General features: G+C 47.7%; 1 protein-coding gene across 1 annotated transcript; it reads left to right on the forward strand.

Annotated features, from left to right (window-relative positions):
• Positions 1 to 67516: 67516 nt before the first annotated feature.
• Positions 67517 to 101147, forward strand: LOC120059556 (sodium-dependent neutral amino acid transporter SLC6A17-like). The gene is made up of 11 exons (XM_039008689.1): positions 67517 to 67814; positions 75104 to 75261; positions 78576 to 78705; positions 79893 to 80074; positions 90630 to 90740; positions 92348 to 92589; positions 94250 to 94442; positions 96306 to 96501; positions 99446 to 99605; positions 100357 to 100519; positions 100773 to 101147. The coding sequence occupies exons 1-11, from the start codon at positions 67517 to 67519 to the stop codon at positions 101145 to 101147; spliced, it is 2208 nt and encodes a 735-aa protein (XP_038864617.1).
• Positions 101148 to 135456: the final 34309 nt, after the last annotated feature.

A 135456-nucleotide genomic window follows, 5' to 3' on the forward strand; every position in this document is an offset into this window, starting at 1 on the left:
TCCTCCCGACTGTATGTAATAAAACCTAAGATTTCCTGGGGTAACATTGTAAGAAATAACACATAAAAAAACAAAATACTGCATAGTCTCCTAGGAACACGAAGCGAGGCAGCCATCTCTGTCGGCGCCGGAAAGGTTCAGGGCACTATGGTGTTGAACGCTGAGCTGTAGTCAATGAATATCATTCTCACGTAGGTGTTCCTTTTGTCCAGGTGTAAAAGGGCAGTGTGGAGTGCAATAGAGATTGCATGATCTGTGGATCTGTTGGGGCAGTATGCAAATTGGAGTGGGTCTAGGGTTTCTGGGATAATGGTGTTGTATGTGAGCCATGACCAGCCTTTCAAAGGACTTCATGGCTACAGACGTGAATGCTACGGGTCGTTAGTCATTTAGGCAGGTTAACTTAGTGTTCTTGGGCACAGGGACTATGGTGGTCTGCTTGAAACATGTTGGCATTACAGACAGGTTGAAAATGGGACAGGTTGAAATTGTCAGACACTTGCCAGTTGGTCAGCGCGGATTACACGTCCTGGTAATCGTCTGACCCCGCAGGCCGCGCACCAGCTGTTGTTTACAAATATACACAGACCGCCACCCATTGCCTTACTGGAGGTGGCTGTTCTATCCTGCCGATGCAGCGTAAATCCCGACACCTGTATGTTATTCATGTCGTCGTTCAGCCACGACTCGGTGAAACATAAGATATTACCATTTTTTTATGTCCCATTGGTAGGATATTCGTGATCGTAGATCGTCTATTTTGTTATCATGTGTTTGATACCGTTCCATGAATTCCATTCCAGTCTTTATAATGAACCTGTCCTCCTATAGCTCCTATCTAATCCCTATAGCTCAAAATGTTGACAACAACGTGTGTTTCTCATAGTTTGATATAGAATCAGCCGACGGAAGGGATGTTTTCTGAGGTCGACCCGTTATCTGGGGTTGGATGGGGTTGGGGGAAAAAGACTAGTGTTAATTGTTATATTAATGTCGGGCATGTCAGGGTCTGCCAGATCAGGACTCCATCTTTGACCTGCAAGGAAAAGCCGAGACAACAGCATCCTGGTGCATCTAATAACACACTGTGTGTATCTGTCTCTCTGTTTGGGCCCCGGTCATAAATTAACTCAGTAAAAAAAGAAACGTCCCTTTTTCAGGACCCTGTCTTTCAAAGATAATTCGGAAAAATCCAAATAACTTCACAAATCTTCATTGTAAAGCGTTTAAACGCTGTTTCCCATGCTTGTTCAATGAACCATAAACAATTAATGAACATGTACCTGTGGAACAGTCGTTAAGACACTAACAGCTTACAGACGGTAGGCAATTAAGGTCACAGTTATGAAAACTTAGGACACTAAAGAGGCCTTTCTACTGACTCTGAAAAACACCAAAAGAAAGATGCCCAGGGTCCCTGCTCATCTGCATGAACATGCCTTAGGCATGCTGCAAGGAGGCATGAGGATTGCAGATGTGGCCAGGGCAATAAATTGCAATGTCCGTACTGTGAGACGCCTAAGACAGTGCTACAGGGAGACAGGGCGGACAGCTGATTGTCCTTGCAGGGGCAGACCATGTGTAACAACACCTGCACAGGATCGGTACATCCGAACATCACACCTGCGGGACAGGTACAGATAGCAACAACAACTGCCCGAGTTACACCACGAACGCACAATCCCTCCATCAGTGTTCAGACTGTCCGCAATAGGCTGAGAGAGGCTGGACTGAGGGCTTGTAGGCCTGATGTAAGGCAGGTCCTCACCAGAAATCATCGGCAACAACGTCGCCTATGGGCACAAACCCACCATTGCTGGACCAGACAGGACTGGCAAAAAGTCACAGTTTTGTCTCACCAGGGGTGATGTTTATCGTCGATGGAATGAGCGTTACACCGAGGCCTGTACTCTGGAGCGGGATCGATTTGGAGGTGGAGGGTCCATCATGGTCTGGGGCAGTGTGTCACAGCATCATCGGACTGAGCTTGTTGTCATTGCAGGCAATCTCAATGCTGTGTGTTACAGGGAAGACATCCTCCTCCTTCATGTGGTATCCTTCCTGCAGGCTCATCCTGACATGACCCTCCAGCATGACAATGCCCCCAGCCATACTGCTCATTTTGTGAGTGATTTCCTGCAAGACAGGAATGTCAGTGTTCTGCCATGGCCAGCGAAGAGCCCGGATCTCAATCCCATTGAGCACGTCTGGGACCTGTTGGATCGGAGGGTGAGGGCTAGGGCCATTCCCCCCAGAAATGTCTGGGAACTTGCAGGTGCCTTGGTGGAAGAGTGGGGTAATATCTCACAGCAAGAACTGGCAAATCTGGTGCAGTCCATGAGGAGAAGATGCACTGCAGTTCCTAATGCAGCTGGTGGCCACACCAGATACTGACTGTTACTTTTGATTTTGACCGCCCCTTTGATCAGGGACACATTATTCCATTTCTGTTAGTCACATGTCTGTGGGACTTGTTCAGTTTATGTCTCAGTTGTTGAATCTTATGTTCATACCAATATTTACACATGTTAAGTTTGCTGAAAATAAACGCAGTTGACAGTGACGGGACAATTTTTTTTTTGTTGTTGCTGAGTTTAGTTATATTTTAGCTATATAGGGAACAAGGTTCCATTTGGGACACAGACGTAGTCCTAATCTTGTGGATAGGATGTATAAAGTCTGTCAATAAAAAGAAAACCATGTACAACTTGGAAATTGGCCGTTGTGCTGGATGTAGCAGTTAGAAGTCAGGTGTGTTTTTCTGGGCTTTTATTTGCAAAAGAAGAAGAATGAGGATAAATGGGTGCCAAAAGCAGTATTTAGTAAATACTGGACATAAATCAATTCCTCAGAGCACCTAACCCAGGCCTCAATAATGCCTGATAGAAACTTGTTGCTGCTCATGTAAATTGCTGTCTGACCCAAACAGGAAATGAGGGGTTAAAATAACTTCTTCTTCTCCTTCTCTGAGATTTTATGGTGTATTGTCACCAACTAGACAGGGGTGAAAAAAACTTTAAAAAAAAAGTAAATTCCATTACGGAGAAATAAAAACATTCATCCACACCTATTACAAAAAAAAATACAAATAAATAACGTATTCAAAAACAACCCACTCCTTCTGTCATTCAAAAACTATAACTCCCTACACAGGCTCTGGGTCTGCAAGGGTGGGACCACACCAGACAGAACTCCATGTAAGCTCCTTGGATATTAAATCATACAAATCATTCAGCTGCAGAAACTATAATGTACATTTTCCTATACTCCCCCCCAAGAGCAGTGCCATTTACCACCATTGTTTAAAAGTAACAAAGTTAATCTTCTGGTTCCTGCTGGTGATAGGAACTCTCTGCAGGTTGCGGTGTAGTCCTATCCACCAGCATGAGACCTTCAGAGCTATATCTGTCCACCCTTTTGACAGCCTCTGCATAGGAGACTCTCTCAACTGCCCTGATTTTGGTAACCTCGGTCTCTTTCACCCTCCTCGGGCATTCAACCGATTTCAATTCATGATCTCCACCACAGTTCCTTGTCTATTCTCTTCTGCCAAACAATCTCCTTCATAATGGTCTTTCCAACATATCCCATATCTTGGCTTCTCCATCTGCATACACTTGATACATGTCCACATATTTTACAGTGGGTAGCCTACATTGCAAAGGTCTGTGAATAAAGATGGTAGTTCCCAAATTCCAGCTGCACTCGGATAGGGAGAAACTCATCAAAACACAAGAACAGGTTAAAATACCTTTTAACCATAATGCATTTCATCATGGAACATTCCAATTCACATTTTTCCCAATTATCCTCCCCCGGTACAATCAACAGGTTGGCGTTAACCAAAACACAATTTAAACATGGCGCTCTCAAACTCGCATCCATTTTCCTGTCACAATCTCCGACCAGGAAAACATGAAGAATCTCTCCAAATTACGAAGACATACAAAATAAGCGTTTATTTTTTTTTTAGCTTAACTTTATCGTTAATTCTTAAACATGATCGCGTTTGTAATAATACTTTTTTAACCAACAAATGCATGGAAAGAATAATTAGTGGTGAGCAGGGTAGAATTTATAAGATAATCATGGTACCGAAAATGGCTTCTTATACATCAAAATGTATGTCCTTGAAGTGATTATTTTAAAATCACACACAGAAGTTGTAAGGATCATTTAGTTCCTAATAGCAGCTTGCAGTAACCCGGTCAGTCTTCAACTTGAGATCCTACATTTTTTATTTAACTAGGTAAGTCAGTTAACAACAAATTCTTATTTTACAATGACGGCCTACTCTGGCCTAACCCTTCCCTTAACCCGGACGATGCTGGGCCAATTTTGCACCGCCCTATGGGAATCCCGATCACGACAGCCCGGGATCGAACCAGGGTCTGTGGTGATGCCTCTAGCACCAAGATGCATTGCCTTAGACCGCTGCGCCACTCGGGAGCTTTTACCACCATGTTCACATAGGAATGAATGGCGTCGTGTGACCGATGGCTTTAACCATTGATATACTGTATACAGACATTGGTGTGGAGCTGCAAACAAAAGGTTTGGCGCCAAAACTAAACCAAATGGATCGGCATGCCGACCAAAAACTCTCATACATTTATTTTCTTTTTCACTGGTGAACAACAATCAAAATGGAGGAGAATTTTGCTACAATTGTCAAATGTCTTCCACTGTAAACAGTTAACAGTTTTAATCATTGACACGTTTGGCCTTGCTATAAAAAGAGAGAGATGTACACTCTATGTATAAACTCCCAGTAATTTACTGGGTAAACCACCAACGTTTCAGCATCACTGTGCTTTCTTCAGGGTAACGTCATTGGCTCATTGCGCTCTAGCGACTCCTTATGGCGGGCCAGGTGCCTGCAGGCTGACTACGGTCGTTAGTTGAATGGTGTTTCCTCCGGCACACTGGTGCGGCTGGCTTCCAGGTTAAGAGGGCGGGTGTTAAGAAGTGCGGCTTGGCGGGTCATGTTTCGGGGGACGCATGACTCGACCTTCGCCTCTCCCCGAGCCCGTTGAGGAGTTGCAGCGATGAGACAAGATCATAATCACCAAATTGGGGAGAAAAAGGGGGTAAAAAAATTATAATAAATCAGCTCTGTGACAACAATTTTTTATTTAACATAGATAAAAGGAAAGCATGGGTAAAATGTCATTTAAGTGCAGCTACATAAAGCCATTCAAATAGGCTATGAAATGCCTATAGTGACATTTACAGCACCATCTAGTGGTGATGTAGCTACTATATGAAGTGACATTTACAGCACCATCTAGTGGTGATGTAGCTACTATATGAAGTGACATTTACAGCACCATCTTGTGGTGATGTAGCTACTATATGAAGTGACACGTACAGCACCATCTAGTAGTCATGTAGCCACATCCCTCTAAATAGAAACACTGAGTGAATAATTGTTCCAAAACGACAGAAAATATCCAACATATTCAAAATGAAAGGTTCTGTGTTTTAGGTCAGCAGTGAGTCGGCTTCTACAGAACTATCCTTCACTCTCCCTGAGAAAAGCACACAGATTAACAATTCTGCACAATAAGATGAATGTCTTGTCAAACTATTTCCTTAGGTGAACCCTCAACGCATGGAAAATAGCTTTTTATTCCAACCTCGTAGCTCTGTAGTGTGTCGGCTCTAGGAAGTGAAATATTACCTTACCCTCTTATAATGATCATCCATTTTCTCTACTGTCAGACCGAAACCCAGGAGGCTCTATTATAGGGGGAACTTCAATGAGAGGAGAGGACTGCTCCTAAAATATACGACAGGAATCATTCCTTCTAATGGCCAAAGCCATGCTAGTTCAGAGGCAAAGAGTGTGTGTGTGTGTGTGTGTGTGTGTGTGTGTGTGTGTGTGTGTGTGTGTGTGTGTGTGTGTGTGTGTGTGTGTGTGTGTGTAAGTAAGTAATTGTGGGAGAGCCTGTGTAAACCCCAAAACCGTATGTCAAACCCTCTAAACCACCGTTTTTTATGGCCATGCCACTACTTTCACTATGCAGAGTGGAAGTAGAGTTGGTTATGGTTTAACCCTCCCGTTGTCCTCCTATTATGCCTAGCACACAGTGTCCCCCCCGGGTCACCCTGTCCCGTCTTGGCTAAAGGCCCAGTGGGCACAAGTGTGACAGTATGGGTGTGAACAGCCTTTGCAGATGTATTTCTTACACCTGCAGCACGCGGTGTGTGTCTTGGCGTCCTTCTTGGGTGGGCAGAGCTGACACCTCTTCCTCTTACTCGCCTCCAGCCGGGCGGCCGGGGCTGGGTCGGAGGCGGCGGCCGGGCCGACGGCTTGCTCAAGGGCTTGCGGACGAGCCTCGGCGGATACACGCTGGCCCCGTATGACTTTGACAAGTGCTGAGGCGGCTTCGGTGCGGGGGAGACGCTGCCTTCTTTGGATCAAGGGCTTCACGAGCGCCTTTCCGAGCTGCTCCAGGAACACCCTCCTCTTGTTCCGCTTCCCGGGCATCCAGTCGGGGTTGATCTCTCGCCATATGACAAAGGCGTTGTAGGAGGACACGTCGAGGATGTTGTGGAAGATGACCAGGGGCCAGCGGGCGGTCATCCGTCTGCAGCTGTAGGTGCCGACCACCTTGTCTAGGTTGTCCACGCCGCCCTTGTTGCAGTTGTAGTCTAGGATGAGGGCCGGCTTCCGGTCTCGGCGATCGCTAACGTCGGGCTCCGCGTGCCGCGTGCTCAGAAGCAGCACGTTCTTATTTCTCTTTGCCAGGTAGGACACTAGAGTGGCGGTGGGCGTGAAGGCGAACCTGGAGGACGAGACCTGTCTGCCCTTGGACTGGAGCAGCGCGGGAGGGAGCTCGGGCTTGTTCTTTCGCACCGTGCCCACCATGGTGAGGTTCCTCTCGAGGAGCCGCTGCCCGAGTTCGTAGGAGGTGAAGAAATTGTCACACGTGACGTTGTGACCGCCCGGCAGTCCCTCGGTCAGATCGAGGACGACGCGCGCGCCCTGGTTCTTCTCGGGGCCTCCGCCGGCCGCCTTGCCGGTGTACACTTGCATCTTCCAAGCGTAGCTGGACTTGGCGTCGCAGGCCACCCACGACTTGATGCCGTATTTGGCCGGCTTGCTGGGAATGTACTGTCGGAAAGGACAGCGTCCTTTCGGCGAGGGAGAGGGGAGGGAGAGGGGAGGGAGAGGAGAGGGAGAGGAGATTAGCAGCGTCATACACAGATACATAGACTGCCCGTGCTCTCTACGCTACACGTACAAACACAGATACCAGCGTCATCGTTACCGGCTCACCATCGGGGCGCACTGCGTTTACGTTACACGCAGCCGCCTCCGCCGCCCGTGCTACTGCCGATTGCTACTACTGCCGATTGCTACTACTGCCCGTGCTACTACTGCCCGTGCTCCACGTTGCTACTCTTGCCGATTGCTACTACTGCCCGTGCTACTACTGCCCGTGCTCTCTATGCTACACGTACATAGACAGATACATTGACTGCCCGTGCTCTACGCTACACGTACAAACACAGATACATAGACTGCCCGTGCTCTCTACGCTACACGTACAAACACAGATACATAGACTGCCCGTGCTCTCTACGCTACGCGTACGTACACAGATGCATAGACGGTACCTCTGAACGGGACCAGTTGTTCGTCCACCGTCACTTCGGGCCCCGGGTTGTAGAGGGCCTGCAGCCGCTCCTCCCACAGGTCCCACACCTCTCTCACGGCCGCCAGTCTATCGGTGGCGAGTCTCGCGGGTCTCGACTGGCGGTCGTCGAATCGCAGCAGCCTCGAGTACTTGTGAAACGCCTTGAGCGGCATGGTGGCGCGGAACACGGTCCTGCCGCTCTCGGCGTCCCACAGGCTGGCCGCGGCCTCGCCTCGGGACCTGTAGACGCCGGCTAGGATCAGCAGCCCTACGTAGGCGCGCAGGTCGGTGGAGTCCATGGGTCGCCAGCCGTCGCCGTATTTTCTCACCCCCTGCAGATTCGTCATGTCCACGATGATCCTTTCTATCGCCGGTGTGACAAACAGACGGAAGGCGGACGCGATGTCGAGCGCTCGCGACGCGGCGTAGGCCGTGGGGCCCGGCGTCACGGCGGGGCAGGGCGGGCGGATGGCGCGGGGCCGGTCCGGGCCGCGATAGGCCACGGAGGACCATTTGATTTTGCCGTTTTTTGACAGCAACGTCTCCCTTTCTGGCTCTGGCTCTCTGGCTCTGTCTCGCTCTCGCTCTCTGTCTCTGGCTCGCTCTCTGTCTGGCTCTCTGTCTCGCTCTCGGGCAGCGGCCGCGTCTCCCTCTCGCTCTCCCTCCGGCTCTTCCTCCGAAGAGGAGCACGACCGCGAGGCCGAGTCGTCTTCGTATTCGTCCGCGTCGCGCTCGGGGTTGTATTCCTCACCGTCTTCATCTTCCGAAACGTCCTCCTCTTCGGAATCGCAGTAGTCTTCTTCGTCTTCTTGGTCGACGCTGGAGGATATCTGTTCCAGGACCTGAGCCGCGCTGAAACCGGGACTGCGAGGCGTCGTAGGCGGAGGCAACACGCTCGGCGGGGTCGTATTCCTCGTCGTCGTCGTCGTCCTCGTCGTCGTCCTCATCATCGTCCTCATCTTCTTCTTCTTCTTCTTCTTGTTCTTCTTGTTCTTCTTGTTCTTGTTCTTCTTCTTCTTCTTCTTCTTCTTGACAATATTAGTAGGCTCTCTACGCCCTGCTTACTGTCGTAGGCGGAGGGCTCACGCTCGGCGGGGTCTTATTCCTCCTCGTCGTCGTCCTCGTCCTCGTCCTCATCTTCTTCTTCTTCTTCTTCTTCTTCTTCTTCTTCTTCTTCTTCTTCCTGACAATATTAGTAGCCTCTCTACGCCCTGCTTACGGTGGCCACGTGAATGGGACGAGGCACGCGAATGGACGAGGCGCGTGGTCGGCCCTGCCTGCTCCTTCGGGCCCTTCGGCCCCTTCGGTCCCATCCGGGACGCTCGGCTGGCCTCCCCGTGTGATAGCACCGAGGTCGTGCACTGAGTTGTTGGGGACAACTGGTCCCTGCCGGGGTCACTCAGACCCGGCCCAGACAGAGGGGAACAACTCCTAACACAGGCCCCGGGTCACTCCGACCCGGCCCAGACAGGGGTAGGAGGGTTACAACATACACCTTGCTAACGCTGCCGGGGTCACTCTGACCCAAGCCCCCGGGACAGAGGGGAACAACTCATAACGCAGGGCCTACAACAGGGCCCGGGTCACTGTGACCCGGCCCAGACAGGGGTAGGAGGGTTACAACATACACCTTGCTAACGCTGCCAGAGTCTCTCTAACCCACACAGACACTGGGAATCGACTCGTAACGCTGGCCGGGGGTAACTCTGACCCGCCGAGGCAAGGGGAAGGTTGTGTAACAACAGCCATACCCGAAAGGCACAATTTCCACAACCAAGGGAAAGTAGTTTGTAGGGGGGCGTTTTTAGATTCAATATCCAAACTCACACGGGGCCCAAGGGCCCGATGGGGGCAGACACGCCGTATTCGACACAGGCCCTTGCCCGGAATGTTGAGAGTGTCAATTTTGGGGCAGGACCTTTTACTAGTATCCAGCAGGTGGTGGTGTTGGGTCACTGTGACCCCGGCCTGCCAGGGTCTCTCTGACCCACACAGACACGGGGGAAGCGACTGGTAACGCTGCCGAGGGTCACTCTGACCCCTCTGACGTCACTATGACCCCGCCCACACAGGGGCAGGGGCAGGAGGGTTACAACATACACCTTGCTAACGCCGCCGGGGTCACTCTGACCCCTCTGACGTCACTATGACCCCGCCCACACAGGGGCAGGAGGGTTACAACATACACCTTGCTAACGCTGCCGGGGTCACTCTGACCCACACACAGACACGGGCAATCAACTCGGAATACGCTGGGTGTGTGTCTTGGCGTCCTTCTTGGGTGGGCAGAGCTGACACCTCTTCCTTTACTCGCCTCCAGCGGGCGGCCGGGGCTGGGTCGGAGGCGGCGGCCGGGCCGACGGCTTGCTCAAGGGCTTGCGACGAGCCTCGGCGGATACACGCTGGCCCCGTATGACTTTGCAAGTGCTGAGGCGGCTTCGGTGCGGGGGAGACGCTGCCTTCTTTGGATCAAGGGCTTCACGAGGCCTTTCCGAGCTGCTCCAGGAAACACCTCTTGTTCCGCTTCCCGGGCATCCAGTCGGGGTTGACTCTCGCCATATGACAAAGGCGTTGTAGGAGGACACGTCGAGGATGTTGTGGAGATGACCAGGGGCCAGCGGGCGGTCATCCGTCTGCAGCTGAGGTGCCGACCACCTTGTCTAGGTTGTCCACGCCGCCTTGTTGCAGTGTACTAGGATGAGGGCCGGCTTCCGGTCTCGGCGATCGCTAACGTCGGGCTCCGCGTGCCGCGTGCTCAGAAGCAGCACGTTCTTATTTCTCTTTGCCAGGTAGGACACTAGGTGGCGGTGGGCGTGAAGGCGAACCTGGAGGACGAGACCTGTCTGCCCTTGGACTGGAGCAGCGCGGGAGGGAGCGGGCTTGTTCTTTCGACCGTGCCCACCATGGTGAGGTTCCTCTCGAGGAGCCGCTGCCCGAGTTCGTAGGAGGTGAAGAAATTGTCACACGTGACGTTGTGACCGCCCGGCAGTCCCGGTCAGATCGAGGACGACGCGCGCGCCCTGGTTCTTCTCGGGGCCTCCGCGGCCGCCTTGCCGGTGTACACTTGCATCTTCCAAGCCTAGTGGACTTGGCGTGCAGGCCACCCACGACTTGATGCCGTATTTGGCCGGCTTGCTGGGAATGTACTGTCGGAAAGGACAGGTCCTTTCGGCGAGGGAGAGGGGAGGGAGAGGGGAGGGAGAGGAGAGGGAGGGAGATTAGCAGCGTCCTACACAGATACATAGACTGCCCGTGCTCTCTACGCTACACGTACAAACACAGATACCAGCGTCATCGTTACCGGCTCACCATCGGGGCGCACTGCGTTTACGTTACACGCAGCCGCCTCCGCCGCCCGTGCTACTGCCGATTGCTACTACTGCCGATTGCTACTACTGCCCGTGCTACTACTGCCGTGCTCCACGTGTTCCCAATCTCATAACCCTGGCAGTAACCGTAACAAGACTGAGTCTGAGGCCTCTTGACACAAACGACTGTCTCGTAATGGTTCCGACTATTCTCCAAATATATGCCCTGCTTAGACACCTCTAAACCATTAGATCTGTATTCAATCCAACGGTTGGTATAGTATGTATATATGCTTACCCCCAACATGTCTGCAGCTGCTTGAATCTCCACTTCGGTCGCCCAACTACCTAAACAATTCATGTTGGACTCCGTAATGTACTCTGACACTGAACGGTAACACACTCTCAGGATGGTCCTATACATATGTTGTTTGCTCTGTAGCTGCTGCACCACCGCATTTCGAATTGGCTCATGGTACTCCTCTGTACCACATAGTGCTTCACTGACCGCTCTGAAGAAACAATTTCCGTCACCTTTTATTTTCACATTCTTACACGGAGCACCTAACACACCAGACGCAGTATGACTGAGAGACCTCTTCTTGCACTGCACCTTCAGCCTAGTGCACAGCAGCTGGGCATCTTCAACTGTAACAGGGTTGAACTGCAGCTCTCTGCATGTGCTGCCACTAACAAAGTCAATGTCCGAGTCGTCGCTACTGTCATTCTCCTTTGCTGTATTACAATATCTGAGTGTATAGAAAGACTCTGATTTCCCATGTGCCATTATACACTCTGTTCTGCTTCTTGAGAGACGTCAGTATAGTCATTAATATATCGCTTTGGCCCCTATTGTCAAAGACCCACAGTTCTGCAGACTGAGTCATGATAGGGCGGGCCTAAGGAAAGCGTCATCAATCACACAGAGCTTAACAGAAGCCACAGGAGCCTATAAGGCTTCCATGCTTGCTGACTGAGTAATGATAGGGCGGACCTAAGGAAAGCGTCATCAAACACACAGAGCTTGACAGAAGCCACAGGAGCCTATAAGGCTTCCAGGCTTGCTCACTGTGAGGGCTTGGGCTTGGGTAGCCATGTTATAGTTTATAATGCTGTTGAATGCAAGTAAAAAATAAAGTATGCTCAGACAAGCAACTGTCAAGTGTTACCACTGTACTTTATTGATAAAAGAGGTCCACATCACCATAGTACCAAATGAATACAATATAACATTTCAACTGTTAGGATAATTACATCTCCCCCATACTTTCTCGGAGCAGTGTCAGATTCAGTGACACCGATGACAAGTCCATCATCCTCACACCTTCAGTCTTCAGTACACTGAGACCCAGGGAATGTAGTCTGGCACCAGTGTTCACGTTGTATCCGGTACAGTCCACAGGACAGGCTGCGTAGTAAGGCCGATCTACCACGGCTGTTCCGGGACCATCCATGTCTCTTCCAGATGCACAGTTCACCAAGATCTGTGCACCTGCCTTGTATTGTGATCCACTGGGTATTAGAGACTGAGTAGACGTTGTCTTCCAGTTAAACACCACAGAGAACACTGAGACGTCAGGCTTTCCTTTTCCGTAGTAGCTCACTAGAGTGATAGGCAGACATTTACCATCAAGTTTATACACTTGGTATGGTTTCATCAATGTCACCCGGTAAGTAACGTTCCAGGTGTCAAATTGCCTACAAATGTTCCTGTAGCAATAACCTTTCTCTACCCCAATGAGGTCAGGCATAGAGTTGTCATCCGAACCACCTTGGATAGAGCGGGCCACTCTAGATCTCCCTTGTAATCCGGGTCTGTCAAACTCAGGGACTCCGTTCACAACCCCATTTTCTCCGTCAAACTCAGGTCCCCCATCCATACCACGATATTCTCCGTCAAGGTCAAGTCCCCCATCCACACCCAGGTAGTCTTCTTCAAGCACATGTCCATCACTGATTACACTGTGCTTTTCGTACAGATGCATACATAGAGACAAGTGGATTGTTGCAACGAAGATGAACAGGTTACCCATAATAGTCCTACTTGTTATAGCTGATACCTCTTCCCCAGTGTTGATAAATGTAAACTCTTGTAACAACCCAAACTGACTTATAAGTACTTCCCTGTATTAGTACGTTGGCTAGAACATCAAGTGTTGGATAACTGATACGTGGTTTGCTACACTACTGAAAGCTGGATCTATTGTCACAGCCTCCACATTCCACAGACAGGATACAACATAAAGTTTTTGGATAACTGAGAGGTTGTGGTGGACACTCACAGATTCAACATTCCGGCCAAGGGCCCTGTGTGCGAAGTGACAGGCTGTCCCCCGTACTGCCCTTGGGCCCCGTGTGAGTTTGGGTATTGATTCTAAAAACGCCCCCCCTCCTGCACTACCTTCCCTTGGTTGTGGATATTGTGCCTTTTGGGTATAGTTGTTGTTACATAACCCTCCCGTTGTCCTCCTATTATGCCTAGCACACAGTGTCCCCCCCGGGTCACCCTGTCCCGTCTTGGCTAAAGGCCCAGTGGGCACAAGTGTGACAGTATGGGTGTGAACAGCCTTTGCAGATGTATTTCTTACACCTGCAGCACGCGGTGTGTGTCTTGGCGTCCTTCTTGGGTGGGCAGAGCTGACACCTCTTCCTCTTACTCGCCTCCAGCCGGGCGGCCGGGGCTGGGTCGGAGGCGGCGGCCGGGCCGACGGCTTCGCTCAAGGGCTTGCGGACGAGCCTCGGCGGATACACGCTCGCCCCGTATGACTTTGACAAGTGCTGAGGCGGCTTCGGTGCGGGGGAGACGCTGCCTTCTTTGGATCAAGGGCTTCACGAGCGCCTTTCCGAGCTGCTCCAGGAACACCCTCCTCTTGTTCCGCTTCCCGGGCATCCAGTCGGGGTTGATCTCTCGCCATATGACAAAGGCGTTGTAGGAGGACACGTCGAGGATGTTGTGGAAGATGACCAGGGGCCAGCGGGCGGTCATCCGTCTGCAGCTGTAGGTGCCGACCACCTTGTCTAGGTTGTCCACGCCGCCCTTGTTGCAGTTGTAGTCTAGGATGAGGGCCGGCTTCCGGTCTCGGCGATCGCTAACGTCGGGCTCCGCGTGCCGCGTGCTCAGAAGCAGCACGTTCTTATTTCTCTTTGCCAGGTAGGACACTAGAGTGGCGGTGGGCGTGAAGGCGAACCTGGAGGACGAGACCTGTCTGTCCTTGGACTGGAGCAGCGCGGGAGGGAGCTCGGGCTTGTTCTTTCGCACCGTGCCCACCATGGTGAGGTTCCTCTCGAGGAGCCGCTGCCCGAGTTCGTAGGAGGTGAAGAAATTGTCACACGTGACGTTGTGACCGCCCGGCAGTCCCTCGGTCAGATCGAGGACGACGCGCGCGCCCTGGTTCTTCTCGGGGCCTCCGCCGGCCGCCTTGCCGGTGTACACTTGCATCTTCCAAGCGTAGCTGGACTTGGCGTCGCAGGCCACCCACGACTTGATGCCGTATTTGGCCGGCTTGCTGGGAATGTACTGTCGGAAAGGACAGCGTCCTTTCGGCGAGGGAGAGGGGAGGGAGAGGGAGGGAGAGGAGAGGGAGAGGAGATTAGCAGCGTCATACACAGATACATAGACTGCCCGTGCTCTCTACGCTACACGTACAAACACAGATACCAGCGTCATCGTTACCGGCTCACCATCGGGGCGCACTGCGTTTACGTTACACGCAGCCGCCTCCGCCGCCCGTGCTACTGCCGATTGCTACTACTGCCGATTGCTACTACTGCCCGTGCTACTACTGCCCGTGCTCCACGTTGCTACTCTTGCCGATTGCTACTACTGCCCGTGCTACTACTGCCCGTGCTCTCTATGCTACACGTACATAGACAGATACATTGACTGCCCGTGCTCTACGCTACACGTACAAACACAGATACATAGACTGCCCGTGCTCTCTACGCTACACGTACAAACACAGATACATAGACTGCCCGTGCTCTCTACGCTACGCGTACGTACACAGATGCATAGACGGTACCTCTGAACGGGACCAGTTGTTCGTCCACCGTCACTTCGGGCCCCGGGTTGTAGAGGGCCTGCAGCCGCTCCTCCCACAGGTCCCACACCTCTCTCACGGCCGCCAGTCTAGTCGGTGGCGAGTCTCGCGGGTCTCGACTGGCGGTCGTCGAATCGCAGCAGCCTCGAGTACTTGTGAAACGCCTTGAGCGGCATGGTGGCGCGGAACACGGTCCTGCCGCTCTCGGCGTCCCACAGGCTGGCCGCGGCCTCGCCTCGGGACCTGTAGACGCCGGCTAGGATCAGCAGCCCTACGTAGGCGCGCAGGTCGGTGGAGTCCATGGGTCGCCAGCCGTCGCCGTATTTTCTCACCCCCTGCAGATTCGTCATGTCCACGATGATCCTTTCTATCGCCGGTGTGACAAACAGACGGAAGGCGGACGCGATGTCGAGCGCTCGCGACGCGGCGTAGGCCGTGGGGCCCGGCGTCACGGCGGGGCAGGGCGGGCGGATGGCGCGGGGCCGGTCCGGGCCGCGATAGGCCACGGAGGACCATTTGATTTTGCCGTTTTTTGACAGCAACGTCTCCCTTTCTGGCTCTGGCTCTCTGGCTCTGTCTCGCTCTCGCTCTCTGTCTCTGGCTCGCTCTCTGTCTGGCTCTCTGTCTCGCTCTCGGGCCAGCGGCCGCGTCTCCCTCTCGCTCTCCCTCCGGCTCTTCCTCCGAAGAGGAGCACGACCGCGAGGCCGAGTCGTCTTCGTAGTCGTCCGCGTCGCGCTCGGGGTTGTATTCCTCACCGTCTTCATCTTCCGAAACGTCCTCCTCTTCGGAATCGCAGTAGTCTTCTTCGTCTTCTTGGTCGACGCTGGAGGATATCTGTTCCAGGACCTGAGCCGCGCTGAAACCGGGACTGCGAGGCGTCGTAGGCGGAGGCAACACGCTCGGCGGGGTCGTATTCCTCGTCGTCGTCGTCGTCCTCGTCGTCGTCCTCATCATCGTCCTCATCTTCTTCTTCTTGTTCTTCTTGTTCTTCTTGTTCTTCTTGTTCTTGTTCTTCTTCTTCTTCTTCTTCTTCTTGACAATATTAGTAGGCTCTCTACGCCCTGCTTACTGTCGTAGGCGGAGGGCTCACGCTCGGCGGGGTCTTATTCCTCCTCGTCGTCGTCCTCGTCCTCGTCCTCATCTTCTTCTTCTTCTTCTTCTTCTTCTTCTTCTTCTTCTTCTTCTTCCTGACAATATTAGTAGCCTCTCTACGCCCTGCTTACGGTGGCCACGTGAATGGGACGAGGCACGCGAATGGACGAGGCGCGTGGTCGGCCCTGCCTGCTCCTTCGGGCCCTTCGGCCCCTTCGGTCCCATCCGGGACGCTCGGCTGGCCTCCCCGTGTGATAGCACCGAGGTCGTGCACTGAGTTGTTGGGGACAACTGGTCCCTGCCGGGGTCACTCAGACCCGGCCCAGACAGAGGGGAACAACTCCTAACACAGGCCCCGGGTCACTCCGACCCAGCTCCAGACAGGGGTAGGAGGGTTACAACATACACCTTGCTAACGCTGCCGGGGTCACTCTGACCCAAGCCCCCGGGACAGAGGGGAACAACTCATAACGCAGGGCCTACAACAGGGCCCGGGTCACTGTGACCCGGCCCAGACAGGGGTAGGAGGGTTACAACATACACCTTGCTAACGCTGCCAGAGTCTCTCTAACCCACACAGACACTGGGAATCGACTCGTAACGCTGGCCGGGGGTAACTCTGACCCGCCGAGGCAAGGGGAAGGTTGTGTAACAACAGCCATACCCGAAAGGCACAATTTCCACAACCAAGGGAAAGTAGTTTGTAGGGGGGCGTTTTTAGATTCAATATCCAAACTCACACGGGGCCCAAGGGCCCGATGGGGGCAGACACGCCGTATTCGACACAGGCCCTTGCCCGGAATGTTGAGAGTGTCAATTTTGGGGCAGGACCTTTTACTAGTATCCAGCAGGTGGTGGTGTTGGGTCACTGTGACCCCGGCCTGCCAGGGTCTCTCTGACCCACACAGACACGGGGGAAGCGACTGGTAACGCTGCCGAGGGTCACTCTGACCCCTCTGACGTCACTATGACCCCGCCCACACAGGGGCAGGGGCAGGAGGGTTACAACATACACCTTGCTAACGCCGCCGGGGTCACTCTGACCCCTCTGACGTCACTATGACCCCGCCCACACAGGGGCAGGAGGGTTACAACATACACCTTGCTAACGCTGCCGGGGTCACTCTGACCCACACACAGACACGGGCAATCAACTCGGAACTGCCCGGGGTCGCTCTGACCCGCCGAGACAACGGGAGGGTTAAGTAACAGCATGCTGGCGTTGGTTGTTGTGGCTGAGTTTAATGCAAAGAAGATGACCCACCTCCCCATGTCTGGCGCCTTGGATGAATAACTGAAACTTATTTACATTTATTCAGTCACTAATCATTTGAATTTGTCTTAGAGATTGTTTGTGAGAAGGAATACCGTACATCACTGGCTTTAGGAGGCTTAACATAGCGTACATCTCTGGCTTTAGGAGGCTTAACATAGCGTACATCTCTGGCTTTAGGAGGCTTAACATAGCGTACATCTCTGGCTTTAGGAGGCTTAACATAGCGTACATCTCTGGCTTTAGGAGGCTTAACATAGCGTACATCACTGGCTTTAGGAGGCTTAACATAGCGTACATCTCTGGCTTTAGGAGGCTTAACATAGCGTACATCTCTGGCTTTAGGAGGCTTAACATAGCGTACATCTCTGGCTTTAGGAGGCTTAACATAGCGTACATCTCTGGCTTTAGGAGGCTTAACATAGCGTACATCTCTGGCTTTAGGAGGCTTAACATAGCGTACATCTCTGGCTTTAGGAGGCTTAACATAGCGTACATCTCTGGCTTTAGGAGGCTTAACATAGCGTACTTCTCTGGTTTCAGGAGGATTAACATAGCGTACATCTCTGGCTTTAGGAGGCTTAACATAGCGTACATCTCTGGCTTTAGGAGGCTTAACATAGCGTACATCTCTGGCTTTAGGAGGCTTAACATAGCGTACATCTCTGGCTTTAGGAGGCTTAACATAGCGTACATCTCTGGCTTTAGGAGGCTTAACATAGCGTACATCTCTGGCTTTAGGAGGCTTAACATAGCGTACATCTCTGGCTTTAGGAGGCTTAACATAGCGTACATCTCTGGCTTTAGGAGGCTTAACATAGCGTACATCTCTGGCTTTAGGAGGCTTAACATAGCGTACATCTCTGGCTTTAGGAGGCTTAACATAGCGTACATCTCTGGCTTTAGGAGGCTTAACATAGCATACATCTCTGGCTTTAGGAGGCATAACCCTCCCGTTGTCTCGGCGGGTCAGAGTGACCCCGGGCAGTTCCGAGTTGATTGCCTGTGTCTGTGTGGGTCAGAGTGACCCTGGCAGCGTTAGCAAGGTGTATGTTGTAACCCTCCTGCCCCTGTGTGGGCGGGTCATAGTGACGTCAGATGGGTCAGAGTGACCCTGGCAGCGTTAGCAAGGTGTATGTTGTAACCCTCCTGCCCCTGTGTGGGCGGGGCCATAGTGACGTCAGAGGGGTCAGAGTGACCCTGGCAGCGTTAGCAAGGTGTATGTTGTAACCCTCCTAACCCTGTGTGGGCGGGGTCATAGTGACGTCAGAGGGGTCAGAGTGACCCTCGGCAGCGTTACCAGTCGCTTCCCCCGTGTCTGTGTGGGTCAGAGTGACCCTGGCAGGCCGGGTCATAGTGACCCAACACTACCACCTGCTGGATACTAGTCAAAGGTCCTGCCCCAAAATTGACACGCGCCACATTCCGGGCAAGGGCCCTGTGTCGAATACGGCCCTCTGTCCCAACACGGGCCCTTGGGCCTCGTGTGAGTTTGGATGTTGATTCTAAAAACGCCCCCCTACAAACTACTTTCCCTTGGTTGTGGATATTGTGCCTTTCGGGTATGGCTGTTGTTACACAACCTTCCCCTTGCCTCGGCGGGTCAGAGTGACCCGCGGCCAAGCTTTACGAGTCGATTCCCAGTGTGCGCCTACGTAGGGCTGCTGATCCTAGCCGGCATCTACAGGTCCCGAGGCGAGGCCGCGGCCAGCATATGGGACACCGAGAGCGGCAGGACCGTGTTCCGCGCCACCATGCCGCTCAAGGCGTTTCACAAGTACTCGAGGCTGCTGCGATTCGACGACCGCCAGTCGAGACCCGTGAGACTCGCCACCGACAGACTGGCGGCCGTAAGAGAGGTGTGGGACCTGTGGGAGGAGCGGCTGCAGGCCCTCTACAACCCGGGGCCCGAAGTGACGGTGGACGAACAACTGGTCCCGTTCAGAGGTACCGTCTATGTACCTGTGTATGTACGTGTAGCGTAGAGAGCACGGGCAGTCTATGTATCTGTGTTTGTACGTGTAGCGTAGAGAGCACGGGCAGTCTATGTATCTGTGTATGACGCTGCTAATCTCCTCTCCCTCTCCTCTCCCTCCCCTCTCCCTCGCCGAAAGGACGCTGTCCTTTCCGACAGTACATTCCCAGCAAGCCGGCCAAATACGCCATCAAGTCGTGGGTGGCCTGCGACGCCAAGTCCAGCTACGCTTGGAAGATGCAAGTGTACACCGGCAAGGCGGCTGGCGGAGGCCCCGAGAAGAACCAGGGCGCGCGCGTCGTCCTCGATCTGACCGAGGGACTGCCGGGCGGTCACAACGTCACGTGTGACAATTTCTTCACCTCCTACGAACTCGGGCAGCGGCTCCTCGAGAGGAACCTCACCATGGTGGGCACGGTGCGAAAGAACAAGCCCGAGCTCCCTCCCGCGCTGCTCCAGTCCAAGGGCAGACAGGTCTCGTCCTCCAGGTTCGCCTTCACGCCCACCGCCACTCTAGTGTCCTACCTGGCAAAGAGAAATAAGAACGTGCTGCTTCTGAGCACGCGGCACGCGGAGCCCGACGTTAGCGATCGTCGAGACCGGAAGCCGGCCCTCATCCTAGACTACAACTGCAACAAGGGCGGCGTGGACAACCTAGACAAGGTGGTCGGCACCTACAGCTGCAGACGGATGACCGCCCGCTGGCCCCTGGTCATCTTCCACAACATCCTCGACGTGTCCTCCTACAACGCCTTTGTCATATGGCGAGAGATCAACCCCGACTGGATGCCTGGGAAGCGGAACAAGAGGAGGGTGTTCCTGGAGCAGCTCGGAAAGGCGCTCGTGAAGCCCTTGATCCAAAGAAGGCAGCGTCTCCCCCGCACCGAAGCCGCCTCAGCACTTGTCAAAGTCATACGGGGCGAGCATGTATCCGCCGAGGCTCGTCCGCAAGCCCTTGAGCAAGCCGCCGGCCCGGCCGCCGCCGCCGCCCCGGCCACCCCGCTGGGGGCGAGTAAGAGGAAGAGGTGTCAGCTCTGCCCACCCAAGAAGGACGCCAAGACACACACCGCGTGCTGCAGGTGTAAGAAATACATCTGCAAAGGCTGTTCACACGCATACTGTCACACTTGTGCCCACTGGGCCTTTAGCCAAGACGGGACAGGGTGACCCGGGGGGGACACTGTGTGCTAGGCATAATAGGAGGACAACGGGAGGGTTAACATAGCATACATCTCTGGTTTCAGGAGGATTAACATAGCGTACATCTCTGGCTTCACAAACTTAGCTTTACTGTCTTCAAGGAGGAAGTGTGATTGCGAGCTCTGTAGTAAAAGATATGGAACACAGGATAGTACTACCCTTGTTGCTATTATCAGTAACAGAGACATTAAGCTATGCCCTCATCAACCTATACTCCTGTAATCAATAATGAAGAACAGATAGAGCAGGTAAACGACAGGAAAGAGAGAGGGATGATGTAGGAGGAGAGAACCAAGAACAAGGCGGATGATAACGATGATGGATGATAATGGTTGATGACCACACGGCTGTCGCCACGACAGCGGCTGGCTGGGTCGTTTGTCACTGTGTGTGTGTGTGTGTGTGTGTGTGTGTGTGTGTGTGTGTGTGTGTGTGTGTGTGTGTGTGCGCTTGCTGAAAGCGCTGGCTACTGGCAAACCGCCAGGTCTGCCACAGGGGCCGTCTCGTCTGAGCCAATATATTTATCACACTGTGTCTGTACCAAATGGTAACCTGTACCCTATGTAATGCACTACTTTTGACCCATAGGCCCATAGAACTCTGGTTAAAAGTAGTGCACTACTTTTGACCCATAGGCCTCTGGTTTAAAGTAGTGCACTATATAGGAGACAGTGTACCATTTGAGAGGCAGACGATGTTACCTGAGGAGATATGATGGATCTGTGCAGACTGAGGAGGGTCAGGCACGGACTGGCCATAAGGCAGTTCTGGCAAATGCTAGAGTGGCTGGTCAAGTATATATTTTCTTTGTAGAATGTTCATTATTTCACTAATAATGGGGGCCTAGAAGGAAAACAATGGTCAGTGTAAGGGCCGATTAGCAGAAAACAATAGGCCGGTGTAAGGGCAGATTAGCAGAAAACAATGGGCCGGTGTAAGGGCCGATTAGCAGAAAACAATGGGCCGGTGTAAGGGCCGATTAGCAGAAAACAATGGGCCGGTGTAAGGGCCGATTAGCAGAAAACAATAGGCCGGTGTAAGGGCGGATTAGCAGAAAACAATAGGCCGGTGTAAGGGCCGATTAGCAGAAAACAATGGGCCGGTGTAAGGGCGGAATAGCAGAAAACAATAGGCCGGTGTAAGGGCAGATTAGCAGAAAACAATGGGCCGGTGTAAGGGCCGATTAGCAGAAAACAATGGGCCGGTGTAAGGGCCGATTAGCAGAAAACAATGGGCCGGTGTAAGGGCCGATTAGCAGAAAACAATAGGCCGGTGTAAGGGCGGATTAGCAGAAAACAATAGGCCGGTGTAAGGGCCGATTAGCAGAAAACAATGGGCCGGTGTAAGGGCGGATTAGCAGAAAACAATAGGCCGGTGTAAGGGCAGATTAGCAGAAAACAATGGGCCGGTGTAAGGGCAGATTAGCAGAAAACAATGGGCCGGTGTAAGGGCGGATTAGCAGAAAACAATAGGCCGGTGTAAGGGCAGATTAGCAGAAAACAATGGGCCGGTGTAAGGGCCGATTAGCAGAAAACAATAGGCCGGTGTAAGGGCGGATTAGCAGAAAACAATAGGCCGGTGTAAGGGCGGATTAGCAGAAAACAATAGGCCGGTGTAAGGGCCGATTAGCAGAAAACAATGGGCCGGTGTAAGGGCCGATTAGCAGAAAACAATAGGCCGGTGTAAGGGCGGATTAGCAGAAAACAATAGGCCGGTGTAAGGGCAGATTAGCAGAAAACAATAGGCCGGTGTAAGGGCCGATTAGCAGAAAACAATAGGCCGGTGTAAAGGCAGATTAGCAGAAAACAATGGGCCGGTGTAAGGGCAGATTAGCAGAAAACAATGGGCCGGTGTAAGGGCCGATTAGCAGAAAACAATGGGCCGGTGTAAAGCCAGATTAGCAGAAAACAATGGGCCATTTTAAGGGCCGATTAGCAGAAAACAATGGGCCATTTTAAGGGCCGATTAGCAGAAAACAATGGGCCATTTTAAAGGTAGATTAGCAGAAAGCAATTGGCTGGTGTAAGGGCCGATTAGCAGAAAACAATTGGCTGGTGTAAGGGCCGATTAGCAGAAAACAATGGGCCGGTGTAAGGGCCGATTAGCAGAAAACAATGGGCCGGTGTAAGGGAAGATTAGCAGAAAACAATGGGCCGGTGTAAGGGCAGATTAGCAGAAAACAATGGGCCGGTGTAAAGGCGGATTAGCAGAAAACAATAGGCCGGTGTAAGGGCAGATTAGCAGAAAACAATGGGCCGGTGTAAGGGCCGATTAGCAGAAAACAATAGGCCGGTGTAAGGGCAGATTAGCAGAAAACAATAGGCCGGTGTAAGGGCAGATTAGCAGAAAACAATGGGCCGGTGTAAGGGCCGATTAGCAGAAAACAATAGGCCGGTGTAAGGGCCGATTAGCAGAAAACAATGGGCCGGTGTAAGGGCCGATTAGCAGAAAACAATGGGCCGGTGTAAGGGCCAATTAGCAGAAAACAATGGGCCGGTGTAAGGGCCGATTAGCAGAAAACAATGGGCCGGTGTAAGGGCAGATTAGCAGAAAACAATGGGCCATTTTAAGGGCCGATTAGCAGAAAACAATGGGCCATTTTAAGGGCAGATTAGCAGAAAACAATGGGCCATTTTAATGGCAGATTAGCAGAAAACAATGGGCAATTTTAAAGGCAGATTAGCAGAAAACAATGGGCCGGTGTAAAGGCAGATTAGCAGAAAACAATGGGCCATTTTAAAGGTAGATTAGCAGAAAGCAATTGGCTGGTGTAAGGGCCGATTAGCAGAAAACAATGGGCCGGTGTAAGGGCCGATTAGCAGAAAACAATGGGCCATTTTAAAGGTAGATTAGCAGAAAACAATTGGCTGGTGTAAGGGCCGATTAGCAGAAAACAATTGGCTGGTGTAAGGGCCGATTAGCAGAAAACAATGGGCCGGTGTAAGGGCCGATTAGCAGAAAACAATGGGCCGGTGTAAGGGCAGATTAGCAGAAAACAATGGGCCGGTGTAAGGGCCGATTAGCAGAAAACAATTGGCTGGTGTAAGGGCCGATTAGCAGAAAACAATGGGCCGGTGTAAGGGCCGATTAGCAGCCCGTGTGTGTGTGTGTGTGTGTGTGTGTGTGTGTGTGTGTGTGTGTGTGTGTGTGTGTGTGTGTGTGTGTGTGTGTGTGCTGGCTGTAGCACAGATGGTCGTGAAGTCCCTACACTAAGCTCCAACAGCAGGGATGAAGGAGAGGGGGAGAGAGATGGAGGAGTGGGAGAGGGATGGAGGAGAGGGGGGAGAGATGGAGGAGAGGGAGAGGGATGGAGGAGTGGGAGAGGGATGGAGTAGAGATGGAGTAGGAGAGGGGGAGAGATGGAGGAGAGGGAGCGGGATGGAGGAGAGGGATGGAGAGGGGGAGAGATGGAGGGAGAGGAGAGATGGAGGAGAGAGATAGATATTAATTGTATGTTCTGTTATGACTGGGTGCAACTACAGCTATCACCACTAGAGGACACTAAGATATCACGATCCTGAGTGCATAATGTTCATGACACCACCACAGTGCACTGAGAAGAGATTGAGGAACTACCACTTTTGAAACCCTCAATAGTCCATGACACCCTAACGAAAAGTCCTTAAATGGATAAAGAAGTCATTTCCCCTCCCTCTCTGGCTCCTACCACTTACCTCAGACAGCTGCTCTGGTCAAGGCTGGTTAGACAGGAAATGGAGACAAATAACAGAGAGAGAGAGAGAGAGAGAGAGAGAGAGAGAGAGAGAGAGAGAGAGAGAGAGAGAGAGAGAGAGAGAGAGAGAGCGAGAGAGAGAGAGAGAGATCGTTACAACACTGTATATAGACATAATATGGCATTTGAAATGTCTTTATTATTTTGGAACTTTTGTATGTGTAATGTTTACTGTTCATTTTTATTGTTTATTTCACTTTTGTTTATTATCTACTTCACCTGCTTTGGAAATGTTAACATATATTTCCCATGCCAATAAAGCCAACTCCTTCACCCCCTCAAAGAGAGAGAGAGAGACAGAGATAAAAAAAGAGAGAAACACAGAGAGACAGAGACAGATTTGTGACATTACCACAAGAAAAAGTCAACCAGTGAAGAACAAACACCATTGTAAATACAACCCATATTTATGCTTATTTATTTTCCCTTTTGTACTTTAACCATTTGCACATCGTTACAACACTGTATATATACATATGACATTTGTCATGTCTTTATTCTTTTGAAACTTCTGTATGTGTAATGTTTACTGTTCATTTTTATTGTTTATTTCACTTTGTATATTATCTGCTTCACTTGCTTTGGCAATATGTTTCCCATGCCAATAAAGCCAACTCCTTCACCCCCTTCAGAGAGCTAGAGAGAGAGAGAGTTATTGAGTTATTTCTGTTTTAACCCTGTAACCACGCAGAATTAACCCTGTAACCACGCAGAATTAACCCTGTAACCACACAGAATTAACCCTGTAACCACGCAGAATTAACCCTGTAACCACACAGAATTAACCCTGTAACCACGCAGAATTAACCCTGTAACCACGCAGAATTAACCCTGTAACCACGCAGAATTAACCCTGTAACCACGCAGAATTAACCCTGTAACCATGCAGAATTAACCCTGTAACCATGCAGAATTAACCCTGTAACCACGCAGAATTAACCCTGTAACCACGCAGAATTAACCCTGTAACCACGCAGAATTAACCCTGTAACCATGCAGAATTAACCCTGTAACCATGCAGAATTAACCCTGTAACCACGCAGAATTAACCCTGTAACCATGCAGAATTAACCCTGTAACCACGCAGAATTAACCCTGTAACCACGCAGAATTAACCCTGTAACCATGCAGAATTAACCCTGTAACCACGCAGAATTAACCCTGTAACCACGCAGAATTAACCCTGTAACCACACAGAATTAACCCTGTAACCACGCAGAATTAACCCTGTAACCACGCAGAATTAACCCTGTAACCATGCAGAATTAACCCTGTAACCATACAGAATTAACCCTGTAACCATGCAGAATTAACCCTGTAACCACACAGAATTAACCCTGTAACCACACAGAATTAACCCTGTAACCACACAGAATTAACCCTGTAACCACGCAGAATTAACCCTGTAACCACGCAGAATTAACCCTGTAACCACGCAGAATTAACCCTGTAACCATGCAGAATTAACCCTGTAACCATGCAGAATTAACCCTGTAACCACGCAGAATTAACCCTGTAACCATGCAGAATTAACCCTGTAAGCATGCAGTCTATGTCTTGGGTGACTGGAATCTTTGGCAATTCTTTGGACCTTTCTCAGACACCGACTGGCATGTAAGTCCTAGATGGCTTGGAGCTCCTGAGAAAAAGAGGTCATGGGCAGATGAGCTCATGCATTTTTCACACATGTTCTTGGAAAAATATGGATTTGGAGTTAGATAACCTTGGATTTTTTGGCAGGGACATGTACAGGATTCTACCCTCCACAGCATAACCTTCGCTCCAGATCAAAACTCAAAACTTACAACCTGATTTTGGACGGATTTACGGAACTACCTGGGAGGCCCAAGCTATACAGCAAATGCTCTGGCAAACAAACTGAAAACGCCATCCGACCTGGAACTGAGCGAGTAATGTTTAGTCTGAAGCTAGATTTTATATTCCAAAGCCAAGGAGAAAAATACATTACAATGATATATTTTACTTTATGAGGACAGAATGCTGAGTCGGACTACCAAGCTTGCTAGGACAAGGAGATACAACTTCAATTAGCACGGACGTGTCAAGTGAGAGGTGTCAGAGCCATTTAGCCCAACAATGGCAGGAGAATCAAACAGGCTACTCCAACCAAATGCAGAGGGCTTTGAAGCTGCCAGTAACCTGTGTATGTAGAACAAACATAAGGCAAGAAAAGAGTACAAAATGGAGCTCCTTGTGGAAAATCAGGAGACACTTGTTGCTGACTGTTATAAAAATGGGAACATAAGCAACTTAATCTTCCACACAGACCATCCCCTGGCATGGCACAGTGCTATATTAACCAGACCATCCCCTGGCATGGCACAGTGCTATATTAACCAGACCATCCCCTGGCATGGCACAGTGCTATATTAACCAGACCATCCCCTGGCATGGCACAGTGCTATATTAACCAGACCATCCCCTGGCATGGCACAGTGCTATATTAACCAGACCATCCCCTGGCATGGCACAGTACTATATTAACCAGACCATCCCCTGGCATGGCACAGTGCTATATTAACCAGACCATCCCCTGGCATGGCACAGTACTATATTAACACAGCCCATCCACTGGCATGGCACAGTGCTATATTAACACACTACCCCTCTGCTAAGGTGTTAACGAGTGGTGGAAACTCAGGATATTAGACAACGAGGACTCAGCTAATATAAATCTCTATAGGTCTGGAACAGTATTGGTACAGGGCAACCTCAAACTATTTCAGCTGGACTTTCACCTAATCAAGGATAGATACCCCCACCCCGAGCGGGTCAGACCAGTTCTCTTCATCATATAACCCCACAGACGAGCAACCCCAAGCGGAAAGTCAACCTCCCAGCACAGAGTACTACTCCCTCATTGAAATGAAGGATAAATACACCCAGCTGGAGGTAAGGCAGGTGGAGATGGAACAGCAGGTGATTACACTCCAGTCAGCACAGACCCAGTCAGCACAGACCCAGACAACAGTCCAGCACAACAACACCCCTTTAACCAGACCCGAAGAGCTGGAGGTGGAGAGAGACATATCTGCACTCTGGACTGTGGTGAGACAACTTCAACAGGAGAAAAAGCAGGAGCAGGAGAAGAACAGAGCATTAGAGGAGAGGATCAGACTGCTGGAGGAGAGGGTGAGAACGATGACGTGTGACAGAGAACAAACCCATTAGAGAGGTGGCCACCCCCACAGAGAAGCCAGGAGAACAGTCCACCTCAGCTCCCGACAAAAGTCTCGACACCAGAGCAGAACAGCCCACCTCAGCTCCCGACAAAAGTCTCGACACCAGAGCAGAACAGTCCACACCAGACCTTGACCATAGCGTCAACAACACAGCAGAACAGTCCACACCAGACCCTGACCATAGCGTCAACAACACAGCAGAACAGTCCACACCAGACCCTGACCATAGCGTCAACAACACAGCAGAACAGTCCACACCAGACCCTGACCATAGCGTCAACAACACAGCAGAACAGTCCACACCAGACCCTGACCATAGCGTCAACAACACAGCAGAACAGTCCACACCAGACCCTGGTGGAGGAGAGAGAAAACTAGAGAGAGAGAGCTAGAGAGAAAGCTGGAGAGAGAGAGAAAGCTGGAGAGAAAGCTAGAGAGACAACTAGAGAGAGAGAGAAAGCTGGAAAGTTGGAGAGAAAGCTGGAGAGAAAGCTGGAGAGAGAGAGAAAACTAGAGAGAGAGAGAGCTAGAGAGAAAGCTGGAGAGAAAGCTGGAGAGAGAGAGAACTAGAGAGAAAGAGAAAGCTAGAGAGAAAGCTGGAGAGAAAGCTATAGTGAAAGCTGGAGAGAGAGAGAAAGCTGGAGAGAGAGAGAAAGCTTCTCTAGAGAGACAACTAGAGAGAAAGCTAGAGAGACAACTAGAGAGACAACTAGAGAGAAAGCTGGAGAGAAAGCTGGAGAGAAAACTAGAGAGAAAGCTGGAGAGAAAGCTGGAGAGAAAGCTGGAGAGAAAGCTGGAGAGAGAGAGAACTAGAGAGAAAACTAGAGAGAAAGCTAGAGAGAAAGCTGGAGAGAGAGCTGGAGCGAAAGATGGAGAGAAAGCTGGGGAGAGAAAACTAGAGAGAAAACTAGAGAGAAAGCTAGAGAGAAAGCTGGAGAGAGAGAGAACTAGAGAGAAAAAGTACTAGAGAGAAAGTTAGAGAGAAAGCTGGAGAGAGAGAAAGCTGGAGAGAAAGAGCCCCACCATTACTCATCCTCTTACACTGAGGATATAAATAGGACATTGACAGCATAACTAAATGGGGGGGAAAGAGTTTGCAACCTCACTCTGCAATCAAGGTGATTCATGAATAGAGGAGAAAACTGAGGAGAAACTCTAAGAGGACAATGGAAATAGATTTACTAACGTGTCCTGGCAACCAACTACAGCCAAAGGATGAATATTATATTCTGTAACGTAAGAGAGGAGGTGGCTGCCAGTGGTGGGGAAAGGACCCAATTGTCATACTTGAGTAAAAGTAAAGATACCTTAATAGAAAATGACTCAAGTAAAAGTGAAAGTCACCCAGTAAAACAGGATACATTGGTACCCATCCATACCCATTAAAACAGGATAAATTGGTACCCATCCGTACCCATTAAAACAGGAGACATTGGTACCCATCTGTACCCATTAAAACAGGAGACATTGGTGCCCATCTGTACCCATTAAAACAGGAGACATTGGTGCCCATCTGTACCCATTAAAACAGGAGACATTGGTACCCATCTGTACCCATTAAAACAGGAGACATTGGTACCCATCCATGCCCATTAAAACAGTAACATGGTCCTGGGCTGTTATATCATCTGTTGTACCTACTGTACAGTATATGCCGGCCTGGCAAACAGTAACCTGGTCCTGGGCTATTACATATAGCCACCCTAGTCGTAGACTGTTCTCTCTGCTACCACACGGCAAGCGGTACCAGAGTGCCAAGTCTAGGTCCAAAAGGCTTCTTAACAGCTTCTACCCCCAAGCCATAAGACTCCTGAACATCTAGTCAAATGGCTACCCAGACTATTTGCATTGCCCACACCCCCTCTTTACATTTTGGCTCATTTCACAAGCCATTGATTGCACCTGCCTCAAGGCATATTATTAAAACATCCTGTGGCGTTCTGCATTAGCATCGAATACCCCCCGTGATATGCAACTTTTCAGGGAAGTTAGGAACCAATATACACAGGCAGTTAGAAAAGCTGAGGTTAGCTTTTTCAAAGAGAAATTTGCATCCTGTAGTACAAACTCAAAAAAGTTCTGGGACACTGTAAAGTCCAAGGAGAATAAGAGCACCTCCTCCCAGCTGCCCACTGCACTGAGGCTAGGAAACACTGTCACTACCGATAAATCCACAATAATTGAGAATTTCAATAAGCATTTTTCTACAGCTGGCCATGCTTTCCACCTGGCTACCCCTATCCCGGTCAACAGCCCTGCACTCCCCACAGCAACTCGCCCAAACCTCCGCCACTTCTCCTTCACCCAAACAGCTGATGTTCTGAAAGAGCTGCAAAATCTGGACCCCTACAAATCAGCAAGACTAGACAATCTGGACGCTCTCTTTCTAAAATGATCTGCCGAAATTGTTGCAACCCCTATTACTAGCCTGTTCAACCTCTCTTTCGTATCGTCTGAGAATCCCATAGATTGGAAAGCTGCCGCGGTCATCCCCCTCTTCAAAGGGGGAGACACTCTAGACCAAAACTGCTACAGACCTATATCTATTCTACCCTGCCTTTGAAAGCCAAGTTAACAAACAGATTACCGACCATTTCGAATCTCACCGTACCTTCTCCGCTATGCAATCTTGTTTCAGAGCTGGTCATGGGTCCACCTCAGCCACGCTCATGGTCCTAAACGATATCTTAACCTCCATCGAAAAGAGACATTACTGTGCAGCCATATTCATCGACCTGGCCAAGGCTTTTGACTCTGTCAATCACAACATTCTTATTGGCAGACTCAACAGCCTTGGTTTCTCAAATGATTGCCTCGCTTGGTTCACCAACTACTTCTCCGATAGAGTTCAGTATGTCAAATCGGAGGGCCTGTTGTCCGGACCTCTGGCAGTCTCTATGGGGGTGCCACAGGGTTAAATTCTCGGGTCGACTCTTTTCTCTGTATACATCAATGATGTCGCTCTCGCTGCTGGTGATTCTTTGATCCACCTCTACGCAGACGACACCATTCTGTATACCTCTGGCCCTTCGTTTGGACACTGTGTTAACGAACTTTCAGATGAGCTTCAATGCCATACAACTCTCCTTCCGTGGCCTCCAACTGCTTTTAAATGCAAGTTAAACTAAATGCATGCTCTTCAACCGATCGCTGCCCGCACCTGCCCGCCCGTCCAGCATCACTACTCTGGATGGTTCTGACTTGTGTGGACATATATGTGGACAACTACAAATACCTAGGTGTCTGGTTAGACTGTAAACTCTCCTTCCAGACTCACATTAAACATCTCCAATCCAAAATTAAATCTAGAATCGGCTTCCTATTTCGCAACAAAGCATCCTTGTCATGAGAATTTTCAATCCCAATGAATATAACTAACAATTATTTAACCTCTCTGGGATATTCGGGACGCTAGCGTCCTACCTCAACAACAGCCAGTGAAATTGCAGGGCGCCAAATTCAAAACAACAGAAATCCCATAATTAAAATGCCTCAAACATACAAGTATTTTACACCATTTTAAAGATAAACTTTTTGTAAATCCAGCCACAGTGTCCGATTTCAAAAAGGCTTTACGACAAAAGCACACCAAACGATTAGGTTAGGTCAGTACCTAGTCACAGAAAAACACAGCCATTTTCCAGCCAAAGAGAGGAGTCACAAAAAGCAGAAATAGAGATACAATTAATCACTAACCTTTGATGATCTTCTTCAGATGACACTCATAGGACTTCATGTTACACAATACATGTATGTTTTGTTCGATAAAGTTCATATTTATATCCAAAAATCTCAGTTTACATTGGCGCGTTATGTTCAGTAGTTCCAAAACATCCGTTGATTTTGCACAGAGCTACATCAATTTACAGAAATAATCATAATAAACATTGCTAAAAGATACAAGTGTTATGCATGGAATTTTAGATCCACTTCTACTTAATGCAACCGCTGTGTCAGATTTCAAAAAAGCTTTACCGAAAAAGCACACCATGCAATCATCAGAGTACAGCGCTCAGACAACAAAACAAGCCATACAGATATCCGCCATGTTGTGGAGTCAACAGAAGTCAGAAATAGCATTATAAATATTCACTTACCTTTGATGATCTTCATCAGAATGCACTCCCAGGAATCCCAGTTCCACAATAAATGTTTGATTTGTTCGATAAAGTCCATCATTTATGTCCAAATACCTCCTTTTTGTTTGCGCGTTTAGTACACAATCCAAACTCACGAGGCGCGGGCAAGTCCAGGCGAAAAGTCATATTACAGTTCGTAGAAACATGTCAAACGAAGTATAGAATCAATCTTTAGGATGTTTTTAACATAAATCTTCCATAATGTTTCAACCGGAGAATTCCTTTGTCTGTAGAAATGCGATGGAACGCAGCTAACTCTCACGTGACCCCGCGTGATCAGCTCATGCCAGACCCCTGACTCAATCAGCTCTTATTCCCTCATCCGTCACAGTAGAAGCATCAAACAAGGTTCTAAAGACTGTTGTCATCTAGTGGAAGCCTTAGGAAGTGCAATATGACCCCATAGACACTGTATATTTGATAGGCAATGACTTGAAATACTACAAACCTCAGATTTCCCACTTCCTGGTTGGATTTTTTCTCAGGTTATTGCCTGCCATATGAGTTCTGTTATACTCACAGACATCATTCAAACAGTTTTAGAAACTTCAGAGTGTTTTCTATCCAAATCTACTAATTATATGCATATTCTAGCGTTTACGACCGAGTAGCAGGCAGTTTACTCTGGGCACCTTTTCATCCAAGCTACTCAATACTGCCCCCCAGTCCCAAAGAAGTTAAGCTTTGACCAATCCCCGAGGTTTGTAAGACCCTGGGTTTAATAATAATTAGGCAATGACTCAGTTTATGCAAAAGGTGCGTAAAGTTTATTCACGAGAACGTTCTAAAGACCATAATACAAAGACATGCCATTTTATAACTCACCCCCTCCCTACCTACTACACGCACATACAGACACACAAACAGTAGGTGGGATGTATCTTTCCCCATAGTTCTCACCACTCGTTTATCACTACCAAGCTGGCAGTTCCATCCTCCCGAGATTAGAGGGACCTTGACGGGACTCCCTTTCTGTAAGTTTATCAGCGTTCTAACCAGGTCAGGTCATGCACAGTTTAATTGTTCTCTGTATTTTCTTAGTCACACACACATTTCTACTTGTCTCGACCAAACATTATTAGACTGAAGTTTATCATTCTAATTCATTATACATGTTACATAATCTAATAATTACTAATAGTTACGTTTCTCTAATTATTCATTATATATGTTACATAATCTAATAATTACGTTTCAGGGTGGAATTCTTTAGTCATTAACTTAAACATATAAATTCCCTTATCAATCCTTCACTCATGCTGCCAAACATACCCTCGTAAAACTGACCATCCTACCGATCCTCGACTTCGGCGATGTCATTTACACAATAGCCTCCAACACTCTACTCAACAAATTGGATGCTGTCTATCACAGTGCCATCCGTTTTGTCACCAAAGCCCCATATACTACCCACCACTGCGACCTGTATGCTCTCGTTGGCTGGCCCTCGCTTCATACTCGTCGCCAAACCCACTGGCTCCAGGTCATCTACAAGTCTCTGCTAGGTAAAGCCCCGCTTTATCTCAGCTCACTGGTCACCATAGCAGCACCCACCCGTAGCACGCGCTCCAGCAGGTATATCACTGGTCACCCCCAAAGCCAATTCTTCTTTTGGCCGCCTCTCCTAGAAGTTCTCTGCTGCCAATGACTGGAACGAACTGCAAAAATCTCTGAAGCTGGAGACTCTTACCTCCCTCACTAGTTTTAAGCACCAGCTGTCAGAGCAGCTCACAGATCACTGCACCTGTACATAGGTCATCTGTAAATAGCCCATCCAATCTACCTCATCCCCATACTGTATTTATTTATTTTATCTTGCTCCTTCGCACCCCAGTATCTCTACTTGCACATTCATCCTCTGCACATCCTACCATTCCAGTGTTTAATTGCTATATTGTAATTACTTTGCCATCATGGCCTATTTATTGCCTTCCCTCTCTAATCCTACCTCATTTACACATGCTGTATATAGATTTTACTACTGTATTATTGACTGTATGTTTTGTTTTCTCCATGTGTAACTCTGTGTTGTTGTATGTGTCGAACTGCTTTGCTTTATCTTGGCCAGGTCGCAGTTGTAAATGAGAACTTGTTCTCAACTAGCCTACCTGGTTAAATAAAGGTGAAATAAAAAATAAAATAAACATTTCACGGCATAGTTTCTATGCAGTTTACATGCATTAATAAACCAGGTTGATTTAACAGCTGCTGAAATGAGAGCCAATTGATGACTTATATTAATCTGAACGTTTAATACTAGTCTTCATACATACATACACACACACACACACACACACACACACACACACACACACACACACACACACATACACACATACACACATACATACATACATACATACATACATACATAGTAACTCATTTGAGGTAGTAAGTTCCAAACAGAATGTTCCAGAAGGAACTCAGTGACATCAGAGTGATGTCAGTTGCAGTGACATTAGAGAGACTTCAGACACTATTTGTTCTCTGTTCCATGTTCTCTCCTCTCCTCTCCTCTCCTCTCCTCTCCTTACCCCATCCTCCTCTCCTTACCCCATCCTCCAACCCTCAACCCTGAGTAATGAGGTAACTCGGTCTTTTCTATTTCTCCCTCTCTCTCTGTTGTCAGGGACAACCTGTCACTTCTAATAGACCATCCAGTGTACAATAGTGTATTCACTGTCAGGTAGGTCTCTGATTTATTCCGTCTTCTGGGCCCCAAACATGCTAACGTCTCCCAGAATGACTCAGTGATGTACTGCCATGTATTATCCTGCTCCTGCATAGCCTCAGCCTCCTACCTCTATGCTATATTCATCCTGGAACCCTGCGTGCTTATGTTAGCAGTCTGTCACAAGAGACTAATTCAATAGCAAGACATCTCGCCTGTTCCTTCCCTACGATCGCTCTTACTCCCGCACTGCCTACTGTGTGTTATCTATGTCTTGATGACTCAGTACTGTCACCTTGACACTATGCCGCAGTGATTAAGTGTGCGAGCCAGTAGAAACACTGTCATCAATTTTACAACAGGACACCACATCATAATTTATCACTGATGTCAATACTGCAGCAGGGCTCATGTCTATCACGATGTGGTCATGACATCTTGTGTCTGTGGCGGCGGAGAGGGAGGCAGAGAGAGAGAGGGGGGAGAGAGAGAGGGGGGAGAGAAAGAGGGAGGAGAGAGAGGGGGGAGGAGGGAGAGAGGAGAGAGAGAGAGAGGTTATGAGCAGATGAGCTCCTACATTTTTCAGCATGTTCTTAAAAAAAGATTGATTTAGAGTTAGATTAACTTGGATTTTTTTGTCAGGGACATATACAGGATGCTACCCTCTACAACATAACCTTCACTCCAAATCAAAACTCATCCTACAACCTGATTTTGGACGGAATTACAGAATCACCTGGAAGGTTTACAACTACCAAAGATTATTATTCCAAAGCTAAACAACAGAAATCTGAAAACACCATCCAACCTGGAACTGAGTAAATAATGTTTAGTCTGAAGCTATATTTTATTTCCAAAAGCCAAGGAGAAAAATACATTACAATGATATATTTTACAAGGACTGAATGCTAAATTAAGACTACCAAGCTTGATGCTACTTCAATTAGCACTGACGTGTCAAGTGAGAGATGTCAAAGCCCCTGAGCCCAACAATGGCAGGAGAGTCGCACAGTCTACTCCAACCAAATGGAGAAGCCTTAGAAGCTGCCTCCTACTGTTCAGAGGTCATTAGAATATAGTACCCCGTGTATGTAAAGAATGATAAGACAAGAAAAGAGCACAAAATAAAGCTCCTTCCCTGTTCGGGCGCATGAACCGCAAGCGGGACACCTACGACAACATCCGGTGAAATTGCAGAGCGCGAAATTCAAAATACAAAAATCGTAATATTAAACATTCATGAAAATACAAGTGCCATACATCATTTAAAAGCTTAACTTCTTGTTAATCTAACCGCATTGTCAGATTTCAAAAAGGCTTTACTGCAAAAGCATACCATGCGATTATTTGAGGACAGCGCCCCACATCAAAATACTTTTTCAACCAGCACAGGCGTCACAAAATCACAAATAGCGATTAAATAAATCACTTACCTTTGAAGATCTTCCTCTGTTTGCAATCCCAAGGCTTCCAGCTACACAATGAATGGTCGATTTGTTTCGATAAAGTCCTTCTTTATATCCAAAAAAGTCTGTTTAGTTGGCGCCAATGATCTCAGTAATCCACTTGTTCAACATGCATACAAACGAATCCAAAAAGTTACCGGTAAAGTTCGTCCAAACAAGTCAAACGATGTTTCTAATTAATCCTCAGGTACTCTAATATCTAAATAAACGCTAATATTTAAGACGGAGAATAGTATGTTCAACAGGGAAGATAAATAACGAAGAGCGCACACCTCATTCACACGCCAACAAGATTTTTTTTTGAAACAAGCCTGAAACCCTTTCTAAAGACTGTTGACATCTAGTGGAAGCCCTAGGAACTGCAATATGGGTCCTATCTATTTGTATTTCCCATAGGCTAGCACTGAAATGGCCTGTGACCTAAAAAAAAACAATTCCGGGTGGATTTTCCTCTGGTTTTTGCCTGCCATATCAGTTCTGTTATACTCACGGACATTATTTTAACAGTTTTAGAAACGTCAGAGTGTTTTACATCCAATGATGCCAAGTATATGCATATCCTAGCTTCTGGGCCTGAGTAACAGGCAGTTTACTTTGGGCACGTCAGTCATCCGAAATTCCGAACAAAAACCAGTCTCCAAAAGAAGTAAAGAGACACTTTTTTCTGACTATTAAAAATGGGAACATCAGCAACCTCATCTTCCACACAGACCATCCCCTGGCATGGCACAGTGCTATATTAACCAGACCATCCCCTGGCATGGCACAGTGCTATATTAACCAGACCATCCCCTGGCATGGCACAGTGCTATATTAACCAGACCATCCCCTGGCATGGCACAGTGCTATATTAACCAGACCATCCCCTGGTATGGCACAGTGCTATATTAACCAGACCATCCCCTGGTATGGCACAGTGCTATATTAACCAGACCATCCCCTGGCATGGCACAGTGCTATATTAGCACACTACCACTCTGTTAAGAGGGGGGTGTTACCGAGGGGTGGAGACTCAGGATGCTAGACAACGAGGACTGAGTCTATAAGGGCACAAGGCGAGACCCAAATGCAGACACAGGAGGCAGATGGTAGAGCTCCGATATTCATTATAACAAAGGGAGTAGGCAAAAGCAGGCCGGGGACAGTCGAGAGTTCATAAACCAGGTCAGAGTCCAAACAGTACCAGACGATAGGCAGTCTCGAGGTCAGGCCAGGCAGGGGTCAGAAACCAGATACGAGTTCAAAAACAGTACAAGGAGATAGGCAGGCTGGTAGTCAGAACAGGCAGAGTGGTGAGGCAGTAGGGTTCAGAGTCAGGACAGGCAAGGGACGAAATCAGGAGGACTAGAAACAAACAGAGACTGGGAAAAATAGGAGCAAGGAAAAAATCTGGTTGACTTGGCAAACAAGTCGAAGTGACACACAGAGACAGGAAACACAGGTATATATACACCGGGGATAATAAGAGACACCTGGACGGAGTGGAGACAATTACAAGGACAGGTGAACCAGATCAGGGTGTGACAGAGTCAGCTAATATAAATCTCTATAAGTCTGGAACAGTATTGGTACAAGGCAACCCCAAACAGTTTCAGCTGAACTTTCACCTAATCAAATAATTAGCTCAGCAAGAGAAACTCTCTCTTGAGAAAGATATCCCCACCCCGAGCGGGTCAGACCAGACCTCTTCATTATATAACAGACAGGCAACCCAAAGAAGAAAGTCAACCTCCCAGCACAGAGTACTACTCCCTCATTGAAATGAAGGATAAATACACCCAGCTGGAGGTAAGGCAGGTGGAGATGGAACAGCAGGTGATTACACTCCAGTCAGCACAGACCCAGTCAGCACAGACCCAGACAACAGTCCAGCACAACAACACCCCTTTAACCAGACCCAGAGAGCTGGAGGTGGAGAGAGACAAATCTGCACTCTGGACTGTGGTGAGACAACTTCAACAGGAGAAAAAGTAGGAGCAGGAGAAGAACAGAGCCCTAGAAAGGATCAGACTGCTGGAGGAGAGGGTGAGGGGGGTGGCGAGTGACAGAGAACAACCTACTAGAGAGGTGGCCACCCCCACAGAGAAGCCAGCAGAACAGCCCACCTTAGACCCTGACCATAGCGTCAACAACACAGCAGGACAGACAAATGAAGAACCCCAAGCCCAGGGGATCTTACCCTCTCTGAGAATCCCCCGTCTGCCACCATAATATAGCCCTCCTGACAACCCCCCCACACCCACTAAGGACATAAGCAAGACACAGATTGTACTCCTTATGGACTCAAATGGGAAATATATACAATTTAAAAAAACGTTTTCCCAAACACAGTGTGTCTAAACTCTGGTGTCCAAACACCCAGTGCACCATAGACCTTCTGTCTGAGGACCAACTAGGTTCACCTAGCCACATAATAATACACACAGGCACAAACGACCTGAGAACACAGCAGGAAAGGGTGGCCACAGCACTGAATGGAGTGATTGAAAAAGCTTCTCCTACTTTCCCCAATGCACAAGTGGTTATATCCACCCTGCTACCACGAAAAGACTTCCACCCTGCTATTTAAGTATTTCCTGTGACTGTGCCTCAAAACCAAATGTTTACCTGGCCCACCACTCCACCCTGGACTTGAATAGCCTTAATGACCAGGTACACCTCTACAAGGCAGCAGTAACCACCTTCGCCCGGACCCTAAAGGACATCGCTCTCAAACGCAGCCCCAACACTTCAAACAGGAGCAACAGATCAATAGACTCCCCGTCCAGACCAGCGAGACACCCTCCCAGACCTGCAAGACCTCCCCCTGGACCTACACATAGAGGACCCACGCCGAGAGGACCTACATCCAGACCACAACACCACCAGCCAAATCCACACCCCAAACAATCAACACCCCCCCAAGTCAACCATGCCCACACCCCATTTAGGCCCCCTCAGATCAGATCAGCTGGAATTTTCCAAGCTGTTTAAAGGCACAGTCAACTTAGGGTATGTAACCTTCTGACCCATTGGAATTGTGATACAGTGAATTATAAGTGATTTAATCTGTCTGTAAACAATTGTTAGAAAAATTACCTGTGCAAAGTAGATGTCCTAACCGACTTGCCAAGTCTATAGTTTGTTAACAAGACATTTGTGGGGTGGTTGTAAAAAGAGTTTTAATGACGCCAACCTAAGTAAACTTCCGACTTCAACTGTATATCAGCAAATTGGTGAGGGCACTAGAATAGTCTGCAGCACCCGGCCTCACCCTACAAGAATCTGAAGTCAAATGTCTACTGTTTGCTGATGATCTGGTGCTTCTGTCACCAACCAAGGAGGGCCTACAGCAGCACGTAGATCTTCTGCACAGATTCTGCCAGAACTGGGCCCTGACAGTAAATCCCAGTAAGACCAAAATAAGGGTGTTCTGAAAAAGGTCCAGTCGCCAGGACCACAAATACAAATTCCATCTAGACACCATTGCCGTAGAGTACACAAAAAACTATACATACCTTGGCCTAAACATCAGCGCCACAGGTAACTTCCATAAAGCTGTGAACGATCTGAGAGACAAGGCAAGCAGGGCATTCTATGCCATCAAACGGAACGTAAATTCGACATACCATTTAGGATCTGGCTAAAAATACTTGAATCAGTTATAGAACCCATTGCCCTTTTATTTATTTTCCTTTTTGTACTTTAACCATTTGCACATCATTACAACACTCTATACTGTATATGTCCTGACTTCCGCCAAAGTCGGCTACTCTCCTTGTTCGTTCGGCGATCGACGTCACCGGCTTTCTAGCCATCGTCGCTCCATTTTTCATTTATCCATTTGTCTTGTTCCATCTACACCTGGTTTGCATTTCCCCAATCAATCTACATGTATTTAACCCTCTGTATCCCATCATGTTTTTGTGTGTAATTGTTTGTTATGTGGTTTGTTCAGGCGCATTACTGTTGTTATTTTCCGTAGTTCTGGCACTTACATGTTTTTTTGTGCTGTCTATTTGGAACGGAAATAAAGTGCGCCTGTTTGCTACACTCTGCTCTCCTGCACCTGACTTCGCGTCCGCTACACACGCATAACAATATAGACATAATATGACATTTGCAATGTCTTTATTCTTTTGGAACTTCTGTGAGTGTAATCTTTACTGTTCATTTTCATTGTTTATTTCACTTTTAAATATTATCTACTTCACTTGCTTTGGCAATGTTAACATATGTTTTCCATGCCAATAAAGCCCCTTGAATTGAATTGAGAGGGGGGGGGGGGAGAGGAGGGGAGAAAGATGGAGCAAGAGAGGGGGGAGAGGGAGAGGTTAGAAGGGGCCAGGAGGCGGCAGAAAGAGGGGGAGAGGCAGATAGAGAGGGGGGGATAGTTTGTCAGTGACTTAACAAGGCTTCTCTAAGCAGGACTAGACTATTAGCAGATGGAAAGGAGAGGGGCTGAATGTTGAAGATCGTAAAGAGACAGTGATTTTCTCACAGTCACTCTGTTCAATGATTTTTTTTGCTAGAATTGCAGTATGATGGGAAAGATATAGGGAGGGAGTCTAGAGTGGTGTGTGTGGGTGTGCACATGTGTGCATGAATGTGTGAGTCTGCCCTTGGCTTTGTATTTTGTTCAGTCTCTATTAGGCTAAAGGAGGAGGTAGTTAAGGGACTGGCTGAGTTATCTTGCCTTACCCTCCCATCCTCTCAAACTTCTGCGTCAGAACCCGAGGTGTGTGTGTGTGTGTGTGTCAGGGCATTGACGGAGTAAGGACTGCACCAATCCATTCGCGGGGGAGAACAGGGTGCGGGATGGACTGAATTCTCAATGGATGCTTGTTGTACACACACACACAAACCCATGAGACATGGAAGTGGTGGTTCAGCCCGTCTGTGTGACCAGGCAACCAGCCCCTCCACTACTCTCTTGAAGCTGAAGATAAGGGCTAGTGACATCACTAGGTGAGGGACACGGTGCTATCTGCCAGGAGTACAGTGTATGGATGTGGTATAGGCTTCCTTTTCTTCCCCTGCTCTCACCTCTCTTTAACAGCTCGTAAACACTCCACCTCTTCTGTTGTAAATCCCAGGGATTGGGATCATAAGTATTCACTGTAATAGCTTGATTGTAAATCAGCTCCCTGCTCTATGCCCCATTACCTCCCGAGTGGCGCAGCGGTCTGCATCTCAGCGCTAGAGGCGTCACTACAGACCATGGTTCGATTCCGGGATGTATCACAACCGGCCGTGATTGGGAGTCCCATAGGGCAGCGCACAATTGGCCCAGCGTCGTCCGGGTTAGATGAGGGTTTGGCCTGGGTAGGCCATCGTTGTAAATAATAATTTATTCTTAACTGATTTGCCTAGTTAAATAAAGGTTAAATACATTTAAAAAAAATTAAGATTGTAAACTATAGGTATGTCCTAAATAGCACTATAAAGTGAATAGGGTACCAATGAAGGGAATAGGGTACCAATGAAGGGAATAGGGTACCAATGAAGGGAATAGGGAACCAATGAAGGGAATAGGGAACCAATGAAGGGAATAGGGAACCAATGAAGGGAATAGGGAACCAATGAAGGGAATAGGGTACCAATTGGTTTGTGGTCTATGCTTCTGTTAACTTTAGTGTCAATATGTACCTATTATTATACATGTGATGGGATAGAGCTGAATTCATGTGCTTTGTTACACACACCTCTTGGAGGGAACACAACACCCTGCTACACTCCCCGTGGAGTGAAAGAGGTATGTGATTGTTGGTGCGGGTAAGGATGACAGAGTATTACCGTTTACAGGGAATTTAATTCCTTTACAAGGTAAATGTGGGGGAAAGGGCTGGACGGAAGCAAAGCAAAGAAAGTTAAAAAGTTAAAGAGCCCTCTTTCCTACCTTACCTACCCACTACTTACCTAACCTTAACGCCACCTTGCGCGCTAAACAAAAGGTCTTACCTAGTGCCTAGACAGTGAATTTACTACGGTATATGTATGCCCGCAGGCCTCTTGCCTAAACACTCCCAAGGTGCCTTTCCCTTCCCCCCTGGGAACAAATGAAACAGAATAATACAAACTTAAAGTGAACAATTTAAATAATCAAAAACACAGTCCTTTTGGCATACACATACCTCAGCAGGACCGGCTACAAAATACTTTACAAACTTATACAGACCGACAACGACGCACAGGACATACAAAGAAGCTCTGTCTCCTAATAAAGGAACACTGGCTTTTATCCAGCTGCAGAAGGAGTTTGTAATTGCCGACAGCTGTATCCCCTAACGAGAGGGCGGGATCAGAGCTCCAATCTGCAATGGGGCCGACCAATCAGCTGCTTGGGGGAATCCAGGAAGACATTTCCTGAAATACACACATACATATACACAAACCCACAACACAGAAACTGGGGAACGTAACATCCTTATTACACTTATTACACTCGCATCAGTAGAGCATCCATCACGTTAAAGCTTCTGCTTTAACAGTGTGTGGAATATTTTTGTATTTCTTTATGAAAAAAAATAATATTTATTTAACCTTTATTTAACTAGGCAAGTCAGTTAAGAACAAATTCTTATTTAAAATGATTTCTTGTAATCTGTCTGAGTTTATGGACCGTTATTACTGCATTAGCAGGTCAGGCAGGCGTCATGGTCAAACCAGCGTACAGACCGACACTTTATTACTGATGGATGCTATGCTGCTTCTCCTGAGAAATCTGTTGCTTTAGCAACAAGAGCAATCTGATGTCCACTGTGTTCGCGCATGTCTGATGACCGGATTGTGGTATATTAGGTTTATTATGTAGATTTGATCATATTTGAAATAAAACATTTATATTTACCTAGGCTTTCATGTTTTGTTTGTTTGCAATAATTATAATAATCCTGCATGCAAAATGACACCATCTTGTTGTGTCTGAGGATGAAGGCTAAACCTGGATACAGAGGAAGAGTATTACTGAAGCAGAGGAAGAGTATTACTGAAGCAGAGTTATTGCCCGTGTCATGTAAAAAAAAAGAAATATATGTATATACAGTGGGGCAAAAAAGTATTTAGTCAGCCACCAATTGTGCAAGTTCTCCCACTTAAAAAGATGAGAGAGGCCTGTCATTTTCATCATAGGTACACTTCAACTATGACAGACAAAATGAGAAAAGAAAATCCAGAAAATCACATTGTAGGATTTTTAATGAATTTATTTGCAAATTATGGTGGAAAATTAGTATTTGGTCACCTACAAACAAGCAAGATTTCTGGCTCTCACAGACCTGTAACTTCTTCTTTAAGAGGCTCCTCTGTCCTCCACTCGTTACCTGTATTAATGGCACCTGTTTGAACTTGTTATCAGTATAAAAGACACCTGTCCACAACCTCAAACAGTCACACTCCAAACTCCACTATGGCCAAGGCCAAAGAGCTGTCAAAGGACACCAGAAACAAAATTGTAGACCTGCACCAGGCTGGGAAGACTGAATCTGCAATAGGTAAGCAGCTTGGTTTGAAGAAATCAACTGTGGGAGCAATTATTAGGAAATGGAAGACATACAAGACCACTGATAATCTCCCTCGATCTGGGGCTCCACGCAAGATCTCACCCCGTGGGGTCAAAATGATCACAAGAACGGTGAGCAAAAATCCCAGAACCACACGGGGGGACCTAGTGAATGACCTGCAGAGAGCTGGGACCAAAGTAACAAAGCCTACCATCAGTAACACACTACGCCGCCAGGGACTCAAATCCTGCAGTGCCAGACGTGTCCCCCTGCTTAAGCCAGTACATGTCCAGGCCCGTCTGAAGTTTGCTAGAGAGCATTTGGATGATCCAGAAGAAGATTGGGAGAATGTCAGATGAAACCAAAATAGAACTTTTTGGTAAAAACTCAACTCGTCGTGTTTGGAGGACAAAGAATGCTGAGTTGCATCCAAAGAACACCATACCTACTGTGAAGCGTGGGGGTGGAAACATCATGCTTTGGGGCTGTTTTTCTGCAAAGGGACCAGGACGACTGATCCGTGTAAAGGAAAGAATGAATGGGGCCATGTATCGTGAGATTTTGAGTGAAAACCTCCTTCCATCAGCAAGGGCATTGAAGATGAAACGTGGCTAGGTCTTTCAGCATGACAATGATCCCAAACACACCGCCCGGGCAACGAAGGAGTGGCTTCGTAAGAAGCATTTCAAGGTCCTGGAGTGGCCTAGCCAGTCTCCAGATCTCAACCCCATAGAAAATCTTTGGAGGGAGTTGAAAGTCCGTGTTGCCCAGCAACAGCCCCAAAACATCACTGCTCTAGAGGAGATCTGCATGGAGGAATGGGCCAAAACACCAGCAACAGTGTGTGAAAACCTTGTGAAGACTTACAGAAAACGTTTGACCTCTGTCATTGCCAACAAAGGGTATATAACAAAGTATTGAGATAAACTTTTGTTATTGACCAAATACTCATTTTCCACCATAATTTGCAAATAAATTCATAAAAAATCCTACAATGTGATTTTCTGGATTTTTTTTCTCATTTTGTCTGTCATAGTTGAAGTGTACCTATGATGAAAATTACAGGCCTCTCTCATCTTTTTAAGTGGGAGAACTTGCACAATTGGTGGCTGACTAAATACTTTTTTGCCCCACTGTATATATAAGGACACAGCATTGTACATTTACAACCACACTGTTTTAAACACACAACCCCCTGCAGCAGACATTTTAGTCTGACATGCCTGTCATCTTTCTCTGGTATCTCCAGGATTTACTCAAGGCTGGACATTCATTCACAGCCTCGCTGCATAAAGCCCAGAGGCCATATGCTGTTAAGGTGTTAGAACACAGTTAGCGACTATCATATGATCTACGGTTGCCATAGCGACTGATCCCAGCAGCCGAGCCCTTGGAAAGTGAGTCACATGAGTGAATGGAAGTAGGCAGGTGGGCGGGCGGGCGGGCGGGCGGACAGGCAGGCAGGCAGGCAGGCAGGCAGGCCGCAGCAAGCTTACTGTGTATTACGTTTGTGTGTGTGTGTGTGTGTGTTCATTCACACATTGCCTCGTGATGCACAGGGGAGAATAAAGGGCTATGACACACACATCCACCATGCTCTAGGCTGAGGATGCTCCACCATGCTCTAGGCTGAGGATGCTCCACCATGCTCTAGGCTGAGGATGCTCCACCATGCTCTAGGCTGAGGATGCTCCACCATGCTACAGGCTGAGGATGCTCCACCATGCTCTAGGCTGAGGATGCTCCACCATGCTACAGGCTGAGGATGCTCCACCATGCTATAGGCTGAGGATGCTCCACCATGCTATAGGCTGAGGATGCTCCACCATGTTACAGGCTGAGGATGCTCCACCATGCTATAGGCTGAGGATGCTCCACCATGTTACAGGCTGAGGATGCTCCACCATGCTACAGGCTGAGGATGCTCCACCATGCTATAGGCTGAGGATGCTCCACCATGCTATAGGCTGAGGATGCTCCACCATGCTATAGGCTGAGGATGCTCCACCATGCTATAGGCTGAGGATGCTCCACCATGCTACAGGCTGAGGATGCTCCACCATGCTCTAGGCTGAGGATGCTCCACCATGCTATAGGCTGAGGATGCTCCACCATGTTACAGGCTGAGGATGCTCCACCATGCTATAGGCTGAGGATGCTCCACCATGCTACAGGCTGAGGATGCTCCACCATGCTACAGGCTGAGGATGCTCCACCATGCTATAGGCTGAGGATGCTTCACCATGATTCCAGCTCTAGCTTCTGAGAGTATGACAAACGGAGGGAGGGGGAGGAGGGCAGGGAAGGAGGGAGGAGGGTAGAGAGGAAGAGAGAGAAAGAGAGAGAGAGAAAGAGAGAGAGAGAAAGAGAGAGAGAGACACACACACAGAGAGAGAGAGAGAGAGAGAGAGAGAGAGAGAGAGAGAGAGAGAGAGAAGCATGGACAAGCCTACCCATCGTCAGAGATGGCAGGGTCTTAATCAGCAACACCTCCTCTCTTTCACAAAACCAAACACACAGCGTTTCACACGTTCTGATACTGACAGACGTAGACTAGACAGAATGTGTAAATACACGGCCGTGACACATCCGCAGCCTACAGCCTTCATTTTGACCTTTGCTAATGGTTTTGTATGAATGTTTTTGCTGCAATAAACAGCACATTCCCAGCATATTAACTGTACAGCACTGTCCCTGGAAAAATACTCATTAATAACGTGACTGTCTAAATTTAGCATCTGAAATGTAATAATGTGGTCTATTTATATTCTTCAGGAATGCGTTCTCTCCCGCAGGTCATTCCTGTAGGATTTACCATCAGCTCTAATAGTAGTACATGCCTCTTAACATCCCCCTAATCTTTCAGCCCAGTTTAAATTGTTTTAGTCATTCGACAATACATCTGTTTAGGACAGCAGCCAAACTTGCTGCCTGCCTAGGGGTTGGGGTACCCAGCGATACGGGGGTAGCGGGTTGGATATCCAGAGGATGCCCGACAGAAGCCTGATCTCTGTGTCTGTTATCTCTGAAGAAAGAGAAAGGACAGTGGGAGAATGGATTTACGTTTCAGGTGTTTACCCATAATACACCAGGGGAGGACCATCCTCCTCACAGGACGAAGGGGAGGACCGTCCTCCTCACAGGACGAAGGGGAGGACCGTACTCCTCACAAGACAAAGGGGAGGACCGTCCTCCTCACAGGACGAAGGGGAGGACCGTCCTCCTCACAGGACAAAGGGGAGGACCATACTCCTCACAGGACGAAGGGGAGGACCATCCTCCTCACAGGACGAAGGGGAGGTCCATCCTCCTCAGTTAATTTCCTAAAAAATAAAAATAGTGAAACATTTCAGAAGTTATACTTTTTAGATAAAACTATACTAAATATAATCACGAGTCTCCAAATAATTGATTAAACCACACTATTATGCAAATAAGGTCTACAGTAACCTCAACAGCACTCTGTAGGGGTAGCACCATGGTGTAGCCGGAGGACAGCTACTTTCCGTCCTCCTCTGGGTACATTGACTTCATTATAAAACCTAATAGGCTCATGGTTCTCACCCCCTTCCATAGACTTACACAGTAATTATGACAACTTCCAGAGGATGTCCTCTAACCTATCAGAGCTCTTGCTTCATGAACTGACATGTTGTCCACCCAATCAAAGGATCAGATAATTAATGTAGTACTGAAGGCATAAGCTACAGCTAGCTAGCAGTACAGTGCATACAATGTTGGTGAGTAGTTGACTCAAAGAGAGAGATGAAGACAATAGTTGAACAGTTTTGAACAAATTAATTTCTTCCAAAATGAAGTAGAAGCAAGAGAGAAATATATATAGAGAGATTGTCATTTTCTTTCACTTTCAGTTTCACTTACTTAGCTAGCAAATGCAGCTAGCTAGTTTAGCCTACTGAAACACCCTGCTCAAAAAGAGGGATGCTAGGTTAGCTAGCTGGCTATGACTATCCAACACAACACTGTAAATCTTCCAAGTCAAGGTAAGCTTTTGGTTTTACTAATTTAAGTTTGCTTCCGTTTAAGAAATGTTTTTCAACAGAATAGGTAACAGGTAATAGGTAACAACATCTCCACCCCGCTGATCCTCAACACTGGGGCCCCACAAGGGTGCGTTCTGAGCCCTCTCCTGTACTCCCTGTTCACCCACGACTGCGTGGCCATGCACGCCTCCAACTCAATCATCAAGTTTGCGGACGACACTACAGTGGTAGGCTTGATTACCAACAACAACGAGACGGCCTACAGGGAGGAGGTGAGGGCCCTCGGAGTGTGGTGTCAGGAAAATAACCTCACACTCAACGTCAACAAAACAAAGGAGATGATTGTGGACTTCAGGAAACAGCAGAGGGAGCACCCCCCTATCCACATCGACGGGACAGTAGTGGAGAAGGTGGAAAGTTTTAAGTTCCTCGGTGTACACATCACGGACAAACTGAAATGGTCCACCCACACAGACAGCGTTGTGAAGAAGGCGCAGCAGCGCCTCTTCAACCTCAGGAGGCTGAAGAAATTCGGCTTGTCACCAAAAGCACTCACAAACTTCTACAGATGCACAATCGAGAGCATCCTGTCGGGCTGTATCACCGCCTGGTACGGCAACTGCCCCGCCCACAACCGTAAGGCTCTCCAGAGGGTAGTGAGGTCTGCACAACGCATCACCGGGGGCAAACTACCTGCCCTCCAGGACACCTACACCACCCGATGTCACAGGAAGGCCATAAAGATCATCAAGGACAACAACCACCCGAGCCACTGCCTGTTCACCCCGCTATCATCCAGAAGGCGAGGTCAGTACAGGTGCATCAAAGCAGGGACCGAGAGACTGAAAAACAGCTTCTATCTCAAGGCCATCAGACTGTTAAACAGCCACCACTAACATTTAGTGGCCGCTGCCAACATACTGACTCAACTCCAACCACTTAAATAATGGGAATTTATGGAAATTATGTAAAAATGTATCACTAGCCACTTTAAACAATGCCACTTAATATAATGTTTACATACCCTACATTACTCATCTCATATGTATATGTATATACTGTACTGTATATCATCCACTGCATCTTGCCATCTTTATGTAATACATGTATCACTAGCCACTTTAAACTATGCCACTTTATGTTTACATACCCTACATTACTCATCTCATATGTATAGACTGTACACTATACCATCTACTGCATCTTGCCTATGCCGTTCTGTACCATCACTCATTCATATATCTTTATGTACATATTCTTTATCCCTTTACACTTGTGTGTATAAGGTAGTAGTTGTGGAATTGTTAGGTTAGATTACTTGTTGGTTATTACTGCATTGTCGGAACTAGAAGCACAAGCATTTCGCTACACTCGCATTAACATCTGCTAACCATGTGTATGTGACAAATAAAATTTGATTTGATTTGATTTTGATTTGACCCCTGATCACGCGTAAACACAGTTCATTTTCATAACAGCCATGTTGTATTCCTTCTCGCATGCAGGTGCTCTCCTCCTCTCACCTCTTCCCTTCGCTTGTGGACTTCAATGCACAACACATCAGCTGTACGTGACCAGGAGAAAAAAAGCTTTCCAAGCCAAACCGCTACACACAGCCTACATCGTTGTTGCCATGTTAGTTAATAAAGTAATGTCATAGTCACCTAATAGAACTAACAAGTTAGTAAACCCACTACAATCATGCAGCAACGTTAAAGTGTACAGTCAGTAAGCAGTTACACTGGCGGGCCCCGGTGGTAATAAATTAGTAATACGAAACGTTTACCTTGACTTGGAAGAGTTCCAGTGTTGTATTGGATAGTCATAGCCAGCTAGCTAACATAGCATCCCTCTGTTTGAGCAGGGTGTTTCAGTAGCTACATTTGCTAGCTAAGTAAGTGAAACTGAACGTTTAAAAAAAATGACAATCTCTCTATATATATTTCTCTCTTGCTTCTCCTTCATTTTGGAAGAAATTAATTTGTTCAAAACTGTTCAACTATTGTCTGTCTCTCTCTTTGCGCCAACTACTCACCAACATTTTATACACTGCAGTGCTAGCTAGCTGTAGCTTATGCTTTCAGTACTAGATTCATTCTCTGATCCTTTAATTGAGTGGACAACATGTCAGTTCATGCTGCAAGAGCTCTGATAGGTTGGAGGACATCCTCCGGAAGTTGTCATAATTACTGTGTAAGTCTATGGAAGGGGGTGAGAACCATGAGCCTCCTAGGTTTTGTAATGAAGTCAATGTACACAGAGGAGGACGGAAGCTAGCTGTCCTCCGGCTACGCCATGGTGCTACCCCTACAGAGTGCTGTGGAGGCTACCGTAAACCTTATTTGCATAATAGTGTGTTTTTAATAAATTATTTGGTGACAAGTTTTTATATTTAGCATAGTTTAATCTAAAAAGTGTTTTATGAAATTCACTGAGGATGGTCCTCCCTTCCTCCTCTGAGGAGGCTCCACTGGTCTCAACAGAGCAGGGCTGTAACATGCCATATAATACAATGTAATAAATAATGTCAACAGAGCAGGGCTAGATAGATAGAGCCAAGGTCAGAATAAATCCCTGATGTCAAAAAAGAAAAATGACTGTGCCAAAAATGGATGGTCAACAACTCAGGAGGACAGTGGAGGCAATAAAGAAATAGCCTGGAAGACATATGTGATGTTGTTGCAACAACATATTACACAGAAATACAACACATTATGGCATGCCACAGCATGTTTAAAATGGCAGTGATGTCTCACTATACAGTAACCATGTCTATAACGTGCAATTACCAGTAATAACAATGATATGAACAATATATTTGCTCATTCATTTGAATGTTCTTTGTCAGAAGACAACGCCCTACAGCGTAGGTGTAATTGGACAAACTACACTGTTTGGATATGCAAATATCCTATTACATATTTACAAGCGCTAATTGAGCATGTGATGTCTTTTTGTCAAACTTGTTTGACGGGGTGCTAAATCACACACCTAATTAGTAACCTATAGCATTGTGTAATGTTGGTTGACCCCTGTACCTGTGATCTTAAGGCGTGTTTTGCTCCACTTCAACCAGCTGTGACAAAACAATCTGATACCTGCTTCGAACAACATGCATCATCTCTTTTAGTCAATGAAAGCACTCACTCACTCGGGTTAACACAGAACACCTGTGCTGTTATTTTCCCCACAGGACTGGCTATACTGCAGTCAGATGCTTTAAAATAGGTTTGTAAACATCTGCTGACGTAAGAAGTTAGGATGACTCAAACCTGCGTCAGGCATCGTGATGGAAAAAACCTTCCCCATAGTAATCCTTAAATACGTGGGAGTTGTCCCACCAACATCAGCCACGTGGAATAAACCTGCATTGTCTATATTATCAGTGATAATATAGACAATATCATTGTTGGATTGATGAAGTAATACAATAAATGGTCGTTTAATGTGTGTAAAAGTGACCGTTATTAGCCGCTAAACTTGCCAATGAGAACCGCTGGGTGTCTGTTTGCGTCAGACTTTACGCGCCTCACCGCATGTCAATTTCCATCAAGGAGCTCTCGGTGATTTCGCATCTCAGTGCGCGCAGAGGAGAGATGGGTGAATATATGCCTTACTGAACGTGGGGATTTTTTGAAAACTGTTTTTGAATATAGACTGTTGTTCAACTTCGAATAAGGTAAGAATGGCATTGAGCCTATACGATTCTTATTTCCTTCTTCCATCTAGCAACGCATTATTCGACTGCATCATGACATATCTACAGGCTGCAATAAGGAGATCATTGTTATAGTCAATGGAAATTAACCGTTATTTCTCACCCTGTCAAATCTGTCTATAATACGTGTTGGCGTTTCTGCATGATTGTTGCAATAGGCTATTGTATACTGTAGGCTTGCCTATAGAAACCGTTCGCCCTTTTCGGTGCGAGATGAGCACTCATAGCATATAGGTTGCGGTGTGGTCTACAATATTTAGTTCGCTAATGGGCCTACGATTCGCGTCTGCGTCTTTCATCCCAGGTATAAAACGTATTGAGTGATCAGGTCACTTATTTAGGAAATATTCTACTTTGCACTGTCTTTGGATGCACGGATGTGGATGTCCTATTCGGTTTTTCTTGATTTGACCTTGGCGACCATTCATGTTTCCTCCAGCTGTTTTTGAACTGTTTGAAGCAATAATAAAACCAATTCCACTATGGAGCGTCACTCTACGCAGTGTGCCTGTGGACACGTGATGATGATGTCTCTCAGTTCGGCCTGGAGGATGCACACCTATCTTATCAAGATGCTAGAAATCAAGATGCTATGGGATTTTTACTCCGTTTTTAAACCCAAATCGACTCGGGAACCACATGGAATAGAATAGAATAGATTCTATAGAATATAATAATTTGTTGTTCTCAGAGAAGGCCATTCTTTCCCCTAGTAGTTTTGAGTTTGACATTACAGACCCTGGTTCGATCCCGGGCTGTATCACAACCGGCCGTGATCGTGAGGCCCATAGGTGCGGCACACATTTTGCCCAGCGTCGTCCAGGTTAGGGGAGGGTTTGGTCGGGGTAGGCCGTCATTGTAAAATACGAATTTGTTCTTAACTGACTTGCCTAGTTAAATGAAGGTTAAACATAAGGGACAGATCGAAATTTACCGTGGGGGAGGGGCTGATCCAACTCAAGGTGTCATCCAAAAACAAATGCACCCCCCCCCTTCCCCATCCCCCAAAGTGACATATATTTTCACATGACCCTCCCCTTGTACTGTAAAATAAATTGAACACCCTCCCTCTCATATAATTAACTAAAAATAATGTTTACGACCACAACTACAATAACTGGAGCGACCCCGTGTTTATAAATGTGGATATCGACATTGCGACTTCAGCATGCTTTTGTGGCACAGTCAATGCCACGCAGGACTACTGGCCAGGAAGGTTGAGGGTTCACTGACCACCACAGACAAGCTCAGTTTCCCTGCCTGTTTCATTACTCTACGATCAGAGCAAGCTGCGTACAATGATCAGCTAGGGAGGAGATCCGATTCTCCACATTTTGATGCCATATTTATAATTACAGTGCCTTCGGAAAGTTTTCAGACCCCTTGACTTTCCCACATTTTGTTACGTTACAGACTTATCTAAAATGGATTAAAAAATAATAATCCTCAGCAATCTACACACAATACCCCATAAAAACAAAGTGAAAAAAAGGTTTTTATACATTTTTGCAGCAAAAAAATACAAACAATTAACAGAAATACAATATTTACATAAGTATTCAGACCCTTTGCTATGAGAATTGAAATTGAGCTCAGGTGCATCCTGTTTCCATTGATCATCCTTGAGATGTTTCTACAACTTGATTGGAGTCCACCTGTGGTAAATTCAATTGATTGGACATGATTTGTGAAGGCACACACCGGTCTATATAAGGTCCCACAATTGACAGTGCATGTCAGAGCAAAAACCAAGCCATGAGGTCGAAGGACTTGTATGTTGTGCTCCGAGACACGATTGTGCCACGGCTCAGATCTGGAGAAGGGTACCAAAACATTTCTGTAGCATTGAAGGTCCCCAAGAACAGTGTCCTCAATCATTCTTAAACGGAAGAAATTTGGAACCACCAAGACTCTTCCTAGAGCTGGCCGCCCGGCTAACTGAGCAATCGGGGGACAAGGGCCTTGGTCAGGGAGGCGACCAAGAACCCGATGTTCACTGACAAAGAGAGTTCCTCTGTGTAGATGGGAGAACCTTCCAGAAGGACAACCATCTCTGCAGCACTCCACCAATCAGGCCTTTATTGTAGAGTGGCCAGACGGAAGGCACTCCTCAGTAAAAGGCAGACCACCATAGTCCCTGTGCCCAAGAACACTAAGGTAACCTGCCTAAACGACTACCGACCCGTAACCCTCACGTCTGTAGCCATGAAGTGCTCTGAAAGGCTGGTCATGGCTCACATCAACACAATCATCCCAGAAACCCTAGACCCACTCTAATTTGCATACCGCTCCAACAGATCCACAGATGATGCAATCTCTATTGCAATCCACACTGCCCTTTCCCACCTGGACAAAAGGAACACCTATGTGAGAATGCTATTCATTGACTACAGCTCAGCGTTCAACACCATAGTGCCCTCAAAGCTCATCACTAAGTTAAGGACCCTGGGACTAAACACCTCCCTCTGCAACTGGATCCTGGACTTCCTGACGGGCCGCCCCCAGATGGTAAGGGTAGGTAGCAACACATCTGCCATGCTGATCCTCAACACTGGAGCCCCTCAGGGGTGCGTGCTCAGTACCCTCCTGTACTCCCTGTTCACTCATGACTGCACGGCCAGGAGCGACTCCAACACCATCATTAAATTTGCAGATGACACAACAGTGGTAGGCCTGATTACCGACAACGATGAGACAGCCTATAGCACATATGTCAGAGTCAAGGCCCGCGGGCCACATCCGGCCCGCGAGAAGGTTTTTTACGGCCCCTGGGATGATCTTGATTTATTATTAGAACCGGCCCGCAGACCGCAGCAAGCCGGCAGCCCGCAGATCTTTTACACGCACCAATACTACATTTCCCACAATGCAACGGTGACGCACCGAGCAGTAGGCTGCTTCATTTCAATATTTATTGGCACAGCAGTCGTCAGCATCACAGTAAAATTAACTTTCAGATACCCATCAAAAATGGCAAAACGGAAGGTGGACACTGAGAACCGGGGGTTTCAAACAAGGTGGGAGTCGGAGTATATGTTCACGGAGGTAGCTGGAAAACCTGTGTGTCTTCTGTGTGGAGAAAGTGTGGCGGTACTGAAAGAGTATAATCTGAGACGACATTATGAAACGAAACACGCGGACAAAAACAAGAATATGGACATGGAACAAAGGCTACAAAAGGCAGAGGAATTAAAACGAGGCCTCAAATCTCGACAGGCTCTGTTCAAAAAAGCCAAATCACAAGGCCAGGCTGCTGTCAAGGCCAGTTTTATTTTGGCAGAAGAGATCGCTAAATCAGCCCGGCCATTTACGGAGGGGGATTTCATCAAAAACTGCATGATTAAAGTTTGTGACGAAGTTTGCCCAGAAAAAAGGCAACTCTTTTTAAATGTGAGTATGAGCAGAAACACCATTGCCGAGAGAGTAGACCAGTTGTCCATCAATCTAAAAGAGCAGCTTGTGAAAAAGGGAAAAGATTTCATTGCATATTCCTTGGCTGTGGATGAGAGCACCGACATTTCTGACATTGCCCAGTTGTCAATTTTCATCCGCGGAGTGGACTCCAGCCTAAGCGTGACAGAGGAGTTTTTGGCTTTACGTCCTATGCATGGCACAACTACGGGGCATGATTTGTATGAAGAGGTGTCAAGATGTGTAAATGAGATGGAGCTGCCTTGGGAAAAACTCGTGGGTTTGACAACCGACGGAGCACCTGCGATGTGTGGACACAGGAGCGGACTGGTGGCGAAGATACGGGAAAAGATGCAAGAGGAAAACGCGACAGGTGAGCTGACAGCTTATCATTGTATCATACACCAGGAAGCGTTGTGCGGTAAAGCCTTGAAAATGGAGCATGTAATGAGCATCATCACGCGCACAGTTAACTTTATCAGAGCCAAAGGTTTGAATCACCGCCAGTTCAAGGCATTTCTGACGGAGTTAGAAACGGAGCATGGTGATTTGCCTTATCACACAGAGGTGCGATGGCTAAGCCAGGGAAAGGTGCTTCAAAGATGTTTCGAGCTTCGTGAGGAGATTTGTCTGTTCTTGGACAGCAAAGGGAAAGACACAACACAACTCCGAGACGAAATGTTTCTGTGTGAAATGGCTTTTCTGTGTGACATTACGAGTCATCTGAATGCAATGAACTTGCAGCTGCAGGGTCGGGATCATGTCATCTCTGATATGTACAGTACAGTGAAGGCATTTAAAACCAAACTGACTCTGTGGGAGACGCAGATGCGGAAAGAAAATTTGAGCCACTTTCCCAGCTGCCAGACCATGAAAGAGAAGCTCTCTACCAGTGCGTTCCCGAGCGCACAGTTGGCTGATAAAATAGGTATGCTTGCCGCTGACTTTCGACGCCGATTTGCTGACTTTGAAGCACAAAAAAGCAGGTTGGAACTGCTCGGTAACCCATTTGCTGTTGACGTGGAAAGCTCACCACCAAACCTCCAAATGGAGTTGATTGACCTCCAATGCAATGATGCACTGAGGGCAAAATATGCGGCAGTGGGTGCTGCGGAGTTCGCCCGTTTCCTCCCCGACACAATGCCCCAGCTGCGCATCCAGGCTGCTCAAACGTTGTCTATGTTTGGCAGCACATACCTGTGTGAACAACTGTTTTCTTTGATGAACCTGAACAAAACATCACACAGAAGTCGACTTACTGCTGAACACCTCCACTCAATTCTGAGGATTTCCTCAGCTCAGAGCCTTACCCCGAACATTGATGAACTTGTGGAAAAGATGGGACACCACCAAGTATCACCCTCAACCTCAAACAAGTGAACATTACTGTGCAATCACATATTTAGAGTTTTTACTCAGTTCAAGTTTAAAAGTTAAAGTTTAATATTTGTTTTCACTGCATGTTACTTCTCCTTAAACAAAGTGTTGTTTTTGATTAATAGATTTTTGCACTTTATTTTATTGTATTTCAATCCAATTATATTTTAAAAATATTTCAGTTGAGTGGATGATAGAAAATTGCTATTATTGTTTTTTTCTTTGAAGTAAATTTAGCCCACTTTTGCTAAAATAGAAAATATAGGCTACTGATGGTGCCTTGAATACCGGTTTCTTTCATTTAATGTTCATGTTATGGGGATTTTTATATAAAGGAAATTTGTCTTTTGTGTCTGTTGAAAATTAAAGATTACTGACAGAGCCATAAGAAAATATTGCTTTATTTATCTGATCATATTGGAATATATTTGTTAGGTTTTCAGTAGGTTCAATTAGGTTCACTAGACTATATGCGTCATTTAAAAATTTTTCAATGAACATTCGAACAGTCCGGCCCTCGGCTTGTAGCTAAATTTTTTATTTGGCCCTCCGTCCATTTGACTTTGACACCCCTGGCCTATAGGGAGGAGGTCAGAGACCTGGCCGTGTGGTGCCAGGACAACAACCTCTCCCTCGACGTGATCAAGACAAAGGAGATGAGTGTGGTCTACAGGAAAAAGAGGACTGAGCACGCCCCCCATTCTCATCGACAGGGCTGCAGTGGAGCAGGTTGAGAGCTTCAAGTTCCTTGGTGTCCACATCACCAACGAACTAACATGGTCCAAGCACACCAAGACAGTCTTGAAGAGGGCACGACAAAACCTATTCCCCTTCAGGAGACTGAAAAGATTTGGCATGGGTCCTTAGATCCTCAAATGGTTCTACAGCTGCACCATCGAGAGCATCCTGACTGGCTGCATCACTGCCTGGTATGGCAACTGCTCGGCCTCCGACCGCAAGGCACTAAAGAGGGTAGTGCAAATGGCCCAGTACATCACTGGGGCTAAGCTTCCTGTCATCCAGGACCTCTATACCAGGCGGTGTCAGAGGAAGGCCCTAAAAATTGCCAAAGACTCCAGGCACCCAAGTCAAAGACTGTTCTCTCTGCTACCGCAGGGCAAGCGGTACCGAAGCGCCAAGTCTAGGTCCAAGAGGCTTCTAAACAGCTTTTACCCCCAAGCCATAAGACTCCTGAACATCTAGTCAAATGGCTACCCAGACTATTTGCTCGCCCCATCTTTACACCACTGCTACTCTCTGTTGTCATCTATGCATTGTCACTACATGTACATACTACCTCAACTAACCGGTGCCCCCACACATTGACTCTGTATCGGTACCCCCCGGTATATAGTCTCGCTATTGTTATTTTACTGCTGCTCTTTAATTACTTGTTACTTTTATCTCTTATTCTTATCCATATTTTTTTTAAACTGCATTGTTGGTTAGGGGCTCGTAAGTAAACATTTCACTGTAAGGTCTACCTACACCTGTTGTATTCGGCGCATGTTACTAATAAAATATGATTTTATTTGATTTTATTTGACAGCCCGCTTGGAGTTTGCCAAAAGGCACCTAAAGGACTCTCAGACCATGAGAAACAAGATTCTCTGGTCTGATCAAACCAAGATTGAACTCTTTGGCCCGATTGCCAAGCATCACTTTTGGTGGAAACCTGGCACCATCCTTACGGTGAAGCATGGTGGTGGCAGCCTCATGCTGTGGGGATGTTTTTCAGCAGCAGGGACTGTGAGACGAGTCATGATCAAGGGAAAGACAAATGGAGCAAAGTACAGAGAAATCCTTTATGAAAACCTGCTCCAGAGTGCTCAGGACCTCAGACTTGGGTGAAGATTTACCTTTCAACAGGACAACGACCCTACGCACACAGCCAAGATAACACAGGAGTGGCTTCGGGACAAGTCTCTGAATGTCCATGAGTGGCCCAGCCAGAGCCCGGACATGAACTCGATCAAACATCTCTGGAGAGACCTGAAAATAGCTGTGCAGCAACTCTCCCCATCTAACCTGACAGAGCTTGAGAGGATCTGCAGAGAAGAATGGGAGAAATCAATCAATCAATCAAGTTTATTTTATATAGCCCTTCGTACATCAGCTAATATCTCGAAGTGCTGTACAGAAACCCAGCCTAAAACCCCAAACAGCAAGCAATGCAGGTGTAGAAGCACGGAGAAACTCCCCAAATACTGGTGTGCCAAGCTTGTAGCGTCATACCCAAGAAGACCCAAGGCTGTAATCGCTGCCAAAGGTGCTTCAACAAAGTACTTAGTAAAGGGTCTGAATACTTATGTAAGAATGATGAAGAAAAACTGTTTTTACTTTGTTATTATGGTGTATTATGTTTAGATTGATGAGGGGAAAAAAATATTTCATAAATTTCAGAATAAGGCTGTAACGTAACAAAATGTGGAAAATGTCAAGGGGTCTGAATACTTTCCGAATGCACTTTATATGTACATATCTACCTCAATTACCTCGTACCCCTGCACATCGACTCACCATGTACCGTTTATATATTCAAGTTATCGTTACTCATTGTGTATTTATTCCTCTTGTTATTTTTTTTCTATTATTTCTTGTTTTTCTCTCTACATTGTTGTCAAGGTCCCCATAAGTAAGCATTTCACTTGTAGTCTAAAGCTTGTTTACGAAGCATTGTTCGTTGTAGTACTGAACCAACTGAGACGGAAACCCGAGGACTTACTCAACCCATTATCCTGAAACTACTATTTATACTAAAGTTCTGATGTCTTTTTCTTTACTGCCTATTGTGTTCAATTTGATTTGATTTGACATCACCCATCATGCCATTGTACCTAACATTAATGCACTCTTAGCCTTGACCCCAGTTGTGACGGTGTGATGTCTGGCAGCGTAAGGCTAGTTCACTCCTATCTTGTCACAGTGACTTAATGTGATTGGCAGCTGTCCTTTAAGAGCTGTCTATATGAAAGATTGGATGGTGCAGGGATGAGATTTAAATTTAACAGGAAGAACCATTGCATACCAACCATTGCCTACCAAGGATCCATCCAGTCATTTGACCTGTAGAAATGCCACCATTCATAAATGATCAGTGGAGGCTCCTAAGAGGAGGAAGGGGAGGACCATCCTCCTCAGTGAATTTCTTAAAAATAAATGTTTTTAAACATTTAAAAAGTAATCCTTTTTATATAAAACGACAATAAATATATTCACATGTCACCAAATAATTTATTAAAACACATTTTGCGAATAAGGTCTACAGTAGCCTCAACAGCACTCTGTAGGGTAGCACCATGGTGTAGATTCTGTCCTCCTCTGGGTACATTGAATTCAATATAAAACCTTGGAGGCTCATGGTTCTCACCCCTTTCCATAGACTTACACAGTAATTATGACAACTTCCGGAGGACGTCCTCCAACCTATCAGAGCTCTTGCAGCATGAACCGACATGTTGTCCACCCAATCAAAGGATCAGATAATGAATCTAGCACTGAAAGCATAAGCTACAGCTAGCTAGCACTGCAGTTCATAAAATGTGATGAGTTGTTGACTCAAAGAGAGAGAAAGACAATAGTTGAACAGTTTTAAACAAATTAATTTCTTCCAAAATGAAGGAGAAGCTAGAAAGAAATAGAGAGAGAGATTTCTTATTTTTTTCTTCACTTTCAGTTTCACTTACTTCGCTAGCAAATGCAGCTAGCTAGTCCAACCTAATGAAACACCCTGCTCAAATGTTAGCTAGCTGGCTATGACTATCCAACACAACACTGGAACTCTTCCAAGTCAAGGTAAAGATTTGGTTTTACTAATTTATTGCCACCGGGGCCCGCCGGTGTAACTGCTTACTGACTGTACACTGTAACGTTGCTGCATGATTGTAGTGGGTTTACTAACTTGTTAGTTCTATTAGGTGACTATGACGTTACTTTAGCTAACATGGTGACAACGGTTTGGCTTCAAAAGTTTTTTTTCACCTGGTCACATACAGCTGATGTGTTGTGCATTGAAGTCCTCAAGCGAAGGGAGAGGTGAGAGGAGGAGAGCGCATTGATGCGAGAAGGAATACAACATGGCTGCTATGAAAGTGAACTGTGTTAACGGGTGATCAGGATGTATTCATTCTGCTGATTCCGTTGAAAAAAAATCCTAAACGTAAGCAAACGGAACAAAACGGGGATAAACATACCTGAATTTGTCCAATAGAAACTATTGTTTGCAACTGTTGGACTAATGATTACACCTTATTTCAGCTAGATGCAGGCAAGAGTGTGCAAGGCGGTATTGAATGTGTCACTGTCTGTCCATGTGTCACTGTCTGTCACCTCAAATTTGTCTCTCGACGTATGTTTACCTACGTTGTAAACGTTCATTCATAGGCTAGGTTCTAGCAACCTCACGATGGGTATTGGGAAAATTAGAATATCGTGTACAGTAGTAGCCTAAAACTATCGCTGTTACATTGAACTGGGTGAATGGAATATGAATGACAATCAGCCAATATGCTGTAATAGAAATAAGGCCACGCTCATGAAAAACGAATCGTCCTCCGTCATCTTAAACAGCACTGACCGCCACTGTAGTTGATACCAGTGGGAGCAGATACGACAAGAGTACAGTGACTGGTCTGCTCTAGCTTACCCCTCTCTCTCTCTCTCTGACTTCCTATAAGACAGTTTGAAGTGAATCACTCAGTCCATTTCAATATGATCATTTAAACATCATCTCGTCACAATAGAAACTTGACCATTATTTGCATACGTTCCATAAATAGGCCAGAAACGATGTTACATCCCCAAGGCTGCGTCCCAAATGGCACCCTATTCTCTACGTAGTGTACTACTTTTGACCAGAGCCCTATGGACCCTGGTCAAAAGTAGTGGACTGTACTCACTGCACCAAATACCCTAGTTTCAGACAATATCAACACATTTATAAATAAATTGACAACATCAACACATTTATATGAAAATACACAATATCAAGACATTTATATAAAAAATACACAATATCAAGACATTTATATAAAAAATAAACAATATCAAGACATTTATATAAAAAATATTTTAATATCAACACGTGTATTTTTTTTTAAACTAGAAGAAGAGGGTAATGTTTGTTATGTGTCAGTTGTGCGTACTTTACTCGGAAAAAATAATCTGCCAAATAAATCCACGCAGGGATAACAAACCCTAACACAAAAGACTAACACAAAACCAGGAACAATCACGCACAAAACATAATGAGAACCAGAGGGTTAAATAGGGAAATAATAATAACGTAATGGAATCAAGACATAACAAATGGAAAAAGAAACGTGGATCCGGTGGCAGCTAGAAAGCCGGTGACGACGACCGCCGAACGCCGCCCGAACAAGGAGAGGCACCAACTTCGGCGGAAGTCGTGACAATGTTCTAGCTGTGAATATGTAAGGGTTGATGAGTGAGTGAGAGTAGGAGCAAAAATTTAGTTGAGAAGCAGGTGTGAAGAGTCAGGGAAAATTGTGATTGTCTGTGGTCTATTGCACAATCAGATGTTCTGAGTAGGAGCTTTTTCTCCCCAGTAAGGCCCTTCTTCTCCGGTCTGCTGATGCAATCAGGTCCTCAAACTCAAGGAGGAGTCAGGGTGGGGAAGTTCTTCAAAAGGAATCCGTCTCCTCTGAGTCTGTCTCCACATCAGACATCATGTCTTCAGTTGCACCCGCAAAACGCTGCTTCTTTTCAGCAGAGTTATTTTTGGGCCGACATGCCAGATTCTGATTTTCCAGATTCTGTATAATTACAGGAGACAAGTTATTTTGCCATTAAACAACACTGGAATCTCAATAAGCAACACTGGAATCTCAATAAGCAACACTGGAATCTCAATAAGCAACAGTGGAATCTCAATAAGCAACAGTGGAATCTCAATAAACAACACTGGAATCTCAATAAGCAACACTGGAATCTCAGTAAACAATACTGGAATCTCAATAAGCAACACTGGAATCTCAATAAGCAACACTGGAATCTCAATAAGCAATACTGGAATCTCAATAAACAACACTGGAATCTCAATAAGCAATACTGGAATCTCAATAAGCAACACTGGAATCTCAATAAACAACACTGGAATCTCAATAAGCAACACTGGAATCTCAGTAAACAATACTGGAATCTCAATAAGCAACACTGGAATCTCAATAAGCAACACTGGAATCTCAATAAGCAATACTGGAATCTCAATAAACAACACTGGAATCTCAATAAGCAATACTGGAATCTCAATAAGCAACACTGGAATCTCAATAAACAACACTGGAATCTCAATAAGCAACACTGGAATCTCAATAAGCAATACTGGAATCTCAATAAGCAATACTGGAATCTCAATAAACAACACTGGAATCTCAATAAGCAATACTGGAATCTCAATAAACAACACTGGAATCTCAATAAGCAATACTGGAATCTCAATAAGCAACACTGGAATCTCAATAAGCAACACTGGAATCTCAATAAGCAACAGTGGAATCTCAGTAAACAACACTGGAATCTCAATAAGCAATACTGGAATCTCAATAAGCAACACTGGAATCTCAATAAGCAACACTGGAATCTCAATAAGCAACACTGGAATCTCAATAAGCAACACTGGAATCTCAATAAGCAACACTGGAATCTCAGTAAACAACACTGGAATCTCAATAAGCAACACTGGAATCTCAATAAACAACACTGGAATCTCAATAAGCAACACTGGAATTTCAATAAGCAACACTGGAATCTCAATAAGCAATACTGGAATCTCAATAAGCAACACTGGAATCTCAATAAACAACACTGGAATCGCAATAAACAATACTGGAATCTCAATAAGCAATACTGGAATCTCAATAAACAACACTGGAATCTCAATAAACAATACTGGAATCTCAATAAGCAATACTGGAATCTCAATAAGTGTAACAGTTTTAACTTTAGTACGTCCCCTCGCCCCGACTTCGGGCGCGAACCAGGGACCCTCTGCACACATCGACAACAGTCACCCACGAAGCATCGTTACCCATCGCTCCACAAAAGCCGCGGCTCTTGCAGAGCAAGGGGAAACACTAGTTCTAGGTTTCAGAGCAAGTGACGTAACTGATTGAAACGCTATTAGCGTGTACCCACTACACAACACTGGAATCTCAATAAGCAACACTGGAATCTCAATAAACAACACTGGAATCTCAATAAACAATACTGAAATCTCAATAAACAACACTGGAATCTCAATAAGCAATACTGGAATCTCAATAAACAACACTGGAATCTCAATAAGCAACACTGGAATCTCAATAAACAACACTGGAATCTCAATAAGCAATACTGAAATCTCAATAAACAATACTGGACTCTCAATAAGCAACACTGGAATCTCAAATCTATAAAAGCACACTAAAATCTGTGGAACAAGTCTCAACTTTTCAAAACTCATTATTGTATTTAAAATGTATGGATTGGTTTACATTTATAAACTAATCTGTCTCTGGTGACGCCGGCTTCACTATTTTATTTCCCGTTCCTTTGCTCTCTTTGTGCGGGGTGTCCGACGACGATTTATGCCTGTCTCGTTTATTCCAATACCGATTTGCAGCTGCATCTGAGTCAGTGTGGTGTATTAGCAGTGGTTATATGCATCAAAATCCTTGAGAATATTATAAGATGTAGAACAATGTTACGGTCAGTCCATGTCTTTATGGGACTACTCACTGTCTGTATAGCTTAATCTCAGCTGACTGACCAGCAGACAGTACATGGTGGACTGTTCTTCCTGAAGCATGACAAAGAAAAAACATGAAATTCAGTTTTTGTATGATATTCTCACCACTATTTTGTGCAACATATTTGGACCATCAGCAAATTAACAGGATTCAAATATTCAACATTAGCTAGTTCAAGTAACAGACACATCTCTACATCAACTGTTCAGAGAAAACTGTGTGAATCAGGCCTTCATGGTCGAATTGCTGCAAAGAAACCACTACTAAAAGGACACCAATAAGAAGAAGACACTTGCTTGGGCCAAGAAACACGAGCAATGGACATTAGACCGGTGGAAATCTGTTCTTTGGTCTGATGAGCTCAAATTTGAGATTTTTGGTTCCAACCGCCGTGTCTTTGTGTGACGCTGAGTAGGTGAACGGATGATCTCCACATGTGTGGTTCCCACAGTGAGGCATGGAGGAGGTGTGATGGTGTGGGGGTGCTTTGCTGGTAACACTGTCAGTAATTTATTTATAATTCACGGCACACTTAACCAGCATGGCTACCACAGCATTCTGCAGCGATACGCCATCCAATCTTATTTGCGCTTAGTGGGACTATCATTTGTTTTTCAACAAGACAATGACCCAAAACACACCTCCAGGATGTGTAAGGGCTATTTGACCAAGAAGGAGAGTGATGGAGTGCTTCATCAGATGACCTGGCCTCCACAATCACCCGACCTCAACCCAATTGAGATGATTTGGGATGAGTTGGAACGCAGAGTGAAGGAAAAGCAGCCAACAAGTGCTCAGCATATGTGGGAACTCCTTCAAGACTTTTGGAAAAGCATTCCTCATGAAGCTGGTTGAGATAATGCCAACAGTGTGCAAAGCTGTCATCAAGGCGAAGGGTGGCTACTTTGAAGAATCAAAAATATAAAATATATTTAGATTCTTTTAACACATTTTTTGGTTACTACATGATTCCATATGTGTTATTTCATAGTTTTGATGTCTTCACTATTATTCTACAATGTAGAAAATTGTAAAAATAAAGAAAAAACGTTGAATGAGTAGGTGTTTCCAGACCTTATACTGGTACTGTACATGTGCACACTGGGAAACAGGTTATTGTATGCAGTGATAGGGAATAGGGTGCCATTTAGGATGCACATCTCCTGGAGACTTTGAACATTTTGTCTCGCTATAGTTTGTTTACCAACTATTTTTTGAAACCAATTACAATGTACTGTGTATAGGCTGCCACAGTGAGACTGAGACTAAACTGATGACTATGTGATGAAGTGCTGTAGACTTCAGAGATACATATTGTGTAAGTCCCCAAATGGCACCCTATATAGTGCACTACTTTTGACCAGGGCCTATAGGTTTGGGGTCAAAAGTAGTGCACTATATATGGTTTAGGATGCCATTTGGGACAAAGCCTTGATTTATCTCTAATATCTATTCTCTGGAAGAGGTCAAGAGGTGTTGAGTACTGAGTGTGTGAGAACCAAGGGATGAGCCATGTTTAATTGAATACTGACTGAGTCCACTGAGTAGTATGTGAAAGCAGCATGTCGTGACTGCAGGAGATTGTTCTAGCTAAGGAATGTGATGTTGCGTGCAGACAGAGTGCAGTTGGACTGGTCTCTGGGTGGCCACCTCCGTAAGCACTCCCTCCCTGCTGCACACCATGTTTAATTATATCCTCTAGCTGGTCTCTTGACCCTCACAGCTTCAGTGGCCTCAGTTTAGATCAAACAAACCTGTCTGTCGTCTGACAGGTGATGTCTTTAGAGCCAGTCTCTGAAACAGCTCAGAAGGTTTACCTCAAAGTCTGATAATATGACTTTCAAGATATATGCCCCAATCTGAGGTCTTATCTCTTGGCTTAGTTGTTGCTTGGCGTTTTAACCGTTGACGTCCTTGTCGTCCCATTATTGTCTGTTTCATGTAAATGTCAAGTATTTCATGTCAATTTAAAGTATTTAAGCCCATTCAAACATTGTGTGGCTTCGACTGTGTTAGCCTGCTGAGTAAAGCCTAGGCATTAGCCCGAGGAGCTAACGCACGTTTTCAGGTCTCAGACAAGCTTCACAGCTCCACCTCTGTTGCACTTGGGACTGCCTGTCTGCTGTCTGCTGTCTGCTGTTGTGGTGCCAGAACTCCTTCTGCTGTCAGTTGTTGTGGTGCCAGAACTGTCTGCCGTCGTGCCAGAACTGTCTGCCGTCGTGCCAGAACTGTCTGCCGTCGTGCCAGAACTGTCTGCCGTCGTGCCAGAACTGTCTGCCGTCGTGCCAGAACTGTCTGCCGTGGTGCCAGAACTGTCTGCCGCGGTGTCAGAACTGTCAGCCGCGGTGCCAGAACTGTCTGCCGCGGTGTCAGAACTGTCTGCCGCGGTGTCAGAACTGTCAGCCGCGGTGCCAGAACTGTCTGCCGCGGTGCCAGAACTGTCTGCCGCGGTGCCCGAACTGTCTGCCGCGGTGCCAGAACTGTCTGCCGCGGTGCCAGAACTGTCTGCCGCGGTGCCAGAACTGTCTGCCGCGGTGCCAGAACTGTCTGCCGCGGTGCCAGAACTATCTGCCGTGGTGCCAGAACTCAGGACCAAATCTTGCGTGCGCTGGTCCTCTACTCAGTCTACTTAGCACAGGCTTTCTCATCAGCTATTGGGCTAAACCAACAGTCCCCCGAGGAAGAAAAGTGAAGGACCCTGGCTGGCTGGCTGACCAGCACCCACCCAGCCAGCCGGCAACCAGCCAGCCAGCACCCAGCATCCAGCACCCAGCCGGCCAGCCAGCAACCAGCCAGCCAGCCAGCCAGCACCCACCCAGCCAGCCAGCCAGCCAGCCAGCACCCAGCCAGCCAGCCAGCCAGCCAGCCAGCACCCAGCCAGCCAGCCAGCCAGCACCCAGCCAGCCAGCCAGCCAGCACCCAGCCAGCCAGGCAGCCAGGCAGCCAGCCAGCACCCAGCCAGCCAGCCAGCACCCAGCCAGCCAGCCAGGCAGCCAGGCAGCCAGGCAGCCAGCCAGCACCCAGCCAGCCAGCCAGCCAGCCAGCCAGCACCCAGCCAGCAAGCCAGCCAGCACCCAGCCAGCCAGGCAGCGTTACAATCAATTACACACGGAGTTGAACTCAGCCGATTTCCAGTCAGATTTTCTATGCAAATGGCCTTATAATGATAGATACTGGACAATACAGCTCATTCAACCAGAAGTAGAACTGCTCAGCTGCCTTTTCATTTGGTCAACTGGGATTTTTTTTCAATGCTGGTACAGGAGAGGCACTGCAGGCACTGGAATGGCTGTTGTAGTCGAGCTGAATGGTATTAATAGACAGCTTGGTCACACAAAATATTCAAACCTAAACTGTAGCGGTAACTCTAGACATGGACACACCTCCACATTTTTTCTAAATAATATATGACGTGGACAAATTAGATTTGTTTTCTTTGTTTACTTGTACTCAATATTCTCAAGGCCAGTAATCACACAAACAGACCCCCCACATTGGCTGCAACTCATGTGATCAGCAATGTCACCCATGTGACTCAGCTTTAAATGGATTTCAGAATTTATTGTGGTTTGTAATACAATGTTCCACTGATACACAGAAATGGTGGCCAACAGAAATAACATATTTTCACCTTGGTCTTGTTGATAATACAGTTTTATTCAGCCAGAAGAGGACTGGCCACCCCTCATAGCCTGGTTCCCCTCTAGGTTTCTTCCTATGTTTTGGCCTTTCTAGGGAGTTTTTCCTAGCCACCGTGCTTCTACACCTGCATTGCTTGCTGTTTGGGGCTTTAGGCTGGGTTTCTGTACAGCACTTTGAGATATCAGCTGATGTACGAAGGGCTATATAAATAAATTTGATTTGATTTTGATTTGATTTGATTTGATTCAGTAACCATCTCTTAACCTTTCTCTTCACAGATTCTGGACAAAGCAGCGTATCCCAACCGTCTCCTTCTTCACATCTCTGTGTATTCGACCCTCTGAACATCTCTGACCCTAGCCGTCAGACTCCTACCACCCACCGTCACCATGCTTAAGAACAGCAAGGTGACCCTGGGACTCCCTCACAGTGATCCAGTCACTGAGTCAGTGGCGGACCTCCTGACCCTGGCTGAGCCCCTGGACTATAAGAGCAGCCGGATGAGTATGGGTCTCAGCCCCGGGGCCCAGCCGGCCATGGGCAAGGGCCTGCTACCTTCTCCAGGGGACGAGGAGGGGAGGCCGGCCTGGAACAGCAAGCTGCAGTACATCCTGGCCCAGGTTGGCTTTTCTGTAGGCCTGGGCAACGTCTGGAGGTTCCCTTACCTGTGTCAGAAGAATGGAGGAGGTGGGTACTGGAGATTCTGGGTAATGTAGTCTCTGGTGGGGAATAATGGGGAGAACCCAGTGTATCTTTATTTGACCTAAGTGAACTGTGTTATAAGGATGATGATGATGATGATGATGATGATGACAGTAATGATGACGTTCACAATCAGGGTTCAGACATAGAAAAAGATAACCCTCCAGCTCTTATGGCTGATATTGGGTGACAAGACCCAATTTAGCAGGTGGAAAATATGCTTCTATCATGACTTATGTGCTGTGGATCACATGTTGCCATAGGATCAGCCTCTCAGGACATCTACACAGTGGAGAGCAGGTGGCAATGACAGCGTAAGAGGTTCCTGTTTCTATCATGTTAAATATTAGTCGCTATCAGTATCGCCCGTCAGTAGGCCTAATAACCAACTGCCAATTTATTGTTTAAATTGAACCTTTATTTAACTAGGCAAGTCAGTTTAGAACAAATTATTATTTTACAATGACAGCCTACCAGGGAACAGTGGGTTAACTGCCTTGTTCAGGGGCAGAATGACAGATTTTTACCTTGTCAACTCAGGGATTCGATCCAGTAAACTTTCGGTTATTGGCCCAACGTGCTAACCACTAGGCTACCTGCCGCCCCTACGCTCTAACCACTAGGCTACCTGCCGCCCCTACGCTCTAACCACTACACTACCTGCCGCCCCTACACTCTAACCACTACGCTACCTGCCGCCCCTAGACTCTAACCACTAGACTACCTGCCGCCCCTACACTCTAACCACTAGGCTACCTGCCGCCCCTACGCTCTAACCACTACACTACCTGCCGCCCCTACACTCTAACCACTACGCTACCTGCCGCCCCTAGACTCTAACCACTAGACTACCTGCCGCCCCTACACTCTAACCACTAGGCTACCTGCCGCCCCTACACTCTAACCACTAGGCTACCTGCCGCCCCTACACTCTAACCACTAGGCTACCTGCCGCCCCTACACTCTAACCACTAGGCTACCTGCCGCCCCTACACTCTAACCACTAGGCTACCTGCCGCCCCTACACTCTAACCACTAGGCTACCTGCCGCCCCTACACTCTAACCACTAGGCTACCTGCCGCCCCTACACTCTAACCACTAGGCTACCTGCCGCCCCTACACTCTAACCACTAGGCTACCTGCCGCCCCTTGACTACCTGTTAGTTCCCTTCAGTTGGTGTAGCCTACATAATCATTCCATTTAATAACATTGTTTATTTTACATGAATTTGCTTCCTCTGTAAACGCCGTCATGGGTGTGAGGCTGTCGCTGAAGCTCATTAGTAACAGTTGATAATATAAAAATAAATGGATAATTCCATCACTACGGAGTGGGGGTGCAGACCATGCCGTAACAATTTGAACCGGAATGATGGCGCAATACTTGGCTGTGACATCACACAGTTCCATGGTTAGTGCAGGCAGTAGATGAGGGTATAGCCTACTATTGTACACTGTTCCCCCTATTATAATTCTATGTACACTGATCTTCCAACATTACCATGGGTTGAAGAACTGAATGTGCCAATTTTCAGAATGAATCAAACCATCGTTTTCTTTCTTTCGTGCATGAAGGCTCTCCAAACCAGACTCATAAATACTTTCCTAAACCTGAGCAATCTACAAGATCAGAGTACTTTTTGATCACCTGTTGGTACTGAACAGAAGATGAATATTCATATATTTAGCTTTCTGTCATCGATCCCTACATAATATTCTGAACCCGTTCTCTTGATATATTCTAATGAGTCTGTCGACAAAATTACAACTTAAAGGTACACTGTATTTGAAGGGATGTCTTGAGATGGGGCGGCAGGTAGCCTAGTGGTTAGAGCGTGTATGAACTAATGCCATCACTGCTGTACTGCCCTAGGCTATACTAGTACTATAGAACCTAGTATACCCTATTACTATAGTACCCTAGTATACCCTATTACTATAGTACCCTAGTATACCCTATTACTATAGTACCCTAGTATACCCTAGTATTATAGTACCCTAGTATACCCTATTACTATAGTACCCTAGTATACCCTATTACTATAGTACCCTAGTATACCCTATTACTATAGTACCGTAGTATACCCTAGTACTATAGTACCCTAGTATACCCTAGTACTATAGTACCCTAGTATACCCTATTAAAATAGTACCCTAGTATACCATAGTACTATAGTACCCTAGTATTCCCTATTATTATAGTACCCTAGTATACCCTAGTACTATAGTACCCTAGTATACCCTATTACTATAGTACCCTAGTATACCCTATTACTATAGTACCCTAGTATATCCTATTACTATAGTACCCTAGTATACCCTAGTATTATAGTACCCTAGTATACCCTAGTATTATAGTACCCTAGTATACCCTATTACTATAGTACCCTAGTATACCCTATTACTATAGTACCCTAGTATACCCTATTACTATAGTACCCTAGTATACCCTAGTACTATAGTACCCTGGTATACCCTATTAAAATAGTACCCTAGTATACCCTAGTACTATAGTACCCTAGTATTCCCTATTATTATAGTACCCTATTATACCCTAGTACTATAGTACCCTGGTATACCCTATTAAAATAGTACCCTAGTATACCCTAGTACTATAGTACCCTAGTATTCCCTATTATTATAGTACCCTATTATACCCTAGTACTATAGTACCCTAGTATACCCTATTACTATAGTACCCTAGTATACCCTATTACTATAGTACCCTAGTATACCCTAGTATTATAGTACCCCAGTATACCCTCGTATTATAGTACCCTAGTATACCATATTACTATAGTACCCTGGTATACCCTATTACTATAGTACCCTAGTATACCCTAGTATTATAGTACCCTAGTATACCCTAGTATTACCCTCAACTGGGATACTGTCCTAGACTATACTAGTAATGTAGTACCATAGTACTACCCTCCACTGGGATACTGTCCTAGACTATACTAGTAATGTAGTACCATAGTACTACCCTCCACTGGGATACTGTCCTAGACTATACTAGTAATGCAGTACCATAGTACTACCCTCCACTGGGATACTGTCCTACTCTGAACACTGCACTGTATCAGCTCTGTGAACAGATACTCAGTCATAATTGAGTGCATTGGGCATTCTGCAATAAACTGCACTTGGCATTCAGGAAATGAGAGCTACATTAGCTTAAATGTCGCAGATGTATTTTCTCTGTAATGTGACAGTGACACTATTTGCTTGGAGGACAATGAAGCAGTCGTACCATGCATCAACAGCCTACTCATTCTCAGGATAATGAAGTAGTCATGGAGGGCCCCACAGTTCTCAACCATCCCTGATGAAGTAGTCATGGAGGGCCCCCCAGTTCTCAACCATCCTTGATGAAGGAGTCATGGAGCCCCCCCAGTTCTCAACCATCCCTAATGAAGGAGTCATGGAGCCCCCCCCCCCCCCCCCCCCAGTTCTCAACCATCCCTGATGAAGGAGTCATGGAGCTCCCCCCCAGTTGTCAACCATCCCTGATAAAGGAGTCATGGAGCCCCCCCTCCAGTTCTCAACCATCCCTGATGAAGGAGTCATGGAGCCCCCCCCCCCCCCCCACACAGTTCTCAACCCTCCCTGATGAAGGAGTCATGGAGCCCCCCCCCCCCCCCCAGTTCTCAACCATCCCTGATAAAGGAGTCATGGAGCCCCCCCCCCCCCAGTTCTCAACCATCCCTGATGAAGGAGTCATGGAGCCCCCCCTCCCAGTTGTCAACCATCCCTGATAAAGGAGTCATGGAGCCCCCCCCCCCCCCCCCCAGTTCTCAACCATCCCTGATGAAGGAGTCATGGAGCCCCCCCCACACAGTTCTCAACCCTCCCTGATGAAGGAGTCATGGAGCTCCCCCCACCAGTTCTCAACCATCCCTGATAAAGGAGTCATGGAGCCCCCCCCCCAGTTCTCAACCATCCCTGATGAAGGAGTCATGGAGCCCCCCCCCCCCCCCCCAGTTCTCAACCATCCCTGATGAAGGAGTCATGGAGCCCCCCCCACACAGTTCTCAACCATCCCTGATGAAGGAGTCATGGAGCCCCCCCGCCCAGTTCTCAACCATCCCTGATATGAAGGAGTCATGGAGCCCCCTCCACAGTTCTCAACCCTCCCTGATGAAGGAGTCATGGAGCCCCCCCCCCCCCCCCCCCCCAGTTCTCAACCCCCCCTGATGAAGGAGTCATGGAGCCCCCCCCCCCCCAGTTCTCAACCCTCCCTGATGAAGGAGTCATGGAGCCCCCCCCCCCCCAGTTCTCAACCATCCCTGATAAAGGAGTCATGGAGCCCCCCCCCCCCCCCCCAGTTCTCAACCATCCCTGATGAAGGAGTCATGGAGCCCCCCCCCCCCCCCCCAGTTCTCAACCATCCCTGATAAAGGAGTCATGGAGCCCCCCCCCCCACACAGTTCTCAACCCTCCCTGATGAAGGAGTCATGGAGCCCCCCCCAGTTCTCAACCATCCCTGATATGAAGGAGTCATGGAGCCCCCTCCACAGTTCTCAACCCTCCCTGATGAAGGAGTCATGGAGCCCCCTCCACAGTTCTCAACCCTCCCTGATGAAGGAGTCATGGAGCCCCCCCCCCCCCCCCACAGTTCTCAACCCTCCCTGATAAAGGAGTCATGGAGCCCCCCCCCCCCCCCCCCCCAGTTCTCAACCATCCCTGATGAAGGAGTCATGGAGCCCCCCCCACACAGTTCTCAACCATCCCTGATGAAGGAGTCATGGAGCCCCCCCGCCCAGTTCTCAACCATCCCTGATATGAAGGAGTCATGGAGCCCCCTCCACAGTTCTCAACCCTCCCTGATGAAGGAGTCATGGAGCCCCCCCCCCAGTTCTCAACCCTCCCTGATGAAGGAGTCATGGAGCCCCCCCCCACACAGTTCTCAACCCTCCCTGATGAAGGAGTCATGGAGCCCCCCCCCCCCAGTTCTCAACCATCCCTGATAAAGGAGTCATGGAGCCCCCCCCCCCCCCCCCCAGTTCTCAACCATCCCTGATAAAGGAGTCATGGAGCCCCCCCCCCCCCCACACAGTTCTCAACCCTCCCTGATGAAGGAGTCATGGAGCCCCCCCCAGTTCTCAACCATCCCTGATATGAAGGAGTCATGGAGCCCCCTCCACAGTTCTCAACCCTCCCTGATGAAGGAGTCATGGAGCCCCCCCCCCCCCCAGTTCTCAACCCTCCCTGATGAAGGAGTCATGGAGCCCCCCCACACAGTTCTCAACCCTCCCTGATAAAGGAGTCATGGAGCCCCCCCCCCCCCCCCACACAGTTCTCAACCCTCCCTGATGAAGGAGTCATGGAGCCCCCCCCCCCCCCAGTTCTCAACCATCCCTGATAAAGGAGTCATGGAGCCCCCCCCCCCCCCAGTTCTCAACCATCCCTGATAAAGGAGTCATGGAGCCCCCCCCCCACACAGTTCTCAACCCTCCCTGATGAAGGAGTCATGGAGCCCCCCCCCCCCCCCCCAGTTCTCCACCCTCCCTGATGAAGGAGTCATGGAGCCCCCCCCCCCCCCCCCAGTTCTCAACCATCCCTGATAAAGGAGTCATGGAGCCCCCCCCACACAGTTCTCAACCCTCCCTGATGAAGGAGTCATGGAGCCCCCCCCCCCCCCAGTTCTCAACCCTCCCTGATGAAGGAGTCATGGAGCCCCCCCCAGTTCTCAACCCTCCCTGATGAAGGAGTCATGGAGCCCCCCCCCCCCCCCCCCCCCAGTTCTCAACCCTCCCTGATGAAGGAGTCATGGAGCCCCCCCCCCCCCCCCCCAGTTCTCAACCCTCCCTGATGAACGAGTCATGGAGTCCCCCCCCCAGTTCTCAACCCTCCCTGATGAAGGAGTCATGGAGTCCCCCCCCAGTTCTCAACCCTCCCTGATGAAGGAGTCATGGAGCCCCCCCCCCAGTTCTCAACCCTCCCTGATGAAGGAGTCAAGTCATGGAGCCCCCCCCTCCCCCAGTTCTCAACCATCCCTGATGAAGGAGTCATGGAGCCCCCCCCCCCCCCCCCCCCCCCCGTTCTCAACCCTCCCTGATGAAGGAGTCATGGAGCCCCCCCCCCCCCCCCCCCCCCCCAGTTCTCAACCATCCCTGATAAAGGAGTCATGGAGCCCCCCCAAACAGTTCTCAACCCTCCCTGATGAAGGAGTCATGGAGCCCCCCCCACACAGTTCTCAACCCTCCCTGATGAAGGAGTCATGGAGCCCCCCCACACAGTTCTCAACCCTCCCTGATGAAGGAGTCATGGAGCCCCCCCCCCCCCACACAGTTCTCAACCCTCCCTGATGAAGGAGTCATGGAGCCCCCCCCCACACAGTTCTCAACCCTCCCTGATGAAGGAGTCATGGAGCCCCCCACACAGTTCTCAACCCTCCCTGATGAAGGAGTCATGGAGCCCCCACACACAGTTCTCAACCCTCCCTGATGAAGGAGTCATGGAGCCCCCCCACACAGTTCTCTCTCTGTGTGTGTGTGTGTCTCTGTGTGTGTGTGTGTGTGTGTGTGTGTGTGTGTGTGTGTGTGTGTGTGTGTGTGTGTGTGTGTGTGTGTGTGTGTGTGTGTTTTAGTGTGTGTGTGTGTGTTCTATCCGGCTGAAATCCTCTGTCGCCAATGTCTTCTCTCTCAACTGGACTTGTTGTTTGTGAGTGATGGTGATGCATGATGATGCTCTGTGTGCACAGTGGAGCTAAAAGAGGAAGAGTTTTAGTGGAAGACGGAGAGAGACAGGAGGTGGTGAGGCTGCAGGAGTTTGATTTTATTATTTAACCTTTATTTGACTAGGCAAGTCAGTTAAGAACAAATTCTTATTTACAATGACAGCCTACCCCAGCCAAACACTAACCCAGATGACGCTGTGCCAGTTGTGCACCACCCTATGGGACTCCCAATCACAGCCAGTTGTGATACAGCCTGGAATCAAACCAGGGTCTGTAGTGACATCTCCAGCACTGAGATGCAGTGCCTTAGACCACTACGCCACACGGGAGACCAATAATAGACGACATGAAAAAGTAGTCTGGCTTTGTTTGGTTGGCTTGAGACATTTCTGAGCTGGCCTTTTCCTTCCATCCATAAGGCTGTTTCAAGTTTGACCTTTACTGATTGTAATTGACTCTCTCTCTCTCTCTCTCTCTCTCTCTCTCTCTCTCTCTCTCTCTCTATCTCTCTACCTCTCTTTACCTCTCTCGCTCTCTCTCTCTCTCTCTCTCTCTCTCTCTCCATCCCTCCCTCCTCCCCTCCTCTCTCAGGTGCGTACCTGGTCCCTTACTTAATCCTCCTCATTCTCATTGGGATCCCTCTGTTCTTTCTGGAGCTGGCGGTGGGCCAGAGGATCCGGCGTGGGAGTATTGGAGTGTGGAACTATGTTTACCCTCAGCTAGGAGGCATCGGTGTCTCCAGTCTAATGGTGAGATGCACACACACACACACACACACACACACACACACACACACACACACACACACACACACACACACACACACACACACACACACACACACACACACAGAGACACACACACACACACACAGAGACACACACACACAGAGAGAGACACACACACACACACACACACACTCACTCAAGTTCCTTGGTGTCCTTATCACTAAGGAATCAACATGGTAAACACACACACCCACACAGTTGTGAAGAGGGCATGACATCGCCTCTTCCCCCTTATGAGACTGAAAAGTATTTGGCATGGGCCCTCAGATCCTCAAAAGGTTCTACAGCTGCACCATTGAGAGCATATTGACTGGCTGCATCACCGCTTGGTACGGCGACTGCAAGGCACCTGACCGTAAGGCGCTACACTCTATACCAGGCGGTGTCAAAGGAATGCCCCAAAAATTGTCAAAGACTCCAGCCACCCAAGCCAGACTGTTCTCTCTGCTACCGCACGGCAAGTGGTACCAGTGCACCAAGTCTGGAAGCAGCTACTACTGTGGGAAGGTCTTCTGTGGGAAGCCGCTAATTTGGGAAGGCCTTCTGTGGGAAGCCGCTAATGTGGGAAGGCCTCTGAGGGAAGCTGCTTCTGTGGGAAGGCCTCTGAGGGAAGCTGCTACTGTGTATTGGATATACGTCTTAGAATGAAGCATTGTATTGGACATACATTCTAAGTAGTATGCTGTACTGTGGCTATTGGATGTTGCAGTCAGTGCAAGAGGCCTAATAGCAATATGCAGCCCTGAGGCAGAGGCAGTGAGGGCTGAGACAGAGGCAGTGAGGGCTGAGGCAGAGGCAGTGAGGGCTGAGGCAGAGGCAGTGAGGGCTGAGACAGAGGCAGTGAGGGCTGAGACAGAGGCAGTGAGGGCTGAGGCAGAGGCAGTGAGGGCTGAGGCAGAGGCAGTGAGGGCTGAGGCAGAGGCAGTGAGGGCTGAGACAGAGGCAGTGAGGGCTGAGACAGAGGCAGTGAGGGCTGAGACAGAAGGGGGGGGCTGAGGCAGGGGCAGTGAGGGCTGAGACAGAGGCAGTGAGGGCTGAGCCAGAGGCAGTGAGGGCTGAGACAGAGGCAGTGAGGGCTGAGACAGAAGGGGGGGGGGGCTGAGGCAGGGGCAGTGAGGGCTGAGGCAGAGGCAGTGAGGGCTGAGACAGAGGCAGTGAGGGCTGAGCCAGAGGCAGTGAGGGCTGAGCCAGAGGCAGTGAGGGCTGAGCCAGAGGCAGTGAGGGCTGAAACAGAGGCCGTGAGGGCTGAGGCAGGCTGGATGTAACACTAGGAGCTCAGCTCTGCCCAGAAGCTATAAATACGACCACTGACGACCAGCTAGAACACTGCTGGAAGAACACACTTCTATTATTCATAGACACTTCAGCTGTGGGCTACACGAGTGTCTGAGCAGAGAACACAGGAGAAGCGGTCCTGTTCGTATAGCCTACAGAATGTGAATTGAGTTGCCTTGTTTAGCTTTGTGTGTTGTGTGTTGTGTTGGCTAGGAAAGCTGTGTGTTTGTGTAACTAGACAACACCACCCTTTTGGTTGATGGAAGCTCTGAAATGATATAGGTTTCCCACAACATAGCAAATTAACAATATAAATACACCTGAATACACAAAAAATACACTGCTCAAAAAAATTAAGGGAACACTAAAATAACACATCCTAGATCTGAATGAATGAACTATTCTTATTAAATACTTTTTTCTTTACATAGTTGAATGTGCTGACAACAAAATCACACAAAAATTATCAATGGAAATCAAATGTATCAACCCATGGAGGTCTGGATTTGGAGTCACACTCAAACTTAAAGTGGAAAACCACACTACAGGCTGATCCAACTTTGATGTAATGTCCTTAAAACAAGTCAAAATGAGGCTCAGTAGTGTGTGTGGCCTCCACGTGCCTGTATGACCTCCCTACAGCGCCTGGGCATGCTCCTGATGATGTGGCGGATGGTCTCCTGAGGGATCTCCTCCCAGACCTGGACTAAAGCATCCGCCAACTCCTGGACAGTCTGTGGTGCAACGTGGCGTTGGTGGATGGAGCGAGACATGATGTCCCAGACGTGCTCAATTGGATTCAGGTCTGGGGAACGGGCGGGCCAGTCCATAGCATCAATGCCTTCCTCTTGCAGGAACTGCTGACACACTCCAGCCACATGAGGTCTAGCATTGTCTTGCATTAGGAGGAACCCAGGGCCAACCGCACCAGCATATGGTCTCACAAGGGGTCTGAGGATCTCATCTCGGTACCTAATGGCAGTCAGGCTACCTCTGGCGAGCCCATGGAGGGCTGTGCTGCCCCCCAAAGAAATGCCACCCCACACCATGACTGACCCACCGCCAAACCGGTCATGCTGGAGGATGTTGCAGGCAGCAGAACGTTCTCCACGGCGTCTCCAGACTGTCACGTCTGTCACATGTGCTCAGTGTGAACCTGCTTTCATCTGTGAAGAGCACAGGGCGCCAGTGGGGAATTTGCCAATCTTGGTGTTCTCTGGCAAATGCCAAACGTCCTGCACGGTGTTGGGCTGTAAGCACAACCCCCACCTGTGGACGTCGGGCCCTCATACCACCCTCATGGAGTCTGTTTCTGACCGTTTGAGCAGACACATGCACATTTGTGGCCTGCTGGAGGTCATTTTGCAGGGCTCTGGCAGTGCTCCTCCTGCTCCTTCTTGCACAAAGGCGGAGGTAGTGGTCCTGCTGCTGGGTTGTTGCCCTCCTACGGCCTCCTCCACGTCTCCTGATGTACTGGCCTGTCCCCTGGTAGCGCCTCCATGCTCTGGACACTACGCTGACAGACACAGCAAACCTTCTTGCCACAGCTCGCATTGATGTGCCATCCTGGATGAGCTACACTACCTGAGCCACTTGGGTGGGTTGTAGACTCCGTCTCATGCTACCACTAGAGTGAAAGCACCGCCAGCATTCAAAAGTGACCAAAACATCAGCCAGGAAGCATAGGAACTGAGAAGTGGTCTGTGGTCACCACCTGCAGAACCACTCTTTTATTGGGGGTGTCTTGCTAATTGCCTATAATTTCCACCTGTTGTCTATTCCATTTGCACAACAGCATGTGAAATTTATTGTCAATCAGTGTTGCTTCCTAAGTGGACAGTTTGATTTCACAGAAGTGTGATTGACTTGGAGTTACATTGTGTTGTTTAAGTGTTCCCTTTATTTTTTTGAGCAGTGTATATGTTTTTGTAGGTCGAGTAATGACAATGGTTTCTTAGGAAGACCTAAGGATTGTTCTACCTCTCTCTGTCTCTCTCCAGGTGTGTGGCTTCGTGGGCCTGTACTACAACGTGATTATCGGCTGGAGTATCTTCTACTTCTTCCAGTCCTTCCAGTACCCGCTGCCCTGGGCAGAGTGCCCCATCAGGGTGGGCAACGGGAGCCAAGCCAGTGAGTACAAAACACAAAATACTCTCAAAATGTACAGACAACTAATACTAACATGCTAACGTAAATGCTAATGTACAGACAACTAATACTAACATGGTAACGTAAATGCTAATGTACAGACAACTACTACTAACATGCTAACGTAAATTCGAATGTACAGACAACTAATACTAACATGCTAACGTAAATGCTAATGTACAGACAACTAATACTAACATGCTAACGTAAATGCTAATGTACAGACAACTAATACTAACATGCTAACGTAAATGCTAATGTACATACAACTAATACTAACATGCTAACGTAAATGCTAATGTGAGGTGAGTGGATGAGCTAAAGGCTAACATAGGGTTCCCTACCTCCTGCCTCTTGACTGTGTGCTGCGGCTGCCTGCCATTCCCTCTTTGGCGGCTGTCAGCCGCGGGGCATGCTGAATACTCACAGAGACTTGGTCATACGTTCTGACATGATGCAGCATCAGAGCTGCTCTCTCAGATCAGTTTAAGGACTATCCAACCCAGTTCAGATCAGTTTAAGGACTATCCAACCCAGTTCAGATCAGTTTAAGGACTATCCAACCCAGTTCAGATCGACAGACACAGACACAGACAGACAGACAGACAGACAGACAGACAGACAGACAGACAGACAGACAGACAGACAGACAGACAGACAGACAGACAGACAGACAGATAGATAGATAGATAGATAGATAGATAGATAGATAGATAGATAGATAGATAGATAGATAGATAGATTCACTACCGCACCATCTAAGACTTTACTCTATTTCACAGCTATTTCTATTTCTCACTCCACATTTCTCAAACCTTGTCCCCCTCTCTCCCCTCTCTCCTCCCCCTCTCACCCCTCTCTCCTTCCATCTCACCCCTCTCTCCTCCCCTCTCACCCCTCTCTCCTCCCCCTCTCACCCCTCTCCCCTCTCTCCTCTCCTTCCCTCTCACCTATCTCATCCCCTTCTCTCTTTCTCCTCTGCCTCTCCCCTCTCACCTACCTCTTCCCCCTCTCCCCTTCTCCTCCCCCTCTTTATCTTCCCTTCTCCCCTTCTCCTCCCCCTCTCCCCTCTCTCCTCCACCTCTACCCATCTCCCCCCCCCCACTCCCCTTCTCGCCTCTCTCCTCCCTCTCTCCCCTCTCTCCTCCCCCTCTCCCCTCCTCTTCTAGTAATCGAACCGGAGTGTGAAAAGTCTTCTGCCACCACCTACTTCTGGTACCGGCAGACCTTGAACATCACCAGCACCATCGAGGACAGCGGAGGCCTCAACTGGAAGATGACCCTGTCCCTGTTCGCCGCCTGGCTCATCGTCTGTCTGGCAGTGATCAAGGGTATTCAGTCATCTGGGAAGGTAACAGACCGAGACATATATACAGTCGGAAGTTTACATACACTTAGGTTGGAGTCATTAAATCTCGTTTTTTCAACCACTCCACAAATTTCTTGTTAACAAACTATAGTTTTGTCAAGTCGGTTAGGACATCTACTTTGTGCACGACACAAGGAATTTTTCCAATAATTGTTTACAGACAGATTATTTCACTTATAATTCCCTGTATCACAATTCCAGTGGGTCAGAAGTTTACATACACTAAGTTGACTGTGCCTTTAAACAGCTTGGAAATATCCAGAAAATTATGTCATGGCTTTAGAAGCTTCTGATAGGCTAATTGACATAATTTGAGTCAATTGGAGGTGTACCTGTGGATGTATTTCAAGGACTACCTTCAAACTCAGTGCCTCTTTGCTTTACATCATGGGAAAATATAAAGAAATCAGCCAAGACCAGACAAGTCTGGTTCATCCTTGGGAGCAATTTACAAACGCCGGAAGGTACCATGTTCATCTGTACAAACAATAGTACGCAAGTATAAACACCATGGGACCACGCAGCCGTCATACCGCTCAGGAAGGAGACGCTTTCTGTCTCCTAGAGATGAACGTACTTTGGTGCGAAAAGTTCAAATCAATCCCAGAACAACAGCAAAGGACCATGTGAAGATGCTGGAGGAAACAGGTACAAAAATATCTATATCGACAGTAAAACGAGTCCTATATCGACATTACCTGAAAGGCCGCTCAGCAAGGAAGAAGCCACTGCTCCAAAACCGCTATAAAAAAGCCAGACTATGGTTTGCAACTGCACTTGAGGACAAAGATCGTACTGTTTGGAGAAATGTCCTCTGGTCTGATGAAACAAAATAGAACTGTTTGGCCATAATGACCATTGTTATGTTTGGAGGAAAAAGGGGGAGGCTTGCAAGCCGAAGAACACCATCCCAACCGTGAAACATGGGGGTGGCAGCATCATGTTGTGGAGGTGTTTTGTTGCAGGAGGGACTGGTGCACATCACAAAATAGATGGCATCATGAGGAGGGGAAAGTATGTGGATATATTGAAGCAACATCTCAAGACATCAGTCAGGAAGTTAAAGCTTGGTCGCAAATGGGTCTTCCAAATGGACAATGACCCCAAGCATACCTCCAAAATGGTGGCAAAATGGCTTAAGAACAACAAAGTCAAGGTATTGGAGTGGCCATCACAAAGCCCTGACCTCAATCCTATAGAAAATGTGTGGGCAGAACTGAAAAAGCGTGTGCGAGCAAGGAGGCCTACAAACCTGACTCAGTTACACCAGCTCTGTCAGGAGGAATGGGCCAAATTTCACCCAACTTAAAGTGGGAAGCTTGTGGAATGCTACCCGAAACGTTTGACCCAAGTAAAAAAATGTAAAGGCAGTGCTACCAAATACTAATTGAGTGTATGTAAACTTCTGACCCACTGGGAATGTGATGAAAGAAATAACAGCTTAAATAAATCATTCTCTACTATTATTCTGACATTTCACATTCTTAAAATAAAGTGGTGATCCTAAGACAGGGAATCTTTACTAGGATTAAATGTCAGGAATTGTGAAAAACTGTGTTTAAATGTATTTGGCTAAGGTGTATGTAAACATCCGACTTCAACTGTGCATACAGTACATATGTGCTTATAAACTGGGTGGTTTGAGCCCTGAATGCTAATGGGCAGACAGCCGTGGTATATAAGACATAATAAACTGGGTGGTTTGAGCCCTGAATGCTAATGGGCTGACAGCCGTGGTATATAAGACATAATAAACTGGGTGGTTTGAGCCCTGAATGCTAATGGGCTGACAGCCGTGGTATATCAGACATAATAAACTGGGTGTTTTGAGCTCTGAATGCTAATGGGCTGACAGCCGTGGTATATAAGACATAATAAACTGGGTGGTTTGAGCCCTGAATGCTAATGGAATGACAGCCGTGGTATATAAGACATAATAAACTGGGTGGTTTGAGCTCTGAATGCTAATGGGCTGACAGCCGTGGTATATAAGACATAATAAACTGGGTGTTTTGAGCCCTGAATGCTAATGGGCTGACAGCCGTGGTATATCAGACATAATAAACTGGGTGGTTTGAGCCCTGAATGCTAATGGGCAGACAGCCGTGGTATATAAGACATAATAAACTGGGTGGTTTGAGCCCTGAATGCTAATGGGCTGACAGCTGTGGTATATCAGACATAATAAACTGGGTGGTTTGAGCCCTGAATGCTAATGGGCTGACAGCCGTGGTATATCAGACATAATAAACTGGGTGGTTTGAGCCCTGAATGCTAATGGGCTGACAGCCGTGGTATATAAGACATAATAAACTGGGTGGTTTGAGCCCTGAATGCTAATGGGCTGACAGCCGTGGTATATCAGACATAATAAACTGGGTGGTTTGAGCCCTGAATGCTAATGGGCAGACAGCCGTAGTATATAAGACATAATAAACTGGGTGGTTTGAGCCCTGAATGCTAATGGGCTGACAGCCGTGGTATATAAGACATAATAAACTGGGTGGTTTGAGCCCTGAATGCTAATGGGCTGACAGCCGTGGTATATAAGACATAATAAACTGGGTGGTTTGAGCCCTGAATGCTAATGGGCTGACAGCCGTGGTATATCAGACATAATAAACTGGGTGGTTTGAGCCCTGAATGCTAATGGGCAGACAGCCGTGGTATATCAGACATAATAAACTGGGTGGTTTGAGCCCTGAATGCTAATGGGCTGACAGCCGTGGTATATCAGACATAATAAACTGGGTGGTTTGAGCCCTGAATGCTAATGGGCAGACAGCCGTGGTATATAAGACATAATAAACTGGGTGGTTTGAGCCCTGAATGCTAATGGGCTGACAGCCGTGGTATATAAGACATAATAAACTGGGTGGTTTGAGCCCTGAATGCTAATGGGCTGACAGCCGTGGTATATCAGACATAATAAACTGGGTGGTTTGAGCCCTGAATGCTAATGGGCAGACAGCCGTGGTATATAAGACATAATAAACTGGGTGGTTTGAGCCCTGAATGCTAATGGGCTGACAGCCGTGGTATATAAGACATAATAAACTGGGTGGTTTGAGCTCTGAATGCTAATGGGCTGACAGCCGTGGTATATCAGACCGTATACCACCGGTATGACAAAACGTTTATTTTTACTGCTCTAATTGCGTTGGTAACCAGTTTATAATAGCAATAAGGCACCTCGGGTGTTGTGATATATGGCCAATATACCACGGCTAAGGGCTGTATCCAGGCACTCCGCGATGCGTCGTGCATAAGAATATCTCTTAGCCGTGGTATATTGGCCATATACCACACCTCCTCGTGCCTTATTGCTTAAATATACTATCTGAAGGTATATATGGGTCTGGAAAGGTACAGGCTTGTCTTCCGACAGCTACTGTGCGCTGTTGTAACGTGATTCTGTGGGGGAGGGGTTACTTGAAAAAGAAACACTGGTATTGTTGAACTTTCTTCTTTGAGGGCTCAAGAGATCTATTCAGTTGTTTATGGAGTGTTAGAGAATACTCGTGTGCTGGAGTTTCTACTGTTTCAAATACAGATAATTCCCCTGTAGACTTTCAATAACTACCACGCTGTATGAATCTGTGTCCTGTCATGTGTATACGTCTAGTGATTTTCATGAAGAGTTTTATACGGGCTAAACTATGACACAGCTTATGGTGAGAAAGGCTAAAATGCTAAGCATATTACGATTCAATACTATTTGTGTATTTTCTTATGTTATGGAGAAAGAAGCACGCAGAATGTATGAGGTTAGTCTTTATTTTTTATTTAACCTTTATTTAACTAGACAAGTCTTAAGAGGTTAGTCTTAAGAGGCCACTAGGCTCAGTGTGGTTATATAATACACTATATATACAAAAGTATGTGGACGCCCCTTCAAATTAGTGGATTCGGGCTATTTCAGCCACACCCGTTGCTGACAGGCGTATAGAATCGAGCACACAGCCATGCAATCTCCATAGACAAACATTGGCAGTAGAATAGCCTTACTGAGGAGCTAAGTGACTTTCAACGTGGCACCGTCATAGGATGCCCCCTTTCCAACAAGTCAGTTCATCAGGTTTCTGCCATGCTAGAGCGGCCCCGGTCAACTGTAAGTGCTGTTATTGTGAAGTGGAAACTTTTAGAAATAACAACGCCTCAGCAGCTAAGTGGTAGGCCACACAAGCTCACAGAAAGGGACTGTCGAGTGCTGAAGCGCGTAGTGCGTAAAAATAGTCACATAAAAATCATCTGTCCTCGGTTGCAACACTCACTACAGAGTTCCAAACTGCCTCTGGAATCAACATCAGCGCAAGAACTGTTAATCGGGAGCTTCATGAAATGGGTTTACATGGCCGAGCAGCCGCACACAAGCCTAAGATCACCATGCGTAATGCCAAGCGTCAGCTGGAGTGGTTTAAAAGCTCGCCTCCATTGGACTCTGGATCAGTGGAAACGCGTTCTCTGGAGTGATGAATCACGCGTCACCATCTGGCAGTCCAATAGAGGAATCTGGGTTTGGCGGATGCCAGGAGAACGCTACCTGCCACAATGTATAGTGCCAACTGTAAAGTTTGGTGGAGGAGGAATAATGGTCTGGAGCTGTTTTTCATGGTTCGGGCTAGGTCCCTTAGCTCCAGTGATGGGAAATCTTAACGCTACAGCATACAATGACATTCTAGACGATTCTGTGCTTCCAACTTTGTGGCAACAATTTGAAGAAGGCCTTTCCTGTTTCAGCATGACAATGCACCCGTGCACAAAGCAAGGTCCGTACGGAAATGGTTTGTTGAGATTGTTGTGGAAGAACTTGACTGGCCTGCACAGAGCCCTGACCTCAACTCCATCGAACACCTTTTGGATGATTTGGGACGCCAACTGTGAGCCAGGCGTAATCGCTCAACATCAGTGCCCGACCTCACTAATGCTCTTGTGGCTGAATAGAAGCAAGTCCCTGCAGCAATGTGGGTAGATAGATGGCAGATAGTGGAAAGCCTTAAAAGCTGTAATAGCAGCAAGGGGGGGGACCAACTCCATTTTAAAGCTTATGATTTTGGAATGAGATGTTCGACGAGCAGGTGTCCACATACTTTTGGTCATGTAGTGTATGTTAGCTGGCTCACAACTCTGTGTTTGCATCCCAAATGCCACACTATTCCCTATATAGTGCACTACTTTAGACCAGAGCCCTATTCCCTATATAGTGCACTACTTTAGACCAGAGCCCTATTCCATATATAGTGCTCTACTATAGACCAGAGCCCTATTCCCTATATAGTGCCCTATTTTAGACCAGAGCCCTATTCCCTATATAGTGCCCTATTTTAGACCAGAGCCCTATTCCATATATAGTGCCCTATTTTAGACCAGAGCCCTATTCCATATATAGTGCACTACTATAGACCAGAGCCCTATTCCCTATATAGTGCCCTATTTTAGACCAGAGCCCTATTCCCTATATAGTGCCCTATTTTAGACCAGAGCCCTATTCCATATATAGTGCCCTATTTTAGACCAGAGCCCTATTCCATATATAGTGCCCTATTTTAGACCAGAGCCCTATTCCATATATAGTGCACTACTATAGACCAGAGCCCTATTCCCTATATAGTGCCCTATTTTAGACCAGAGCCCTATTCCCTATATAGTGCCCTATTTTAGACCAGAGCCCTATTCCCTATATAGTGCCCTATTTTAGACCAGAGCCCTATTCCATATATAGTGCCCTATTTTAGACCAGAGCCCTATTCCATATATAGTGCCTTATTTTAGACCAGAGCCCTATTCCCTATATAGTGCCCTATTTTAGACCAGAGCCCTATTCCCTATATAGTGCCCTATTTTAGACCAGAGCCCTATTCCATATATAGTGCCCTATTTTAGACCAGAGCCCTATTCCATATATAGTGCCCTATTTTAGACCAGAGCCCTATTCCATATATAGTGCCCTATTTTAGACCAGAGCCCTATTCCATATATAGTGCCCTATTTTAGACCAGAGCCCTATTCCATATATAGTGCCCTATTTTAGACCAGAGCCCTATTCCCTATATAGTGCCCTATTTTAGACCAGAGCCCTATTCCATATATAGTGCCCTATTTTAGACCAGAGCCCTATTCCATATATAGTGCCCTATTTTAGACCAGAGCCTTATTCCATATATAGTGCCCTATTTTAGACCAGAGCCCTATTCCATATATAGTGCACTACTTTAGACCAGAGCCCTATTCCATATATAGTGCACTACTTTAGACCAGAGCCCTATTCCCTATATAGTGCCCTATTTTAGACCAGAGCCCTATTCCATATATAGTGCCCTATTTTAGACCAGAGCCTTATTCCATATATAGTGCTCTACTATAGACCAGAGCCCTATTCCCTATATAGTGCCCTATTTTAGACCAGAGCCCTATTCCATATATAGTGCCCTATTTTAGACCAGAGCCCTATTCCATATATAGTGCCCTATTTTAGACCAGAGCCCTATTCCATATATAGTGCCCTATTTTAGACCAGAGCCCTATTCCATATATAGTGCCCTATTTTAGACCAGAGCCTTATTCCATATATAGTGCCCTATTTTAGACCAGAGCCTTATTCCATATATAGTGCACTACTTTAGACCAGAGCCCTATTCCCTATATAGTGCACTACTTTAGACCAGAGCCCTATTCCCTATATAGTGCCCTATTTTAGACCAGAGCCCTATTCCATATATAGTGCCCTATTTTAGACCAGAGCCCTATTCCATATATAGTGCCCTATTTTAGACCAGAGCCCTATTCCATATATAGTGCACTACTTTAGACCAGAGCCCTATTCCCTATATAGTGCCCTATTTTAGACCAGAGCCCTATTCCATATATAGTGCACTACTTTAGACCAGAGCCCTATTCCATATATAGTGCACTACTTTAGACCAGAGCCCTATTCCCTATATAGTGCCCTATTTTAGACCAGAGCCCTATTCCATATATAGTGCCCTATTTTAGACCAGAGCCTTATTCCATATATAGTGCCCTATTTTAGACCAGAGCCTTATTCCATATATAGTGCCCTATTTTAGACCAGAGCCCTATTCCATATATAGTGCCCTATTTTAGACCAGAGCCCTATTCCATATATAGTGCCCTATTTTAGACCAGAGCCTTATTCCATATATAGTGTCCTATTTTAGACCAGAGCCCTATTCCATATATAGTGCCCTATTTTAGACCAGAGCCTTATTCCATATATAGTGCCCTATTTTAGACCAGAGCCTTATTCCATATATAGTGCCCTATTTTAGACCAGAGCCCTATTCCATATATAGTGCCCTATTTTAGACCAGAGCCCTATTCCATATATAGTGCCCTATTTTAGACCAGAGCCTTATTCCATATATAGTGCCCTATTTTAGACCAGAGCCTTATTCCATATATAGTGCCCTATTTTAGACCAGAGCCTTATTCCATATATAGTGCACTATTTTAGACCAGAGCCCTATTCCCTATATAGTGCCCTATTTTAGACCAGAGCCCTATTCCCTATATAGTGCACTATTTTAGACCAGAGCCCTATTCCATATATAGTGCCCTATTTTAGACCAGAGCCCTATTCCATATATAGTGCACTACTTTAGACCAGAGCCCTATTCCATATATAGTGCCCTATTTTAGACCAGAGCCCTATTCCCTATATAGTGCACTATTTTAGACCAGAGCCCTATTCCATATATAGTGCCCTATTTTAGACCAGAGCCCTATTCCCTATATAGTGCACTATTTTAGACCAGAGCCCTATTCCATATATAGTGCCCTATTTTAGACCAGAGCCCTATTCCATATATAGTGCACTACTTTAGACCAGAGCCCTATTCCCTATATAGTGCCCTATTTTAGACCAGAGCCCTATTCCATATATAGTGCCCTATTTTAGACCAGAGCCTTATTCCATATATAGTGCCCTATTTTAGACCAGAGCCTTATTCCATATATAGTGCCCTATTTTAGACCAGAGCCTTATTCCATATATAGTGTCCTATTTTAGACCAGAGCCCTATTCCATATATAGTGCCCTATTTTAGACCAGAGCCTTATTCCATATATAGTGCCCTATTTTAGACCAGAGCCTTATTCCATATATAGTGCCCTATTTTAGACCAGAGCCCTATTCCATATATAGTGCCCTATTTTAGACCAGAGCCTTATTCCATATATAGTGCACTATTTTAGACCAGAGCCCTATTCCCTATATAGTGCCCTATTTTAGACCAGAGCCCTATTCCCTATATAGTGCACTATTTTAGACCAGAGCCCTATTCCATATATAGTGCCCTATTTTAGACCAGAGCCCTATTCCATATATAGTGCACTACTTTAGACCAGAGCCCTATTCCATATATAGTGCCCTATTTTAGACCAGAGCCCTATTCCCTATATAGTGCACTATTTTAGACCAGAGCCCTATTCCATATATAGTGCACTATTTTAGACCAGAGCCCTATTCCATATATAGTGCCCTATTTTAGACCAGAGCCCTATTCCATATATAGTGCACTACTATAGACCAGAGCCCTATTCCCTATATAGTGCCCTATTTTAGACCAGAGCCCTATTCCATATATAGTGCACTACTATAGACCAGAGCCCTATTCCCTATATAGTGCCCTATTTTAGACCAGAGCCCTATTCCATAATAGTGCACTACTATAGACCAGAGCCCTATTCCATATATAGTGCACTACTATAGACCAGAGCCCTATTCCATATATAGTGCTCTACTATAGACCAGAGCCCTATTCCATATATAGTGCACTACTATAGACCAGAGCCCTATTCCCTATATAGTGCCCTATTTTAGACCAGAGCCCTATTCCCTATATAGTGCCCTATTTTAGACCAGAGCCCTATTCCCTATATAGTGCCCTATTTTAGACCAGAGCCCTATTCCATATATAGTGCACTACTATAGACCAGAGCCCTATTCCCTATATAGTGCACTATTTTAGACCAGAGCCCTATTCCCTATATAGTGCACTATTTTAGACCAGAGCCCTATTCCATATATAGTGCACTATGTAGGACATAGGGTTCCATTTGGGATTCAGGAATAACAATGTGCTTTCATCACAGTCCATACAATGAGTCATGATCACAACACAACATCCAAGCCACATTGTGGAATAGGGAAATACATAACAGACATTGTGGAATAGGGAAATACATAAGAGACATTGTGGAATAGGGAAATACATAAGAGACTGTGTGGAATAGGGAAATACATAAGAGACATTGTGGAATAGGGAAATACATAAGAGACATTGTGGAATAGGGAAATACATAAGAGACTGTGTGGAATAGGGAAATACATAAGAGACATTGTGGAATATGGAAATACATAAGAGACTGTGTGGAATAGGGAAATACATAAGAGACATTGTGGAATAGGGAAATGCATAAGAGACATTGTGGAATAGGGAAATACATAAGAGACATTGTGGAATAGGGAAATACATAAGAGACATTGCCAAGATCTGACACACTCTGTCTGAGTTCCTAATGGCACCTTATTCTCTATATAGTGCACTACCTGTTTCCAGTGGCCCTGGTCAAAAGAAGTGCACTACCTGTTTCCAGTGGCCCTGGTCAAAAGAAGTGCACTACCTGTTTCCAGTGGCCCTGGTCGAAAGAAGTGCACTACCTGTTTCCAGTGGCCCTGGTCAAAAGAAGTGCACTACCTGTTTCCAGTGGCCCTGGTCAAAAGAAGTGCACTACCTGTTTCCAGTGGCCCTGGTCAAAAGAAGTGCACTACCTGTTTCCAGTGGCCCTGGTCAAAAGAAGTGCACTACCTGTTTCCAGTGGCATTGGTCGAAAGAAGTGCACTACCTGTTTCCAGTGGCCCTGGTCAAAAGAAGTGCACTACCTGTTTCCAGTGGCCCTGGTCGAAAGAAGTGCACTACCTGTTTCCAGTGGCCCTGGTCAAAAGAAGTGCACTACCTGTTTCCAGTGGCCCTGGTCAAAAGAAGTGCACTACCTGTTTCCAGTGGCCCTGGTCAAAAGAAGTGCACTACCTGTTTCCAGTGGCCCTGGTCAAAAGAAGTGCACTACCTGTTTCCAGTGGCATTGGTCGAAAGAAGTGCACTACCTGTTTCCAGTGGCCCTGGTCGAAAGAAGTGCACTATATTGGAGATAGGGTGCCATTTTGAAAGCAAACTTTAAAACATGGGACTCTGTCATAATCCCATTAGGGTAGCAAGGCCAAAGACATTCACAGAAGTGTGGTAGTGTCCATGGTAACAGTGTGACGTGTGTATCGTCCTCTGTCTGTCGCCCCCCCCTCAGGTCATATACTTCATGATAACAGTTTGTGTGTGTGTGTGTGTGTGTGTGTGTGTGTGTGTGTGTGTGTGTGTGTGTGTGTGTGTGTGTGTGTGTGTGTGTGTGTGTGTGTGTGTGTGTGTGTGTGTGTGTGCGCGCCTGCTTGCACATGTGTGTGTGCATTTGCGCATGTGTGTGTGTGTGTGTGTGTGTACGTGTGTGTGTTCTCTCCCCTCAGGTGATGTACTTCAGCTCTCTCTTCCCCTACGTGGTGTTGATCTGTTTCCTCGTCAGAGGCCTGATGCTCAAAGGATCTGTTGACGGCATCGCTCACATGTTCACCCCAAAGGTACACACACACACACACACACACTCCAAAGGTACACACACACTCCAAAGGTACACACACACACACACACACTCCAAAGGTACACACACACACACACACACACACACACACACACACACACACAGTCTGACACACACACACACAGTCTGACACGTTAACCTCAGTCTGACACGTTAACCTCAGTCTGACACGTTAACCTCAGTCTGACACGCTAACCTCAGTCTGACACGTTAACCTCAGTCTGACACGCTAACCTCAGTCTGACACGCTAACCTCAGTCTGACACGTTAACCTCAGTCTGACACGTTAACCTCAGTCTGACACGCTAACCTCAGTCTGACACGATAACATCAGTCTGACACGTTAACCTCAGTCTGACACGTTAACCTCAGTCTGACACGCTAACCTCAGTCTGACACGCTAACCTCAGTCTGACACGCTAACCTCAGTCTGACACGCTAACCTCAGTCTGACACGCTAACCTCAGTCTGACACGCTAACCTCAGTCTGACACGTTAACCTCAGTCTGACACGCTAACCTCAGTCTGACACGCTAACCTCAGTCTGACACGATAACATCAGTCTGACACGCTAACCTCAGTCTGACACGTTAACCTCAGTCTGACACGCTAACCTCAGTCTGACACGCTAACCTCAGTCTAACACGTTAACCTCAGTCTGACACGCTAACCTCAGTCTGACATGTTAACCTCAGTCTGACACGTTAACCTCAGTCTGACACGCTAACCTCAGTCTGACACGCTAACCTCAGTCTGACACGCTAACCTCAGTCTGACACGTTAACCTCAGTCTGACACGCTAACCTCAGTCTAACACGTTAACCTCAGTCTGACACGCTAACCTCAGTCTAAGACGTTAACCTCAGTCTGACACGTTAACCTCAGTCTCAAACACGCGGTTATGTAATCACAGACTCAGCCTGGAGACAGAAGAGAACATTGTTACAGAGCCCACATACTGAGAGGAGACACATGTTTCCTGATATGGCAGTGTCTGTTTGTCTGTCTGGACTGGATTCTATGTAGGGAGTGTTTGTCCTGCGGTATTTTGATCCTCATCCTTGATTTATAATGTGGATTAGGGTTATGCTTTACATGAAGGACACTCAACTACCATTAATTAATGGATTCAGAGCCTCTGTACTGTACCGTATCCTTCATTTACTCTATGTCATTAGTATTCACTTCGATTGAAAATATTAACTCGTGGTTGTTGTCGCCCTCTAAAGGCTGACTGAGGTACTCATGTGTAATAATGTATTTTTCCTCTGAAGGTAGACATTTGCCAGAAATGTCTATTAGAGCATGATTGTGTGTGGAGCATTAAGTTGTTGACCTTTGCCCCATCTACCCCCTGACCTCTAACCTCAAATGGGCGGCAGGTAGCCTATTGGTTAGAGCGTTGGATCAGTAACTGAAAGGTTGCTGGTTTGAATACCTGCGCCAACAACATCAAAAATCAGAGCAAGTCACTTAACCCTAATTTGCTCCAGGGGTGCTGTACTACTATGGCTAACCCTGTAAAACTGCACATTTCTGGTGTACGTGACAATAAAACCTACTTTATTTTTGACCTCTTAACCCCAGTTGGAGAAGATGCTGGAGCCCCAGGTTTGGAGGGAGGCAGCCACCCAGGTGTTCTTCGCTCTGGGCCTTGGGTTCGGAGGGGTCATAGCCTTCTCCAGCTACAACAAGCGGGACAACAACTGTCACTTTGACGCAGCGCTGGTCTCTATCATCAACTTCATCACCTCCATCCTGGCTACGCTGGTGGTGTTCGCCGTGCTGGGGTTCAAGGCCAACATCATGAACGAGAAATGTGTTGTGGAGTGAGTATATCTAGCCTGGTGCAAGATCTTTTTGTGTTGTCTTCTGATCCCAGATCTGTTTGTGTTGTCTTCTGGTCCCAGATATATTTGTGCTGTCTTCTGGTCCCAGATATATTTGTGCTGTCTTCTGGTCCCAGATCTGTTTGTGCTGTCTTCTGATCCGAGATCTGTTTGTGCTGTCTTCTGGTCCCAGATCTGTTTGTGCTGTCTTCTGATCTCAGATCTGTTTGTGCTGTCTTCTGATCCCAGATCTATTTGTGTTGTCTACTGATCCCAGATCTGTTTGTGTTGTCTACTGATCCCAGATCTATTTGTGCTGGAGTAAATCTGCTATATAATCCTGATTTATTATTATGTGTTGTTGGAGTAAATCTGCTGTATAATCCTGATTTATTATTATGTGTCGTTGGAGTAAATCTGCTATATAATCCTGATTTATTATTATGTGTCGTTGGAGTAAATCTGCTGTATAATCCTGATTTATTATTATGTGTCGTTGGATTAAATCTGCTGTATAATCCTGATTTATTATTATGTGTCGTTGGAGTAAATCTGCTATATAATCCTGATTTATTATTATGTGTCGTTGGATTAAATCTGCTGTATAATCCTGATTTATTATTATGTGTCGTTGGATTAAATCTGCTGTATAATCCTGATTTATTATTATGTGTCGTTGGATTAAATCTGCTATATAATCCTGATTTATTATTATGTGTCGTTGGAGTAAATCTGCTATATAATCCTGATTTATTATTATGTGTCGTTGGAGTAAATCTGCTGTATAATCCTGATTTATTATTATGTGTCGTTGGAGTAAATCTGCTGTAAAATCCTGATTTATTATTATGTGTCGTTGGAGTAAATCTGCTGTATAATCCTGATTTATTATTATGTGTCGTTGGAGTAAATCTGCTGTATAATCCTGATTTATTATTATGTGTCGTTGGAGTAAATCTGCTGTATAATCCTGATTTATTATTATGTGTCGTTGGAGTAAATCTGCTGTATAATCCTGATTTATTATTATGTGTCGTTGGAGTAAATCTGCTGTATAATCCTGATTTATTATTATGTGTCGTTGGATTAAATCTGCTGTATAATCCTGATTTATTATTATGTGTCGTTGGAGTAAATCTGCTGTATAATCCTGATTTATTATTATGTGTCGTTGGAGTATATCTGCTGTATAATCCTGATTTATTATTATGTGTCGTTGGAGTAAATCTGCTGTCCACTCAGTCGTTCATCTTATCTTTACGTTTGAATCCATTATGGGCCAGTTTATGTCTGTTTTGCAGAGCACAGTAATTGTAAAAAGCTTAAAGGCCAGGATTCAATCCAACGCAGGACTAATGACCTGGGCACAGCAATAAACTTTGAGAAATAATCCACCAGACGTTGGCTGAGATGGTGATCTCTGTAAACACTGCAGATGTTGGCTCAGGCATAAAACCACTTCAAAGTAAAGTGCACAGATCGTTAATCTGTGTTTGTTTGAATTCCAATCTCACTCTTGTCAACAGAGAACTCAACCAAACTCAAATAATTTAATCAAACTCAAATAGCAGAACCAATCGCATATTGTCATTGTAGAATAGATGAGGTTCTTCTTTCGGTACTAACCGTACCCTCCTCTCCTCTCTCCTCCTGTCTACAGGAATGCAGAGAAGATCCTAGGTTACCTTAAGTCAGGTGTGTTGAGTCTTGAGCTGATCCCTCCCCACGTCAACTTCTCTCACCTGTCAGCTGTGGACTATCAGGAGATGTATGGAGTGATCAAGACGGTCAGGGAGGACAGCTTCGATCAGCTAGGACTGGACCCCTGTTTACTGGAGGACGAACTCAACAAGGTATGTTGGGACTGGACCCCTGTTTACTGGAGGACGAACTCAACAAGGTATGTTGGGACTGGACCCCTGTTTACTGGAGGACGAACTCAACAAGGTATGTTGGGTCTGGACCCCTGTTTACTGGAGGACGAACTCAACAAGGTATGTTGGGTCTGGACCCCTGTATACTGGAGGACGAACTCAACAAGGTATGTTGGCCATCGGGTACGTTGAGCCGTTGGCCATGGGGTAAGTTGAGCCGATGGTCATGGGGTACGTTGAGCCGTTGGCCATTGGGTAAGTTGAGCAGATGGCCATGGGGTAAGTTGAGCCGATGGCCATGGGGGTAAGTTGAGCCGTTGGCCATGGGGTAAGTTGAGCAGATGGCCATGGGGTAAGTTGAGCCGATGGCCATGGGGTAAGTTGAGCAGATGGCCATGGGGTAAGTTGAGCCGATGGCCATGGGGGTAAGTTGAGCCGATGGCCATGGGGGTAAGTTGAGCCGTTGGCCATGGCGCAAGTTGAGCCGATAGCCATGGGGTAAGTTGAGCCGATGGCCATGGGATAAGTTGAGCCGATGGCCATGGGGGTAAGTTGAGCCGATGGCCATGGGGGTAAGTTGAGCAGATGGTCATGGGGTAAGTTGAGCCGATGGCCATGGGGTAAGTTGAGCCGATGGCCATGGGGTAAGTTGAGCTGATGGCCATGGGGTAAGTTGAGCCGATGGCCATGGGGTAAGTTGAGCCGATGGCCATGGGGTAAGTTGAGCCGATGGCCATGGGGTAAGTTGAGCCGTTGGCCATGGGGATAAGTTGAGCCGATGGCCATGGGGTAAGTTGAGCTGATGGCCATGGGGTAAGTTGAGCAAATGGTCATGGGGTAAGTTGAGCCGATGGCCATGGGGTAAGTTGAGCAAATGGCCATGGGGTAAGTTGAGCAAATGGCCATGGGGTAAGTTGAGCAAATGGCCATGGGGTAAGTTGAGCAAATGGCCATGGGGTAAGTTGAGCCAATTGAAACGTTTTCTTCCCAGGCGAAATGCAAGGCATTATCATGCAGATAATATGGTAACAACAGGGCATAGCCTGTTAAAAGTGTTTTAAAAAGTACACAGTGTTTACTAGGTGTTAAGCCTGTGTTAAAATATGCTTACAGTGACTAAAATACCCAAAAGTATTGTGATTGTGTTGAATTGTGTTTGGTAAATTAAGATTGACATGATTTTTAAAAGGTAGTGGTAATATTTCAAGGCTTATTTTACACTGTCCCGAGGCTCAATTTACCGCGGCTCAACTTACCCCATACCCGGGGTAAATTGTGCCAGGAGACCACTTTTTTTGGACAAGCTATGTTTTCAAAACTGGCACAATAAACTGTCATGTTTACATGATTATTTCAAGGGATAAAAAAACATCCTGAAATATATGTGAATATCTCTGTTAGAAAGAATACCGCTTGACGGAGTGATGCTGAATGTCAAATATGGCTCAACTTACCCCACTCTACCCTACATAAAACAAATCTGTTGGTTTCTCTCTCTCTCTCTCTCTCTCTCTACCTCTCTCTCTCTCTCTCTCTCTCTATCTCTCTCTCTTTCTCTCTACCTCTCTCTCTCTACCTCTCTCTCTACCTCTCTCTCTCTTTCTCTATCTCTCTTTCTCTCTACCTCTCTCTCTCTCTCTACCGCTCTCTCTCTCTCTCTTTCGCTCTACCGCTCTCTCTCTACCTCTCTCTCTACCTCTCTCTCTCTCTACCTCTCTCTCTCTCTCTCTCTCTCTCTCTCTCTCTCTCTCTCTCTCTCTCTCTCTCTCTCTCTCTCTACCCCTCTCTCTCTCTCTACCTCTGTCTCTCTCTCTCTTTCTCTCTCTCTCTTTCTTTCTCCAGGCAGTGCAGGGTACAGGCCTGGCCTTCATTGCCTTCACTGAGGCCATGACCCACTTCCCTGCCTCTCCCTTCTGGTCTGTCATGTTCTTCTTCATGCTGATTAACCTGGGGCTGGGGTCCATGATCGGCACCATGACAGGGATCACCACACCTGTACTGGACGCTTTCCCCAAGATACGCAAGGAGTTCCTCTGTGGTGAGGCTTCTATTGATTGGTTGGTTGTTTGATTGGTATCGATAGATTGATTATTTATCAGTCATTAGTCAAAGGTCTGTTGGCATCAGCCAATGGCTGTTGAAAGAAGCAATGCCTTACTTTGCATTGGTTAAGCATTAGAGACGTAGTCACATAATCAGCCTAATCAGTCTAATATCTTTCCTCTCAACTATTCAAGTTCCATTTGTTTTAGCCTAGTGGTTAGAGCGTTGGGCTAGTAAAAAAAGGTTGCTGGATGGAATCCCCGAGCTGACAAGGTAAAAATATGTCGTACTGCCCCTGAACAAGGCAGTTACCCCACTGTTCCCCGGTAGGCCTTCATTGTAAATAAGAATTTGTTCTTAACTGACTTGCCTAGTTAAATAGGTAAATAAATACCTTTAAAATGTAAAATAAATTATTAGTCATATGTACAGGAAACACACGGTATACACCGTCCAATGAAATGCTTACTTGTAGGTTCCTTATAGAACAATGCAACAACAATAATAAATAATTAAAGATAAGAACAGGAACATAAAGTAAACGTCTCAGTAGAATATAATAAACATTGTAGCATCAGTATAATACAGGAAGGCACAATTTATAGAACAAAATATTTACACATGTTTTAGGGAAAGGGAGATTGGGGGAAATGTGTTTAAATTGTGCAGTATTTAGCCATCATAATAAGAGACTGGTAGCAGCAGTTGCGATGTGTGGGTAGCATTAATGTTTGTGTGTGTGTGTGTGTGTGTGTGTGTGTGTGTGTGTGTGTGTGTGTGTGTGTGTGTGTGTGTGTGTGTGTGTGTGGGTGTGGGTGGGTGTGGGGGTGTACGTGAATGAGTGCATGTGTGTTAAGATGCGGAGAATCGGGCCTCCCGGGATGCGCAGTGGTCTAGGGCACTGCATCGCAGCGCTAGCTGTGCCACCAGAGACTCTGGGTTCGCGCCCAGGCTCTGTCGCAGCCAGCCGCGACCGGGAGGTCCGTGGGGCGACGCACAATTGGCCTAGCGTCGTCCGGGTTAGGGAGGGTTTGGCCGGTAGGGATATCCTTGTCTCATCACGCTCCAGCGACTCCTGTGGCGGGCCGGGCGCAGTGCGCGCTAACCGAGGGGGGCGGGTGCACGGTGTTTCCTCCGACACATTGGTGCGGCTGGCTTCCGGTTTGGAGGCGCGCTGTGTTAAGAAGCAGTGCGGCTTGGTTGGGTTGTGCTTCGGAGGACGCATGGCTTTCGACCTTCGTCTCTCCCGAGCCCGTACGGTAGTTGTAGCGATGAGACAAGATAGTAATTACTAGCGATTGGATACCACGAAAATTGGGGAGAAAAGGGGAGAAAATTTATTTTAAAAAAAAAATAAAAAAAAAAAGATGCGGAGAATCAGTGCAGTTCAAATGTTCAGCACTCTGATGGCTTGTAGAGACGGGGGGGGGGGGCCAGCCATCCTCCCCAATTAAAATGTTCAGCACTCTGATGGCTTGTAGAGACGGGGGGGGGGGGGTCCAGCCATCCTCCCCAATTAAAATGTTCAGCACTCTGATGGCTTGTAGAGACGGGGGGGGGGGGGTCCAGCCATCCTCCCCAATTAAAATGTTCAGCACTCTGATGGCTTGTAGAGACGGGGGGGGGGGGGTCCAGCCATCCTCCCCAATTAAAATGTTCAGCACTCTGATGGCTTGTAGAGACGGGGGGGGGGGGGGTCCAGCCATCCTCCCCAATTAAAATGTTCAGCACTCTGATGGCTTGTAGAGACGGGGGGGGGGGGGGTCCAGCCATCCTCCCCAATTAAAATGCCACCAACATCCTGTGGTCTCTGGATGGGTGGAAGCACGTCCCAGTGATGGAGGGCCTTTCGGGTCGTGGACGGAGCAATTCCCGTCCCAGTGATGGAGGGCCTTTCGGGTCGTGGACGGAGCAATTCCCGTCCCAGTGATGGAGGGCCTTTCGGGTCGTGGACGGAGCAATTCCTGTACCAGGCTGTGTTGCAACCGGTCCGGACGCTCTTGATAGTGCAGCGGGAGTATTTGGAGAGGATGGCATGCTGAATTTCTTCAGCCACCATAGGAAGTAGAGACGCTGTTGTGCCCTCTTGACCAGAGTGGTGGAGGTGTTGGTCCATGTTAAGTCCTCGGTGATGTGGACGCAGAGGAACTTAAAACTGCTGACTCTCTTCACTGCAGTCCTCGGTGATGTGGACGCTGAGGAACTGACTCTCTCTACTGCAGTCCTCGGTGATGTGGACGCTGAGGAACTGACTCTCTCTACTGCAGAGGACTGAGGACACACCCCTGGGGGGCTCTAAGGGAGTACAGCAGAGGACTGAGGACACACCCCTGGGGGGGCTCCTGTGTTAAGAGTCAGTGTAGAGGATCCAGTTGCAGAGGGTAGTGTCCAGACCCAGAACTCTGAGCTTGGTGATGACCTTGGAGGGAACAATAATGTTGAATGCTGAACTGTAGACAACGAACAGCATTCTCACATAGGTGTCCCTCTTGTCCAGATGTGTTAGGGCAGTGTGAATAGTGATACTGGATCTGATGGAGCGTGGACCTTCGTCTCTCAGTGGGCTGTTGGGTCGTAGCCTTCTTTTGTGGTCTGTATGTATGATTATTCATGTATCCTCCTCTTCCTCCTCCTTCCCTCTTCCTCCTATTTCTCCTCCTTCTCTCTTCCTCCTCTTCCTCCTTACTCTTCCTCTTCCCCCTCCTCCTTCTCTCTTCCTCCTCCTCCTCTTCCTCCTTATTCCTCCTATTCCTCCTCCTCCTTCTCTCTTCCTCCTCTTCCTCCTTCCTCCTCCTCTTCCTCCTCCTCCTTCTCTCTTCCTCCTCTTCCTCCTTTCTCCTCCTCTTCCTCCTCCTCCTTCTCTCTTCCTCCTCTTCCTCCTCCTCCTCTTCCTCCTCCTCTCTTCCTCCTCCTCCTCCTATTCCTCCTCCTCTTCTCAGTTGGTTGTTGCATTGTGGCGTTCTTCTGCGGCCTGCTGTTCGTCCAGCGCTCCGGGAACTACTTTGTGACCATGTTTGATGACTACTCAGCTGGCCTGCCTCTCACTGTGGTGGTTATACTGGAGAATATATCTGTGGCCTGGATCTACGGCACCAAGAGGTACTGGATACATAACATGACACTGCACTTACATATTACTTTATAGCCATGAACAAATGGATTTGTAGATTTGTATCATGATGAATGTGTTCAAACTTGTTTTTGTTCTTCCCCACCCTTAATCTCCCTCCCCCCCCCCCCCCTCTCTCTCTCTCCCTCCCTCTGACTCTCTCCTTCTCTCTCTCTCTCTCTCCCTCCCTCTCTCTTTCTCCCTCTCTTTCTCCCTCTCTTTCTCCCTCCCTCCCTCCCTCCCTCCCTCCCTCCCTCCCTCCCTCCCTCCCTCCCTCCCTCCCTCCCTCCCTCCCTCCCTCCCTCTTTCTCCCTCCCTCCCTCTCTCTCTCTCTCTCTCCCTCCCTCTGACTCTCTCTCCTTCTCTCTCTCTCTCTCTCTCCCTCCCTCTCTCTCTCTTTCTCCCTCTCTTTCTCCCTCTCTTTCTCCCTATCTTTCTCCCTCTCTTTCTCCCTCCCTCCCTCCCTCCCTCCCTCACTCGCTCCCTCGCTCCCTCCCTCTCCCTCTCCCTCTCCCTCTCCCTCTCCCTCTCTCTCTCTCTCTCTCTCTCTCTCTCTCCCTCTCTTTCTCCCTCTCTCTCTCTCTCTCTCTCTCTCTCTCTCTCTCTCTCTCTCCCTCTCTCCCTCTTTCTCCCTCCCTCCCTCTCTCTCTCTCCCCCTCTCTCTCTCTCCCTCTCTATTTCCCTCCCTCCCTCTCTCTCTCTCCCTCTCTCCCCCCCTCCCTCTCTCTTTCTCTCTCTCAGGTTCATGCAGGATCTAGAGGACATGTTGGGTTTCAGACCCTACTCTTTCTATTTCTATATGTGGAAGTACGTGTCTCCTGCCTGTCTCATCGTGCTCATCATTGCCACTGTGATAGAGATGGCCATCAGTCCTGCAGGGTACAATGCCTGGGTGGAGGAACTGGTCAGTGAATCATCTCTCTCGTGGTAGCTTCTCTGTCTCGTTCTCTTTTCCATCCTCTTTCTTACTCCTTCTATCTGCTTTGTATTTCAGATGTGCATTTGCCCTTTTAAATGTTCTGTTCTAAGACGTTCCTGCAAGTTCAATGATTGTTTAGATAGTACATGTATGTTTCATTATTTAATACATTCACTCACTCTCTCCTCTCTCCATCCTCTTGTCCCCCCCCCCCCCCCCCCCCCCCCCCCCTCACTAGGCGTCGGAGAAGTTCCTCTCCTACCCTCCGTGGGCTCTGGGAGTGGCCTACTCCCTCATCATCGCTGCCATGCTTCCTCTCCCCTGCGTCTTCATCGCCCGCCACTTCAACCTGGTCTCTGACGGCTCCAACAAGCTGTCCGTCTCCTACCGTAAAGGCATGACCAAGGACCTCTCTGGCCTAGAGGAGGAGAACGAGTCCCGCTTCATCCTCAGTAAAGGCACCCCCAGCCCCAGCCCCTCGCCCATGCCCTCTCACCGCCCCTACCTGGGGCCAGGCGGAGCCCAGGAGATGACCAATACAGCTGGATATGGTACCGGGACACCGACCAAGACGGGTTATCAGAATATTAATTCGCCAGAGTCCGAACTATGATTGATCTGACTGACTGAAGCACAAGACACCCTATCTATCAAACACAACTCAACAAAACCCCTTAAGACAGAGAGAGAGAGAGAGAGAGAGAGAGAGAGAGAGAGAGACAGAGAGACAGAGACAGAGACAGAGAGAGAGAGAGAGAGAGAGAGAGAGAGAGAGAGAGAGAGAGAGAGAGAGAGAGAGAGAGAGAGAGAGAGCGGGGGAGGTTTCAGTGTAACCTACAAAAGAGAGAGAGAGAGAGACGAAGAGAGAGAGAGAGAGACGAAGAGAGAGAGAGAGAGAGAGAGAGAGAGAACACTGCCGGGGGAGGTTTCAGTGTAACATAACCCCCTCCACTTCATTCCTCCATTACAGAACAGCATCTCTCCATCCATAATAATTAGGATCTCTTCTTCTCCAGGTAATGTGGTTAAGAGGTACGGTGTGTTGTGGTGTAACTGTGTTAAAGTCAAGGTGTCCCAGACACTGCAATACGACGGTCACACTGATCATAGTGTTTTTGTGCACGCTAGGTTTATTTTGGGTGATGGAAGGAGCTGTGTTATCTCAGGAAGCTCTTAAAGTCTTTTCTTCATTCCATAAAAGAGGATTATATCCCATAGAGTAGAAGAGGATTCAGACGAGCACAAGGCATTTTCCACTTCACCACCATCACTTTCTTCTCTCACTTTTATCACATGAAACAATCTCTACAGACCCTCTTAGTGGAAATCTGACCTGGGCTGCATCCTAAATGGAACCCTATGGACTCTGGTCAAAAGTAGTGCACTATATATAGGGAATAGGGGTCCATAGGACTCTGACCAAAAGTAGCGCACTATATAGGGAATAGGGTGCCATTTGGGACACACACTCAGTAGTAAATGATTCTTCTACAGCATCGTACCTTAACTCTTAAAGGTGAGCTATTGTACCCACCAAGTAAAATGGATCGCCTTCTATCTTTATGTTATTTACAATTTGTTGTGAGACCTAGAAACCATGTAAACCTACATGTTAGGAGATGAAGGTTTAGCCTGAAGACGAAGGTTTCCTGTTCACCTAGCTGTAAAGAACAGCCCCCCCCCCCTCTCTCCACTGTTCACCTAGCTGTAAAGAACAGCCCCCCCCCCCCTCTCTCCACTGTTCACCTAGCTGTAAAGAACAGCCCCCCCCCCCCCCCCTCTCCACTGTTCACCTAGCTGTAAAGAACAGCCCCCTTTCTCTCCACTGTTCACCTAGCTGTAAAGAACAGCCCCCTTTCTCTCCACTGTTCACCTAGCTGTAAAGAACAGCCCCCCTCTCTACTGTTCACCTAGCTGTAAAGAACAGCCCCCTCTCTCTACTGTTCACCTAGCTGTAAAGAACAGCCCCCTTTCTCTCCACTGTTCACCTAGCTGTAAAGAACAGCCCCCTTTCTCTCCACTGTTCACCTAGCTGTAAAGAACACCCCCCCCTCTCTACTGTTCACCTAGCTGTAAAGAACAGCCCCCTCTCTCTACTGTTCACCTAGCTGTAAAGAACAGCCCCCCTCTCTACTGTTCACCTAGCTGTAAAGAACAGCCCCCCTCTCTACTGTTCACCTAGCTGTAAAGAACAGCCCCCCCCCCCTCACTACTGTTCACCTAGCTGTAAAGAACAGCCCCCCTCTCTACTGTTCACCTAGCTGTAAAGAACAGCCCCCTTTCTCTTCTGTTCACCTAGCTGTAAAGAACAGCCCCCTCTCTCTTCTGTTCACCTAGCTGTAAAGAACAGCCCCCTCTCTCTTCTGTTCACCTAGCTGTAAAGAACAGCCCCCCCTCTCTCTACTGTTCACCTAGCTGTAAAGAACAGCCCCCCTCTCTACTGTTCACCTAGCTGTAAAGAACAGCCCCCTCTCTACTGTTCACCTAGCTGTAAAGAACAGCCCCCCCCCTTCTCTACTGTTCACCTAGCTGTAAAGAACAGCCCCCCTCTCTACTGTTCACCTAGCTGTAAAGAACAGCCCCCTTTCTCTTCTGTTCACCTAGCTGTAAAGAACAGCCCCCTCTCTCTTCTGTTCACCTAGCTGTAAAGAACAGCCCCCTCTCTCTTCTGTTCACCTAGCTGTAAAGAACAGCCCCCCCTCTCTCTACTGTTCACCTAGCTGTAAAGAACAGCCCCCCCTCTCTCTACTGTTCACCTAGCTGTAAAGAACAGCCCCCTCCCCCTCTCTCTACTGTTCACCTAGCTGTTAAGAACAGCCCCCCTCTCTCTACTGTTCACCTAGCTGTAAAGAACAGCCCCCTTTCTCTCTTCTGTTCACCTAGCTGTAAAGAACAGCCCCCTTTCTCTTCTGTTCACCTAGCTGTAAAGAACAGCCCCCTCTCTCTCTACTTTTCACCTAGCTGTAAAGAACAGCCCCCTCTCTCTCTACTGTTCACCTAGCTGTAAAGAACAGCCCCCTCTCTCTCTACTGTTCACCTAGCTGTAAAGAACAGCCCCCTCTCTCTCTACTGTTCACCTAGCTGTAAAGAACAGCCCCCTCTCTCTCTACTGTTCACCTAGCTGTAAAGAACAGCCCCCTCTCTCTCTACTGTTCACCTAGCTGTAAAGAACAGCCCCCTCTCTCTCTACTGTTCACCTAGCTGTAAAGAACAGCCCCCTTTCTCTTCTGTTCACCTAGCTGTAAAGAACAGCCCCCTCTCTCTCCTCTGTTCACCTAGCTGTAAAGAACAGCCCCCTCTCTCTCTACTGTTCACCTAGCTGTAAAGAACAGCCCCCCTCTCTCTACTGTTCACCTAGCTGTAAAGAACAGCCCCCTTTCTCTCTTCTGTTCACCTAGCTGTAAAGAACAGCCCCCTTTCTCTTCTGTTCACCTAGCTGTAAAGAACAGCCCCCTCTCTCTCTACTGTTCACCTAGCTGTAAAGAACAGCCCCCTCTCTCTCTACTGTTCACCTAGCTGTAAAGAACAGCCCCCTCTCTCTCTACTGTTCACCTAGCTGTAAAGAACAGCCCCCTCTCTCTCTACTGTTCACCTAGCTGTAAAGAACAGCCCCCTCTCTCTCTACTGTTCACCTAGCTGTAAAGAACAGCCCCCTCTCTCTCTACTGTTCACCTAGCTGTAAAGAACAGCCCCCTTTCTCTTCTGTTCACCTAGCTGTAAAGAACAGCCCCCTCTCTCTCTTCTGTTCACCTAGCTGTAAAGAACAGCCCCCTCTCTCTCTACTGTTCACCTAGCTGTAAAGAACAGCCCCCTCTCTCTCTACTGTTCACCTAGCTGTAAAGAACATCCCCCTTTCTCTTCTGTTCACCTAGCTGTAAAGAACAGCCCCCTTTCTCTCCACTGTTCACCTAGCTGTAAAGAACAGCCCCACCCCCCTCTCTCTACTGTTCACCTAGCTGTAAAGAACAGCCGCCCCTCTCTCTGCTGTTCACCTAGCTGTAAATAACAGCCCCCCCTCTCTTCTGTTCACCTAGCTGTAAAGAACAGCCCCCTTTCTCTCCACTGTTCACCTAGCTGTAAAGAACAGCCCCCCCCCCCTCTCTCCACTGTTCACCTAGCTGTAAAGAACAGCCCCCCCCCCCCCCCCTCTCTCTACTGTTCACCTAGCTGTAAAGAACAGCCCCCCCTCTCTCTGCTGTTCACCTAGCTGTAAATAACAGCCCCCCCTCTCTTCTGTTCACCTAGCTGTACAGAACAGCCCCCTCTCTCTCCACTGTTCACCTAGCTGTAAAGAACAGCCCCCTCTCTCTCCACTGTTCACCTAGCTGTAAAGAACAGCCCCTCTCTCTCTGCTGTTCACCTAGCTGTAAAGAACAGCCCCCTCTCTCTGCTGTTCACCTAGTTGTAAAGAACAGCCCCCCCTCTCTCCCCTGTTCACCTAGCTGTAAAGAACAGCCCCCCCCCCCCCTCTCTCCACTGTTCACCTAGCTGTAAAGAACAGCCCCCTTTCTCTCCACTGTTCACCTAGCTGTAAAGAAAAGCCCCCCCCCTCTCTCTACTGTTCACCTAGCTGTAAAGAACAGCCCCCCTCTCTCTGCTGTTCACCTAGCTGTAAAGAACAGCCCCCCCCTCTCTCTACTGTTCACCTAGCTGTAAAGAACAACCCCCCCCCCTCTCTCTACTGTTCACCTAGCTGTAAAGAACAGCCCCCTCTCTCTGCTGTTCACCTAGTTGTAAAGAACAGCCCCCCCTCTCTCCACTGTTCACCTAGCTGTAAAGAACAGCCCCCCCCCCCCTCTCTCCACTGTTCACCTAGCTGTAAAGAACAGCCCCCTTTCTCTCCACTGTTCACCTAGCTGTAAAGAAAACCCCCCCCCCCTCTCTCTACTGTTCACCTAGCTGTAAAGAACAGCCCCCCTCTCTCTGCTGTTCACCTAGCTGTAAAGAACAGCCCCCCCTCTCTCTGCTGTTCACCTAGCTGTAAAGAACAACCCCCCCCCCCTCTCTCTACTGTTCACCTAGCTGTAAAGAACAGCCCCCCCTCTCTCTGCGGTTCACCTAGCTGTAAATAACAGCCCCCCCTCTCTTCTGTTCACCTAGCTGTACAGAACAGCCCCCTCTCTCTCCACTGTTCACCTAGCTGTAAAGAACAGCCCCCCTTCTCTCTGCTGTTCACCTATCTGTAAATAACAGCCCCCCCTCTCTCTGCTGTTCACCTAGCTGTAAAGAACAGCCCCCCCTCTCTCTGCTGTTCACCTAGCTGTAAATAACAGCCCCCCCTCTCTACTGTTCACCTAGCTGTACAGAACAGCCCCCCCTCTCTCTACTGTTCACCTAGCTGTAAAGAACAGCCCCCTCTCTCTCTACTGTTCACCTAGCTGTAAAGAACAGCCCCCCCCCCCTCTCTCTACTGTTCACCTAGCTGTAAAGAACAGCCCCCCTTCTCTCTCTACTGTTCACCTAGCTGTAAAGAACAGCCCCCCCTCTCTCTACTGTTCACCTAGCTGTAAATAACAGCCCCCCCTGTCTACTGTTCACCTAGCTGTAAAGAACAGCCCCCCTCTCTCTACTGTTCACCTAGCTGTAAAGAACAGCCCCTCTCTCTCTGCTGTTCACCTAGCTGTAAAGAACAGCCCCCCCTCTCTCTGCTGTTCACCTAGCTGTAAAGAGCAGCCCCCCTCTCTCTGCTGTTCACCTAGCTGTAAAGAACAGCCCCCTCTCTCTACTGTTCACCTAGCTGTAAAGAACAGCCCCCCTCTCTCTGCTGTTCACCTAGCTGTAAAGAACAGCCCCCCTCTCTACTGTTCACCTAGCTGTAAAGAACAGCCCCCCTCTCTCTCTGCTGTTCACCTAGCTGTAAAGAACAGCCCCCCCTCTCTACTGTTCACCTAGCTGTAAAGAACAGCCCCCTCTCTCTCCACTGTTCACCTAGCTGTAAAGAACAGCCCCGCCTCTCTCTACTGTTCACCTAGTTGTAAAGAACAGCCCACCTCTCTCTACTGTTCACCTAGCTGTAAAGAACAGCCCCCCCTCTCTCTACTGTTCACCTAGCTGTAAAGAACAGCCCCCCCTCTCTCTGCTGTTCACCTAGCTGTAAAGAACAGCCCCCTTTCTCTCTGCTGTTCACCTAGATGTAAAGAACAGCCCCCTCTCTCTCTACTGTTCACCTAGCTGTAAAGAACAGCCCCCTCTCTCTCTACTGTTCACCTAGCTGTAAAGAACAGCCCCCTTTCTCTTCTGTTCACCTAGCTGTAAAGAACAGCCCCCTCTCTCTCTTCTGTTCACCTAGCTGTAAAGAACAGCCCCCTCTCTCTCTACTGTTCACCTAGCTGTAAAGAACAGCCCCCTCTCTCTCTACTGTTCACCTAGCTGTAAAGAACATCCCCCTTTCTCTTCTGTTCACCTAGCTGTAAAGAACAGCCCCCTCTCTCTTCTGTTCACCTAGCTGTAAAGAACAGCCCCCTCTCTCTTCTGTTCACCTAGCTGTAAAGAACAGCCCCCTTTCTCTCCACTGTTCACCTAGCTGTAAAGAACAGCCCCCCCCCCTCTCTCTACTGTTCACCTAGCTGTAAAGAACAGCCGCCCCTCTCTCTGCTGTTCACCTAGCTGTAAATAACAGCCCCCCCTCTCTTCTGTTCACCTAGCTGTAAAGAACAGCCCCCTTTCTCTCCACTGTTCACCTAGCTGTAAAGAACAGCCCCCCCCCCCCCCTCTCTCCACTGTTCACCTAGCTGTAAAGAACAGCCCCCCCCCCTCTCTCTACTGTTCACCTAGCTGTAAAGAACAGCCCCCCCTCTCTCTGCTGTTCACCTAGCTGTAAATAACAGCCCCCCCTCTCTTCTGTTCACCTAGCTGTACAGAACAGCCCCCTCTCTCTCCACTGTTCACCTAGCTGTAAAGAACAGCCCCCTCTCTCTCCACTGTTCACCTAGCTGTAAAGAACAGCCCCTCTCTCTCTGCTGTTCACCTAGCTGTAAAGAACAGCCCCCTCTCTCTGCTGTTCACCTAGTTGTAAAGAACAGCCCCCCCTCTCTCCCCTGTTCACCTAGCTGTAAAGAACAGCCCCCCCCCCCTCTCTCCACTGTTCACCTAGCTGTAAAGAACAGCCCCCTTTCTCTCCACTGTTCACCTAGCTGTAAAGAAAAGCCCCCCCCCCTCTCTCTACTGTTCACCTAGCTGTAAAGAACAGCCCCCCTCTCTCTGCTGTTCACCTAGCTGTAAAGAACAGCCCCCCCTCTCTCTACTGTTCACCTAGCTGTAAAGAACAGCCCCCCCTCTCTCTGCTGTTCACCTAGCTGTAAAGAACAGCCCCCCCCCCTCTCTCTACTGTTCACCTAGCTGTAAAGAACAGCCCCCCCTCTCTCCACTGTTCACCTAGCTGTAAAGAACAGCCCCCTCTCTCTCCACTGTTCACCTAGCTGTAAAGAACAGCCCCCTCTCTCTCCACTGTTCACCTAGCTGTAAAGAACAGCCCCCCCCCCTCTCTCTACTGTTCACCTAGCTGTAAAGAACAGCCCCCCCTCTCTCTGCGGTTCACCTAGCTGTAAATAACAGCCCCCCCTCTCTTCTGTTCACCTAGCTGTACAGAACAGCCCCCTCTCTCTCCACTGTTCACCTAGCTGTAAAGAACAGCCCCCCTTCTCTCTGCTGTTCACCTATCTGTAAATAACAGCCCCCCCTCTCTCTGCTGTTCACCTAGCTGTAAAGAACAGCCCCCCCTCTCTCTGCTGTTCACCTAGCTGTAAATAACAGCCCCCCCTCTCTACTGTTCACCTAGCTGTACAGAACAGCCCCCCCTCTCTCTACTGTTCACCTAGCTGTAAAGAACAGCCCCCTCTCTCTCTACTGTTCACCTAGCTGTAAAGAACAGCCCCCCCCCTCTCTCTACTGTTCACCTAGCTGTAAAGAACAGCCCCCCTTCTCTCTCTACTGTTCACCTAGCTGTAAAGAACAGCCCCCCCTCTCTCTACTGTTCACCTAGCTGTAAATAACAGCCCCCCCTGTCTACTGTTCACCTAGCTGTAAAGAACAGCCCCCCTCTCTCTACTGTTCACCTAGCTGTAAAGAACAGCCCCTCTCTCTCTGCTGTTCACCTAGCTGTAAAGAACAGCCCCCCCTCTCTCTGCTGTTCACCTAGCTGTAAAGAGCAGCCCCCCTCTCTCTGCTGTTCACCTAGCTGTAAAGAACAGCCCCCTCTCTCTACTGTTCACCTAGCTGTAAAGAACAGCCCCCCTCTCTCTGCTGTTCACCTAGCTGTAAAGAACAGCCCCCCTCTCTACTGTTCACCTAGCTGTAAAGAACAGCCCCCCTCTCTCTCTGCTGTTCACCTAGCTGTAAAGAACAGCCCCCCCTCTCTACTGTTCACCTAGCTGTAAAGAACAGCCCCCTCTCTCTCCACTGTTCACCTAGCTGTAAAGAACAGCCCCGCCTCTCTCTACTGTTCACCTAGTTGTAAAGAACAGCCCACCTCTCTCTACTGTTCACCTAGCTGTAAAGAACAGCCCCCCCTCTCTCTACTGTTCACCTAGCTGTAAAGAACAGCCCCCCCTCTCTCTGCTGTTCACCTAGCTGTAAAGAACAGCCCCCTTTCTCTCTGCTGTTCACCTAGATGTAAAGAACAGCCCCCCCTCTCTCTGCTGTTCACCTAGCTGTAAAGAACAGCCCCCTCTCTCTACTGTTCACCTAGCTGTAAAGAACAGCCCCCCCTCTCTACTGTTCACCTAGCTGTAAAGAACAGCCCACCTCTCTCTACTGTTCACCTAGCTGTAAAGAACAGCCCCCCTCTCTCTCTGCTGTTCACCTAGCTGTAAAGAACAGCCCCCCTTCTCTCTGCTGTTCACCTATCTGTAAATAACAGCCCCCCTCTCTCTGCTGTTCACCTAGCTGTAAAGAACAGCCCCCCCTCTCTCTGCTGTTCACCTAGCTGTAAATAACAGCCCCCCCCTCTCTACTGTTCACCTAGCTGTACAGAACAGCCCCCCCCTCTCTCTACTGTTCACCTAGCTGTAAAGAACAGCCCCCTCTCTCTCTACTGTTCACCTAGCTGTAAAGAACAGCCCCCCCCTCTCTCTACTGTTCACCTAGCTGTAAAGAACAGCCCCCCTTCTCTCTCTACTGTTCACCTAGCTGTAAAGAACAGCCCCCCTCTCTCTACTGTTCACCTAGCTGTAAAGAACAGCCCCCCCTGTCTACTGTTCACCTAGCTGTAAAGAACAGCCCCCCTCTCTCTACTGTTCACCTAGCTGTAAAGAACAGCCCCTCTCTCTCTGCTGTTCACCTAGCTGTAAAGAACAGCCCCCCCTCTCTCTGCTGTTCACCTAGCTGTAAAGAGCAGCCCCCCTCTCTCTGCTGTTCACCTAGCTGTAAAGAACAGCCCCCTCTCTCTACTGTTCACCTAGCTGTAAAGAACAGCCCCCCTCTCTCTGCTGTTCACCTAGCTGTAAAGAACAGCCCCCCTCTCTACTGTTCATCTAGCTGTAATGAACAGCCCCCCTCTCTCTCTGCTGTTCACCTAGCTGTAAAGAACAGCCCCCCCTCTCTACTGTTCACCTAGCTGTAAAGAACAGCCCCCTCTCTCTCCACTGTTCACCTAGCTGTAAAGAACAGCCCCGCCTCTCTCTACTGTTCACCTAGTTGTAAAGAACAGCCCACCTCTCTCTACTGTTCACCTAGCTGTAAAGAACAGCCCCCCCTCTCTCTACTGTTCACCTAGCTGTAAAGAACAGCCCCCCCTCTCTCTGCTGTTCACCTAGCTGTAAAGAACAGCCCCCTTTCTCTCTGCTGTTCACCTAGATGTAAAGAACAGCCCCCCCTCTCTCTGCTGTTCACCTAGCTGTAAAGAACAGCCCCCTCTCTCTACTGTTCACCTAGCTGTAAAGAACAGCCCCCCCTCTCTACTGTTCACCTAGCTGTAAAGAACAGCCCACCTCTCTCTACTGTTCACCTAGCTGTAAAGAACAGCCCCCCTCTCTCTCTGCTGTTCACCTAGCTGTAAAGAACAGCCCACCTCTCTCTACTGTTCACCTAGCTGTAAAGAACAGCCCCCCTCTCTCTCTGCTGTTCACCTAGATGTAAAGAACAGCCCCCCCTCTCTCTGCTGTTCACCTAGCTGTAAAGAACAGCCCACCTCTCTCTACTGTTCACCTAGCTGTAAAGAACAGCCCCCCTCTCTCTCTGCTGTTCACCTAGATGTAAAGAACAGCCCCCCCCTCTCTCTACTGTTCACCTAGCTGTAAAGAACAGCCCCCCTCTTTCTCTACTGTTCACCTAGCTGTAAAGAACAGCCCACCTCTCTCTTCTGTTCACCTAGCTGTAAAGAACAGCCCCCCCTCTCTCTACTGTTCACCTAGCGTCGCCCCTAAAACCCCACGTCGCCCCTAAAACCCCACGTCGCCCCTAAAACCTCACGTCGCCCCTAAACCCCACGTCGCCCCTAAAACCTCACGTCGCCCCTAAAACCCCACGTCGCCCCTAAAACCCCACGTCGCCCCTAAAACCCCACGTCGCCACTGAACCAAACAAAACAAGTCCCCTATGAGACCAAACAGAGCAGAGCCACTACGGATGTTGATGGCAGTCCTCATCTATCATACACTAGATGAAGGGGGCCCCCATTTTAATCCATTCTTAGAAGGCAGCATGATTCACCTGTGCTCAGATAAGCCAATCAGCTAGCGTTTGATCACCAGGCATTGTGTGTGCTCTGCAAACAGCCCAGGTGACCCCAGTATTACAAATAGAACTATGTACCCAGGGGATTGCTGTTGACCGTTGTTCAAAAATTGATCAATGGGAAATGTAAGGCTAATTAATATTGTACATTCCTCTAATTATCTTCTTCAGTAAGCACTCTGATCAATCAATGGCACTAATAATAGATTTTATTTCTGTGAATTGTCAAGTTTTTTTTTTTTTTAAAGACATTTTATTTTCATGGTTGAAATATTTGTATGATAGTGTGAGATTTGTCTAAATAATAACTATTATGTGGATATAATGTAGTGTGTAATGTAGTGTACAAAATGAAACTTGTATTTTTTTGTTGATGCAATAGCAGACTTGAACCACATGGTGACACTGTTGGCCACCAGAGGAGTACCTGACAGTATCTGTGTGTTTCCTGCCTCACCCTGAAGACAGTGATGATACACACAGAGCACACTGTGGCTCTTCTAAAAAAAAACATCCATCCTCTCCTTTCCTCCTCTCCTTGCCTCCTCTCCTTGCCTCCTCTCCTTCATTACTCTGATCTGAAAGAAATGACTAGGAGGGGGCTGGATACAAGCTGAATGCACAAAGTAGCTCGGAACATTCACTTTATAGCTTGATTGAAATTTAAAGGCAATGTTCCCGCATTCATGGAGACTCGTGCATTCACGGTAAACACTGCATACATGTTTGTCGGCTCAATTGGAAATTACCCAAAACTCTTAACGCAGATCTGCTTCAGCGATACTTCAGCGATACAGATTGAATCCGGATCTAGGACAAAGTACTTTCTAAACATTCCAGATGAAGGAAAGAAAATTATGAGAGAACAGATTTTTAAAGTGACTGAGAATGAGATAGAGTCAAGTGTTGCTGGCAGCCAACCCAGATATGGTTTATAGTGTTTGTTACAGGCTTTGACCAACCCAGATATGGTTTATAATGTTTGTTACAGGCTTTGGCCAACCCAGATATGGTTTATAATGTTTGTTACAGGCTTTGACCAACCCAGATATGGTTTATAATGTTTGTTACAGGCTTTGGCCAACCCAGATATGGTTTATAATGTTTGTTACAGGCTTTGACCAACCCAGATATGGTTTATAATGTTTGTTACAGGCTTTGACCAACCCAGATATGGTTTATAATGTTAGTTACAGGCTTTGGCCAACCCAGATATGGTTTATAATGTTTGTTACAGGCTTTGACCAACCCAGATATGGTTTATAATGTTAGTTACAGGCTTTGACCAACCCAGATATGGTTTATAATGTTAGTTACAGGCTTTGGCCAACCCAGATATGGTTTATAATGTTAGTTACAGGCTTTGGCCAACCCAGATATGGTTTATAATGTTAGTTACAGGCTTTGACCAACCCAGATATGGTTTATAATGTTTGTTACAGGCTTTGGCCAACCCAGATATGGTTTATAATGTTTGTTACAGGCTTTGGCCAACCCAGATATGGTTTATAGTGTTTGTTACAGGCTTTGGCCAACCCAGATATGGTTTATAGTGTTTGTTACAGGCTTTGACCAACCCAGATATGGTTTATAATGTTTGTTACAGGCTTTGGCCAACCCAGATATGGTTTATAATGTTTGTTACAGGCTTTGGCCAACCCAGATATGGTTTATAATGTTTGTTACAGGCTTTGGCCAACCCAGATATGGTTTATAGTGTTTGTTACAGGCTTTGGCCAACCCAGATATGGTTTATAGTGTTTGTTACAGGCTTTGACCAACCCAGATATGGTTTATAGTGTTTGTTACAGGCTTTGACCAACCCAGATATGGTTTATAATGTTTGTTACAGGCTTTGACCAACCCAGATATGGTTTATAATGTTTGTTACAGGCTTTGACCAACCCAGATATGGTTTATAATGTTTGTTACAGGCTTTGACCAACCCAGATATGGTTTATAATGTTTGTTACAGGCTTTGACCAACCCAGATATGGTTTATAATGTTTGTTACAGGCTTTGACCAACCCAGATATGGTTTATAATGTTTGTTACAGGCTTTGGCCAACCCAGATATGGTTTATAATGTTTGTTACAGGCTTTGACCAACCTGTTGCCATTGCCTGAACAGCATCTCTGTGTCTGTCTGTTAGCCTTTTGTTAAAGTCGTCTTTATGGAGACATTATGTAGAGTTGTTATGTAGCACATAGTCCCAGCCACGTGAGCACTGTACCGCAGGTACATCATGCCCTGAACATCATGCCCTGATCAAACAGAAAACCAGCGACAGAGCATGTCTTGTCTGTCTCAAGGTTGCAAAATTCTGCTTAACTTTAACAAAATTCCACCAGGTTTTCCAGAATACGGTTTGGAGGATTCCCGTATTCCCTGGTTTTTCTTCACTTCATTCCGGGAAAACCTGGGAATTTTGGGGAAATGTTTCAACCCCTAGGAGTGATAGATCTCTAATGGTGGCAGCCGATACACAATACCCAGCACAGGATATAAAGTCCAGGAACAAACAGACAAACAAAACGCCTCTTTAGATTTCAGTAAAGCACAGCAGTAAAGCGCACATCTGAAGCACAACTGTGGAAGCACAAAGGAAGTGAGGTAGCAGAATAGATTATTGCATTGTTACCAGCAAATAGAGCACAGCACTTACTCATAGCGTTGTATTGACTGGTGGATCACAGCCGCAGGTTGCTAGGGACTACATGGTCATGTTGGAAGACGAGCTAGCAGATCACTTAGCTACATACCCATACAGGCTACAGTACGTGTATGGGCTAATGTGTACAGCAGGAACTCACAGGGTTGTATGCCAAATGGCATTCTTTTCCCTATATAGTGCATTTGGGACGTAAACACAGGAAACCTATCTCTTTCTCCCTTTAAAAAAGTTACGGATTGTATAGCACTTAAACAGACTGACATGGTTCATGAATTAATTATACTAAAAGGTCATAGAGGAAATTATTACCAATTAGAGAGCTAGAATCACTTGAACTATTATTGATGGAGGGAGGCCAGGGAGGGAGGGGGGGGGGAAGAGAGAGAGAGGGATAGAAGGAGGTAGAGAGAGAGAGGAAGAGAGATGAGGGAAAGAGAGAGAGAGAAAGACCCAGAGAGAAGGAGGTAGAGAGAGAGAGAGAGAGAGAGAGAGAGAGAGAGAGAGAGAGAGAGAGAGAGAGAGAGAGATGAGAAAGAGAGATTGAGAGAGAGGGAGAGAGATGAGGGAGAGCGAGAGAGAGAAAAAGAGATTGAGAGAGAGGGAGAAAGAGAGAGAGAGAAAGAGAGATTAAGCGAGAGGGAGAGAGATGAGAGAGAGAGAAAGACCCGGAGAGAAGGAGGTAGAGAGAGAGAGAGACCGAGAGACAGAGAGAGAGAGAGAGAGAGAGAGAGAGAGAGAGAGAGAGAGAGAGGAACAGTCTAAAAGGATACAGAAAGCACACAAAGTGGACAGAGACTAGAAGGTGTATATTGCACATTGCCTTTAATCATTCATTTGCCTAAAAATTAATTTGCGTTAAGTTCCCTAAATCACGTATTGAGGTAATGTAATGTCAACTCCAGGGCCTGTATGTATTATCACTGTCTCAATACTGCCTTGTACAAGTACAATACATTAATCCTGTGTAGACTAACTCATTTTCTCTCAAATTACAGTGATAGTGTATTTATATAACAGTGATAATATGCTTTATTCTGTGAAAGATCAATATATTGAACTACAGTACTTAATGGGGGAAGTTTAGGATTCTACAACTTGATGTTAGCTGGTTCCTCACCCTGGTAGTAGTCTAGATGCACCATTCACTGCCATTGATTGTTAGCTAGCGGTGGCTAAAGGTAGCTAAAGTTTGTACCATTCACTTCCATTGATTGTTAGCTAGCGGTGGCTAAAGGTAGCTAAAGTTTGTACCATTCACTTCCATTGATTGTTAGCTAGCGGTGGCTAAAGGTAGCTAAAGTTTGTAGATTCTGTTTGGAGAAAAACCGATCCATTAGTTACAGTTTCTCCTGGCCCATACGACAAACCATTTAACATCAAATTGTACAATCTCCTAACTTCCCCTTTTTTTCTGTATATTTACTCTGTAGATGTTGATGTACATTCTGTCAAATTCAAAATTAATATATCTATCTATAAATATAGTAGGAGTGACAGGGTGAATACTTGAGCTGTATATAATAATTGTATATTTTTAGATATTTCCGATTTTTGTACGTAATGTACCCTTATTGTGTCTGTAGATTTACAATGATAATATAGTATTAGTGTGAGATTGTTGTTCTCAGTCAAAATAACTGGAGAGACTATACTTTGATGTGTGTCTGTGTGCGTGTGTGTGTGTGTGTGTGTGTGTGTGTGTGTGTGTGTGTGTGTGTGTGTGTGTGTGTGTGTGTGTGTGTGTGTGTGTGTGTGTGTGTGTGTGTGTGTGTGTGTGTGTGTGTGTGTGTGTGTGTGTGTGTGTGCGCACGCGTCTGGTGTCTGTGTACCTGTAAGATGTCACTGTTTAAAACTGGTTGTGTGTTTCTTGATTTCCACCTTCAGTGATTACAGCTTTACTAACTGTAGTCAAGTAGATGATGTGAACTCCGTTGTAATGACGCTAAGCAATCTATCAGTGTTATGTGTCTCTTCAGTTGCTCTTTAGGACAACTTTCTGGCTCCACAGAAATGACAACTTGAACGTGGTCCTCCCCTGTGTGACAATTCATGAGCATTAGTACTGTAGCAATCTATCTTTTTTGTCTTAGACAAAAATTGAAATAAAAGTTACCACTTGTATGAACCACGTTATACAGTGTGTAGGTAGTGTCCTTTATTTTTAGTATAGATGTTTCATTTGAATGTGAGTCTTAGCCTGAATGTTCTACGCTTCAGGAAAAGTGTTGTAGAAATCACATTTCTGTGGATCTTTTCAGCGGAGCGACTCGGAGTCTAACACTGTATCTGTCTGTCAACAAGCACATTTTAGCAGAAGCTGAATCTACAGTAGCTTGTTGAGGTCTTCCATTCCCTTGCCGAGGCTTCAGTAGGGAGAGATATTCCCTTTGGATATTGACTGATCGTCTCATGATGTCAAAGATGCCTGGATTCCTCGAAGTGGGAACAACAGCTGCAGTGATGCTTGGATTAAAAATATATATCTGTACAAATCCTCCCACCGTTTGAGATGCCACAGCCTCATACAGACAGTGGGTGTCAGAAGTATTCACCCTCATACACACAGTGGGTGTCAGATGTATTCACCCTCATACATACAGTGGGTGTCAGAAGTATTCACCCTCATACAGACAGTGTCAGAAGTATTCATCCCCCTTGGATTGTTTTCACATTTTGTTGTGTTACAAAGTGGGATTGAAGTAGATGTAACGTTCGTCTTGTGGTGATTGAACGGACCAAGGCGCAGCGGGTGATGAATACATACTGAATTTATTTAACAGACGAAACACTGACAAAACACTAGAACAAACTACAAAACAATAAACGAAGGCAACAGACCTGAAACAAACGAACTTACATATAGACGAAGAACGCACGAACAGGAACAGACTACCTAAAATGAACGAACAAACGAAACAGTCCCATGTGGTATACACAGACACAGGAACAATCACCCACAAACAAACAGTGAGAACAACCTACCTTAATATGGCTCTCAATCAGAGGAAACGACACACACCTGCCTCTAATTGAGAACCATACCAGGCAAACCATTAACCCAACATAGAAAACACATAACATAGACTACCCACCCCAACTCACGCCCTGACCAATTAAACACATACAAAACAACAGAAAACAGGTCAGGAACGTGACAGAACCCCCCCCTCAAGGTGCGAACTCCGGGCGCCCCCCTAAAACTCAAGGGGGGGGTCTGGGTGGGCATCTGTCCGCGGTGGCGGCTCCGGCGGTGGACGAGGACACCACTCCACTACTGTCTTTGTCCCCCTCCTTAGCGTCCTTTGAGTGGCGACCCTCGCCCCCGACCATGGTCCAGGAACCTTCACCAACGCCCCTCTAAAATAGAGGAGACAACTCAGGACAGAGAGGTAGCTCAGGACAAAGAGGTAGCGCAGGACAAAGAGGTAGCTCAGGACAGAGGGACAACTCAGGACGAATGGCAGCTCCGGACTGAATGGCAGCTCCGGACTGGGTGGCAGCTCCGGACTGAATGGCCGCTCCGGACTGAATGGCAGCTCCGGACTGGGTGGCAGCTCCGGACTGGGTGGCAGCTCCGGACTGGGTGGCAGCTCCGGACTGAATGGCAGCTCCGGACTGGGTGGCAGCTCCGGACTGGGTGGCAGCTCCGGACTGGGTGGCAGCTCCGGACTGGGTGGCAGCTCCGGACTGGGTGGCAGCTCCGGACTGGAGGGCAGCTCATGACTGGAGGGCAGCTCATGACTGTAGGGCAGCTCATGACTGGAGGGCAGCTCATGACTGGAGGGCAGCTCATGACTGGAGGGCAGCTCATGACTGGAGGGCAGCTCATGACTGTCTGGCGGCTCTGGCAGCTCCTGACTGGCTGGCGTCTCTGGCAGCTCCTGACTGGCTGGCGTCTCTGGCAGCTCCTGACTGGCTGGCGTCTCTGGCAGCTCCTGACTGGCTGGCGGCTCTGGCAGCTCCTGACTGGCTGGCGGCTCTGGCAGCTCCTGACTGGCTGGCGGCTCTGGCAGCTCCTGACTGACGGACGGCTCTAGCGGCTCCTGACTGACGGACGGCTCTAATGGCTCGGGACAGACGGGCGGCTCTAATGGCTCGTGGCAGACGGATGACTCAGATGGCGCTGGGCAGACGGATGGCTCAGATGGCGCTGGGCAGATGGATGGCTCAGACGGCGCTGGGCAGACGGATGGCTCAGACGGCGCTGGGCAGACGGATGGCTCAGACGGCGCTGGGCAGACGAGCAGTGCAGGCGGCGTTGAGCAGACGAGCAGCGCAGGCAGTTCAGATGGCGCTGGGCAGGCAGGCAGCTCAGACGGCGCTGGACAGACGAGCAGTGCAGGCGGCGTTGAGCAGACGAGCAGTGCAGGCAGCTCAGACAGTGCTGGACAGACGAGCAGTGCAGGCGGCGTTGGGCAGACGGACGACTCTGACCCGCTGAGGCGCACAGTAGGCCTGGTGCGTGGTGCCGGAACTGGTGGTACCGGACTGGAGACACGCACCTCAAGGCTAGTGCGGGGAGCAGGAACAGGGCACACTGGACTCTCGATGCGCACTATAGGCCTGGTGCGTGGTATAGGCACTGGTGGTACTGGGCTGGGGCGGGAAGGTGGCGCCGGATATACCGGACCGTGAAGGAGGACACGCGCTCTTGAGCACCGAGCCTCTCTAACCTTACCAGGTTGAATGGTCCCCGTAGCCCTGCCAGTGCGGCGAGGTGGAATAGCCCGCACTGGGCTATGCAGGCGAACCGGGGACACCACCTGTAAGGCTGGTGCCATGTACGCCGGCCCGAAGAGACGTACTGGAGGCCAGATATGTTGGGCCGGCTTCATGGCACCCGGCTCGATGCCCAACCTAGCCCTACCAGTGCGGCAAGGTGGAATAGCCCGCACTGGGCTAAGCACGCGTACTGGGGACACCGTGCGCTTTACCGCATAACACGGTGTCTGACCAGTACGACGCCCTCTCACACCACGGTAAGCCCGGGGAGTTGGCTCAGGTATCCAACCCGGCTTCGCCACACTACCCTTTAGCCCCCCCCCCCAAGAAATGTTTGGGTGAGCCTCTCGGGCTTCCAGCCGCTCTGCCTTGCTAGCGCCTCATAATGCCGCCTCTCCGCTTTAGATGCCTCCAGCTCCGCTTTTGGGCGGCGACACTCCTCTGGCTCTGCCCAGGGTCCTTCTCCGTCCAGAATCTCCTCCCATGTCCATTCCTCCTTGAACCACTGCTGCTGTCGCTGTTGCCCGTTAACCCGCTGCTTGATCCGGGTTTGGTGGGTGATTCTGTAACGTTCGTCTTGTGGTGATTGAACGGACCAAGGCGCAGCGGGTGATGAATACATACTGAATTTATTTAACAGACGAAACACTGACAAAACACTAGAACAAACTACAAAACAATAAACGAAGGCAACAGACCTGAAACAAACGAACTTACATATAGACGAAGAACGCACGAACAGGAACAGACTACCTAAAATGAACGAACAAACGAAACAGTCCCATGTGGTATACACAGACACAGGAACAATCACCCACAAACAAACAGTGAGAACAACCTACCTTAATATGGCTCTCAATCAGAGGAAACGACACACACCTGCCTCTAATTGAGAACCATACCAGGCAAACCATTAACCCAACATAGAAAACACATAACATAGACTACCCACCCCAACTCACGCCCTGACCAATTAAACACATACAAAACAATAGAAAACAGGTCAGGAACGTGACAGTAGATTTAATTATGAATTTTTTTTGGGGGGGGGGGGGGGGGGGGTCATTGATCTATACAAAATACTCCATAATGTCAAAGTGAAACAAAAACTACAAACTTTTACAAATTAATAAAAATGTAATAACTGAAATATTAAGTATTCGTCCCTAATGTTTAGGCACGCCTATATTAGTTTAGGAGTAAAATGTGGCTTCACAAATCACAAAATAAGTTACATGGACTCACTCTGTGTGAAATAACAGGATCTTTGAATGACTACCCTTAACCTCTGTCCCCCATACATAGGAAATGGAAATAAATAAAAAATAATATTACAAAACTCCTTGCACACAGAACACCCAGCTGGTGATGGTGATATAACTGAGTAGGCCCCTCAGTCAAGTATTGAATTTGTAGCTCAGTTAGTAGAGCATGGCGCTTGTTAACACCAGGGTAGTGGGTTTGATTCCTGGGTCCACCCATATGTAAAATGTATGAACGCATGACTGAAAATCACTTTGGATAAAAGTGTCATGTATATTATATTATTATTTAATTTCAAGCACAGATTCAACTACAAAGTCCAAGGAGCTTTTCGAAAGCCTCACAAAGAAAGGCTGTGATTGGGAGATGAGTAACAATAACAAATCAGACATTGAATATCTCTTTAAGCATGGTCAAGTTAATAATTATTCTGTGGATTATATATTAAACCACCCAGACACATCAGAGATACAGTCGTCCTTCTGAACTGAGCTGCAGGACAGGAAGGAAACTTCTCGTGGATGTCACCACAAGACCATTGGTAATTTTAAAATAGCTACAGACGTCCCACTTTGGCTCCATATCTTCAATCATGGTGCTGACTGCATCATGTTATGGGTATGTTTGACATCGGCAAGACTGGTGAGTTTTTTAGGATAAAAAGAAACGGGACGGAGGAAAACCTGCTTCAGTCTGCTTTACAACAGACACTGGGAGATCAATTGACCTTTGAGCAGGACAATAACCTGAAACACAAGGCCAAATCCACACTGGAGTTGCTTACCAATAATGTTTCTGAGTGGCGACTGGCTAAAATCTGCTTGAAAATCTATGGCAAGACTTGTAAATTGCAGTCTAGCCATGATCCCCAACCCCTTGACAGAGCTTGAAGACTTTTGAAAAGAATAATGGGCAAATGTTGCACAATCCAGGTGTTGAAAGCTCTTAGAGACTCACCCAGAAAGACTCACAGTACGTGTTTTTAACACGTATTGACACAGGGGGTTGAATACTTATCTAATCAAAGTACAGTATATCGGTGTTTTATTTTTCATTAAAATCTTACAATTAAATCCATTTTAATCCCACTTTGTAACACAATAAAAAAGTTACGAAATCCAAGGGGGGTGAATACTTGTGACAGGCACTCCGTATTAGATTCCGGGCAGTTGCTATAGAGCACGGCGTTCCAACACCAGGATCATGGGTTCGATTCCCTTACCAATATGTATGCATTCATGGGTTAAGACACTTTGGGATAAAAGCCTCTGTTAAATTGCATACATAAAACATTAGGGTCAATTGGCAATGAAATCAAAATGGAGTCTGTTCAGGAACCCTATCATTACTCTGGTAATTACACCTCAATGGTTTGGTCTGGTCTGGTCTGCCATAACTGGGCCCACATCCAGCCCTAATGAAGACCCTCTCCTCTTGATCCTTTGGGGTACAGACACCCCTCTCCTCTTGATCCTCTGGGGTACAGACACATCCTATCCATCCTTTCAGCCGACTTAGAGACAGAGGCAGCGGGGCTAACTGTCCATGACTGATAACTGACTAGCCAGCACCTCTCATAACTGACAAGCCATGGGTTGAGATGGGATCCATTCACCAGACACAGTACAGTCATATCCTGACTTTGGGCCAGCAGCCACCAGCACCACAAAAAAACAGGCATTCAAACACACACAGCTCCACTTTGGGCCAATAGCTCCACCAGTCACCACCAGTTGACTGGGAACAATTAAGGCTAAAACCAGTAAGACACAGTGGGGAAATACTTAGGACAGGAGTGAGTGTGTGTGTGTGTGTGTGTGTGTGTGTGTGTGTGTGTGTGTGTGTGTGTGTGTGTGTGTGTGTGTGTGTGTGTGTGTGTGTGTGTGTGTGTGTGTGTGTGTGTGTGTGTGTGTGTGTGTGTGTGTGTGTGTGGACGTGTTTAACTATTCTTGTGGGGACCAGAAGTCCCTACAAGAATAAGACGTGTGTGTGTGTGACTGTGATCGGTGACATGAAATATTGTGAAGCAAATATTCTAGTAAGGAATCTCACATACAAACAACACTGGAGTGGTATTTTATCTGACTAGAGTTAAAAACTGATGGTTTTAATCACCAAAACAAGTACAAGAGTAGAATGTATTTTATTTGACCTGAAGAGTTGCTGGATTGTTTGACCAACACCTCACCGGACGATTGTTTCAGGTCCTAGAGGTTCATGGTTCAATGAAAGTGTTGTTGTTTTTTATCTCAATATCAAATATTTTATGGGTAACAATTAAGTGCCTTACTGTGATTGTTTTCAATTAAAATGGTACAAAATTAGCAAAGAGCATTTCTAAAACATGAATTTTGTTGGAATGGTGAATTCTGGGAATGGTGTGAGTGGGGAGAGGGGAAAACTAAAAACTAGCTGTTATTGGCAGAGAGGTTTGGAACTCTCTTTCTTATTGGTCTATTAACTAATTTACCGCCTGGTGATGTCACCAAGCAGGCCAAAACTCCATCCGATTAAAACAGGTTGGAATTTCAGGCGTTCGTTTTAAACAACTCGTTAACGAAAAGGGAATTATCATAATTTTCACAATTTCACAGTATTATTCGAACCTCGTAGTGTGGAATAATACACTCGCCGGACAGTTTATTAGGTACACCCATCTAGTACCGGGTCGAACCCCCGTTTTGCCTCCAGAACAGCCTGAATTCTTCAGGGCATTCTACAAGGTGTCGGAAACGTTCCACAATGATGTTGGTCCATGCTGACGCGATGGCATTCGCGCCGTTTTAGTAGATTGGACGGCGGTACATTCATGCCTCCATCTCATCCCAGAGATGCTCTATTGGGTTGAGGTCTGGTGACTGACCAGGTCTGGGGACTGAACAGGTCTGGGGACTGACTAGGTCTGGGGACTGACCAGGTCTGGGGACTGACCAGGTCTGGGGACTGACCAGGTCTGGGGACTGAACAGGACTGACCAGGTCTGGGGACTGACCAGGTCTGGGGACTAACCAGGTCTGGGGACTGACCAGGTCTGGGGACTGAACAGGACTGAACAGGTCTGGGGACTGAACAGGTCTGGGGACTGACCAGGTCTGGGGACTGACCAGGTCTGGGGACTGAACAGGACTGAACAGGTCTGGGGACTGAACAGGCCTGGGGACTGACCAGGTCTGGGGACTGAACAGGACAGAACAGGTCTGGGGACTGAACAGGTCTGGGGACTGAACAGGTCTGGGGACTGACCAGGTCTGGGACTGAACAGGTCTGGGGACTGAACAGGTCTGGGGACTGACCAAGTCTGGGGACTGACCAGGCCACTCAAGTAAACTGAACTCACTGTCATGTTCCAGGCGATGTTTTTCCACTCCTCAATTGTCCAGTCTTTGTCATCGCGTGCCCACTGGAGCCACTTCTTGTTGTTTAGAGCTGATCGGAGTGGAACCGGTACGCCTGGCACCAACGATCATTCCACTCTCAAAGTTGCTTTTTGCCCATTCTAACGTCAAACAGTAACTAAATGCCTCGATGCCTGGCTACCTGCTTAATTTAACAAGCCACGGCCACGTGACTCACTGTCTGTGGGAGCGATCCATTTTCGTGACCTAATAAACTGGCCTGTGAGTGCATATAAAAGACAGGTAAATCACGTTTTTGACTGCTCTGGGCCTTTAAGTCACAATAATAACCTCTTACGTTCTAATCTTCTGCTTTCCCAACATTGTTCAGAGAAAGAGTCACTAACACCTCTTCTCATCTCATCCAACAGGAGAAAAGCTGATTGAGGGATGGATATCCTTCCCTGTTCTACCTGTCTCTCAGCCGATGTCTCTCAAGCTTCTCATCACTTCTCGCATGTTGTTTGGAGAACCACAATGAACTAGTGAATAACCTTCAGCCTGAGACCTGAAGACTTACTGTTGTTCCAGTGTTAATGCCTAGGCTTTAGCTCAGAGGATTTCCAAAAATATTTAATGCATTAACTTAAGAGATGTTTTAGATAATAACCTCGAGGCGAAATAAATGCACACCTGTTTAGGAGAGGTGCTGGCTAGCAGAGTAGAACACCTGTTTAGGAGAGGTGCTGACTAGCAGAGTAGAACACCTGTTTAGGAGAGGTGCTGACTAGCGGAGTAGAACACCTGTTTAGGAGAGGTGCTGACTAGCGGAGTAGAACACCTGTTTAGGAGAGGTGCTGACTAGCGGAGTAGAACACCTGTTTAGGAGAGGTGCTGACTAGCGGAGTAGAACACCTGTTTAGGAGAGGTGCTGGCTAGTGGAGTAGAACACCTGTTTAGGAGAGGTGCTGACTAGCGGAGTAGAACACCTGTTTAGGACAGGTGCTGGCTAGCAGAGTAGAACACCTGTTTAGGAGAGGTGCTGGCTAGCAGAGTAGAACACCTGTTTAGGAGAGGTGCTGACTAGCGGAGTAGAACACCTGTTTAGGAGAGGTGCTGGCTAGCAGAGTAGAACACCTGTTTAGGAGAGGTGCTGGCTAGCGGAGTAGAACACCTGGTTAGGCGAGGTGCTGGCTAGCAGAGTAGAACACCTGGTTAGGTGAGGTGCTGGCTAGCAGAGTAGAACACCTGTTTAGGAGAGGTGCTGGCTAGCGGAGTAGAACACCTGTTTAAGAGAGGTGCTGGCTAGCGGAGTAGAACACCTGTTTAGGAGAGGTGCTGACTAGCGGAGTAGAACACCTGTTTAGGAGAGGTGCTGGCTAGCAGAGTAGAACACTTGTTTAGGAGAGGTGCTGACTAGCAGAGTAGAACACCTGTTTAGGAGAGGTGCTGACTAGCAGAGTAGAACACCTGTTTAGGAGAGGTGCTGACTAGCGGAGTAGAACACCTGTTTAGGAGAGGTGCTGGCTAGTGGAGTAGAACACTTGTTTAGGAGAGGTGCTGGTTAGCAGAGTAGAACACCTGTTTAGGAGAGGTGCTGGCTAGCGGAGTAGAACACTTGTTTAGGAGAGGTGCTGGCTAGCAGAGTAGAACACCTGTTTAGGAGAGGTGCTGGCTAGCAGAGTAGAACACCTGTTTAGGAGAGGTGCTGGCTAGCAGAGTAGAACCCCTGTTTAGGAGAGGTGCTGACTAGCGGAGTAGAACACCTGTTTAGGAGAGGTGCTGGCTAGCGGAGTAGAACCCCTGTTTAGGAGAGGTGCTGGCTGGCTAGCGGAGTAGAACCCCTGTTTAGGAGAGGTGCTGACTAGCGGAGTAGAACACCTGTTTAGGAGAGGTGCTGGCTAGCAGAGTAGAACACCTGTTTAGGAGAGGTGCTGGCTAGCAGAGTAGAACACCTGTTTAGGAGAGGTGCTGACTAGCGGAGTAGAACACCTGTTTAGGAGAGGTGCTAGCTAGCGGAGTAGAACACCTGTTTAGGAGAGGTGCTGACTAGCGGAGTAGAACACCTGTTTAAGAGAGGTGCTGGCTAGCGGAGTAGAACACCTGTTTAGGAGAGGTGCTGACTAGCGGAGTAGAACACCTGTTTAGGAGAGGTGCTGGCTAGCAGAGTAGAACACTTGTTTAGGAGAGGTGCTGACTAGCAGAGTAGAACACCTGTTTAGGAGAGGTGCTGGCTAGGGGAGTAGAACACCTGTTTAGGAGAGGTGCTGGCTAGCGGAGTAGAACACCTGTTTAGGAGAGGTGCTGGCTAGCAGAGTAGAACACCTGTTTAGGAGAGGTGCTGACTAGCGGAATAGAACACCTGTTTAGGAGAGGTGCTGGCTAGCAGAGTAGAACACCTGTTTAGGAGAGGTGCTGGCTAGCAGAGTAGAACACTTGTTTAGGAGAGGTGCTGACTAGCAGAGTAGAACACCTGTTTAGGAGAGGTGCTGGCTAGGGGAGTAGAACACCTGTTTAGGAGAGGTGCTGGCTAGCGGAGTAGAACACCTGTTTAGGAGAGGTGCTGGCTAGCAGAGTAGAACACCTGTTTAGGAGAGGTGCTGACTAGCGGAATAGAACACCTGTTTAGGAGAGGTGCTGGCTAGCAGAGTAGAACACCTGTTTAGGAGAGGTGCTGGCTAGCAGAGTAGAACACCTGTTTAGGAGAGGTGCTGGCTAGCGGAGTAGAACACTTGTTTAGGAGAGGTGCTGGCTAGCAGAGTAGAACACCTGTTTAGGAGAGGTGCTGGCTAGCAGAGTAGAACACCTGTTTAGGAGAGGTGCTGGCTAGCAGAGTAGAACCCCTGTTTAGGAGAGGTGCTGACTAGCGGAGTAGAACACCTGTTTAGGAGAGGTGCTGGCTAGCGGAGTAGAACCCCTGTTTAGGAGAGGTGCTGGCTGGCTAGCGGAGTAGAACCCCTGTTTAGGAGAGGTGCTGACTAGCGGAGTAGAACACCTGTTTAGGAGAGGTGCTGGCTAGCAGAGTAGAACACCTGTTTAGGAGAGGTGCTGGCTAGCAGAGTAGAATCCTGTTTAGGAGAGGTGCTGACTAGCGGAGTAGAACACCTGTTTAGGAGAGGTGCTAGCTAGCGGAGTAGAACACCTGTTTAGGAGAGGTGCTGACTAGCGGAGTAGAACACCTGTTTAAGAGAGGTGCTGGCTAGCGGAGTAGAACACCTGTTTAGGAGAGGTGCTGACTAGCGGAGTAGAACACCTGTTTAGGAGAGGTGCTGGCTAGCGGAGTAGAACACTTGTTTAGGAGAGGTGCTGACTAGCAGAGTAGAACACCTGTTTAGGAGAGGTGCTGGCTAGGGGAGTAGAACACCTGTTTAGGAGAGGTGCTGGCTAGTAGAGTAGAACACCTGTTTAGGAGAGGTGCTGGCTAGCGAAGTAGAACACCTGTTTAGGAGAGGTGCTGGCTAGCGGAGTAGAACACCTGTTTAGGACAGGTGCTGGCTAGCAGAGTAGAACACCTGTTTAGGAGAGGTGCTGGCTAGCAGAGTAGAACACCTGTTTAGGAGAGGTGCTGACTAGCGGAGTAGAACACCTGTTTAGGAGAGGTGCTGGCTAGCAGAGTAGAACACCTGTTTAGGAGAGGTGCTGGCTAGCGGAGTAGAACACCTGTTTAAGAGAGGTGCTGGCTAGCGGAGTAGAACACCTGTTTAGGAGAGGTGCTGACTAGCGGAGTAGAACACCTGTTTAGGAGAGGTGCTGGCTAGCGGAGTAGAACACTTGTTTAGGAGAGGTGCTGACTAGCAGAGTAGAACACCTGTTTAGGAGAGGTGCTGGCTAGGGGAGTAGAACACCTGTTTAGGAGAGGTGCTGGCTAGTAGAGTAGAACACCTGTTTAGGAGAGGTGCTGGCTAGCGAAGTAGAACACCTGTTTAGGAGAGGTGCTGGCTAGCGGAGTAGAACACCTGTTTAGGACAGGTGCTGGCTAGCAGAGTAGAACACCTGTTTAGGAGAGGTGCTGGCTAGCAGAGTAGAACACCTGTTTAGGAGAGGTGCTGACTAGCGGAGTAGAACACCTGTTTAGGAGAGGTGCTGGCTAGCAGAGTAGAACACCTGTTTAGGAGAGGTGCTGGCTAGCGGAGTAGAACACCTGGTTAGGCGAGGTGCTGGCTAGCAGAGTAGAACACCTGGTTAGGTGAGGTGCTGGCTAGCAGAGTAGAACACCTGTTTAGGAGAGGTGCTGGCTAGCGGAGTAGAACACCTGTTTAAGAGAGGTGCTGGCTAGCGGAGTAGAACACCTGTTTAGGAGAGGTGCTGACTAGCGGAGTAGAACACCTGTTTAGGAGAGGTGCTGGCTAGCAGAGTAGAACACTTGTTTAGGAGAGGTGCTGACTAGCAGAGTAGAACACCTGTTTAGGAGAGGTGCTGGCTAGGGGAGTAGAACACCTGTTTAGGAGAGGTGCTGGCTAGTAGAGTAGAACACCTGTTTAGGAGAGGTGCTGGCTAGCGAAGTAGAACACCTGTTTAGGAGAGGTGCTGGCTAGCGGAGTAGAACACCTGTTTAGGACAGGTGCTGGCTAGCAGAGTAGAACACCTGTTTAGGAGAGGTGCTGGCTAGCAGAGTAGAACACCTGTTTAGGAGAGGTGCTGACTAGCGGAGTAGAATACCTGTTTAGGAGAGGTGCTGGCTAGCAGAGTAGAACACCTGTTTAGGAGAGGTGCTGGCTAGCGGAGTAGAACACCTGGTTAGGCGAGGTGCTGGCTAGCAGAGTAGAACACCTGGTTAGGAGAAGTGCTGGCTAGCAGAGTAGAACACCTGTTTAGGAGAGGTGCTGACTAGCGGAGTAGAACACCTGTTTAGGAGAGGTGCTGGCTAGTGGAGTAGAACACCTGTTTAGGAGAGGTGCTGACTAGCGGAGTAGAACACCTGTTTAGGAGAGGTGCTGGCTAGTGGAGTAGAACACCTGTTTAGGAGAGGTGCTGACTAGCGGAGTAGAACACCTGTTTAGGAGAGGTGCTGGCTAGCGGAGTAGAACACCTGGTTAGGCGAGGTGCTGGCTAGCAGAGTAGAACACCTGGTTAGGAGAGGTGCTGGCTAGCGGAGTAGAACACCTGGTTAGGCGAGGTGCTGGCTAGCAGAGTAGAACACCTGGTTAGGAGAGGTGCTGGCTAGCAGAGTAGAACACCTGTTTAGGAGAGGTGCTGACTAGCGGAGTAGAACACCTGTTTAGGAGAGGTGCTGGCTAGTGGAGTAGAACACCTGTTTAGGAGAGGTGCTGACTAGCGGAGTAGAACACCTGTTTAGGACAGGTGCTGACTAGCGGAGTAGAACACCTGTTTAGGAGAGGTGCTGGCTAGCAGAGTAGAACACCTGTTTAGGAGAGGTGCTGGCTAGCGGAGTAGAACACCTGGTTAGGCGAGGTGCTGGCTAGCAGAGTAGAACACCTGGTTAGGTGAGGTGCTGGCTAGCAGAGTAGAACACCTGTTTAGGAGAGGTGCTGGCTAGCGGAGTAGAACACCTGTTTAAGAGAGGTGCTGGCTAGCGGAGTAGAACACCTGTTTAGGAGAGGTGCTGACTAGCGGAGTAGAACACCTGTTTAGGAGAGGTGCTGGCTAGCAGAGTCGAACACTTGTTTAGGAGAGGTGCTGACTAGCAGAGTAGAACACCTGTTTAGGAGAGGTGCTGACTAGCGGAGTAGAACACCTGTTTAGGAGAGGTGCTGACTAGCGGAGTAGAACACCTGTTTAGGAGAGGTGCTGGCTAGTGGAGTAGAACACTTGTTTAGGAGAGGTGCTGGCTAGCAGAGTAGAACACCTGTTTAGGAGAGGTGCTGGCTAGCGGAGTAGAACACTTGTTTAGGAGAGGTGCTGGCTAGCAGAGTAGAACACCTGTTTAGGAGAGGTGCTGGCTAGCAGAGTAGAACACCTGTTTAGGAGAGGTGCTGGCTAGCAGAGTAGAACCCCTGTTTAGGAGAGGTGCTGACTAGCGGAGTAGAACACCTGTTTAGGAGAGGTGCTGGCTAGCGGAGTAGAACCCCTGTTTAGGAGAGGTGCTGGCTGGCTAGCGGAGTAGAACCCCTGTTTAGGAGAGGTGCTGACTAGCGGAGTAGAACACCTGTTTAGGAGAGGTGCTGGCTAGCAGAGTAGAACACCTGTTTAGGAGAGGTGCTGGCTAGCAGAGTAGAACACCTGTTTAGGAGAGGTGCTGACTAGCGGAGTAGAACACCTGTTTAGGAGAGGTGCTAGCTAGCGGAGTAGAACACCTGTTTAGGAGAGGTGCTGACTAGCGGAGTAGAACACCTGTTTAAGAGAGGTGCTGGCTAGCGGAGTAGAACACCTGTTTAGGAGAGGTGCTGACTAGCGGAGTAGAACACCTGTTTAGGAGAGGTGCTGGCTAGCAGAGTAGAACACTTGTTTAGGAGAGGTGCTGACTAGCAGAGTAGAACACCTGTTTAGGAGAGGTGCTGGCTAGGGGAGTAGAACACCTGTTTAGGAGAGGTGCTGGCTAGCGGAGTAGAACACCTGTTTAGGAGAGGTGCTGGCTAGCAGAGTAGAACACCTGTTTAGGAGAGGTGCTGACTAGCGGAATAGAACACCTGTTTAGGAGAGGTGCTGGCTAGCAGAGTAGAACACCTGTTTAGGAGAGGTGCTGGCTAGCAGAGTAGAACACCTGTTTAGGAGAGGTGCTGGCTAGCGGAGTAGAACACTTGTTTAGGAGAGGTGCTGGCTAGCAGAGTAGAACACCTGTTTAGGAGAGGTGCTGGCTAGCAGAGTAGAACACCTGTTTAGGAGAGGTGCTGGCTAGCAGAGTAGAACCCCTGTTTAGGAGAGGTGCTGACTAGCGGAGTAGAACACCTGTTTAGGAGAGGTGCTGGCTGGCTAGCGGAGTAGAACCCCTGTTTAGGAGAGGTGCTGGCTGGCTAGCGGAGTAGAACCCCTGTTTAGGAGAGGTGCTGACTAGCGGAGTAGAACACCTGTTTAGGAGAGGTGCTGGCTAGCAGAGTAGAACACCTGTTTAGGAGAGGTGCTGGCTAGCGGAGTAGAACACTTGTTTAGGAGAGGTGCTGGCTAGCAGAGTAGAACACCTGTTTAGGAGAGGTGCTGGCTAGCAGAGTAGAACACCTGTTTAGGAGAGGTGCTGGCTAGCAGAGTAGAACCCCTGTTTAGGAGAGGTGCTGACTAGCGGAGTAGAACACCTGTTTAGGAGAGGTGCTGGCTAGCGGAGTAGAACCCCTGTTTAGGAGAGGTGCTGGCTGGCTAGCGGAGTAGAACCCCTGTTTAGGAGAGGTGCTGACTAGCGGAGTAGAACACCTGTTTAGGAGAGGTGCTGGCTAGCAGAGTAGAACACCTGTTTAGGAGAGGTGCTGGCTAGCAGAGTAGAACACCTGTTTAGGAGAGGTGCTGACTAGCGGAGTAGAACACCTGTTTAGGAGAGGTGCTAGCTAGCGGAGTAGGATACCTGTTTAGGAGAGGTGCTGACTAGCGGAGTAGAACACCTGTTTAAGAGAGGTGCTGGCTAGCGGAGTAGAACACCTGTTTAGGAGAGGTGCTGACTAGCGGAGTAGAACACCTGTTTAGGAGAGGTGCTGGCTAGCGGAGTAGAACACTTGTTTAGGAGAGGTGCTGACTAGCAGAGTAGAACACCTGTTTAGGAGAGGTGCTGGCTAGGGGAGTAGAACACCTGTTTAGGAGAGGTGCTGGCTAGTAGAGTAGAACACCTGTTTAGGAGAGGTGCTGGCTAGCGAAGTAGAACACCTGTTTAGGAGAGGTGCTGGCTAGCGGAGTAGAACACCTGTTTAGGACAGGTGCTGGCTAGCAGAGTAGAACACCTGTTTAGGAGAGGTGCTGGCTAGCAGAGTAGAACACCTGTTTAGGAGAGGTGCTGACTAGCGGAGTAGAACACCTGTTTAGGAGAGGTGCTGGCTAGCAGAGTAGAACACCTGTTTAGGAGAGGTGCTGGCTAGCGGAGTAGAACACCTGGTTAGGCGAGGTGCTGGCTAGCAGAGTAGAACACCTGGTTAGGTGAGGTGCTGGCTAGCAGAGTAGAACACCTGTTTAAGAGAGGTGCTGGCTAGCGGAGTAGAACACCTGTTTAGGAGAGGTGCTGACTAGCGGAGTAGAACACCTGTTTAGGAGAGGTGCTGGCTAGCAGAGTAGAACACTTGTTTAGGAGAGGTGCTGACTAGCAGAGTAGAACACCTGTTTAGGAGAGGTGCTGGCTAGGGGAGTAGAACACCTGTTTAGGAGAGGTGCTGGCTAGTAGAGTAGAACACCTGTTTAGGAGAGGTGCTGGCTAGCGAAGTAGAACACCTGTTTAGGAGAGGTGCTGGCTAGCGGAGTAGAACACCTGTTTAGGACAGGTGCTGGCTAGCAGAGTAGAACACCTGTTTAGGAGAGGTGCTGGCTAGCAGAGTAGAACACCTGTTTAGGAGAGGTGCTGACTAGCGGAGTAGAACACCTGTTTAGGAGAGGTGCTGGCTAGCAGAGTAGAACACCTGTTTAGGAGAGGTGCTGGCTAGCGGAGTAGAACACCTGGTTAGGCGAGGTGCTGGCTAGCAGAGTAGAACACCTGGTTAGGTGAGGTGCTGGCTAGCAGAGTAGAACACCTGTTTAGGAGAGGTGCTGGCTAGCGGAGTAGAACACCTGTTTAGGAGAGGTGCTGACTAGCGGAGTAGAACCCCTGTTTAGGAGAGGTGCTGGCTAGCGGAGTAGAACACCTGGTTAGGAGAGGTGCTGGCTAGCGGAGTAGAACACCTGGTTAGGAGAGGTGCTGGCTAGGGGAGTAGAACACCTGTTTAGGAGAGGTGCTGGCTAGCAGAGTAGAACACCTGTTTAGGAGAGGTGCTGGCTAGCGGAGTAGAACACCTGGTTAGGAGAGGTGCTGGCTAGCGGAGTAGAACACCTGGTTAGGAGAGGTGCTGGCAAGGGGAGTAGAACACCTGTTTAGGAGAGGTGCTGACTAGCGGAGTAGAACCCCTGTTTAGGAGAGGTGCTGACAAGCGGAGTAGAACACCTGGTTAGGAGAGGTGCTGGCTAGGGGAGTAGAACAGCTGTTTAGGAGAGGTGCTGGCTAGCGGAGTAGAACACCTGTTTAGGAGAGGTGCTGGCTAGCGGAGTAGAACACCTGGTTAGGAGAGGTGCTGGCTAGCGGAGTAGAACACCTGGTTAGGAGAGGTGCTGGCTAGGGGAGTAGAACACCTGTTTAGGAGAGGTGCTGGCTAGCAGAGTAGAACACCTGTTTAGGAGAGGTGCTGGCTAGCGGAGTAGAACACCTGGTTAGGAGAGGTGCTGGCTAGCGGAGTAGAACACCTGGTTAGGAGAGGTGCTGGCAAGGGGAGTAGAACACCTGTTTAGGAGAGGTGCTGGCTAGCAGAGTAGAACACCTGTTTAGGAGAGGTGCTGGCTAGCAGAGTAGAACACCTGTTTAGGAGAGGTGCTGGCTAGCAGAGTAGAACACCTGTTTAGGAGAGGTGCTGACTAGCAGAGTAGAACACCTGTTTAGGAGAGGTGCTGGCTAGCAGAGTAGAACACCTGTTTAGGAGAGGTGCTGACTAGCGGAGTAGAACACCTGTTTAGGAGAGGTGCTGGCTAGCGGAGTAGAACACCTGTTTAGGAGAGGTGCTGGCTAGCGGAGTAGAACACCTGTTTAGGAGAGGTGCTGGCTAGCAGAGTAGAACACCTGTTTAGGAGAGGTGCTGACTAGCAGAGTAGAACACCTGTTTAGGAGAGGTGCTGGCTAGCAGAGTAGAACAGCTGTTTAGGAGAGGTGCTGACTAGCGGAGTAGAACACCTGTTTAGGAGAGGTGCTGGCTAGTGGAGTAGAACACCTGTTTAGGAGAGGTGCTGACTAGCGGAGTAGAACACCTGTTTAGGAGAAGTGCTGGCTAGCAGAGTAGAACACCTGTTTAGGAGAGGTGCTGGCTAGCAGAGTAGAACACCTGTTTAGGAGAGGTGCTGACTAGCAGAGTAGAACACCTGTTTAGGAGAGGTGCTGGCTAGCAGAGTAGAACACCTGGTTAGGAGAGGTGCTGGCTAGCGGAGTAGAACACCTGTTTAGGAGAGGTGCTGGCTAGCGGAGTAGAACACCTGTTTAGGAGAGGTGCTGACTAGCGGAGTAGAACACCTGTTTAGGAGAGGTGCTGGCTAGCGGAGTAGAACACCTGGTTAGGAGAGGTGCTGGCTAGCGGAGTAGAACACCTGTTTAGGAGAGGTGCTGACTAGCAGAGTAGAACACCTGTTTAGGAGAGGTGCTGGCTAGCGGAGTAGAACACCTGGTTAGGAGAGGTGCTGGCTAGGGGAGTAGAACACCTGTTTAGGAGAGGTGCTGGCTAGCAGAGTAGAACACCTGTTTAGGAGAGGTGCTGGCTAGCGGAGTAGAACACCTGGTTAGGAGAGGTGCTGGCTAGCGGAGTAGAACACCTGGTTAGGAGAGGTGCTGGCAAGGGGAGTAGAACACCTGTTTAGGAGAGGTGCTGGCTAGCAGAGTAGAACACCTGTTTAGGAGAGGTGCTGGCTAGCAGAGTAGAACACCTGTTTAGGAGAGGTGCTGGCTAGCAGAGTAGAACACCTGTTTAGGAGAGGTGCTGACTAGCAGAGTAGAACACCTGTTTAGGAGAGGTGCTGGCTAGCAGAGTAGAACACCTGTTTAGGAGAGGTGCTGACTAGCGGAGTAGAACACCTGTTTAGGAGAGGTGCTGGCTAGCGGAGTAGAACACCTGTTTAGGAGAGGTGCTGGCTAGCGGAGTAGAACACCTGGTTAGGAGAGGTGCTGGCTAGCGGAGTAGAACACCTGTTTAGGAGAGGTGCTGACTAGCAGAGTAGAACACCTGTTTAGGAGAGGTGCTGGCTAGCGGAGTAGAACACCTGTTTAGGAGAGGTGTTGACTAGCAGAGTAGAACACCTGGTTAGGAGAGGTGCTGGCTAGCGGAGTAGAACACCTGGTTAGGAGAGGTGCTGGCTAGCGGAGTAGAACACCTGGTTAGGAGAGGTGCTGGCTAGCGGAGTAGAACACCTGTTTAGGAGAGGTGCTGACTAGCAGAGTAGAACACCTGTTTAGGAGAGGTGCTGGCTAGCAGAGTAGAACACCTGGTTAGGTGAGGTGCTGGCTAGCAGAGTAGAACACCTGGTTAGGAGAGGTGCTGGCTAGCGGAGTAGAACACCTGGTTAGGAGAGGTGCTGACTAGCAGAGTAGAACACCTGTTTAGGAGAGGTGCTGGCTAGCAGAGTATAACACCTGTTTAGGAGAGGTGCTGGCTAGCAGAGTAGAACACCTGTTTAGGAGAGGTGCTGACTAGCGGAGTAGAACACCTGTTTAGGAGAGGTGCTGACTAGCGGAGTAGAACACCTGTTTAGGAGAGGTGCTGGCTAGCGGAGTAGAACACCTGTTTAGGAGAGGTGCTGACTAGCGGAGTAGAACACCTGTTTAGGAGAGGTGCTGGCTAGCAGAGTATAACACCTGTTTAGGAGAGGTGCTGACTAGCAGAGTAGAACACTTGAAAAAGAAAAGGAGAACCTCACACTCTGCGCATCACTATTTATTTTTTCACACCTTTATTTAACCAGGTAGGCCAGTTGAGAACAAGTTCTCATTTACAACTGCGACCTGGCCAAGATAAAGCAGTGCGACAAAAACAACAACACAGAGTTACACATAAACAAACGTACAGTCAGTAACACAATAGGGGAAAAAAAGTTTGTTTATATAGTGTCAAAGAACACACACAGGTATCTGTAATCATGGCCAGGTGTGGCCTGATATCATTGGTTAATAGATAATAACCTCATCTAAAATCCTACCGAAGGGTTTCTATTTAAAGTCAGGTCTGTGAAGTGAGAGAAGACGTAAATTAAGTACTTCCCTGTAACGCTCTGCTGCTCATACCAGCATCACATTGACTTGTACGGAGGCCAACTGGGCCCTTGGTCTGGAAGCTAGCTGACGTTGAATCAGCAACAGACGTGAGAATATGACTGATCGCTTTCCTCCTTGGTTTGGAAGCTAGCTGATGTTGAAACAGCAGCAGGGTGAGAATATGACTCTTTGGGATAGGACAACAATAGGACAACAATGAATATTGTTGTCCACCCCCACATCCCAATGTCTTCTAGTCCTTCCTAACAGGAAGCGGGACTTAGAGTGTGACATTCTTTTGTTGCTGCCAAGAACCTCTTCCTAGATTGTAGATCAGGTAGATGGACAGTGGGAAAATGGGAAGTGCCTCTTGGCTTCGGATGCAGGACACACACACTAATTGTCTTGGCTTGG

The sequence above is a fragment of the Salvelinus namaycush genome, chromosome 14 (assembly GCF_016432855.1).
Source record: "Salvelinus namaycush isolate Seneca chromosome 14, SaNama_1.0, whole genome shotgun sequence".
Classification (NCBI taxonomy): Eukaryota; Metazoa; Chordata; class Actinopteri; order Salmoniformes; family Salmonidae; genus Salvelinus; species Salvelinus namaycush.

Coding starts and splice junctions, on each gene's coding strand:
- LOC120059556 (XM_039008689.1), top strand. CDS start 67,517: ATGCTTAAGAACAGCAAGGTGACCCTGGGACTCCCTCACAGTGATCCA. Junction 96,502..99,445: donor ACGCAAGGAGTTCCTCTGTG/GTGAGGCTTCTA, acceptor TCCTCTTCTCAG/TTGGTTGTTGCATTGTGGCG. Junction 100,520..100,772: donor ATGCCTGGGTGGAGGAACTG/GTCAGTGAATCA, acceptor CCCCCTCACTAG/GCGTCGGAGAAGTTCCTCTC.